We start from the raw sequence: 144,179 nt of genomic DNA, 5'->3' as shown, positions 1-144,179 counted from the left end.
GGAACGCCCACTTTGCATCTCATTAGAGATGCAAAGCTGGGCGTTGTTGTGACTGGCGATATGTCAGCAAAACACGCGATAGCCTGTCTTTGTTGTTAAGGCGATGAAAATATCACCGCTTTTCATCCGAAAACGGACGCAAAAGCAGCGATAATTTCATAGCGCAGCCTTGATGATATGCCCCATAGTGACTACAGATTTTTGTAATGTCTCGCAGGAGAGAAAGTGACTTTGCCCCATACATTTTACTTCCCTCCTCTCAGCTCTGACTTCAATTTATGTTTTGTATACGACCACATTCTTTTTTGCTGGTCTTTAATGGTAATTGCTGAAACCCCTAATACTCCATGATAACCATGCAGGGCACACAAAAATATTATCAAATGAGCCATTCATGTCCTTTTTAGTTCCAATAGTTCTTCTCACTCTCGTTATCTTAATAGAATCCTATTTACGATGCATCTCACCCCTTCCTTGGTCCTGCATCCTCTGAACTGAAAAAGACATGACAAGAAAAGCACGTAACAAGAACATTTGTATGTTAAGAAAACTAATTTCTCAAAACCTGTTGAAGGGTAATAGCTCCAACCCACCACTTAGCTTAGACATGTCAATGTGGTTCCTCTTATTTCATGGGGTGCGATACCAGACCATTAATCGTGGGGCAATGCCATCCTGGGCTCCCTTCAATTCCTCTGTATGTTCGAAAGTCATTTTGTAGTTAATTTCTCCCTTTTACCCCATCTCCTCAGCTGTCTGGTTTTCCTTTGCCGCTTATGGCCCTGCTTGTTTTAGAAGGATGACAGTCCCTTTTGTGTGATCCATCTTTTCGTTCTGGCAAGCCCAACAGTTGCCTCCCATCACCACTGTCACGACTGGTCTTGTTTTACCCACCAGCCTACAGATCTAGGCGAAGTGCTGGGCCCATCTTTAGTGAATTTGCTTAGTTCAGCTGTTATTTCCCTCACATCCCTTCTCCTGGCTGGCGTAGCATGTGACAAGTCCTTGTACATCTCCCTCACACATTCGTCAAGTTCTAGAACTTTTTCCATCAGGATAGTCGCAGGATCGTATCTTTAACTTCAAAGGATGACAATTTTGCAATTAAGTCTCTAGACCAAGTCCTGTCTTGAGGGGGCCCACTTTGTCTGCTCTCCCAATATGTTTTGTTGGGGAGGGGGGGGGGGCTTGTCGTCCCTCTATAAAGTCTGGAGTTGAGGAGTTGAGTTATGCTCTTCCTATATCATGGGGCACCGCAGGGAAGCTATTTTCTCCCATGGGTTCTGCAGTATTCATATCCTTAATCACCCTAGTGATTTATTTGCCAGTGATATTTTCTTCTAGGAATTGCTGCTGCTGTAAAACAGGGTCGATTAATTGAAGCAATTAATTAATGAATCCTACATTTGCAGAGCTTTTCAAAAAATGATGCAAATGTTTTTGTAATTTCGAGCAGATGAGTTTACTGGTATCTATTTTCAACATGTATTGCTTCCAACACTTTGCATCTCTGTTCTTGAATTGAGTGGGCAGTAAGTACCTTCCAAATTCTTAAATGCAGTGCATGTTCTGCCCACTGAAGCACAGACCAACCATCCCATATACTAGTACCAAAGCTACGCACCCTACTGATAGCAATACTGTAAGAAATCCACCTTTTTGCCTGGTCATCTGTATTGTTTTGCCTTCTACTGGACCCTATATTTTTGCTGGCTTAAGAACTAGGTGGACTTTAACCCTGCTAGCCACTGCAAAGTGACTGTGCTCCTGTTTTTTAAATATAGCTGAACTGGCATATTCCTACTTGGTATATTTACTTAACTGTAAGTCTCTGGTATATGGTATAAAATGAACCCAGGGTTTGCAGGTTAAATGTCACTACTGGACTGCAGCACCTATTGTGCTGTCTACTACTGTGACAGGGTAAAACATGGCTTCAGGTCTACCATCGCTACCTGGCTACATCAGGCTAAACATTACAATTCAACCTGTGAAAATAAGCCATTTTGACAGGTCAAAACTTTCCTTTTGAATATTAATGTCAGCTTAAGTAGGCCTTGTATCCCACAAGGCAATGTGCACAGTATTTAAAGGAAAGACATGTAGCAATCTAATTTTAACATGTCCTTACAGTGAGTAGCACCTAAAAGCTATGTAACGCTGTGACAGGCCTAGCTCTCCCATATAAAAAAACATTATACAGATTAAAATCTGTTGGAAAATGGCCCTCCCTGAAGAGTCATCTCAAACTTCTTGCCTTCCACCTTCTCTTTTTGCTGAATCATTTTTGATTGCTTTAGGACTATGAGCACTTTATCAATCACTGCTAACCAGTGCTAAAGTGCATGTGATCTCTCCTCTAAACATGGCATAATTGTTTTACACCTGTTAGGCATATTTAATTTGCTTGTAAGTCCCTTGTAAAGTGTAATAACATATACCATATACCCAAGGCCTGTGAATTAAATGCCACTAATAGGCCACCAGCACTGATTTTGCCACCCACACAAGTAGCCTTTTAAACATGTCACAGGCCTGCCACTGCAGAACCCATGTTTACAGTTTTACTGCCACCTCGACTTGGCATTGAAAAACCCTTGCTAAGCCTTAAACTCCCCTTTTATTACATGTATGTGGCAGGGGGCTATGTAAGTAAAAGGTAGGACATACACTTTCATGTTTTGCATGTCCTGATAGTGACAAGCGGCTAAATTTAGGTTTCTCTACGGTGAGGCCTACTCCTCTCATAGGTTAACATTGGGAATTCCTTAATATACTTTTAAGTTGTAATTCCTGATTAGAAAAGAGAAGCTGCAATATGTTTAATATGTTTGGAATGGTAATGATACATCTGCTTTACTGGTAAAGTAGGATTTAACATTCATGTTTTAGAAATGCCATTTTTAGAAAGTGTTTACAACAAGGGGTGGTGATGGACAGAGTCTCTGAATTAAGCAGAGTACTCTCACCCAGTCAAGAGATCAGGGCTAGATCCAACACCGTTTTTTAGCTCATTGCACCATCCCAGTTTCAGAACCTGGCTGTATGCAAATTAGTCTGTCCCTGGCCCAGTGCATCATGGGAACAGGGCAGACCAGACTACTATATGTCTGGGTGGGGGACAGCTACACTTTGTGCATTCCCTCTAGAGAGCCACAAACACAGAAAGGTTAGGTGTGTCTGAATACTCATCTGCATTCTGATAGTTCTTACTGGGGAGGAAAGGAGGGTAGCTGACACTTACACCTGAATAGTCAGTGCTGTGTTCCAACACAAAGGGCTGTTTACCCCCTACTAATAGTCTAGAGCCCTGCTGGGAAGAAAGGACCTCTGCGCACTTCAAGAATCCTTCTTTGAAGTCACCCCCAATTTAAAAGCACAGCGCTGTATAAATACTCAGTCTCTTACCCCACCAAGACAGTAGACTTTAGAACCTGTGAAGAACTCTGCTAAAAAAACAAAGTGCTGTACCTAGAAGATCTGTCACCCTGTGGGACTGCTGCACTGTAAGAACTGAATTTCTGCTCTGATGTGCTGCCTGTTGCCTTCTACTTGCTTCCCTCTGCCCTGCTGAGTAAAAGGACTCCATCCATCTCATATGAACCCAGAGTCACTCCAATGGATTACTGGCTTGTCCCCTGTTCTGACTTTTGAATGTGGATCATCACTTTTGGAGCTAAAATGTTTTTAGTAATTTTCTTGCTTCTAGGGAGCCAAAAAACAAGATTTGTGGTATGGATAAAAGTGAATTAAAATGACCCAATTGCTCAATTTGAGGCCTTAAAAGATGGTTATTCATTGTGGGAGATGATATGAACTACATTTGGAGTTAATTCATGTTCAAGTGAGAGTCCGATTGTACTTGTAAAACAACCAATGAACCACGACCTGAGGAAATGCCTCTGAGAGGTCCAAAATGGTCTGTTTTCAAACATTGCATATTTCAACTATTTTTGACTTTTGCATGTGGATCATCACTTTTGGAGTAAAAATGAGCATGTTTATAGTTATTTTCTTGCTTCTAGGGATTCAAAACACGTGATTTGGGGTAGGAATAAAAGTGAGTAAAAATGATCTACTTGCTCACTTTGAGGCCTTAAAACATGCTTATTCACTGTGGGAAGTGATATAAACAACATTTTGAGTTAATTCATGTTCAAGCGAGAAAGTCTGATTATGCAAAAAGATCAATGACCTGCGACCTGAGAAAATACCTCAGAGAAGTCCAAAATGGTCAGTTTTCAAATATTGCGTATTTCAACAAATTCTGACTTTTGGATGTGGATCATCAAGTTTGGAGCTAAAATGAGCATGTTTATAGTCATTGTTGTGCTTCTAGGGAGCCAAAACACAAGGTTTGGGGCAGGTGTAAAAGTGAGTAAACATTACCCAAATGCAAAGTTTGAGGCCTTAAAAGGTATTTATTCACTGTGTGAAGTGAAATGAACTACATTTGGAGTTAATTCATGTTATAGCGAGAGAGTCCGGTTTTTCATGTAACTCAATCAATGACCAGTGACCAGAGGAAATCCCTCTGAGAGGCCCAAAATGGTTTGCATCTTTCAAATAATTCTAACTTTTGGATGTGGATCATCAAGTTTGGAGCTAAAATGAGCATGTTTATAGTAATGTTTGTGCTTCTAGGGAGACAAAACACAAGATTTAGGGGATGGGTAAATGTGAATTAAAATGACCTAATTGCTCAATTTGAGCCTTAAAACGTGTTTTATCACTGCAGGCAGTGATAGAAACAACATTTGGAGTTAATTCACGCTCAAGCGAGAAAGTCCTATTTTTCATGTAAAACGATCAATAACCCACAACCTTAGGAAATACTTCCATTTCCTAATATTGCATCTTTCGACTTTTGAATGTGGATCATCACGTTTGGAGCTAAAATGAGGATGTTTATAGTGATTCAGAAGTCTTGGGAACATCACAGACTTCCTACAACCCTGCAACAGCACCTGGACTCTGCCATCTGTGTGTCCTGCCCTGCCAAGTGTTGCCAATCCAGTCCTGGGTCCTTGAAAGTGAGCTTTTGCTGTGCTGATCTAATAAAACCGAAACATCAACAACTTTGCGTCGATGCGAACCGATGCATCTCCTTTGCAGCTGACACAGTTGCTGCTCGAGGACATCGCCTCGACTGACTGTGTGACTTGACAACAATGAACTGCACGGCTTGATGATGAACATCCCCTGCATCTTAAAATGGTACATCAACAAATCCTTCATCGACTGCGCAAATAGGAACCGACGCATCACGTCCATCCACAGGATCGACGACGCCTCCTCTGCCACTCGCATAAAGTCTTCAACGTCGATGCTTCCACCATTCAAAGTACTTTTTCAGCGGGACCTCCAGGAGTCCTGTAGCCAGCCTGCCATCCATCCCTGTTGGCCTGAACTTTGGATTCACCCCGGTTTAGCACAACCAGAAAAATCAAGTTGGTGCTTTAAAACTCGAAGCATTATATTTTAATTGAATCTTTAAAAATCCATAAGTCCTGTTCTATTTATTGTATTTTTCATCTTTTTGGTCTTGTTTTATTCAATAAATTATTGTCTATTTTTCGTACCCTCGTGGAGTATTTTTGTGGTGTCTTCATTGTCTCACTGTGTGTGTTTGATGCAGAAATACTTTACACATTGCCTCTTCCGATACGCCTGACTGCTCTGTGCCAAGCTACCAGGGTGTGCACTGGTTATCCTTTAGTGTGTATCTAGCTCACCCTGACTAGAGTGCTGGTTCTTGCTTAGTCAGGGTGCATATCTCTGCCAAAAATAAATCCCATTTCTAATAAAATCCTAATACTCTATCTTGGGAATGGGACCAGCTAAAAACATAAATGCTCTTGTTCCAAAATGTTTGACCATTCCCCTCCTGTTTTGCCGAATTTGTTTTTGTTAGCCTTAGGACTCTGTGCATTTTACCACTGCTAGCTATTGCTAAAGTGTTTATGCTCGCTCTCTAAAACATGGTCAATTTGGCTTACACCTGATTTCCATATTTAATTTGCCTCTAAGCCCCTAGTAATGTGTTATACCATATACCCAGGGCAGGTAAATTAAATGCTTCTAGTGGGCCTGAAGAACATATTGTACCACCCACTTATGTAGCCCCTTAAAGCATGTCTCAGGCCTGACATTACAGCTTGTGTGAAGTTTTAAACTACCAATTTGGCCTGGAAGAATAAACCCTTTGCCAAGCCCAAAACTCCCCTTTCAATATATATATATATATATATAAAGGTCAGTCATTCTTAGGGTACACCCTAAACAGCCCAATGGGTAGGGTGTATTGTCCTTAAAAAGTTGGACATATACTTATATACTTTTATGTTTTACATCTCCTGTTACTGAAAAACTCACAAATGTGTTTTTCACTAATGTGAGGCCTACCTCTCCCATAGGAACATATTGGGTTACCTTATTACACTTAAATGATAACTTCTGTTTGGGAGCAGGTACAAACATCATGTTTGGTGTCTAAAGTGTTGCAATTTAAAATCCTCTTTCGTGGTAAAGTTTAAGGCCTAATAGTGAAAATGACAATTTTAGAAAGCTAGCATTTTCTTGTCTTAAACATTTGGTGCCTGTAGCCCAAGTTATTAAAATTCTAATTTAACGTAAGGTGGATTTTTAACAAGTATTGATGAAAACTGACATCTAGAAAGTTGCCGTTTCCCTCCCTGATGTTCTTGATGGCTTATTTGCATTTGCCCTCCAACTTCTCCTAGCTAGTATTTAGCTTTTGAATAGGCGTGAATGATGTGTGCAATTCCTCCCAGTGGCTACGCAATAGGTCACTGTGATTGACAAGCTGACCCGAATGGGCACGGATGAGTCCTTTGAGCTAAGCAGAAGGATGAGGGATGAGGGCTGTGAGCATCCTTTTCGATATTTCAGAGTTAAATCCTACTGGGGTGTAAATCCTGCTTGACAGGTCTACTGGATCTACATATAACACTGGGGGTCCATTTGAAAGGAGGGGAACAGGATACCAAGACAATGTTTGTGTATCAACGACTTGGTTACCGGAAAACCATGCTTTTCTTCTGTCTCACTTCTTTCTCTGGATTTCGTGGGGGAACAGAAACTGCCTGTAACTGGATGTTGGTGTTAGATTTGGAAGGACACTAAGATTATCATGGTGCACTCTCCACACACAACCCCTGCCCTCAGAGTCCAAGTTTAGTGTGGTCAAAGAATTTCACCATCTTGAAAATGGTCCAAGTAGGTAAGGTTGGCTGTGGGAACTCTACTCCATTGGTTAGGATGAGCCCAGAAGTCATTCCCACCTATTAGTTTATAACAAGTATGAATGAAGCATGTGCAGGCACCCAGTTCAGAACACTGCTGGAGCTGAGGATGAACAGAAGAGAACTGGACCTGGTATCTGTGACCTTAAAGAAATCCTGATGGACTGGACCTGCTCCATCTTCTACTCAGGAAAAAGAAGCGGACTCCAAGGATTATATGGCTGACCTACTGTTGAAGAAACAGGGATACAACAAGCTACAAGTGGCCTTTCCAGCAACTGCCCAACTGACCAGTGGCAACTAGACCTGGACTGGACACTGCTGTTGGTCTCTATCTGGCACCCTGAAAGTCTGTAGGTGTCTCCCACAATGTCTTGGGGGGTTTAAGAAGTGTGCTTCTTTGGTGAATAGGGACTTAACCACTTGGATGCTGATTTATTGACTTAAAGGACAAAGCAAGAAGGTAACATCTTTGACCAGGACGAACCTGGTTGGTGTACCCTTGGGCACCATTGTGGCCAATCTCAAGCTACACCTGGGCCCTGTTCTACCACGACCATGAACTATCATTGACACTTTGGGTCTTATTACGATGTCGGTCAGAGTTGCCTCCGACCAACACCGTCTCGGACTCGGAACCGACCGACTTGAAGTTTGCTGTTCCGACCGCATGATAACGATGTGACCGAACACTGTTCTGTCGGATTCCCACTGTTCTCTATGGGAGCTTGTGTCAAGGGCGTAAACTGGCCCTAATACAGGCACCTATAGATAAATGTGTGTGTGTGTAAAACCCTGCACCGTGTGGCAGGCACCTCATGGTGCCTGCCACACAGTGCAGGGTTTTACAGAGGGGTACCCTAGGTACCACCTTGACTACCGACGGTAGACAGCAGAAGCAAGGGGCCCTGCTAGGGGCCCCCAAAGTTAGCTTTCCGATAGCCTTTCCGTGTCAGAAAGGCCAGCACAGAAAGGCTGTGGTAAATCAACATCGTAATCCCGATGTCGGAAATGCCATATGTAGGGGATTATGGTGCGGTTTTGACAGGCTGGAAGACCCAGAGAGCCTGTCGGAACCGGCTTGGAATGACCAGCCAGTTTACATTCTGACCGCCAACATCGTAATAGGGCGGTCGGAACGCAAACCAACGCGAGTCAATCGGAAAGCCTACAACCGCAGTCAGAAAGCCTCCGACTAGTGGTCGGAGGCTTTCTGGCCGACAGCGTAATTGCCCCCTTTATTGTTCTTGGCACTATTCCTATTTAAACTTTTTTGTAAATTATACTTCTGTTTCCCCTTATTGGATTTTTGTCATTTTGGTCTCATAGTGTTTATTAAAATTGGGATTTTATTGTTTTACATTTTGACTTTATTACTGTTTTGGTACTGCATAATTACTTTACACATTGGCCTGTGCAATAGCCCCTAAGGGTCCTCTTCAGTTTAATTTAGTCACTTTGAGGGTTCACCCTGGCAAGGGTTGTAATTCTTCCTTGAAGTGGATAGTCACCCTCTTACATTAATAATACAGTTTCTTACAAATATCATTGGAGGAGCCATTTAGACAGTGCCTCTTTAGGTCAAAGCTGTGATCTGAATGAGAGAAACATGTAAATGACTAGTAAAATAAAGTCTCGCTAATCTATAGTATCACATAATTTAGTAGTTAAGAGATGACTGCAGAATAACTCCATCGCAGCTAAGGCAAAGGATGTTGAAGAAAAAGGAGGCTGCATAAGCTCCTAGTTGAAATACTGGACTACAAGACAACATATGGTTCTTGCTTACTTCTCAGGATTACATCAGTCAATCCCAACCTTGTTTGCATCACATGATTATGTGAGATCCAAGGTTTTCGTTTATGGGGTTTTGGCGGGAGGCAGCACAGCAAGTCACCTTGCTGCACTGCCATACGACAAAGTGAAAGAGCATGTATACACTGTATTTATCTAATATGGTGCATTCCTGTCCTTTCCCCCAGTGCTGGTGCTGTTTCGGCAGTCTAGCGCCAACGCAAGCACCCTTGTTACATGGTGCAAAGGTGCCTGTGTTGATGGCTGGATTGTTTTTGTAAGGAAGGGACACCATCCTTCACAAAAACAATCCTGAGATGTGTTTCCTCTTTATATGTGTGCTGAAAAATGCAACACACATGGAAAAAGGAATAAACGAGGAGAAAAAAGCTATTTCTCCTTATTATGCCTCGTCCTGGGAGGCGTAAGATTTAGGCACATCCCTTCGTGTACATGGTCTTGTAGATCTACAGAAGCATCAAAATCCATGAGTGTTGCATGGGAAGACACACTCCAACTCCCCTGGAATGCCTCCTGGGCGCAGAGTAAGACAATGCAGCAAATTGCACTACCTTGCCTTACTCCATATCTAAAACATCATTCAAAGCCATGAAAAGTGGCTTTGTGTGGCCTCATATATATGATTTTAGGGTTTGCCCCACCAGAGCATCACAAAAAGTGACACTATGGCAGCACAAGGGGGTCATAAATATGCTCCCAAATACGCTGTATATTGTAATGGCAAGCATCTTAGTTTAGGTGAAGCCCAAGATCCAACAAAACGTAACTATTTCTACAGAGCCACTTCCACTTACTACAAGATGGGATGAGAAAATCCAAGTCCAGGGCACGGCCAAAATAGATGTAAGAGAATGTAGATGAAATATAAGAAACTTTAAAGAAGCTTTTTTCAAAAACCAATTTATAAGAACCAGATTGACTAATGAGTGAGTACTTCCTGGGTTGTCCTTACGAGGTGATAAGGAAGACTTCTGAGCCTTCTTAACGCCAGACTTCACACCTGCACTGCACAGACCTGAAAGACTTTCTAGAAATGCAGGGCCATATTTATGACTTTAGTGGCGCAAGGCAGTGCAATGTGTTACTGTGCTGCGCTGTCCTGTGTCACAGGGAAAGATCAGGAGTGTGCAGTATTTATCCAATATGGTGCATTCCTATCCTTTGCCCTTGTCATGGTGCTGTTTTGGCATCCTAAAAACAATGCAGGCACTCTTGCACCATGGTGCAAGGATGACTGTGTTGTAGACAGGATTGTTTTTGTGCAGGAAGGGGCACCGTCCTACACAAAAACAATCCTGAGAGGCTTTTTCTTCTTGCTGTGTGTGCTGCAGAATGCAGCACACATAGAAAAAGGAAAAAATAAGGATAAATACAAAATATTTCTTCTGGTTATGCCTCCCCTGGGGAGATGTGTTTTTTGGCGAATTCCCAGGTTTACAACGTCTTGTAAATCTGGGAATGTGTCAAAAACTGTTGGAGTTGCGTGGGAACATCCATGCAACGCCCATGAAATGCCTACCCAGTGAAGAGTAACACAACACAGCAATTTGCGCTGTGTTGCGTTACTCTATATTTTTGGAGCCATCAATGCAACGCAAAGTGGCTTTGCGTGGCTTCAAAAATATGATTTACAGTTTGCCTCACTTTTGCACCACAATGCGTAGTGCAAGAACGACGCATACCATGTCATAAATATGGCCCGTAATGTCCTTTCTCTGTCGTATTGTAATCACAGGGCTGAAAAGTTCCCCAATTAAATCTGCATAAGCATGGAGGCACAACATGGCAAGATCAAATGTATGGTGAGCTAGGATTTCTAACATTGTCTAGCTTTGTGCTTTTTAAGATGGCGCCTCATCTTTTTGTATCTTTAGGTGTATTTAGGTTGTTATGTGACGAAGTTGTCCAGATTGTGTTTGGCCATTTCAAATTCATTCTGCCTGATCACATATTCCTTTGAATTAACCTGGATCAGCATTATTAGAGTTGTGTCTTCTTTTAATTTTTTCTATCCTCATAAGGTAGATTTTCTCTTTTTTTCCCTTTTTCATGTGCTTTGCTGGCTGCTCATACCATTTGGAGTGAGATTAATGAGGGTTGGTTGGTTTTAAGACATAACTTTAGGATCCAATGAAATATTCATGAAAATCGTGAAAATGGAATTCACTCTCCATATCTTATTTATTGGCCATTGTGTCCCGGATCTATTTCATGTGTTTGTGGGTATGACACCCAGATGCCACCATGATATAGGACGCATTCTATGATACCGGAAATCAGACAGATGTAGTCTGAATTAAACCCATTTACATTGACAGGGGTTATTGAGATAATACGGCATTGATCGAACCTTCTTGGACTTACATTGGACACTGCAGCACTAATGCAACTAGCAGTTTGTGTCCCGTTCACTATTCTGCAATTTCGTTGTGTGAGGATGTGTGTGAGCATGGATATTAATTCACATCATATGAGGGATATGGGAAGTGACATCACATAGCGTTTGACCCCTTGTAAAATGAGAGGATTTACCTCTTGCCCAACACCTAGCCTCTTAATAGTTTTCTTTTGCAGCTGGGGCTAGCAGGAAAAAATAAGGACAGGAAATTACGTAAAGTAATAAGGACTTGTACAGCCTTGTTAGCTTTCAGTTCCTCCCGCTAGGATTCTTAACTCCAGAGTAAGCCTGGCTCCAGGGTTGCTGATCTGTGAGGGCCCTGAAGTAGTAAGGATGGGTCAGGGCGCGGAGGAGAGAATGTAGCATTACCACCAGAGTTGTGACTTTGGAACTGAAAAACAAAGGGGCATATTTACAACAGAATGGCGGAGCACAGTATTACGCCACAATTTGCAACGTCGCGCTCCAACATTCTGCAAACGCCGGGATGCGCCGTATTTACAATAATATGGTGCACCCCTGTGTTTCCCCAGGGCTGGCGCTAAATTTAGCTGCCTAACCCCAATGCAGGCACCCTTTCACCATAGTGCACGGGTGCCTGTGTTGCAGGGAATGATTATTCATGTGCAAGAAGGTGCACATGTTTCAATTCTAAGCTGGGTTGCGCTTGCTGCTACACGAGTTTCGGGTTATGCTCACTGCACACTTGCAGCTAGTAGGAGCCGCCTGACCTCTGCAGAACCTTGCTGGAGGAAAAGCGAAGGAGAAGAAGAACGCTGATCCAGCCATGTCTCCCGCCTCCCACCACTGAGTGGAGCCGAGCCGAACCAGCCTGCTCGACCCTCCCTTTTCTTCCAACTGTGGTCATTGCCGTGGCGGACCAGGTTAAATTGAAATCCCTGGTTATTGCTCATCGTGCCCTCTATGGTCGCGGGCCTGCCTCCTTACAGAACGGTTCCCCTTCTATGTCCCGCTGAGACAACTGTGCTCTTCAGCCCTCCTTCTAGCTAGGGTGCCCCACTTCATCCGGCATAAGATGGGCATCTGCTCCCTTGCTGTTCAGGCTGCCCAGTCTAGGAATGCCCTTCCGTTTTTACTGCGCAATACTCGTGATCCGTTAGCCTTTAAGAAACTTTTAAAAACCTATCTGATTCCGTAATTGAGGGTGATGTCGTTCCGGAACTCCTCTTGGATTTGCGCCGGGACACTCCTTGGAGTAGCTGTTTCGCGTTATAAGAGCACTTAACATAACATAACATAACATTGCAGCTGTCGGCGTTGTGACTCTGAGGCAATGGCAGTAGCTGCTGCAACGGGGGTGATTGGCGGCTGAGGCGCGCGAGGCGGTCAAGACAGGGTTGAGTGGTGCCACGCTGTGGACATGAGTGGCAACAGGGGTGCCAGGCATGCAGCGACAGCTGGGAGCTGCCGCCCGATTTCCACACCCATCATATGCACCATAAGGAGCACCCTAAGGAGCATATTTCCATGCTTGGTGTCGTGAGTGCTGTGAGTGCAGGAGACATACTTGGCTCCTACAGAGAGAGTAGCCCCAGGTAACCCACGCAGGTGGCCCTTCTAGACCGAGTGCAGCTTGGGGGCCGCTTGGTGTGCCCCACTCACCATCAGGGAGTCATTAAGGGAAGCAACAAGCGGACAGCAGATCCACCTCAAGGGTGTCATTCCGGCATTCTCAGCTACGTTCCGCCTGCACCATAAAGCGATACAGCAGGTGCCAGGAGGACATCTGGATTATACCTGGATGATAGCAGGGACAGTAAAGATGGGGGCAGCACACACGCCACAAAGTGAGTGATATCTGCTGAGTTTAGCGTTCTATATCGATTGAACCACGCCAATCAGAGTTGCACTGTGTTGTGCTAAGTTGTCCCTATACTGTTGGCAGAACTGCGCTGCGCCTGATTCCACTATGCTAGTGGTGACTAGAACCCCTAAAACTCGGAAGGAAAATGGAGGCACACACCAGAAAAAGACACCGCTGAGTGCAAATTTCAGAGTCTAAAAAGTAGAGCACATCGGTAATTAGTGCAGATTAAAAGGGCAGAAGGAAAGATGAGATCGGGCTGGATCAGGCAAGCACATTCCCTCAAAAACCCGGCCAACATAAAAAGCCCCACACAAAATGTAACACAGTAGGATTGGCAGCAGCTAGTAGTCCATATGGAGCAGCATATCAGGCTAGTCCAATAATATCTCTGCTTGAAGCATACTTTGGCAAAACAGCCAAATCAGAAAAAACAGAAGCATGTTCTTTCCTAAAGGATCCAACACCTGCAGTCTTTTAACAAACCGGAAATATATAGGGTCTGCCAACCTCCCTTGCACCACAAAAATCAGACCATTTAACAAAACATGGGGCCCAGCAATCAAGAGCTTTTATAAAAGAGCCTCTAAGTAGCGAAAATCAAATAACAACTTGCCAGCTGAGAAATAATATAATCACTGTTCAGGTGGAGATGCATACACAAAACAATTGTAAGAAGAAATTGAAAAGGCGGGGGCCCTTGGCCCCCCCGCCCACATGGCGGCGCGGCGACCGCCTCCCCCTTAGTGCCTGTCGGTGGTGGGGCGGGCCCTCAGGGGCGCGACCCGCCACCGATTGGCCGACGGCCTCCCTGACCCGGATACCAGGGTAGGATGTCCGGGTCAGGGGGGGCGTGCTGCTGGAGGGGTTGGGCGGGGGGGTGTCGCCACCCCGCACGGCCCCTTGGGAATAAAGAGGCGGGGAGCGCCCGGGAGACCCCCTTGTCCCTGGACGCTCCCCCACAGCATGTTGTGCCCCGTGGTCGGGGCTTCTTTGTTTTTTAAAATTTTCTCGCTTTTGTTTTTTCAGGTTTCACGATCCAGGGCCGCCGAGTTACACGCGCTTCTTGGCAGCATCGCGAGCGGAGTCCATTCACCGCACTGGAGCTAACGGTCACCGTGAATCGGAGAATCGTGAATCGGAGCGGCTAGGGAGCGGGTCGGAGAGAAATTTTAGTCTATCCGCGAAGAGGTATTTTGCGGGGGTGGGCGCCGCATCGGGGACCTGGGAGCCAGCCGGTATTTCAGTTTAGAAGAGACCGGCGCTTGAAGAGGTATTTTGCGGGTGTGGGCGCCGCATCGGGGACCTGGGAGCCAGCCCGTATTTTAGTTTAGAAGAGACCGGCGCTTTGTTTGGGCGGTACGAGGGATTTCCCGCCTTCACAGTGGCGCGGGAAGGATTACCGTCTGTTGTTAGAAGACACCCCATTTGCGCTTTGTTTTCTCCGCGCTAAGGGTCACGATCGAGTTTGGTGCAGTTTACAGGGGGAGAAAGTGAAGCAGGGTCGACCAGGGCAGGACCTGGATGGGAGACCCTCAATGAAAGTGGGCAATTGTGGGTGAATCAGTGAATCGACATTACAAAGAAGGGGTTATTTATTGTATCATAACTGTTCCTGGTTAAGTGAGTGTTACTTTGCAATTTGATGACCCAACGAATTTGGTGTTTTTGCACATCACAAAAAAAGGTTAACAGGGGGGGTTCAAGCCTCCACTAAATTCAATCTTGGTGTTACTAAATCTACTCCTGTTTATATCCCACGGTATTGATACAATCCTCTATTCCAGGCATTTAACGACATTATTGGTGCAATTCGCTCACAGAAGGGGACGTAAGGCGTTGTGGCTGATCCAACACCGGCGGGGTGCACGCAGGACTTATCGGTAAGAGGAGAGCGGGGGGCTAGCATTTCATTGCTCCTGGTAGCCGCCGGGTGGGTCTACACTAGGTTTACTCACCCCTTACATAACCGGACAAGCCGGTGGTGTTGCGGTTGCCGTTGCATGGTGCTGAAAGCCCCCTGGAGATCCTCCATCTGGTAAAGGTACACAAGTTTGGCCAGTTGTGACACTAGGAGAGTAGGCAGCTGTTTTTGGGTTTTTAACATGCCAGGATTGCGAGGTGGTAAAGGTGGGTCCAAGATGGAGGTTATGATGCAGGCCATGATGCGGGAAATGGGCGAAATTAATAAACGGCTGGGGAAGGTTGATGAATTGGAGGCACGGATTAATGAGAGGTTTGATGATGCCCCTGGCCCATCGGGTAGGCCTATTCGCCAGAGGGCGGCACCATTGCCAAGGGGGGATTTTGTTACCCCGCCTAAGAAGTGCAAGCCCAAGAAACCCAGGTATGCTGCACCTGCCCCTGGGCCGGTAGTCCCGGTACCTATCACACCTTTAGCGGTCGTCCCACCCCCTATTACACCAACGCCGGTAATTCCAGCTCCCGCGGCGCCGGCTCCTGCCATACCGCCGGGTCCCGAGCTGCAGGGCCTGCCCCCTCACCGGTGGCCCCGATCCCGGTTACAGGCTTGCCGCAACCGGCACCCGCCTTGCCTACTACGCCAGTACCACTGGGCATAACCCCAGTGGCACCTGCTGTCCCAGAATGTAACCTAGATTCAATGCCCCCTGAATTGGTGTCTCAGATAACGGCCTTGATGCCGTGGCTACAGAAGGGGGGGGCTTTTCCGACTTCTGCAGATCATGCGGCAGAGGCGGCAAGGTTCGTGGAAAAGATTAAATCGGCAGCAGTGGCCGACAGTGTTGCAGTGCCCTCATTTTCTTCCCTTACAGCAGAGGTCTTCAAACTTTTTGATGCCGAGACCCCCTTGTAAAACCTTTTTAGGCGTAAGGACCCCCTTAAGACAAAAGATTCTAGAAACTGGTACTCCTCATCATCAACAACTATCGACAACCATAAATGCGCCTGTTAGACCTCATCACATCCATCCATCCATCATTCATCCACCCACACTTTCACACATCCATCCTTCATCCATCCACCCTTTCATCCTTCCATCCATATGTCCATCCTTTACCTATCCACCCATCTATTCATCCACCCACCTTTTCACACATCCATCCATCATTCATCCATGCAACCTTTTACCCATCCATCCATACATCCATCCTTCATCCATCCACCCTTTCATCCTTCCATCCATACATCCATCCACCATTTCACCTATCCATCCTTCATCCATCCACCCTTTCATTATTCCATCCATACATCCATCCACCCTTTCATCCATACATCCATCCTTCATCCACCCACCCTTTCATCCATCCATCCACCCATCATTCATCCCCCCACCTTTTCACACATCCATCCATGCATCCATCATTCATCCATGCAACCTTTTATCCACCCATACATCCATCCTTCATCCATCTACCTTTTTGTCCTTCCATCCATACATACATCCTTCATCCATCCACCCTTTCATCCATCCATCCTTCATCCATCCACCTACCCTTTCATCCATCCATCCATCCACCCATCATTCATCCCCCACCTTTTCACACATCCATCCATTCATCCTTCATCCATCCATCCACCCTTTCATCTTTACATCCATCCACTCATCATTCATCCACCCACCTTTTGACACATCCATCCATTCATCCTTCATCCATCCATCCACCCTTTCATCTTTACATCCATCCACTCATCATTCATCCACCCACCTTTTCACACATCCATCTATTCATCCTTACATCCACCCATCCATCCTTCATCCTTCCTTCCATCCATCCATCCATCCATCCATCCATCCATCCATCCACCCACCCTTCATCCTTCCATCCACACATACATTCATCCTTCATCCGCCCACCTTTTCTGTGCCTCTCTCATGGGGGTGGGGTCAGTATCTCTCTGCGTCTTCTTCCTTCTTCTTCCTCTCTCATGGGAGGGCATCTCTGTGCTTCCCTGCTTGGGGGGAGGGCTAGGGGGGGAGCAGACAGGCTGTATAAACACCTCACCGTGAAGAACAGTCTCAGGCACATTTCTCCTGCACAGGCGCCAGGTATGAGGGCTCGTGGGACTTGAACCAATGACTCTAATCTCCTTCTGCTGTTTACTATGTGTGTTTGTAAAGCGCTCTGATACCTACGGGTTAAGCTAGCGCTATATAAAACGTAAAAAATAAAAATAAACCCCACAGCTAAGTCCATTAATTGAACTCAAAGGGCTACAGCCTCCTCCCCCAGACCCCCCCCCCCACTCCCCAGCACGTGTAAGTGAGCCCGGCTGAAACAGCTTCGGGACACACAGAAAGGCACACCCGAGTACTTCACAGGTCTTCAGAAGACCTTTATTTGTTAATGAGGCGTGAATTAGGCCTCCGCCGTTATCAACCGGCCTCAATCAGCCTGACGCCAGGAACTGCTGCACGCTCCAACAAAATCTGCGACCCCCTTCCCAGGACTCCACGACCCCCCTGGGGGTCGCGCCCCACAGATTGAAGACCTCTGCCTTACAGGTTCCAGTCTTGCCCAGCCGAATGGAGCTAGTGGGCAGCCGGCCCAGGTGCCCGCAAATGGTAAGGAGGTGGCTCTGCCTCTCTTGGGGGATGGTTCTATACCTTCCAGGAGTGAGAATTTAGCACAACATGTGTCACAGACTGTGAAGGAGATTATTTGGGCAGATAAATATGTGTATATTTTTTCATTGTTACTGGATAATAGGGAAATGGAGCATGCAAAGACACTGAAAGAGTGGATGCATCCAAGTGAATGGAGGGCACAGTGTTCTAGATTTAGGGTGGCGGAAACGCTGCTCAACTGGATCAGGGCTTTCGCAGTATTCACGGCTATCAAGGCCGAACGACCTCCTAATGTCCAGGCGCCATTGGCATGCTACCAGAGCAGGATTGTGGGATGGAGTGACCAGTACTCTGGGGATGCGTGGAAAGGGTACGATATAAATTTCAGGAAAGCATTAGAATTTAATCCATCATTGGCATGGGATACGGTTGACTCAATGTCATGGCATAAGCAGTTCTCAGATAACTCACCCCCCCCTCAGTCCACCAGTGCGGTCAGGGTGTTCTCCGCGAGACCCCAACAGCCCTTTCGGTCCCCCCAAGCGAGTGAGGTACACAGGAAGTTTAGGGCCGGCGGGTCAGAGAAAAAAGGGGTGTGCTGGGACTTTTAATAGGCGCACCTGCACAAGGGCCCCGGGCACCTGTAAGTTTAGACATGCATGTTAGTCCTGTGGTCACCCCTCACACCCAGAAACATCCTGCAGGTCCAAGCACGGGAACACGGGTCAGAGGGGAAGGGGAAAGCCAGTGTAACACAAACCAGTTGGGTACCCCCACGCCGGTAGATGTGTTAGCAATGATCCCATGGTTAAATAGATACCCGGACCACACAACGGCCACCTTACTCCAGGAAGGTTTCTCCCAAGGCTTTAGGATCCCGGCGGGGGGATACACAGGCAGCGCACACTGCAAGAACCAATTATCGGTGAAACACAACCCAGCGGTGGTGGCAGCAAAAATTGAAAAGGAATTATCTCTAGGCAGGATAGCTGGCCCTTTCACCGAGGTGCCTGTCCCCAATTTTGTGTGTTCACCACTAGGAGTAGTTCCCAAAAAAGAGAATGGTCATTTCAGATTGATCCACAACCTGTCAGCACCTAGAGGCGCATCATTGAATGATGCCATTGAGGAGGGTATTTGTAGCGTTAAGTACGCCTCTTTCGACCAGGCGGTTAACTTGTTGCAAGCCATGGGGCCGGGGGCGATGATGGCGAAGTCAGACATTGAATCAGCTTTCCGTCTCCTCCCAGTTCACCCGGCTGATCATCATCTCTTAGGTTTTACGTTTGGGGACAAGTTTTACATGGATAAATGCATGCCCATGGGCTGTTCTATATCATGTGCATACTTTGAGATGTTTAGCTCTTTCCTGGAATGGGTCATGAGACAAGCGACGGGCCATCAGCAAGTCATGCATTATTTAGATGATTTTCTTTTCTTGGGTACGGCGGGCTCTCAGGAGTGTGCTTGGGCATTGCAGGAATTTTGCGTGCTCATGCGGGCTTTTGGGGTCCCGCTTGCGCCAGGGAAGACTGTTGGCCCGGCCACCTGCTTGGAATTTCTTGGCATTGAGATTGATTCAGTGGAGGGATGTTTCAGATTGCCCAGGGACAAAGTGGACAAATTCAGAACAGCGCTACGTCTATGCTTACGCAAAGACAAGGTTACCTTGCAACAATTACAGGAAGTGGTAGGGCAACTGAACTTCGCGCTACGGGTCATCCCTATGGCACGCCCTTTCTCACGCTCCATTGCCCAAGCAATGAAAGGACTACGGGAGAAACATCACCACACTAGGCTGTCGTCTGAGATTCGCCAGGATATGCTTATATGGATGGCATTCCTGGAGGATTTCAATGGCAGGGTAGTGTGGCCCGGTCCTCCCGCAACATCAGCAGAGTTGGGTCTATGGACAGACGCTGCTGGTAGTGTGGGCTTTGGCGCCATCCTGGAGAACAGGTGGGTCGCCCAGCGTTGGCCGGAAGTATGGAGAACATGGGGTCTGACCGCTAACATTGGCTTCCTGGAACTGTTCCCAATATGGGTGGCATTGAAGGTCTGGCCCGAACACCTATGTAATCAATCAGTGGTGTTTTGGTCAGACAACATGACAGTAGTGGAATGTATAAACCAACAAGGGGCACGATGTCCTTTTATACTGCGCCTGATAAAAGAGATTGTGTTGCAGTGCCTAAAATGGAATGTAGTTTTCAAGGCCAAGCATGTCCCTGGCATTCTCAATCATGCAGCTGACTCCCTCTCTCGCTTTAAAATGCAGGTTTTCAGGGAACATCTTCCTACAGCAGACCCTTCGCCAGCGCACTTCCCAGCGGTACTTTGGCAGATTGGTGCCCCAGATTACAGGACCTTGTGGTTGCTAGCTTAGCCCCCAGGACCAAGACGGCTTACGAAGGGGCGTTTTTGTCTTATTGTGCTTTCTTGGGTCAGCATTGGGAGGTGCTATGGGCGCAGGAGGACGGCTTTGCAGCCTATTTAGAATGGATGCATAGAGAAGGACGTTCAGTAGCAGCTGCGAACAGGCATAGGGCGGCAGTATCCTTCTTTGCTCAAACCAGGGGCATGCGAGATCCTACTAACACCTTCATGGTGTGCAAGGCCTTGAGGGGTTGGCGCCGTTTACAAGGTCACCAAGCAGATAGGAGAAGACCCATCGGGCTAGCACGGCTAACGGCTTTACTGGTCGCACTGGACAGTGTCTGTAGCTCGGAGTGGGAGGTACTTCTTTTCAAAGCTGCATTTTCCTTGGCATTCTATGGGGCACTGAGAATTGGCGAGTTGGTGGCAGGGTCCAAGACTGATCTACAGGGCGGCCTACAAGGGGCTTGTGTAAGGATCAAGGAGGACACCATGTGGGTGACCATTCAGAAATCAAAGACTGACCAGGAGTCACGGGGTCACACCATAGTGCTCCACCGGGCCCTCGCCAATCCTTGCTGCCCAGTGGGGCATGTGGAAGTGTTCCATGGGCGGCGGGGGGGCGCGGTGGGAGGTGCACTGTTGTGTCACGCCAACGGTACGCCCTCTGACTAGGTACCAGTTCAGGAGAGTATTGGGGCTGACTATCAGACAAGCAGGTCTTGATCCCAAAGAATTTGGCACTCACTCCTTTAGAATTGGGGCAGCAACTGAGGCAGTGGCAAGGGGCCTCCCAGTGGAGAAGGTGAAGAAAATTGGGAGATGGTCCTCAGAATGTTACAAACGATATGTGTGGATTGACATGTTGTGACAAAATGGTACTCAAGCCTGGTTTGTTTCCGTTTCTTGCAGTTTCTCAGACCTGTTACGCAGGGGAGGAACTTGCCGTCGGGCAGCAACGACCTACATCATCGCGGAACAACCATCGGGATCAAAACAGGAAAATGGTTTGGATTGTGGGTCACTCCTATGTGAGACGGGCCGAATGTGTTTTTCTTTCAGGAGACCGTAAGAAAAGGGCTGCGCAACAGGGGTTTGACATCTCGTTCTTCGGGAGAGGGGGTTTATGTCTCAACCAGTTTAGGGACTTCTTCCAGGGGCTATTAGCGCGACGGCACGTCCCCCCGTCAGTGGTGATACTTCACCTGGGGGAGAATGATTTGGCCAAACTGGGGAGATGCATTCTGATTGAAGAGATTATCTCAACGGCGGGGTGGGTGGCCAGGACCTGCCCGGGTTGCATGGTAGTATGGTCGCAACTCATACCTCGATGGCAGTGGGGAGGGGGGGATTCGGTCAGGGCGTTGAATCACTCGGTAAAGAGGATCAACACACAGTTGGACAAGCTGTTTCGAGCCCCCCTGTTGCAGACGATTCCACATGGGTGTATCTGGGGCGAACAGTACTACCTGGGGGATGGAGTTCACTTGAATGAGGCGGGGAATGTCTTGTGGTCTAACAATCTCTGGGCCTGGTTGGAGGGATTTGCCAAACAAGCGCGCTCATGAATTGGGTCTAGATGGGGGGGAGGCCAGATTGTCGGTTAACAATGCTGGCCTGTGGCGGTAAGGTCATGACCGGTGAGCACCTATTTCTACGGTCTGAGGGGGCGGGCATCATCCTATGGAGGTTCCCGCCCAGGGGGAGGGGCCATTGGCCACTCCTAGAACTCCAGGGGCAAGGTAATTGATGCTTCAAAGGGGCGCGGGTTGGAGTAGTCACGCTTTCCTTAGGCTGGTAGCCACCCCGCGCGCGCATACTCATGACGTCACCGGATGGCGCAGAGTAAGGGCCCTCCTTTAGTGGTTAAATGGAGTTCACGGCGTAGACCGGGTAATTACCGGGCGCGGCTGCGCATTCGCACATCTCTAGGTGAGGCGCAGCTTGTAGGACCTGACACCGGTTAGCGACCTTGCCATATGGCCAGAAATGTACAGAAATCAAGATGAGGATGTTAGATTCGGTTAGGAAACAACATGTCTTAGAGTTTTGTTAAGGTTAGCCTCTCAAACTTGTTGACGATATTGTATCTAATGTCCTGCTGATTTTTGTATAAAAATTGTTGACCATGCAATTAAAATATTTTTTAATTTCATATCTTAATAAATACGGCCGGGGGACTAGCCCCCGCCTTCCAAAGATAACCAGGCCTCATGTTCATGTCTCTGGGTGTTGGGTGTCGGATGGGGGGGGCGGCAGCCAGTCGCTGACCATGTGAAAAGGGGGGGGCCCTTGGCCCCCCCGCCCGCATGGCGGCACGGCGACCGCCTCCCCCTTAGTGCCTCTCGGTGGTGGGGCGGGCCCTCAGGGGCGCGATCCGCCACCGATTGGCCGACGGCCTCCCTGACCCGGATACCAGGGTAGGATGTCCGGGTCAGCGGGGGCGTGCTGCTGGAGGGGTTGGGCGGGGGGGCGTCGCCACCCCGCCCGGCCCCTTGGGAATAAAGAGGCGGGGAGCGCCCGGGAGACCCCCTTGTCCCTGGACGCTCCCCCACAGCGTGTTGTGCCCCGCCGTCGGGGCTTCTTTGTTTTCCCACCCACCATCCCTGGAACAAAAAAGTTGATGCTTTACTAGTGTGGTTTAGGTGTAATTTTGCTAGGAGATTGTTACCATGTTTTCGATGCGTAATTGAACTTTATATGGATTGTATATTTTGCTGATGATACTTTGTTTAGGAATTTTTTCCCTCTTTTAGTGAAATGTGCTGAAATATGTTTTGATGCCAATTGTGTTTAGGCCTTTTTCTCCCTTGGTAGCTATACGTTGATGCGTGTTATGATTTAGCCAGTGTAGTTGTCCTTTAGTATTTTTTCCCATAGGTCGTCGTATTTATTAGGTATTGAGGTTCCGTAAAGATTATTACGACGTTCTGGGCATTACCGAATATGGACGAGTTTGGTATCTACGAACCATAAATGATGAGTTCGGCAAGTGTGTGTATTTTCGCTACGCTACCTGCCAGGGTTCGTCTAATATTACGTGTTCTTCATCTGAACCCTCGGGTTCCATTTTAGATATGAAATCCATTTTGTTTCTTGCCCTCACGTAGTCAGCGAGCAGGTAACTGTTCGCCCCTTGACCCTCTAGTTCCCAAGCCTTGCGGAAGACGCATATTCCTTTCATGCGTCTTTATGGCCGGAGGAATGATACAGCGAAGGCAGATGGCCCAGCTTGAGGGTAATCTGATTGTACCGGCCTATTGTGACAGCCGTGCAGGCGATGGATCTAGCTCTTTGATCCTACGATCATGCTTCCGATATTACCCCCACCCTCTTTTCTCTACACGTGTCTGACTTCCTTGCAGCTGTTCTTTTTCCCTCTCCCCTGGTCATTTACAACTCTAATGGGTGTGCCTAATGGTGGGAAGATGTACTTTTACAGTTGGGAACCGGCATTGCTACTGTAATTATGTTGCGGGTTTCTGAACACATGAAAGCGACCCTTTTGAAGTTTTACTGTGGGAACTGAATTGTAACCTTTTGTCCACATGTTGTGCAATGGCAACATCTTGTATAAAAGAGAGCGACCTACATATACAATTTGAAGCAGACTCGCAGAACCTACATGTCTATGTACTTCTTATGACTCTTGTTTCCCTGCAGTAATAAACGCTGATCTTTGACGCCGAAGGAAGTGTCCCGTGTCTCTGTAGTTTGTGCGCCGAAACAGGTATCCCATGAAGGTTATAGGTGTTGTTCCCTGGCACCGCTGGTACTGTTAAAAGTCCAGTCCTTCAGTTGGCGCCCAACGTGGGGCGACTTCAGCGGTACCGGTCCAAAGCCTGACGATCGTGAGGAACTTCGTGTGAAATCTCCGAGGGAAGGTGCACCCCGCTTCATCGATCCTGTTGTCGAAATAAGTGGCCCGACGATTTTCCCTGCGAAGATTCCCGCCTCCTGACGGCTGCGACGGACCGATGCCCTGACTGTCGACCTGTCTTCGACGCCCGGTGCAGACCTTACGTACAAGCGAGACGATAGACGGGCCTTCCTGGTGACGCCATTGAAGTTCTGAGTTAAGTATTTGTGGGTCGCTCCCAGTCCTTAGTGGTTGTTCTAGCTTTTTGAAAAGCTTTGTTGTAGCCTTTAAGGCTTTGTTGTAATAGCTCTCCGAGCTTTGTGATAGCCTTGAGGCTTTGTTGTATTGCATGGTTCCATTGCATTTGTGGTTCTTAGTATTGGTACTTAGTATTATTTGACAGTTGCAATTGCCAAAAACCGAGGGTTTTGACTTACACGAGGTTTAATTACTTCGGTAATCCTTGAAGTTTGATACTAGATTAGTGTGCACGATGCCTAACCATAGTGGTTTGTTTCGTATTTTCAAATGTTGCGCAATGGATTCCCGGTTGGAGGACTCGTGTCCGATACCTCCAGTTGGAACTCCGATACATGATCTTTATAGTCGACATGGGGTGGGTCCTATAATATATAATGATTACTGGATCCGCTATACAAAGAAAGACGGTGACCTTAGATGGCCACCACATGGAACTTTTGAACTTTCAATTTTAGACAATCTTGAGGCTAAATTATTTTTAAAGAAAGCTAGGCCAGCTATGTTTGATTCCTTTCGGATATGGTGTAAAGAGGCCAAGCAGAAAGAAATCAAACAACTTAAAAAGGATCAACAGCAAGGGTTCGTTCCGATAATGCAAACTATACGAGAATGTAAACAGGAAAAAGAAGAAAAGGAAATGGAAATCTCTACTAGATTGCATCACATGAAAATAGATAAATGTTACCCGGTTTTACCGAGTAGTCTAGAGAAGAAAGAAGAAGATTTGAAGGAGGATTCCTTGTTATCGTATTTGATGAAATCCCCACCTCCTTATGTACAGGGTGCTACTGCTCCTGTAGCTGCTCCTGTAGCTCCTCCTGTAGTACCACTTGTTGCTCCAGCGGCTGCGGGTCAGCCCGCTGTTAACCCTACGTATGTTCTACCACCTGTCCTTGTTCCTACTGCTCCTGTACCTGTACCTTCGCAGACTGTTGCTTCTGCTACTCCGACTATCTTGTCCGTTCCTACTATGCCTTCCTTCACCTCTGGTGTTGTTGCCCCTGTTTTTCTTTCCCCTTCTGTTCGTAAGCGTGTTCCTAACTCTGTTGCTACCCTTTATTCACCTCTTTCTGGTCCGTTATTCTCGTCTGATTTATCTAAAACTCCTCAGAGACGGAGTCAGATCCCAAGTGGTAGGGAGAAAGAAACGTTAGTAACCATGGCACATAGGTGGATAAGACATCCTGCTAATTACACTCCACGTGTGGTCTTCGACACGTTTTCTCAGTTTAATGAGCCTACGCAGAGATTCGTGTTTGAAGAGATGTGTAACTTTTTGAGGGAAGAATGGTATAATGATGATGTAGATAATGTACCGTCCGACATAATTGAACTTCAGAGTCACTTTTCGAACGGTATGATTATAGGTGAAGATGTACGACGTGCCGTGGAACGCTTATTAGCGTTCAGATCCACAGCACATTCTCGGGTGTTATTAGATGATACCACTGAGAATTGGAAAGCGATTCCTGGTCAGTATCCCATGAGAGAGGTTCCGCCACTTTGGGTGCCTGGTGACCCTGGTGCTGCCCCTCCAATTCTACCGCATTTTCGAAGGGTATGGATACACCTTCCATGGAAACGATCGGAAGTTTTGCAAGTAAAGCAATCCTTGCCCGATCCGCGTAAAAATCCGGCTGGTTATTATAAGGAGTTATCACAACTGGTGGAAGCTTCTATTATGAACCTTGCCGACATCGACATGTTGTTCGGTAATGTTGTACCGCAACCAGTTTGGGCTAAAATTCGTCAAGCCGATCACGCAGTTGAATTAGGAGGTGATTGGGCTGCATTGATAACGGCTGATGGACTACAAGTTGGTGGGGCTAAGCCTGACCAGCTAATCTTGGATTTGCCCCAGAAAATAATTACGCTCATGAAAACTCTCATGCCAGCGATGAAGGTGAACTGGGACAAGTTATCAGCTTGTAAGCAAAAGAAAGACGAGAGTGTCTCGGATTTCTTCACGAGGTTTGAGGACGCGTTTGTCGACCACAGCAGCCAGGACATGGGCGCTGAGGGAGGCCAACGGTTATTTGTTGACAAGTTCGTGTCAAATTTTTTGCCTGAGCTAAGCAACAAATTGAAGAATTCAGAGAGTGCGTGGGCAGTTTCAACCCCTGCACAAATACTAGCAACGGCCCAGTATTATGAGAATAGGGAAAAGGAAGAAAGTGATCGTGTAGAAAAGAAAACGAAGGAGCTCAAAACAAAGGTTTTGTTGCAGCAAGCATATCCTCCACGATCAAACCAAAATGATTCACAACAGCAGTATCGACCACGAGCACAGCCCGATAGGATGCAGCCGCGCTCTGACAACTTTGATTATAGATCTTCACTTGGGTATAATCAGTGCGCATATTGTAGGAAAGAGGGACACCTAAAATATGATTGTCTTGCCTTACGGGACCGTCTGAATGGTGTATCGACACGAGGAAACCGTGGTGGTGGTCCTCAACAGGCATCACGAGGTAGAGGTCGTGGTTCATTCCACAATCAGATTGATCGTCATCAAAATCAATCAGATGCGAATAATTGTTTTGACCAGCGAAACGCGGGGTCAGTTCGATCTGCACAGTATAATGTGGACGATTATTACGTAGAGCATGAGACTGTTGCAAACGACCATTACTAGGACAGCCAACGACAAAGAGAGGGAGTAGTATCAGTTCCGGTCGATCAGAGTGGGCCTTACGTTGCAGTGGCTACATCGGGCGTAGTTGAGCCTTTTCTGTTAGACACTGGTGCGACGAAAAGTTCCATCATGCATTCGAAACTCCCTGGCGCACCTTTGTCTGGCTTAACAAACGTTTCCGTTGGATTCTCTGGCGCCCCTGTTAGTAACCCAGTCTCTAGTCCTTTGCCTCTTATGATTGGACCTCGTGAGCTAACGGCTCCGCTGATTCTATCTACAGGTTGTGGTGAGAATCTTTTAGGCCTGGATTTATTAAAACGATTATATGCAACTTTGTATTGTTCCCCCGAAGGAGTGGAGCTTACATTGGGACAGAGAGTGATCTCTCCCATGTATTTATCGGTCGATAAATTCCCACCGGAATTGAGTTCCCTTCCTGCGTCTCTATGGGCCACAGGTCCCAATGATGTGGGCCTGTTAGACATTCCACCCTATGTGATTCAATTGAAACCTAATGCGCGGTTACCACGTTTACCTCAATATCGTATTTCTCTTGAGGGCGAACGAGCGCTGTTAGCAATCGTTCATGATCTCATTGGAAAAGGTGTTGTTGAAGAAACTCGTGGAAACGTGTGTAATAGCCCTGTATTACCAATTCTGAAACGAACTGATCCAACTAAACCTCCTGTATATCGTTTCGTAATAGATTTAAGAGAAGTAAACAAAATAGTGGTTCCGCAATTTCCTGTGGTTCCCGACATTACGGCCTTGCTAACAATGATTCCGGCATCTGCCTCCTGGTTCACGGTGATCGATCTAAAGAATGCTTTCTTTAGCATTCCGATTGCAGAGGAGAGCAGAGACCTATTCGGATTCTCATTAGGTGGTCGCAGTTTTAGGCTAAAACGCGCTCCACAGGGCTACTGTGAGAGTCCGTCAATCTACAGCCAAGCACTTAAAGGTCAACTTGATGCCTTTGTTTTACCGACGGGTGCGGCTTTGATTCAATACGTTGATGATCTTTTAGTGACAGCTGATACAGAAGCTATTTGCAAAAAGGCTACGATATCATTATTGCACTATCTACATGACTTACACCACAAGGTATCTCCTTCCAAGCTACAGTATTGTTGTCAAGAAGTTACCTATCTAGGTCACTTATTGTCAAGAGAAGGGAGAAGGTTGACCCCAGAGAGAATTACAGCGATTTCCCGAATGACTGTGCCACAAACCCAGAGAGATGTTCGTGCCTTTTTAGGTATTACTTCCTATTGTAGACAATGGATTCCAAATTTTTCATTGTTAGCGAAACCATTGATAGCTCTTACGTGCAAAGATGTTCCATCCCCATTGCCTTGGTCTGAAGAGTGTCAGAAAAGTTTTTCTGAATTACGTGATGCGTTGTGTTCGGCTCCTGTGTTGGGCACTCCTGACTACAGTAAGCCATTTACACTATACGTTCACGAGAGAGATGGTTGTGCGTTGAGTGTTCTGACACAACCTTTTGGCGGCAAGCAACGCCCATGCGCCTATTTTTCTTCGACTTTAGACCCAGTAGCCAGAGCCCTGCCGAGTTGTTTAAGGGCAACAGCGGCAGCTGCGGCGTCCATTCGACAGTCCGCAGGTCTAGTCATGGATAATATGCTTACGGTGATGGTTCCGCATGCAGTTGACACTCTATTGAATCGAACGAAAACTCAACATCTGACGAGCGCAAGGTTGTCTGGATATGAGTTGACGTTGCTGGCCAGTCATATACGGATAAAACGATGTCATGTGTTGAATCCAGCAACATTGCTGCCGATCGACACAGAATCAAGTGGTGAAGCAATACATGACTGCTATCTCAGAACTGAGGAGGAGACCAAGGGTCGTATTGACCTAAAAGATACTCCATTGACAGATCCCGATGGTACTTTATATGTGGATGGTTCCTGTTTTAAGTTGCCGAACGGTGATGTGACGACTGCGTATGCTGTAGTAACATTGAGAACGATTGTGGAAAGAGCAAGATTAAGTCAGAATTCGGCTCAGGCTGCTGAGTTGATCGCATTGACGAGAGCATGTGTGTTGTCTAAAAATAAACGGGTGAATGTGTTTACAGACAGCCAGTATGCATTTGGTGTGGCACATAGTTTTGGACGACTGTGGAGAGAGAGAGGATTCCTTACGTCACATGGCACGAAGATTCAACATGGTCAGCTTGTAAATGATCTTTTAGATGCACTCACATTGCCTAAACAGGTGGCCATAGTCAAATGTAGCGCACATCAGAAAGTAACGGATGATGTGGGTCGTGGTAATGCGTTTGCGGATGAAACGGCTAAAGAGACGGCTAAAGATTTGACGAACAGAATGTATGTTACGAACTCAGTGAGATGGCCAACAGAGACTGGTATGTGTGAAGACGCATTTGAAAGTGTGAAAGGAATACAGAATGAGGCCACTGAGACGGAAAGGACTAGATGGAGAGAGAGCACGGGAAGATTGGATGAGAATGGATGTTGGGTTGATTTATCAGAGAAACAGAGATGGATGTTACCGGATGCGTATGTGCTCGCTGTTGTTACAATGGCTCATGGTATGGCACACATCAACACGAAAGGCATATGCAAGTTGTTGTCTCATGTATGGAAGAATGATGGGATTACTAAGTGTGCAGAGAGAGTGGTTAAGAATTGTATGGTATGTTTGATGCACAATCCTGGTAAGGGCACTCCCACTCCGCCTGACCATTTTGCCCCTCCTACATACCCTTTCGAAGTCATCCAGTTGGACTTCATTCACATGGACCGATGTAATAACTTGAAGTATGTGTTGGTTGTGGTGTGTGCATTCTCTAGGTGGATTGAGGCCTACCCCCTTAAGGATAATACAGCTTTATCCACGGCAAAAATTTTGCTCAAAGAGTATTTTCCTCGTTATGGAATGCCTCGGGTCGTATGGTCGGACAACGGAAGTGAGTTTGTTGGGAGTGTGATGAAGAGTGTGTGTCGTGGTTTAGGGATCGTGCAAAAATTTCATAGTGCAAACCATCCACAATCAGCAGGCTTGGTGGAAGGATATAATGGCACCCTAAAACTGAAATTGGCTAAAATTCAGGCAACGACTAGTTCATCATGGCCCGACGCTTTGCCTCTAGCTCTCCTGTCGACCAGGGCAGCCCATACGAGATTGTGCTCGGTCGCCCTGCTAACGTATGGGGAGTCCCAAGACCTAAAGAATTTGATAGAGTCGAATATCCTATGTTGATCGATTATCTTTATGATCTGACTGCTAAATTGAGTTTGATTCACCAACAGGTCTTTGAGGCTCTGCCATCACAAACAGAAGGTCCTGGTCATCGGCTCCAACCAGGAGATGGGATTCTTGTCCGAAACTTCGGACGAAAGCGAAATCTTGAGCCGAGATTCGTGGGACCGTTCCAGGTACAGCTAGCAACGAGAACGGCAGTTCGGCTGGAAGGCCGGAAAAACTGCGTACACGCTACCCACACCAAAAGAGTCCCGCTTCCTTTGCCGTCGGACACCTGGATGAAAAGAGGTTTTTCTTCTTGTGAAACAGACACTCCACAACACTTTGTTCCGTTCAGCGAAGCTCAGTCCATAGCTGACACCCCTCGAACAATTTCCTTGCCATCGCCATTGGAGAACTCTGAAAAATTGCCTGAACAATTGAACACTCATTTGCCATCCAATCCACTGTTTGAAGATCAGACTCGCCCCGGAAGCAGCCGATACTTTCTTCGTTCACGAACGAGCCACAAATAAAAAGATTTTTTTGTTTCTAGGTTCTACATTTGCTCTGAAAACAGTGGACATAATATATTGTGTATCTTTTTCCTTTTTTCGTACAGCTAAGAACATTATTTAACTAGAACCTACCATCCAGGTTGACCGTAAGGCCGTGCGGGTACTTCTTTCTGTTTAGCAGCTATCGACACAAGGTCGGTTTCTTTTATCGATTTCTGGGAACTCCTGGGAATTGGTAATCGCTACTCAGAACGAAGTGCGTCAAGAACGTTGCGGACGGTCGTTAGGGGATGGAATCATCATTGTCTGAGCTGTCGAAAAGAGAGGAAATGTTGGCACAAAGATCTGCATTGCATAAAATGTTTCATACGAAATGGTTTTTCTCACAGGTAATCATACTGTTCCTCACCATATCTATGTTACTGGTAGGGGGAGTATATTATGGGTCCCAGTTCTTATTGTCTTCTGCTACACCTACTCTTCCATCTCATGATCTATATTTCGTTTCTACTGTCTCTCCGCATTCCTTTTATCTTCTGCCTCAACACGAACAAATCAGACGTGCGGAATTCAGAAACAACTCTTTTATCCAACTCTTGCATCAGCATCAGCTAGTGGTAAACACTACCAATTGTTGGGTGTGCGGGTTAATGCCACATACCATGGATAAGGGTATTCCGTACTTAGTTCTGCCTTATAGTGCACAAGGGTCAGCTCGAGCATTACAAACTATGTTCCGTAGCGCACTAGATTCCTACCCCCATCGAGAACCACGCTCAGCAAACTCCGGTCCTGGCCCGTACCACAAGACTCTGGCGAGAGCTATTGCAGACTTAGATAGGGATATTTTTGACGCATCGCTCATCCCAGAGGAAGAGGTGCGAGCATATAAGGAACTAAGTGAGGCTGAGTACAGCTTATCAGTGGGTGAGAGGCAGCTTAAAAGCTCGTCACCGATATGGATTGTACCTCACCTTGGTAATTTCTGCTTGAAAGGTCTTGGTCGAAATCCGAGAACTCAGTTTGGGGAGAGTGCTTGTACCGAGACGTATGTCTTACCGACGCTCTCCTCCCCTGTCTTCCTGCCTGCCAAGGGTACCTACTTTGTATGTTATGATCGAGCCTATACGTGGTTACCTCATGACTTCTCGGGTACCTGCTATATTGCGAATCTTTTGCCTCCGACTTTCACTGTGGCCTCTGATTACCACAGAACTAGAATTGTGAGAGGTGTGGTTAGCAAAGAAGATACTTCCGTACAAGAAGCGGGAGACTTCTTTAAGGGTTTCCTACCGTTCTGGGGACCGATGGTTAATAGCAGGAACCTGAGGCAGTTAACTCGTGTAGTAGAATCGACTGCCAATATAACTGCAAATGCCCTTGGTAATTTGACAGCCGAACTCCAGGCGGATAGACTAATGACGTTGCAGAACCGTATGGTTCTAGATATCGTTCTAGCAGATAGAGGTGGAGTTTGTAAAGTCATCCATTCGAGCTGCTGCGTATTCATACCTGATAACGCTCCAACGGTTTATCAAGCCATCTCTAAGTTGCACAAAATTTCGGAGTCCATACACGTGGATGAAGGAAATTGGACGCTTCTGGGATGGTTTTGGGGTCTGATGTCGACTTGGGGTTGGAAGATTCTGATGATCATAGGGGTTGTTGTGACATTTCTGTTCTCATGTTGTCTTTGTGTGCAATGTGGTCCTGCCTTATGTGGCCTTTGTGTTACGACGTGTATAAGACAGCCCGTTGTCACCAAAGAGGCATTGAAGGATAGAATAATGCATCAGCAACATCTGAATGATCTGATGAGTATCGAAATCGATTATGATTCCGACTAGTGCTTGCCTACATGAGGGCAAAAGGACCGTCTGAGGTTCCGTAAAGATTATTACGACGTTCTGGGCATTACCGAATATGGACGAGTTTGGTATCTACGAACCGTAAATGACGAGTTCGGCAAGTGTGTGTATTTTCGCTACGCTACCTGCCAGGGTTCGTCTAATATTACGTGTTCTTCATCTGAACCCTCGGGTTCCATTTTAGATATGACATCCATTTTGTTTCTTGCCCTCACGTAGTCAGCGAGCAGGTAACTGTTCGCCCCTTGACCCTCTAGTTCCCAAGCCTTGCGGAAGACGCATATTCCTTTCATGCGTCTTTATGGCCGGAGGAATGATACAGCGAAGGCAGATGGCCCAGCTTGAGGGTAATCTGATTGTACCGGCCTATTGTGACAGCCGTGCAGGCGATGGATCTAGCTCTTTGATCCTACGATCATGCTTCCGATATTACCCCCACCCTCTTTTCTCTACACGTGTCTGACTTCCTTGCAGCTGTTCTTTTTCCCTCTCCCCTGGTCATTTACAACTCTAATGGGTGTGCCTAATGGTGGGAAGATGTACTTTTACAGTTGGGAACCGGCATTGCTACTGTAATTATGTTGCGGGTTTCTGAACACATGAAAGCGACCCTTTTGAAGTTTTACTGTGGGAACTGAATTGTAACCTTTTGTCCACATGTTGTGCAATGGCAACATCTTGTATAAAAGAGAGCGACCTACATATACAATTTGAAGCAGACTCGCAGAACCTACATGTCTATGTACTTCTTATGACTCTTGTTTCCCTGCAGTAATAAACGCTGATCTTTGACGCCGAAGGAAGTGTCCCGTGTCTCTGTAGTTTGTTCGCCGAAACAGGTATCCCATGAAGGTTATAGGTGTTGTTCCCTGGCACCGCTGGTACTGTTAAAAGTCCAGTCCTTCAGTATGGGGCATGCGGTAAGGTCATGAACGGTGAGCACCTATTTTTAAGGTCTGAGGGGGCGGGCATCATCCTATGGAGGTTCCCGCCCAGGGGGAGGGGCCATTGGCCACTCCTAGAACTCCAGGGGCAAGGTAATTGATGCTTCAAAGGGGCGCGGGTTGGAGTAGTCACGCTTTCCTTAGGCTTGTAGCCACCCCGCGCGCGCATACTCATGACGTCACCGGATGGCGCAGAGTAAGGGCCCTCCTTTAGTGGTTAAATGGAGTTCACGGCGTAGACCGGGTAATTACCGGGCGCGGCTGTGCATGCGCACATCTCTAGGTGAGGCGCAGCTTGTAGGACCTGACACCGGTTAGCGACCTTGCCATATGGCCAGAAATGTACAGAAATCAAGATGAGGATGTTAGATTCGGTTAGGAAACAACATGTATTAGAGTTTTGTTAAGGTTAGCCTCTCAAACTTGTTGACGATATTGTATCTAATGTCCTGCTGATTTTTGTATAAAAATTGTTGACCATGCAATTAAAATATTTTTTAATTTCATATCTTAATAAATACGGCCGGGGGACTAGCCCCCGCCTTCCAAAGATAACCAGGCCTCATGTTCATGTCTCTGGGTGTTGGGTGTCGGATGGGGGGGGGGGCGGCAGCCAGTCGCTGACCATGCAGAATTAGCCAAGCCAATATACACAGAACCCGTTGAAACATCACATCACCAGCAAACCCTGCCGCTGGCAAGGCCAAAAATACAAAATCATAAAGACCATCAATGTTGTACTGTACCCCAAACAAAGATCAGAAAGCTGATACGAATATCCAGCCGGAACACGGCGCATCACCTGCTAACAACAGGGGCCCGGAAGTGGATGACTCAGGAGCGTCCTGGCTACGCTCCACACTAATAACGGATAACGTGGACATCGATAAAAGCCTTAGAGATCAAAACAATCAGCCACACAAACCTCAAAACCGTTCATGTTGTACCACAAGCAGAACCGAACCAAGTTTACGCATTAAACTTGAATACAATAAAAAAAACCTGGTGATATCATCAATCATTTTGATGAAATTCCCAGCCATTCTTTAATACAAACTCACATTGACTCAAAAGACAGTTCAATAATTGAAACCACATCCAGTCTATTACAGGAGCACCCCAGTGAAAAAGCTTAGCAGATCGTCGGAACATCAATATAACAATAATGTAGGAATGCACGAAAAGTACAAATCGAAGGAGCCCAACAAAAAAAAACAACATAGAGAATATTTAATCTCTATACTCCTCACTATTAAGTACTTTACAGTCGTCCATCACCGTTTTAAATATGCAATTAGATAAGCTCGACCTTCAGATTGATATTATGAATATCATGGCAACCCATATCGCCACCATTAATACCAAAATAGAAATAGTTACCTGGCAGCTCTCAATACCATAAGCATTCAAAGGTGCAGATCTGCAAGAAAACTGTGAATGTGACCAAATAATTGAAAAACCAAGCACTCTGCCGGATATACCATCCGATATTTTAAATGCCATGAGACATCAGGAGGATCCACAAAACTTAAAATCAAGTTCCATACAGGATATAAGCCAACAGCCACGATAACTAACACCAAATCTAATGGTAACAAGAAAATATCAACAAATTGAAGAGCAACAAAATGTGACAAAGGGAATAAACCAATGAGTTAGCCCTAGCGTTAACCCGACGGTAGCACCTGGGATACAATATATACCACCGAGCTTACAAACCTCACTGCCAGACTTAGATAACTTCAATACTCACCCATTGACAAAACAACAAAAAAACGACGTGTTAGGAAGGCAACAAAAAACATCAACTGTCCAGTGCAAAAGGAGGTACAAGGTAAAAAACGTTACCCAATGTATAACACACCACAAAAAAGTCAACTGCTTCCAGTAACAAGACCAACAGTGGCACAAACTAAACACTCCGCACTAAGGATGGATTAGTGCAGGTACCACCGGACAAGACCCCAGGTATTGGTAGCATGGAAGAGGTGAAGGTAAGCAAGAGAGCAAAAAGCAAGCAGGAAATACGCAAACAAACTCTTTGCACAAAGAATTCAGAACCTAAAACAACAATTACAAGGGACCTTTCGGACAGCCAGCAATTAGCGACATCAATTTAGGACGACCAAGACCTAATAAAAGACAAGCCACTAAGGAACATAAGTACTACTGGTTCAGGTATACTAGTCTTCTGACCGCTGAGCATGGGTATACACCACTTTTTATCTATTCACCTTCTATTTGTGTGGTGCTCTTGAGGGGGAGGTACACCCCACTTCTCCCAATACACAATCCCAAGGAATTGAAATGATAAATTACACAATTCAAGGCACACGCATTACACAATTCCAATTATACATTTTTCTACAAATTCAAATCACACAACGATGCTAAAATTCTATTTCTTCTCCTTATTCTTTGTTTTCTTTATACCCTTGTGCCAACGCGTTTCTCTCGCTGTGGGAATGTATCCCTTACGACTTCCTCAGGGCTTTCGGCTTTTTTGGGGGGTGCCCCAGAATCAGGAACCCTCCTCCTAAATGAGTTTGATCTGAAGTAGGAGCAGCCCACTCAGTCATTCCAAATGTCCAATTAATGTTGTATCTCCTCTGCAATCTCCTTGTGTATTCACCAAATATCTAAATTAATACGCTCCCAATCTGAAATCTCCCAAATCACGTTAATGGATGGGGGGACTAATCTTCTCTCGATTCCCTCACTCCGTTTCTCATGCGCTCTGTGAAAATCTTCAGTTGCCTCAGTGTAACGCGTCCTCGGCCCCACTAAGGAACACATAAAACCAAGGAAATAACCTACACCGTGATAAATTAATGGCATTCACTAGAAAAGGTGCAGAGAGGAATAAAATCGAAAGGATTACACTCACAGATGGCAACACAGTCGCCGCCCCAATAACATCAACAATTTCAATAAACAATAGCCACACAAAAAAATCTGATTGCACAATAACATCTGGGGCATATATGGCCATTGTGATCACATGCCCCTCACTTGGAAATAACTTAGAGGTTACACACTACCATGAGCACGACCCTATCTCAGAACTTGCCGACGGCAACAAATTAAGTCGAGTCATTACGAATTTGAAGGAAAAATGAAAAACATAAGGAAAATGCAGGACCCCATAATCAATACATCCGAGGAATCTTTAGAACTTTGTACACTCACTCCCGCAAAGGTAGCGACTTGTGACAAATTTCCTTGATTTGGGTAATTTAGCATTCCGCGGAGAAAGCAGAATTGCCAAAAATTCCGCGATATGCGTCTTTGCGGAATTTTTTGCTTGTTTGCGCTTTCGAAATGCGTGTTCGCAAGATATTTCTCCGCGTGTATGCAAATAGCGTTCGTGAATAGGAAAAAAGCATCGCAAATTGGCGGAACAAGCAATTCCACGTGTTTGCGGAACTTTTGAGTGCTCACGGAGATTTATTACCATTTCGCAGAGCTTTGCGTAGCGCGACTACGCAAATTCCGCCCACCCCTAATCATAGCTCTACAAGAGACCTGGCTGCCGGCTCCACTCCAATTACCTAGTTACACAGTGCATCATGTAGACGCCAAAACAACACACCCATTTTGAAGACCCCAAGGGGGTGTTTCGGTTTACATAGCAAACACCCTTACGGCGGAATCAGAGCAACTATCAACAACAACCTCAAATATACATATAATTAAATTACATTTTGGCCAAGAAAACAGGACAAGGTCGATAATCCTGTTTAATATATATGCCCATCCATACGCCCAAGACAAATCTGCTATATTCAATCATTTGATACACGAGATAGAGGAAGTGAGAGCATCAAAAAAGTGACGTTCTGGAGGCGGGAAGCCCTTTTAAATATGGTGCAACGTTCGAGCCATGGAATCAGCTCAACATCATGTGATTCTAGGGGTGTCACTGAAAAGCCCCCTCTCTAAACCATGAACGTGACCTTATGTTTCGCAACTGGTGCTCATGTAAAGCGCTCTAATTCGTTCGAGTCGAGTTAGCGCTAAATAATACTGCAAAAATGGAAAATGCAGTGATGGGTAAGAAAACAACAGAGTTTCAGGAAGTCTGCTCTTTTAGATGCTGACATTCCTTTGTTTAATTCCATATATTACCAATATTCCACAATACTACTCCATGCCTAATGCAGAAACAGTTACAGTATTTATATAAGGCTGTAACATATTTTCTTTTTAAAGGGCTCCTTAGCCCGTATACTGCAGTATTTTTTAGATGTGTTACTTTTTGTGTGTTGTTTAGCAATTTACACTTTTTCTTCTATTGCAGTGGTAGCTGGAATTTAACGGTCGTGGGGGGGGCGGGTCAAACGGGGGGAGGGAATGCAAAAAAAAAATTAAACACTTACCTGTGTACCACCTCCGCTGCCTCCACCGCTTGGTACTCCTCGCCCTCTACCAGAACTCCAGGGCAGGAAACACCTGGCTCCGCACAGCCAATCACAACGCTGCAATGCTGTCTTTTGATTGGTCTGAGCACCGTAGTTCTGCGCTCAGCCAGGAAATGTGAGCCTGGGCATGTTTTCCACCTAGGCTGTAATGCAGCCTGGGTGGAGAACATGCAAAGTGCTCATGACAGTTTGGCTGACCCGAGACAGCTGGCCAAAGCGTCCTGTACACTTTAAGTGGGCAGACCACTCCTCCCCTCCCCTGCTCTGTGAGCAGAGCAGCCCCGCCCCGCCACTACTCCGATGACCAAGGACGGACAAATAAAATGATAATAACAATGAGTTATTATCATTTTATTTTTTCCTTATTGACCTGCTCAATGGGGCAATTCTGCTCCGCCTTAACAGAGTACTGGCTTCTGTTCTATTGACACCTTTTTTTGAATCATTAAATTAATCTATCATACGATATTTTATTAGGTGCTTCCAACAGCATATATTGCCATTTTATAGCACTCTAACTATCAAGGGCTCTTTTAATGGGGAGATACCCTGGCTGGCATTTAAACAAGGATGCTGCTGATAGACACAGATCCCTAGACAAGGCACATTGATGTCACATGCACTCGTCTTCATGCACATGAAGGTAACTTGAAGCAAGTAGAATGATCCATAGAAAGATCTTTGTTCTCAATTCTATGTCAAGATACATTTATTCAGCTCATTTTTAAAATTTTCCATATAGTGCCGAAAGGTAGGAATAATATCACAGCACGAAGGAAATAATACAAACCACCATTAAAATGTAATTGTCACTGTATGTGCATTTTAACTTACTTTTCTTGGGAAGGCAAAGGCCTTTGTTTTCAGACTCTTTCAGCTCTATAACACTTTCTTTCTATTTCTCGGGTACCTTGTGAAGGGAGCTGGCAGTCTCTTTTGTTGTAGTGGGAGTGCTGCTGGGTACCCATGCTGTTCATTTGTTAATGAAAACAGCATATCCCAATCCTGCTGACTTAACACTTGTCTCAGGAATGTAAGGTTGTCCACGTGATTGGTGTTATTCAAGAAAGTTATATCATTTGGGACAGCGAGTGTTGCTGCAGGCCCATGGAAGCGCTAAGAAAAAGAGGAAACACTTATTCTAGAGTTATGAATGACCATGGGGCACACTGGCCTGATCTGGCCCACCTGGCGATGGCTCTCTCTGAAGCAAGCCTACAGCGGAGAGCAGTACTGGCTTTTACTTTGCATTCTGTGACTGGTAGCGTTGATTATCCATTTTAAAGCCAGGACTACAAATCCCAGAATGCAATGCAACAATTAGACTGGCACAGCTAGTTGGCAAGGACCTGAGAAACATGGCAGCGATGTATAAAACGCAGTGACCGGCCATCACCCGTCTGAAAAAGGGAACCAACCTTTCTTTGCCATCAGCCCCTTTCAAATTGATACACCTCAGCTCCCACTCCTCCCTAGGTTGCCTGCCCCCAAAAGGGTCGCTCAATTTCTTAGTGTCTTCGGTGTGCCACCTCTTTTCTTTTCTGGTTGCGTGAAGGCTGTTTCCATAGTAACGCGGTACCTGTGCGCGAGCGCGTGCGTGTCTGTTGGTGGAAGAGCATCCTGTCCTTCCCAGGCTACCTCAGCCGCAGCCGGCCCGGCTTTCAAAGCCTTCTGTATCATCGTTCTCACGGATGCTAAAAATAGACCTTCAGCGTCCCAGACGCAGGTGTTATTAGTAAGAATTCGTCGAAGTGCTGAGTGCGTTCATTAAAGCTCATTAGCTGACAAGATGCGTTTTTTCTTTGTTATGCTCCCTGAATTTCCCCTCACGTCGCCCTCAGTCATCTGCTAAAAGCCCCTGTCTTCTCAGTGAATGTTTTCCCGCCAAAATGGGGAAAGGAGAAGTCCGTGCCCTAGGAGAAGGAATATGGGGCGTCGCTGCGTAGAACAGCCAGTAGTACCACAGCATCGAGTGACGTAATCTGACAGTTGTTCTACGGACCAGTGCCATGCTTGCAGTTTGGACACTTGCCCAGGCCCCGAGATTATGTATCACATCTCGTTTTCTCTCTCCCGTAGCTATGTGGCACTGGGGCATAGCTACAACGTCCAGCCGAGAGAGAGAGGGCGAAAGGCCCCCTCCAGGGGCCCTGGGCCATATTGCGAGGCCCAGGAGAGCCTCACCATCAGTCATGGTTTAGCGCCGCGAGGCCGACGGGGAGAGAGGGCCCCCCTCCACTGGGCATTGCAGCTATGATTCACGGCTGTGAGAACCATTAGACGGTAATGGAAAAATAGCCCCCCCTCTCCTCTATCTCATAGTACTAGATCATGACTGAGAGGCCCAGGGGAATAAAGCCCGCCCCCGTGGGCCTCAAGGCACTAGACTATTGCTGTTAGGTCTAGGGGAGGGGATCCCTTGGTCCTAGCAGATATGACCCAGTGGTGTGAGGCCGGGCAGAGTGAGATGGAGAGAGGGCCCGCTACCCTGAGCCTCACACCGCTCGATCATGGCTGCGAGGCCTATGGCACTAGGCCCCTCCCTTGGGTCTCATGGTACGAGACATGGGCTGGGAGGTCAAGCGAAGTGAATCCCTCTCCCCAGAGTCTTACAGCGCTAATCCATGTCTGGGATGGGGTTGCCCATGGGCCTGATAGCACTGGGTCAAAGCTGCGCCACCCACAAGTGCCAGGATTCAGCCTAATGATATAAAGAATTGCTGTAAACACACCCACTATCCCCCTAAAGCCACCCACAGGTGTGTTCACCCCTTGTGGCGCTATACTATAGCTGTGAGGTCCAAGGAGGAGGTCCTTGTAGACACAGTTCTGGATCTCACAGCAATAGACCTTAGTAAGGGGACTTCCCTTCCTGGGCCTTGCAGCACTAAACCATATCTGCGAGTCACAGGGAAAAAAGGCCCACCGTCCCTGGGCCATGCAGGTCTGGATCATGGTAGTGAGGTCCAGGGATTGGTCCTCTGGTACTCCCAAGGCTAGTCCACAGCTGCATCGCTCAGGAAAAAGGACTCCCATTCCCTGGGTCAAACAGCGCTAGACCGCAGAGCAGTTGCTTTGGGAGGCTGGGGACTCACCTCCTTCCCCTGGGTCTCAGGGTGGGGACCCTTCCCCTGAACCTCATAGCACTGTAACATGGCTATGTTCATGGCGTGGTGTGGTACAGAAAAGGACTTAGAAAGTTTCCATCTTTGGCTAAATGGAAGGAATCGTTTCTTACGATTCACTGTGGAACAGAGTAGACATCAGCTAGCCTTTTTAGACTTACTCATTGCACCTACCAACTCTGGCCTACAGTCAGAGTTGTATCGTAAGCCAATGGCTAGAAACTCTTTATTAAGTTATCAAAGTTGCCATCCAAAAGCCCTACGGGACAATTTGCCGTTTGGGCAATTTTTAAGGATACAACGCAACTGTTCAACCAAGTCTCTATTTGAGAAGCATGCCAAGAGTCTAGAGGCAAATCTGGTTGCTAAGAACTACCCCAAAAATTTGATTCGCAGGTCAAAAAAGAGAGCTTCCAATAATAACCGAGAAAGCCTGCTAGAAATATGTCCCCCTAAGGAGAAAGAGGATCAGATAACTTGTGTCAACACATTTTCCACACAATCTAACAGAGTTCAGCAAATTGTGAGAAAGCACTGGGCAATCCTAAACACAGGGACCGACAAGCTCCCTCTACCTCTGTTTGCTTGGAAAAGGGGTCAAAACCTGAAGGACCAATTGGTCCATACAAGATCTAAAATGATTATGCCACGAGCAGTGGGAACCCTATGGGACATGCCGGCAGTTAGGGGTCACCATCCTTGTGGGAATTGTGCTGGCCGTCCCCAAACCTCGAAGACAATGAGCATCGATATAGGCACTGACCGTCCATGGTTTCAGCTAAGGTTTATGAACTGTAATAGTGCCAATCTAGTGTACCTTATTACTTGTCCCTGTAATATGAGGTATATAGGGATGACCACAAGGAAAATAAAGGTCCGTATCTCGGAGCATAAAAGCTCAATTAGGGGCCAGCGACAAGCTACGAAGATGACGAATCACTTTTTAGAAGTAGGTCATGGCCCTACCGATCTCAAATGGACTGTGATTAAGCAGCCAATGATTCCAACCCATGTACCAGATGTGAAGAAGTTTCTGTTCAGGCTTGAACAGAAATGGGTATATAAACTGAACTCGGATAAAGTGGGATTAAATGAGGACATTCCATGGATGTCATTATAAGGAATGTGCTCTTTGGCACTGAGATACTTGTTTCCCTGCCCTGAACTATGCTCTGTCTAGAATTCATCCTGATTATGATAGCATACGAAGGGCATTTAAATATGATGGAATATCAGGAGTATAGATGGGCCGGAGCAAAGTATGTTCACCATTTATGTAGGCTCATTATTGGAGCACTATTGAGATTCTGGGCTGTTGAAGCATTCTGAGACTCACGGACATATAATACATCGAGCTAGACTCCTTCCGCATTAGAGGGGATGATTAACTCTGTATCCAGATTCTGCATTGTGTATTCAATGAATTGTGACACGAAGACCACACTACAATCCCCACTTAGCCATTGTTAGAACATACGTGGGTATGGCTATCGTTTTCATGCGGTACCTTGTGGAAACAATCGGGACTGAGCATCCTCTCAGTATCTTCCGTGTATACTTCTTAATCTCTGGTGCCGGGATAATGAAAGAAAAATATTGAAATAATTAAGAACAGGATGACAGTTCCGGTATTTATATTGGACCTTTTTAGATGCCAATATGGGAGCAGATGCTCAATAGATTGTCTAATTCATGCAATAAGTGATTTTAGAAGGACCGAATTCCAGTAGAAAATCGTCATATAATTGGTTTTAATCTATGTCGGTTTTCTTAATAACTTAAACACACTATCGGATTTGACACCTTCGTTTGAAATGTTGACATTTTATAGTACGTAAGAGAAAATTACGATCTTTTTGAATGCTACAAACTACATTTCCCACAATTCCTGGAGAAGGCGCATGGACGTGACGCGTCTCATGCGACTGACCACGGTGGAGAGAGAGCATTTATGCGCGAAGGCTGTTCCGGTCGGCACCTCCCCGAGACAGCCCAGAAGGACATCTGGAGTACCGAACAGAAGGTTAGTAGATGCGCATGAGGAACGTTGCTTAAAGCTTGGGCATGTCAGTGACTAACTGTGACTCGGTTTCAGCACGATTTGAGTGTAGAGGGGTTGCGCATTGGTACGAGGAAGCTCCTGGGTACTATTAATAAACGCTGTAAGTCGCGAGCGGATAGCGAATCGTAGTCTGAGAGGAGTGATGTGTAGATCACTAAAGAGAAGTTGGTGCCTTTACAACTGTGTGATACCATCATTTCTTAAGAAACATATATGATTGTATTAAGGGATGATTCCTTTACACATCTTCACGAGCAAATACCAGCGCACAATGGTAGAATGTTTCAAAAGAGGAGTGCACTAGGTAAAGCATCTGCACATTAATAAAACATCAGTGCACAGTGGTATGATGCTTTAATTGAGGAATAGCCACAGGGGCCAAGTAGAATTGGAAACTATGTAGAACATGAGACCAAATCACCATTTTGTTTGCTACCTTTGGGTGGTGTTATGAAGTCAGTCTGCCTGACATGTTGGAGTAACCCTTGTTTTTAATGTTTTTTATGCTCACCAGTGCGGAGCTCCATTTACCTGCCCTGTGGCCAGGTAGGGTGGAGTGTTTCTCTCCTCTGAACTAGGTAAGTGAGAGTGGCCACTTTACGATTATGAGAGTGTGGGTGTCATTGAGGGACACAAGATCGGTATTTTGTAAACCAATCACTGATGCACATCACTAACGGATTGTGTAACCAAACTGACTTTTTGTTGTTGTGGTTGTCTGTCTCTTTTTATGTATCTTTCTGGATGTCTTCCCCTCCTTGTGACGACTTGGAAATCACAATAGAGAGGAGAATGAAGATCTACTGAATACCCAGGTGATAGTTTCCCTTTTTTTCACCTTTTTATTGAGCAGTCGCGATCATGGTCCTGAAGAAAGCAGCAGGATACCTTTCAGGCTCCGTTTTAGTCTGCAGAAACATGTTGACCACACATTAGAACTAGTGGCTATTTGTTGAAGCCACTATTATCGCACACATTTTATTGATTTGGGAGTATTAAGGTGTATAATAAAGTTTCTTATCCTTTTTACTATCCAATTTTATCTGTTCATTTCACAGTTCACTTTTCTCACTTTTCACTTGAACTGCTCTACAGTTGTCTGTTCACACCCTAGTATAGGATAACACCTACTGGGTTCCACTGTTGAGACAAATTTGTTGTCTACAGTGGCCATCTAAATTTTACCTTCCCGGTGTGGAAGAACCCAGATAATGAACAGGGCGGCAAGGATCGGCAACTGATGGGTATTTTTTCCACACAGGAAAGATACTTCACACTCAGATAGCGTTTTTACACGTAGTTTGAGGTTAGGTCCACTATACTTGGTTGAATGTAACATTTTTTCAGATATATATTTTGAGTTAGCTAGTTAATGACCCACTGCTACTCTTTGTTGATTTACTGATTGTTTAGGGGCTGTAGCGGTGAGAGGTCTTTAAACATCCCCTTGGGCCCTCATCTCCCTTGTTGTATGTATGTTCATGGGCCCATAACAGGAGCATAGTCATCAATTGTGCAGCAGGTATTGTGGCACCAGGGTGTTCGGTCCTCAATGCATCTATGTGATGACTGAATCTTACTGCAGTGCCAGTGGACGTGCTGGAAGGGCTTTACTTTACACCTGGGCACATGGCACCATTGCTATGCTACATGCCTCTCTGTCATGGGTCTCACAGCATTGCTCTGGTGCTGCAAGGCTAAGGAGAAGACCTCCTTCCCCTGGGTCTAGCACCCATGGTCAAGCTCTGCGAGGCTCAAGAGGAGAGGTGCACCCCACAATGAGCTGTGCAGTGCTGGAGGGGTACCGCAATCAAAAGTGCAGGAGGTCCAGTGGCAATAGGGCTCAGAGATGTTAGAGGCCCAATGCACCTCAATTATGTCTGCGTTTTACTGCCCACCAGTTTAGCAAGGACAATTTGTGTTGCTTGCATCAAGACCCAAGGTGCTATTGCCACAACAGTGGCCCCTCTCCCAGGATATACGCAGACATGATCTAGTGCTGCGAGGTCCAAGAGAATCCCATCCTCCCCTGGACCTCGCAGCACTGGGCCATGGTGGTGAGAGCGAGGCAAAGTGGCACCTCTAAATTGTGCAACAATCACTTGTGCAGTGGTCTGGTTGCCCTCTAGGTATATTTGTCTAATGCACTCTAATTAGTACTGTATTCTATGGTCCAGCCAGTGGATAGTGGAAAGAGGGATACTTAACTTGCTTGTATCAGGGCCATGAAAACATTGTTACGTCTCTTGCCCCATCCCCATAGCCTCTCAGCCAAGGTTCTATGAGGCCTAAGGGAAGGGGATGGCCTCTCCCCTGGACCTCAAAACACACAACCATGGTAGTGGGGCCCAGGGAATTAGGTCTTTTTCACAAGGTAGCTATCAATAGTGCAGCAGTTGTAGTGGCACTGGAGCCAAGTGGCATTAGAAGCCCAAGGCACCCAAACTATGGCTATTTTTTGCCTAGCTTGTTGATGGGTAGAGAGCGATGACCCATTTATCATGCTAGAACCAGACCACATTAGACCATTGCTAGGCCACTGGCTCCTCTACCATGGGCTTCATGGCTATAATGCCCAGGAGAGGCCCTGATCCAGTGCTATGAGGTACAGCAAAGTAAGGTGTCAGGGCACAGGATTGCCCCACATTTTAGATGTTTGTCCTGCATCCTGCAGTGAGCTCCTGTGGGCACAAAATATCCAACTTGTTTTTGCTTGCCAGAGGATGATGCAGACAAGCAGGCTAAACAAGAAACTATGTAAGCAAACAGGCCATCGGGGAAGCATGGAGCAGCTCAGCATATCCCAACACAGTCTCTCAAAACAACCATTGTGCAGAGGTGCAAGGGACCAGCATTTGTTAACATGGTAACTGGGAGGAAGGATTACAGCACAGGAGGTGACCTGTACAGGCCAAGTAATTGAAATGTTTACCTTTAGAGCTGCTAAAAAAAAGCATGAGTGTAAAAACTGAGAATGAAAAATCCCGAAATGAGTAGGTGTCCACCCTAAAATCCATGAGCTAATAGCAGATAAGAAGGTAAAATGCCAAGGAGAGCATGTCTTGCCTAAGGTGAAACAATTAGCTCAAAAACAGCCCATATGAGGAGGCGCTCACAGTAAAATCTTTAAATTCAGATAATGGCCAGTAAGCCCAAAAACTAATGGTAGATAAGGAGAAAGAGGCCCAGGGAGAACATGATTTGCCCAAGATCAAACAATTTGTTCAAATATGAGAACCAGATTTACAACACTGGACTTTTTTCAAGACCAATAATGTTCTTACTATACCACATGTTATACCTGTTGGAGAGGTTAGCAGTCTGCATGAATATAGTGTGTAATGGGATGAAAACCCCCAAATTAGTTCATCAGTTTTGGCGAGTCACATTTAGACGTCATCTTGGTGAAACTACAAGCATGTTAAGTGTCCTGTGAAGTAATAATGGTAATGATTACTGGAGGGTTAGGTTTTATTTGGCTTCAAAAGTACAAATCTGGAGGTTAGAAAGGCACTCCAAAATATTAATATTAAAAATGAGTGCTTGACAGATAGATAAAATCAATTCTGTGATTCTGTAAAGTAAAAAAAGATTTGAATAATCTAACTTAAACCTCATTCAAATATTTTTTTACTTTACAGAATCACAGAATTGATTTGATCTATCTGTCAAGCACTCAATTTTAATAAAAATATTTTGGAGTGCAGTCTTGAATTCCTTATCTGATGTCCCCCGTATAGTGCTGGTCGCTCTAAATAAGGTGAGACACGATGTGTAATTTCTCTCCCTTACACCTTGAGCAACACTATGTAAATATAAATCCTTGAACTTAAATCGGTCTAAATAAAATCTAATTCTCTTTAGAGTGTTAAAATAACTGGGGCATCCACGATTTCAATACGTGATACCTTGTGCTGCCTCAAAGTTGCAACTGACACGCCATAAAGTTCAAATACGCGTGCTCCGGCGTTATTAAGGTAACAAAAAATGCGCTATAAGTTTATATTACATTGACTCTTTTTGAAGATCAAATGAGTTACAAATCCTCCCTCTTTCACTTCACAATAGATTGATAAGTCCATCTCTAGTTCTACACTCGCATGAATCCCGAGATTTCCCTCCAGTAGGAGGAAGTTTTCATCGACATGCAATAAAATCTGAACACACTGCCGCAAGGGCCACTAAGATTCCTGGGAATATAAAATAAGTTGAAAAATATTCCTTTTCCTTTGCTTTTTATGAGATAGATTTGCACATCTCCAGTGCCACGATTTTGAAGAAATTGAGTCAAGTTGGTCTGATTGTCTCTAGGTATGTTTGAAGTTTTAGTATCAAGTTCTTGAATAACATACAAGTACAGATATAGTGACCCAATGAGATAGGCTAATGTATGATAAGTGCGATAAACTCTGATTAAATACCATCAATGTTTAGATTGAAAAGCAAATATGGCATCACTTTATGGAGGTTATCTCGTTAAAAAATCTCTCAAAAAAATCTCTCATTGCTTATAATAATAACAAATGATGAACTATGATGCTAGGAAAGGCGTTCAGCTGGTATGATACACATCCACCAGGACCTGAATGGCTACTGCAATCTTGTATGATTATTGGTATCTGCCTTAGATATGTGCATTTACATTACGAATTAAGGGACATGAAGATATCCCCCGAATTGCAAATGCTTTCTAATGCACATTGTATATTAAAGTATGTTTGTTTTTTCCAATGGAATAATTGTATAATGGTGTTACACTTACATGGGTATTATGATAATATTGTCTTTTATATGTATATATTAGAACAAACAGTAATTCTCTTTTGTTCTACATTATAACAGGGGTCTACAACCTCAATACTATACAGTCCTGAAGATGGTCTCACAAATGCAAAACTAGAGACCAAAACGTCAACTTATACACTTTTTTCTTTGATATTGATTTGTTGTTTATTTTAAGAAAAAGTGTTGCAATTGTTACAGTGAAGGTTTTCAAGTGCCTAATAATTGCCTTCTTGTTTCATTGTATGTATTGTATACAAGTACCCTGAAAAATTCTAATATAAAATGTAATACTTTCATATATACACCCGTTTTTGTCTGTTCTATACACCTCTTTCAGATTTACTCCATATGATTGTTCGCTCTTGAACGGAGTTGTACCGGTTTACAAGAAATTGCCTAAAAGAATTGACGAGTTGAAAGAAATCAATTAGCAAGCATATCTTCCATCTTGCTCCCAAATATTAGCTTAAAATAAACTAATCATTCAATTGAATAAATCCCTGGAAGGCACTTGTGCATCAAGTCATACAATAATATTGAGACAGATGCCCAGATTACTTTCATAAGACCTTAAATGTAAATAGAGGAGGCTGGTGTCAAAGGTCTTCCAAAACCAATAGGATCACTATTTCCTGTATTATGTTGGTGGGATGGAAAAGCCCTCTGCATGCTAAAAGATATGTGCCCCTGTCCTGAGTGTCCAACTGTACTGTTGTCTGAATCCCTAATGCTATTTTTTGTTGTCATAGGCAAACATGGATCGTGCGTGTGCGCCATGACATAGGCCTGACTGACGGATCACGATATCGCTGGACCTCGAGTGGCACCCAAAGCGATACCCTCATAGTGGTGGAAAGCTACTTCCCCAAGTGTTAAGCAGCACAAGTGTGGTGGTTGCAGTGTACTGTGCAGTGATCACAAGGGGTGAACAGGCACTATCTTTGTGTCAATGGAGTGAGGCCTACAGGCTTGCTCACCTTTTTTAAAATGTTCCTCTGCTGTGTGCGTAACATGGCCTACATCAGGCAGATGTAGAGTACTGCGCATCACAGGAGTAGTGACTCTGCACTGGATTTATGTGTACCTATTAAGGGCACAGTGCAGGTATAGAGCAGTTCTGTGCAGTACATGTATGTGTAGTGCATTTACCTAGTGTATGTAGGCCTGTGAGGATGAAATTATTTCCGAGATATAGTGCTGAGCAGTGTGTGCGCATTGAGAACATGTGCTGGGTGTATGTGTGCTTGGGAGAAGTACAATAGTTGAAGGGTGAAGTGTTGTGCAGTGTATATGGTGAGTGTGTGTGTGCTGGCAGTGTGTGTATTTTTCAATAGCACACCATGGAACAATACAGAAAGGTTACAATACTGAGTAGTGTATACAGAGTGACTGTGTGTGCTGGATGTATGTGCACACAATACATGGAGGTAACAGTACTGGATAGTACGTGTATTTTCTATATACACTGAGTGCAAGTGTGCCTTCAATGGTACATTACATAGAGGACCCTGGGTTCCATTTTATGAAGCCCAGACCTGCCTAGTGAAGACATGAGGAGTAAAAGAACTTCCCCAGACAGATTTGTGTATTCTTGCATTTGTGTGAGCTGGGTGGACAATACTGAAGGAAGGGTGAGACTTCCCCTTTACACTTCAAAAGTTTGCTCTTTGATTCAGTGATAGATCACAAAGAAGGGGCCTGGAAACATTTCAGAAAGGATATGGGGCTAATTATGGAATCCTAAAGAATGGGGTTGTAGCCCAAAATTAACCTGTTGATGCACATATCACTTTGGCTGACTTCAATGTGTGAACTCTAGTCACTCCCGTGGCCTGTCTTGTGGGACTATTAGCTTTGGAGTCTCTCCAGCTGATCAGTGCTGGGGTCCAAGGCCTGCTAGTCTCTCTGTTGGGTGCAGGTACATCACCCAGGGAAACCAAGGGCACCTTCCTAGAGCCTAGAGCCAAGACAATTGCGCCCTGTGAAAAAGAGGATAGCGTTGGAGGGAGCAAGGTCGAGTTGTTAGCCCTACCGAGAGGACTCCCTATGTGATTTGTGAGTATATGGCTGTGCACTGATCGAGTTGTTGCCCTATGCAGGTGTGATTCGGTGACCACCATATGCCACGAAAGGGCAGCCGTGGACTGAGCGTGCATCGAGAGTCGTGCAGGGAGCATATGCCAAAGGGGGACACTGTTGAAGTGATTGTGCTGACAAGCATGCCAAAACTCATGTGTGCCTCATTAGGAACCCTGTGTGCCAGTATGGGCCACAGTGTTGTGGTTGATTGTACCGGAGGAGTTTGCCTTTTGTTCACAAGTACTACACCAATGCCGTATGTCAGGAGAGGCTGCCGGTACTGTGTTTACCAAAAGTTTGGCTCATTGCATGGTAAGAATCAAATGTGCAACCGTCAGGCCGAACCTATACATCGAGATCTGCCCCTGACTGACCCGGGAAACTTTCGGAGGACGCTGAGGAGGGTGTTGTACCATCACCGGGCTCTGGTAGGGAGCCGAAAATCAACCCCTCTGTGGGTACAACAGACTTACCGCATCTACGAAGGCTGGGAACACATCCAATCACTGGAGAAAGGTGGCAGTGCTACTTGGGAGAGAGCCTGCACCTGCCATGTACCACAAATAGCTTCTCTAAATAAAACAAGAACTTGCAAGTACTCATAGTCAGGGCACCTGCTGAGACACTGAATGCTTCTGTTCTGCAGGCATAAGACTTGAATTGGGACTGTTAGGCACTGGGGGGACTTGCTGCTGAAGGTTCAGTGGCCTCATAGATGCTTTGGATTAATTCCTAGGAGTCAATGAGGAACTCTTGTGTGAGGCCTACTAGTGAGAATTCCCTGGATTTGGCCGCTATTGAATGGGGGAATAATCCCGAACACATTGCAAGGATGAGGATGGAACAGGGATTTGTTAGAGAAACACTAGAGTCTTGACCTCAAAGCGATTGTGTTGTTGCTTACAAATAACATTAATTCTTTGCATACGTAGAGTTAGAAATAAAATACTTGTTTTTCATACAAAAATAAGTATTTGACTGGACATTTTTGATTTATGACATATCCGAGTGCACTTTGAGATATGAGCAGTGCTTAATTTGTGCAGGAGCTTTCAGGTGCTAAGCACCTGCACTTTTTTAACAGGGCCGGGGCTATTGAATTTTTCTCCCCAGTGAGATGAGCCCATATTTATTAAAAAGAAATGTACCTACCTGTCCTGTGTCGCCCTCCTTCCTGCAGGATGGCCCACCCAGGTCCAGGCATAATGACTGCATCACGGTAGTGATGTCAGTAGTGCACGCCATCCTTTCAAGGAGCATTTTCTTTCACATTGGTTAATTATTACAGTTGAGGGCGGGCTCATGGGTGAGCTGCGGGCAAGGCAGACTGGGTCCTAGAAAGTTCTGGCCTAGGCAATAACCTTAATACGACATCGTCAAAGTAATAAAAAAGTGCGTAGCAGCTTTCTGTTAACAACTAGCAGCACTGAAATGAAAACCCAGCAGAAGCAGGCTATACATTATTCCTTTTGACTTGTCATTTGCATTGCATGCTGATGCTCTTGGCCTGGGCCTGGGGCCCACCAAAACACATTATTTGCCAGCGATCTAATGGAGCCAGTGCCAAGGAGACTGCAGGTCACAGGTAAGTGAGTAGTAGATATTACTACAACAAGTCGCTATTAATTCATCTGGAACAAAATTATTATTGTGTGTCCTCTTCACCAATTTCTTTGCAGCAAATAAATGTATAAGTTAACTGTCAACTCTGCTTTTTCAAGCTCAGCACCTCGTGACTCAACTGCCCCTTTCCTCTGCCACACCTGACCGCCCAATTTATGGGTTACGAGAGTAAATTGCCAGTGCCAGTGCTTTTCCGCATATGTAAACCGGCATGTTCTTCTTTTTGCAGAATATGCAAATGAAAAAGGGCAGGTTACAGCACTTGTCTGCAGCTGCAGTATACGTTTTAGGCAGAACTCAGTGACACACGTATGGACAGAAGTTCCTACAGGTTTTCTATGTTTGTGTTTCTAGCGCATATTGGTCCACTGTAGGACCCCTGGCTCTAGCATCTCCATTCTTGTAGTAACCTTAGATATAAATCACAGTTGAATAATTATCAGACAGGCCTTGTGTGTGAACACTCACAGATATTTTAAATTTGTGCATTCATCTCAAAGGTCCGGACTGTGCCACGTTTCATGTGGCAGTTTCCATATGCACTGCTTCCCCGCCAACACAAGGCAACATCAAATGAATACTACACTCTTCAGGCAAGCTGCTTGGAGAACCTCCAGGCTCCATGGCTCATAGCGACTGATGGAGTTAAAATGAGATTGACTTTTTCCAAAAACTAGGGGTAGTTTCACATTGAAAAATTGTTCTTTTGAGCTTGAAACTAATTAAAACAGCAGAATGTAAACAATGAATGCTATATTATTTGTGTTTTGGCCCAATAACAAAAATACCACTATCACTCTTGCACACACATTTTTTGCACACACTTTGTGCCCCTTTCACGTAATTTACACTAGCGCACCCACAGTTATATTCTGGCTGCCTGGCCACTTCATTGTTTGGCATGGTATGAATTAGCACTGTTTCTGGTTGAAGGAATTTGTAGTTGCTTAACTTGGGAATTTCTCAGGAGGCTGGAAGGGAGAGGGTTGGTTTGCTGTTGCCTTGAACATTCATCACCACTTTTTCTCACAGTTTACCCGATTTGAAGCTTGGAATGGTTATAGGAGACTGGAATGTTTTGTTTATGTCCATATGGAGTAATGCTAAACAAAACCGGACATTGTGTGGCGATAAACAACTTAGAGGACCTTATTAAGCAGGAAATTAAATATGAGCAGCAATTGCAAAAAGAGATCAACTGCAACTTTTGTCTATGAAGTATTGGTGTGTCTCACCTAAAAATCATAGATTGTATGAATATTATATATAATATCACAATGAATCACGTCTCGTTCCCTGTGGTAGGGCCAAGGCTGCTGCTGTATTTGGGGTGCAGCGGGTGCGAGACATTACGCTATGATCGGATATTGCTACTGCAAGCCTGCGTTCCTGCTTTCTTGCAAGTGCATTGCATTGATTGATGCTTCTGTTTTGGAGGGTCAGGTCTGGTTGCACCTAAGGAGAAGGGTGGGGTAGTCAGGTGTGAATAAGTGATATTCCAGAATAAGCATCATCAGAAAGGAACAGCAGGGCTTTAATTTCAGAGTTTACCCGGGTCTGCTCGTTGCAGCACTGGACTCCAGACAGGAGCTCTGTCCTTCGCATGGCTCTCTACCCACTGCCGAGCACCTGCAGGGGTTCTGCAAGTCAGACCCTGACAGCCTTTGTATACAGGAGCTAATGGTGCCTTGATGGGATTTCTGTGGGCTAGGGATGTGGAGGTGAGATGTCATGGGTGTGCGGTGCTCAGTCTTCCACCTCTCTGGGTGGATATGTGGTGTTTTCAGACTTACAACCCTGTGGGTGACAGGCACCTCCTCAAGATCTTGCTGTGCCACAGCTTGGCCCAACTGTGCTTCGATGACATGTGGCTAGTGACTTACCCTCAGCCGCAGGGTATAGACTGTCCTGTAGTGCATCCTTATGGCAATGAACATGGCTCATTTCCTGACCTTTCAACCTGTAGATTTTGTTCTAACCCTTGTTATGGCACGTTCAGCAATACTAGTTCTGGGTGTGAGTGGGTGGAGCCATTGGAGTGAGTGGGTGGGGCCAGGGGTGTGTGGGTGTGGCCTCCTTAAAACATTTGAGCACCTGCACTTAATATTTTACAAATTAAGCACTGGATATGAGCTGTGTTCACTCTATCTGTACCTACACTTTGCCCCCGGGAGCCTTTGACTGCTTGCCCACAGCTACTATTGAGAGTCAAGTGCAGAAGGGGTACTTGACCCCATTGCTTAGGATACTTAGAAGGTTGGTCCTCAGAACATCAGGAGTAAAAGGCCTCAATCACCATGCGTGGCCTTCTGAAAGGGTTTCTGACTTGTCATGGCCAGAATCTGACAGGGAAAACATCCAAAAGATTATAGTCTTTGACAAATTGCTGAAGCTGTTTAAAAGCAGTTTCAAATGGTTTGCCAAAGAATGGTAGGAGGAGCTTGGCTGAAAGTTGTTGATATGTTGTGAGTCAAGAGTGTTTTTTTTTCTTAACTGATTTTTCAGTGACAGTTTTCCACCCAATGGGGAAAATACTCTGTCCTGAAGAACAGGTAAACAAATCCAGCAATTGAGTTTTGAGACAAGGCAAAAGAAGTTTCATGAATTTAGTTGGGCATAAACCGTTGTAACAGTGGCATCAAGATTGGTATAAAAAAGTATAACTTTCTATAAAAAGGTTTAAAGTAATCACAATTTGGATTTGGTGAGTTGTCAGAGAAAGATTATCAGGTGTCAGAAATGTTTTGCATGATGCTGTCAAATATTAATTTAATCTTGTTGAAGAAGAATTGGGAAAGATTATCACATAGTTGTTTTGAGTGTTCTAAGGTAGCTGGTGAAGCCGAAGGAGATTGTATTTCTAATAGAATACAGAATATTTTTTTCAAATGGTGGGGGGCACCGCTGAAGTGACTTCCTGATTTTAAGTGTATAGGTGGCAAGCATGTTGATATATTCTGTTCCTTTATTTATATCCCAACCTCTATAAGTTTGCATTTATGTGCTGCACACTTCCAATTTGAGGGGTTTTAATTTGTCAAGGCGCCAAGCATTTTTTGTTGTATATGGTTTTGTTCACAGATGTTATAGTGAGAGTTTTGTTCTTTTGTTCTGCTCTGAAAAACAAAAAAAGACGGAAAGAATCCTTAAAATAATCTCAGACACTGGTCGTTACTTGGGGGAGATTCCAATCCATGTTTGTTATTCGCTGTGTTAGTAATGTCAGGGACCCACTTATGCAAGTATGTCTTGATCCTTCGCATATAGGGACAGTCCAGCTAGGCCATGTCATGTCCTTTCTAAACGCATACACAAGCAATCCCAGGCTTGTCTGCCGAACTTTGAGAGTTTCACTGAGAAGAAGAAGGTACAGGTGGAATGTTCTAATTAATTTCAACTCTTCGTAATTCTTTTGGTAAGCATTCCAGGCCATGAATATATTGTTCAGTGTACTTCAGACGAGGATCAGCCATATGCAAATCAGCCTTGGTCCTCCAGAGAAAACAACCAGATTCTACCCCTTCGTATAATTTTCTTTTGGTTTAAACATGAAATAGTGGCCATGCCAGTGAAATACTGGTCAGGCTGCAATCCCAGATGGCCATCCTTCCTCCCCAGGGCTTTCCAGTTATAGTCCAGCAATGTGAGGCCCACGGAAATGCACTGTGGACAGCCTACATGTCTGCTAATAATTTGTACTGAACTTTTAAGGGCTGCAGAGGCAGTTGATAGGGCCGTATAGTAATGATTCAGGGCAAATACCAATGAACCCTTCACACCCTCATATCTTTGCATACTAGCAGTTTCACATTTAACAATGCAAGTTTGTATGAAAAATCCCAGAATGCTCATCACTATCGAAGAAAACACTAACATAATAATACTGTATGTGTACAGCACTCAAACATGCTTTTCAAATAAAAAGGTACATGTGAACTGTTAGCGCCGGGACACTCCGGAGGGAGTAGATGTGCGCTCTATAAATGCCGGTCATTCATTGATTCATTCAAAATTGCAGGAGGAAACTTGAGGCAACATGGCTCCTGCGACAGAAGAGGTGGTGTTACTTCCTGCAGTGTACTGAGGTAGTAAAATTAGTGCAAATCTTGTGAAAATACATCTATATTTGATTTTAAACTATAAATCTGTGCATGAAATAAAAAGGAACCTGCATAAATGATAACATTTATGAAGACAATCCGAAAAAGCTGCATAAATGGCAATCAAACAACAATAATAATATTTCACAATTCAATTTTAAAATATCAAAGTCACCCACTGTATGCATGTATTTATTTCCCAGCAGCATCGTTCAGGGAATTAAAAGCTCGATGTTGGCTCGGGATGTGAAATGTAATTCTCAGTTTAAATTCTGGTAGGACCGACTTCGCCTCCCATCCTTCCAAGGTTGGTAAATTGCGCACAATTGAATTGGGTAATAGTAACAGCTGGTATTTACTGCAATTAAAAGGGCAAAATTATGAGATGAAGCATTATACAAAGACAAACATATGGTTGAGAGCACTGTCACTTAAAACACTTTTGGGGTCATTTAGACCCTGGTGGAAAGGGGTTTAGAGGCCATGATCTCTGCCACCGTAATGGAGGACAGTTCTTCCTCTTGTGAGAGCCCTGCCTGACTGGCAAGGAAGGGAGGTGCAGCTGTGGTAGCCTACTTCACAATACTGAAGGTTCACCTAGCAGCAGTGCTTAATTTGTAAAAAAATTAGTCCCTGGTCCCTCGTCAGGAGTCCACCACAGTTTGTACCCTCAATTGCCACTGACATTGCTCAACTACTAACCACCACACTGCTACATATGTGACAATTCAGACTATTCAATGCCACTAAAGCTTTAAGAATGTCTTGGGTGGCAGGTATTAGTCGTTTTTAATGTATATTGAATTGACAAAAAACAGTTTTTCGGATAATCTTTAACTTGCACAAACAGTGCCATCATGTGGCAGCTGTCATAAGTTATAGGTCCTGGCAATTAAGTGCCGGTACCCAGCACCGGAAAACCACAGGCTCAAATAAAGCACTACATCATTTGCACAAAGCTTCTCTGAGTATTATGATGCTCCACCGTGCCTGGTTTTTAGTAAATCTGGGCCCCAATTTCCTACCTTATTTTCCAAATACTGCAAGAAATATTTTTCCTTTTACACAAACACAACAAATGTTGTACTTTCCCACACTCTTCTTTACCTAGGTTTTGCATTTTCTGTCAATAAATGTTACTTGGGATATTTGGAAAATGCCTTCACTGATGTTTACAACCTGGGCTATATGACACACAGGGCACAATACCCAGTCTCACCTTCAGCTGTGTGCATCACTCCCAGACCAGGACAGTGCACCATATTACAGCAAATCCACTGTTCCTAGGGCAGAAGTGAAAGCATGCCTGCACAGGGCCCCTTGCTCATTTTGCCACTGGATTCAAGATAGCCTGGCTGATGAGGGTTATGAACCCGAAACCGGTCACAGGATGCTTGTTTCCGGTCTGGTGAAGACATGGCTTGGCAGTTCGGGCTGGACTGTTCCCATGAGGCAGAGGGTCAGACTGATTTGCATATGGCCATATCTGAACTGGGGTGGTGGAGTGAGCTAAAGAATGATGCATTACACCCAGATCAGTTGACTGGGGGTGAGTGTTTGATTTGCTCAAGCGCTCCGTCCATCATCCCCTTTGGTATCGCTTTGTTCGCCCTAAGTAGGCAGGGTATGCCCAGACGTGGGTCCCTTGCTCACTTTGCCACTGGATTCAAGATAGCCAGGCTGATGAGGGTTATGGACCCGAAACCGGTCCCAAGATGCTTGTTTCCAGTCCAGGGAAGACATGGCTTGGCAGTTCGGGCTGGACTGTTCCCAATGAAGCACAGGGTCAGACTGATTTGCATATAGCTGGGTCGGAACTGGGGTGGCGAAGTGAGCTAAAGAATGATGATGGATTAAACCCAGATCAGTTGACTGGAGGTGAGTGTTTGATTTGCTCAAGGGCTCTGTCCATCATCCCCTTTGGTATTGCTTTGCACAGGGAATAGCACATCAGTGAGAGACGGACCTAACGCTCGAAGCGGCCAGCAGCGGGAGCTCCTCCGCCAAGGTGGAAAAATAAAATTATAATAACACCATGTTACTATTATTTAATTTTTTCAGTACTGGCTCTGAAGGTGCGGGCGGGGCTGTCCACACAGCAGGGAGAGGAGTGGTGAGCACTTTCTAAGTGTGCATGAATTTTTGGGTGGCTGGTTTGGACCGGCCAAACAGATGCTCACTTAGCATTTTCTCCACCTGGCTCTATTGCACAGCCGGGTGGAGACCATGCACAGGCTCCCACTGCCTGTCTGACTGCTGAACCATGGTGCTCAGACCAATCACGATGCTGCTGTCATGCTGGAGACAGCAGTGACGTGATTGACTTATGGGAGTCAGCTTCATGCGTCGACCGAAGAGGGCGAAGGAGAAGCGGCGGCCGACAGGTAAGTGCAATTTTCTTTATCGCCAACCCCTCCCCCTGCCCTACCACTACTGCCCCGTAGCAGCCGCTAATGGCCGCCAGTCTGCCTTCAACTGCAGGGTATGAAATCAACCTTTGCAGGGGGATCCTTGGCACCTCCTTTGCTTTCACCCAAGGGGCACAGCAACTGTATGTGGAGCACAGTCAGTGCACCTGGCGGCAAGTTTTTTGCTTCTGCGTCTGTGACTTTTATACAGCATGGGTGCAGAGGGTCCACTCCTTTGCATGAGTCCATGACCCATACAAATGTGGAAATGTACATTTGTTATCCAATGGCGCACCTCTTATGCTGGGCGATCTACACCACACAAAGGGTCGCATAAGCATTTGCAACAATTTTTTTACTGCTAAAGAGGCCCTGCAGGTAGTCACCCCAGGGCACTTTATCTAATACACACCTTAGTTCCCTGAATAAACAAGATGTTTGTGAACAAATATTTGTTCTCATGTCTTCTTCCACCAGCAGCTAACTCTATTCATCTTCATTAGCCTTCAAAATAAATTGATTTTCTTTCACTTCACATGTAGGTCACTGCTGATGCATTTTGTGTTCCTGCCTCGTAATTTTAGTCGCTCATGATTTTCTTACAGAGGCAGCTATGGTTTTGATTAAAATGTACAAAGGGCCAAAAATGGTGGAGTATGTCTTCTGGGCACCTTGCAATTGTAAATACATCATGTGTGAATTACCACAGTCATCTCGACAGTTGGGCTCTGCGTTTCATCACATGGGGGCAGCCACGACCGGCAGTGGGAGTACCTGCAGGGCGGTGACGTGGGGAGGGGGAGGGGCAGGGTAGTAATGTATGGATTACGGAGCTTCCCAGGTAAGTAAACATTTAAATAAATAACACGAATTTCGTTGCGTGCACTGCATCCCCAAATGCGATGCAGTGCGTGCAACGAAATTCGTTTTATTTATTTAAATGTTTACTTACCTGTAAAACTCCGTAATCCATACATTACTTCCCCCCCACCCTGCCCCTCCCCCTCCTCACGTCACCGCCCTGCAGGTACTCCCACTGCCGGCCGTGGCTGCATGGGGGGAGGAGGGGTTGTAACCTGCAACACAGAGAGTTAGCTTGTTTCCCCTCCCACAATAACATATTTAGGGGCGGATTCATCAAAATGTCATGCAATGCAGCGCAGCATTGCACTCTGCTGCACTGTTTTCTGTGACAGGAAAAGGGCAGGAATTCACCATATTTAACATTATATGTTGCATTACTATCCTCTCCTTGTGCTGAGCCACCATGTGCTGCATAACACAAACGCAGGCGCCTTGCACCGCGGTACAATTCTGATCCATTCCCAGACCTACCAGGGTTGGTAAATCTGGGAATGCATCAGAATACGTGAGTGGATGTGTGGAAACACACATGCTCCACCCATGTAATGCCCCCACCAAGCAGAGTAATTCATGACGGGGCGTGGCTTGGATGCCGCGCAAGATGGCCGGCTAGATACGGAGCTCCGCCGCATTGATTCCTCACGGCGTGATTTCCTGATGTGACCGGGACTGCTCCTGAACCCAGCTGCTGGATTTCTTTGGCGGAGTATTCGAGGAGTCAGCGGAGCGGCTTTCCGACGCTTTTGGTGCCGTTTTCGATCTTTTCTAGGATGTTCTCCCAGCCCCTCACGGAGCCGCCATCTTAAGACTCTCCCGAATCTCGGAGCCTCAGCTGTCAGGTTTACCGCCACACGAAGTGTCACCAGACACCAACGACGCTGTTTCTATCTCAGGGGTGAGCAGTCTCTATTATTTAATAGACCCTTTTGCTGCGTTTTTGGTCTCCTCTTATTCTGTTTTGGAGCACGCGGCAACTACGCACTTTCCACGATGTTTCATCCCTGACGACTGCTTTTTCATGAGCTCACATGGTTACAGCTCTACATTACTTTTTCTCCTACATGTCTTCCCTCATGGCGCTATAATGACACTTTTTCTCTGACAACTTTCTGTTCATTCTCCTGCGCCTCAGCTCTTTCAGGATCCCCCTTCGCATGCTGCCATTTTAGTCGCCCTCTTTTTTATGCTCACTGAATATTTTGCGCTATTTCCCAGAGGCTCTCTCACATAACTCGTTTTGGTGCGTCACCCCTTCTTCGGAGTTATTTCCGGAACGTTCCAGCACACTTTTGATTGCCTCTCTGGGACTTGAGCCTATTTCACGGTACGACAACTCATTTTTATGGTCAATTTACATAAACCGCAATTTGTCTTTATATCAACGGTGAGCACATCAAGGGCTTCTTCTTCCTCTGGTACGCATAAAGCCAATTCTACTACAAAAATGACCTCTCACAAATCATCTTTGGCTCATACCAATACCAGTAAATCTTCCCCACCTGCTCCAGCGGGCAAACGCCTCAAGCAAAATTCTCCCACACCAGAAGACAATCCTACAACTTCTCCTACTGATCAAATTCTGGAGGAGCTGCGAGCACTGCGTCCATTTATAGAAAAAACAAGTACAGACATGCAGCTCTTAAAAGATAAGTGGGAAACCATGGATGCCCGACTTTCTACTGTTGAACAGCAACTCCCTGACATTCAGTCCAACGCCCAACGTATAGACACCTTGGAAAAAACTGTCCTCTCACTTCAAAAACACACGGAAGATTTGGAAAATCGAAATAGGAGGAACAACCTCCGTATTTACAATTTGCCGGAAAATCTTGAGGGGGACAACCCGGTGTCGTTCTTCACCACTTTTCTGCCAAAACTTCTGGACCTCCCACCTTCTACCTCCATTAGTATTCAAAGAGCACATAGACTAGGTGCCAGAACGGACTCTTCCTCAAAACCTCGTGGAGTTATCATCCTCTTTTTGAAATACACGGATCTCCTCTTGATTCTCTCAGCTGCGAGGAATAAGAAACAAGTCAATTGGCAAGGTCAACGAGTGTATTTATCTCAGGATCTTTCTAACGCCACTGCATCCAGACGTAAAGAATTTCTAGCTATGCGTCCTTCTCTGCGCTCCTTGGGAGCAAGATATGGCTTGTTTCACCCTTGTACTTTCAGAGTTACCTATCGGAACAAGACTTGGTCATTTCAAGAACCTGGAGAATTAAGAAACTTTCTTCTTCTTCAGAGTGACGACGGGATGGATGCCTCCTCTTCTACTTCACACAGTGGCTGAAATAGAACTTTTCCTGTTTTTGATGATTGTTCTTCTACTAGTTTGTCTTTGACTTCATGTACTTCTCCATTTTTCTTCTCTCCATTTCCCACATTCTCATTTTGCGTAGCTTTTCTCTGATATCTTTCTCTTGCTTCTTCTATATATCTTTTTTCTTTTTCTCACCTTTGAATCTATCCCTTTATGTTTATGTCACATATTCTATATGTTAACAATTTTTCCTTTTTTCCCTAGACGGATATGTTTCGGATACTCCTGTCACCTTTTTGTCCCATCCCATGTTCCTTTTGTGCGGTTTCGATGTGGTCCTGCTCCTGATCCTGGTCCGTCCGTCTTGTAACGCATCACCACCTCCCCACCTTCCCTTTGTGTACATTTCCCCTTCCAGGTATGTTCAATACAGTCATCCTTTTGGATTTGTACTGTCTCCTATGCTTTCTCTCTTTTCTTCCTTCTTCCTTCCCTGCTATTTATCTTTCCCTGTTCCTTCCCCTCTCCCTCTCCCTTTTTTCTTTCCTCCTTCATTTTCTACCTGTTCTTCCTTCTACCTTTTTGACGAATTTTATCGTTATTATCTCTTTACAGTTCGCATTAATATATATACAGTATGTTTCTGCATATTTCGCTTTTGATCAGTTTACCAAGTTTTCACTTTCAAAGTTGTTTCATGGAATGTGAAAGGATTTAATCATCCTATCAAAAGGCAAAGAGTATTCTCCCACCTCTCCTCATACAACCCTGATATTGTTCTTATTCAAGAAACTCATCTCTCAGATATTGAATCTTTGAAACTGAAGCGATTATGGGTTGGAACTGTTTTATTTTCTCCCGCTTCTCACAAAAAGAATGGGGTAGCCATTTTGATTCATAAACGTCTTCAATGTAAAGTACTTCTAGAGGAAAAGGATGATGAGGGGCGATGGGTTTTGGCTAAACTACGAATTAACAATATCCCAATTACCGTATTCAATGTTTATGGCCCTACATGTTTTGACCCCTCTTTTTGGCCCTCCGTTACAGCAAAATGTATCCAATATAAACATGACTCTTTCCTACTAGGTGGAGACTGTAATCAGATCGTTGACCCATTTTTAGACCGTAGATCCTCAGTCCGTTTTTCCCCTCACAAGCCACATAAGCAATTCCTTGACACTATCACTCAAACTCATCTTGTGGACTCATGGAGACTCACACACCCAGATGTTATGGATTTCTCCTTTTTCTCTCCTCCTCATACCTCTTTCTCTCGTTTGGACTACATTTTTCTCTCTTCATCTCTCTCTCAACACCTTATTTCCTCCTCAATTGAACCTATAGTTATTTCTGATCATGCCCCTATTGTTACTGTTTTTGATCTCCTTCCTCCTATTCCTAAATCTTCTCGCTGGCGTTTTAACCCTTCTCTTCTTACTGATCCTCTTTTTTCTTCCTCTTTTCGTTCTTTTGCCTCTGAATTTTTTCATCTCAACTATACTCCTGATACCCCCCCTCATGTTCTTTGGGACTCTTTCAAGGCCACGGCCCGAGGTTTCATTATTGATTTTGTCTCTAGGAAAAAGAAACGATTCCTTCAAAAACGTAAAATTACCCTTGCACATATTAAATCTCTGGAACATCAATTCTATACTTCTTCTACTAAGATTATGTCTCCTGAATTACTTAAGGCTAAGATTGATTTTAATAAGCTCACTACAGACTCTGCTTCCTCTTTTCTCCTTCGGAGCAGTGCCCGTTACTACGGAGGTCGCAATAAATCAGGCAAATTATTAGCCAACTATTTAAAGTCCCGTAAAGAACGCACTAACATTGATTCAATTTATTCTCCCTCTAATACTCTTCTTCATACCGACGCGGAAATTTTAGACCAATTTCATTCCTTTTATAAGAATTTATATACTCCCGAAAATCCTCCCACTCCTGAACTAATTCAATCTTATTTTGATAATTTACCTCAACCAGATACCTCTCACCTTAATTTTTCAAAGGTCGATTCTGATCTCACTCTTTCGGAGCTTTCTTCTGCCCTATCCTCCCTCACTAAAGGCAAGACTCCAGGACCCGACGGCTTTCCGGTTGAATTTTATTTACACTTTTCAGACCTCCTCTTACCTAAACTTCTATCTCTCTTTCAGTCTTTTTGTTCTACTGGATCAGCCCAAGGTTCGTTCCAGGATGCTACCATATGCCTTATTCCTAAAGATGGTAGAGACCCTAAGTTCTGTAAAAACTACCGCCCTATATCCCTAGTCAATGTGGACTATAAAATTTTTGCAAAACTACTAGCGCTTCGCCTTGACCCGCTCCTTCCACATCTCATAGGGAAAGAACAATGTGGCTTCGTTAAGGGTCGCTTGACATCGGATAACTCTAGACTCTTCCTTAATGTCTTAAGTAAAGCCCCTTCCCTATCAATCCCCCTTGCGGCCATTTCAGTAGACGCTGAGAAGGCCTTTGACCGGGTTGACTGGTCCTTTCTCATGGCTTCCCTAAAATGGCATGGCTTTCATCCTAAATTTATCTCTTTTGTTTCCTTGATTTATTCTATGCCCAAAGCCTCTGTTCTTGTTAATGGTCAACTCACTCCCCCATTCATACTTCAACGTGGTGTCCGTCAGGGCTGTCCTTTATCACCTCTTTTATTTATTTTGGCGCTTGAACCCTTCCTTACTTCCATACGTAACAATCCATCCATCTCGGGTTTCCCATATGGTACACAACATCTTAAACTTTCTGCATATGCAGATGATATTCTTTTATTTATTTCAGACCCAATCACCTCTGTCCCTTCTTTATTAAATGAATTTGAGAATTTTTCTTTGGTTTCGGGTTACAAAATAAATTCTGACAAAACAGAGATCCTTCCCTTAACTAAATTTTGCCTTCCCCATTTCTTCACGACCACTGGCTTTGCTTGGAATTCTACAAAAATTAAATATCTGGGTGTTCTTTTCTCTAACTCTATTTCTTCCTCTGTTCAACTCAATATGAATGCAGTTATATCCAGAATTGACTCCTTACTCAATTCATGGAACCCACTATTTCTCTCTTGGTGGGGCCGTCTTGACTCCATTAGGATGATGATTGCCCCCATTTTAATCTACTTATTATCCATGCTTCCCATTCGCATCCCACTCTCTTATTTCCGTCGCATTGACTCTGTTTTGTCCAAATTCCTTTGGAAACAGAAAAAAGCCCGCATATCTCTTTTACACCTACGTAAATCTAAACTTGCTGGTGGCACCAACTTTCCAGACTTTCGCCTTTACCACACCTCCTTCTCACTTCGACAAGCCTCCCGCTGGTTATCTCAGGAACCCTCCCCTTTTTCTCCCCTCTGGCTTTCTGTGGAGCAGGAGTTATTGCTTCCATATTCTTTACAAGAAGTAATTCACTTTACTTCCAAAGCCCCATGCCTTAACCCTCTTCTATTCAAACATACTTCCTCTCTTCTCCGACCTTTAGTCTCCCCTACCTCGATGACACAGGACTCCTTCCTTCTATCGCCTATATGGTACAACTCACTTATATTGATCAATAACAGACCTATTGCTTGGCCCTCATGGAGAGCAAAGGGTATCATTTGGGTATATCATCTTTTTGATGGTTCATCCCCTCGCACCTTTCCTGAATTTCGCTCTCACTTCCATTGCCCTCCTACCTTTGCAAAGAAATTCCTTACCCTCATGGAAGCTATTCTGGATCGTTATTATTCTCTTCCTTCTGATGGACTTGCAGCTCCATCTTCTCCTTTACTCGCCGTCCTGTCTACTATTCCTAAAGCTTCCCTCATTTACCGGTACTTCTCAGCCCCCAATCCAGATCGCCCCAAATCGAAATTGGAATTGTCCTGGGAAACAGACTTACACTCTTCATGGTCGACTGCTCTCTGGGACAAAGTCTGGGCCAGATCCCTGAAGGTTTCCCGTACTGCCTCTCTTACTCAATCCCTCTTTTTCTTTTACCACAGACTATACCTTTCTCCTCTTTCTATTTCTCGCTTTCAATCTACTGCTGCATCTAATTGTTGGACCTGTAATGCCCCTTCTGCAGATCTTTTACACCTCTTCTTTTTCTGTCCCTCAACTCGTATTTTTTGGTCTCAGATATTCTCTCGCCTTTCTCGTATTTTTAACATTTCTATTCACTTTTCTACCTCCTTTGTATTTCTTGGTAGCCTTTCAGAAGATTTGGACCTCCCACCACATTCCCACGGTCTTTTTGATCTTATGCTCGCTCTTGCATTACAACATATTGTCTCTAATTGGAAATCCTTGAACAAATTGTCCCTCAATTGCTGGTGGAATTTTGTATGTCAATCACATAGACTTGATGTTGCCTTTGCCTCCTCTTGCAAACCCTCCCGCAATGTTGAACTTTACTGGCTACCTCTTACTCTATACTTGGATCACTCTGCCAAAAAGACTTACTCTCCACTCTCTTCAGAGAATTTCAAACCCCCCTGAACGCATTTACTCTTGCCTATGGTTTTTATGATGTTTTTTATGATATTTTCACTTTTACTATTGTGATTTAGCTTTATATTGGTTTCCAATATTACTTGTTCTGCATTCTAGTAAGTACTCTATATGATGTTTTCTACTGTACTTTTTATTGCTATCCATTGTATTTTTATCATTTTTCTTTCTCCATCCTCAAAGATAATAACATGTTTTCTCTTCCTCCCCCCTCCCCCTCTCCCCCCCACATACTTCAAAATGCTTTGTTTTTTATTGTGATATTGGCTGCTTTTATTTAACTTTATCCCATCATATACTCCTTTTCTCCTATTTTGCTGATGTCACCTTTTTGTACTACTTGTTTTTCTTTAATAAAGCTTTCAAACTGAAAAAAAAAAAAAAAAAAAAAAAAAAAGAGTAATTCATGACTGTGACTTGCGCAGCCTTGCGGTACTCCTGGTACCAAGTCATGCAGGGCCATGCACGATGGCCTTGCGTGGCTTGGTAAATCTCATTCTAGGTTTTGCATCACCCCGCATCCTCTTGCGTGGCACAAGGATGACGCAAAACCTTAATACATCTGGACCTAGGTTTTTGTGTCACCCTATATTCCCATCTGTGGCGCAATGGCGCGGCAATGCCTGTGATAAATATGCCACTGAAAATGGCTTAAGTACCTCTTGTTTGTGGTGGATTTCTCATGTCACTTTCATTGTTTCTAAATTTCTCTGATGGTCTCTTTCAAAGTTCAAAAAACTATCATCGCATTCAGTTTTGAAGACTTTTGCTATTCCCATAGATTTCACAAAGCATTGAGGTCAGGAAAGCTGTATGAATGGATCGGTGAATAACTGCTTATATAGCTTTCTACACCCAACTAACAATCTCGGAGCGCAGAATAAATCAAATCATCATGCAGCCTATCACAAAAGATCTAATTAAGGTAGGCAATATTAATGCACATATTCACTCAGGGTCCTACATGTTTTCAGGTGTTTATTTTCAAGAAGGAAATGTGACAAAACCCTCCAGTAGATTTTTACATATTTTTCTACCAATCCTTAAATACACATAAAACACACAGCTTCTCTCGCCTGTAGCTGTGAAAGATGTACCTGTGCATAACATTATGACATGAATGTCTATATTCTGTCAATAGGAGTGAAAACTGCCTCATATATAGAGAAGAGTGATGGTTTCAGTAGAAGAAAGCTAGTGAGATTATATTTTTAGGTGCATAGCTGAATTGTGTTATCACCAATGCCATGGCAGTGTTTGAAAAAAAAGAAATAATGTACTGAAAACATTTACTTTTTTTAAAAAAAAGTCTTAATTTCAACTTCTGCCCACAGCTCCATACATGGGAGAGAATATTCGCAAAAGGAGAGATATATTTGCAGAATACTAATACAGGATTGCCTCAGTAAGAAAAAAAATAAGGACAATTGAAAAGAAAAGAATCAAATGAAAATGAAGAAGAGGAGGGCTGTGGAGGATGAGGTAAAGTGATTGGCAGAGAGTGGGAGGTAATAGACAGTGGGTGTAAAGGGGACTCGGTTGGAGGGGGTGTAGAGGCAAAATAACAAATTCTCTACATTTTCAAGGCTACAAGTTATAGCATTATGTATTTTGACTGCTGATGAGCTCTCATGACGTAAAGTATTGTCTTTAACTATAACTAGTATCGCGTATAGTTCCTGCTTTACACAAATTCTAATAAAACTTTGAGCCTGCAGCCTATTAATATATTAATTAATAATAGGTATAAGAAATCCATTGCTAAATCAGTAGATGTACAACTTTATTTAGCTTGTAAAACTTCTCAAGCTTCATAAAGTGTGAAGCTCGTGGAGGTTAAAAAAGGCAGGCAGATTTGCTTTATTGGGAAATTGTTCAATCTGCTGACATGGGAAGGATTGGAATAAATTACCACCCCTCATCAGAACCATCCACTACCTTCTCAGTTTCAGAAAAGCCTTAAAACGTGGCTTTTCCCTAAGTAAGCACCTCTCAGGACACTCGGTTCTCCTCTTTCCACAGTTCTAGTGCCTTCACACCTTTGGGTAACTGTTTGCACTTTATAAATGTATTTAACGTAACAAAACATGAGCCCCAGTGGATGTACCGCTGCCACACTGTGGTGTGGTTGGCATGAAGTGCGTCCAGTTCCCAGATTCTCTTTAATAAATACCATCCAAGTGACGTCTAATTGAGATGTCCAGCATCACTATGGAGCCAATGTTAGCCACAGAGGGCCTCATTTACAAAAAATGACGGAGCATGGCACCGCAACCCATACTGCTGCGCCGAACTGCGTCATTTTAAAAGCACAGAGATGCATTGTATTAACAACAATACGATGCATCCGTGTGCTTTCCCCCTGTGCTGGTGCACAATTGGTTGCCATGCGCCAGCATAGGCTCCCTTGTGTCATGTTATAAGGGTGCTTGCATTGCAGAGATCATTTTTTTGTGCAGGAATGTACGCCTTCCTGCACAAAAATAATCATTGATGGCATGTTCCTCTTCCTATGTGTGCTGCAGAATGCAGCAAACATAGAAAGAGGAAAAAATATGGAGAAATAAAAGTATTTCACCTCGTTGCCCCACTCCTATGCCTCCATTCGGGAGGCGTAGGATTCTGAAGCATTTCCAGCTTTACAAAACTTTGTTACTCTGGGAATGTCAGGTTCCATGGATGTTACATGGGAACACCCATAGCAACGCTCATGAAACGCTCCTTCCACGTAGAGTAATGAGTGAAAGGGGCCCATATTTACAAGGCCATGGAAAGTCACACAGGGTAACTTTATGTAGCCTTGTAAATTTGGGCATGCGCACTGCGCTGCCGGGGCGTTAAAAAAATTGATGCACTGGCAGTGCAGTTGCCTTGTAAATGAGGCCCCGGAAGTCCCGCCCTTCATAGGTCACACATCCTGTGATAGGAAAGAAACATCACTGACAATGTGTCAGGCAGACTAAACTATGCCTCGAAAAGAGCTGGGAAAGTTCTCCCACCATCGTTTTCCAACTTCACAAATGAAAAATACACTTCATCTGATCCTGATCACTACTTAAACTAGCAAAACAATACACTCCTAAAAGGCAGAATAATTCACAGAGGTACCACACGGGCAGTTTTTGTACCCCAAGCTGCCCCAAAATTGGTAAGGATAGGTGTGCAATTCAGGAGAGAAAGAAAGGGAGACAAAAAAACAGACGAAGACAAGGAAGCATTGTAGTGTGTGCATGTGACCGAGGGACGGATCAAATACATTTTATGTCAGTAGCCTGAGAATTTGTCAGTGGCTAAAAGTGATCAGGGCATGTACAGTAGCTTTAAAAGGAGGATAAAATACATGTAAGCAGCCAATCACAGTAACAAAACCAGTCTCTATTTTCCTTATTACAGTCGAGTTGTGATCTCACTAGTCACCTGTAAAAAAAACAGAAAGCAGCCAAGGTGACAGGGAGTCCTTGGAGTAACATTACATCTTTAGTTTAAACAAGGAAATGGCTTTTTCTTCTCATTATCTTTTTTTCTAAAATGAACAGTGATCAGGGGAAAAGATTTATGGCAACATGTTCTTAGTATGGACATAGATCGTGATAGGAAAGAAAAAATGTTTGTGCCTCTTACTACTGATTCTGAGATACAGTTCATTTTGAATCTTAGTTACAGTAAACGGATTTTGATATGTTGTTGCAACAAATTACTAACTGCTTTTTGGCACGTTTATTTTCACACTAAAGATTTCACTTTTATTGTTTATGTCTGCAACCATACTATCTTTTTCATATGAAGGGGAAAGACACCAAGGTTTTAAGCAGTTTGGGGGCGAATGATGTGTGGCCAACCGTGTTTAAACAGAACCAAATGTCACCTGCCGTATGTTATAAGAATAGCGCATACCACCCATGACATGAGGTATATTATCTTCAGCGTCATTCCTTTATATTGTCTCTGAACTCCTAAGTGACGTGTTGCAGTATCATTATAATGCATGGCAGGGGGTAATTTATCTCATATATAATTGCGTCAAATGTTATTAATGAAATATCATAGGTAAGAATGAATAACAAGTTATATGGCGCACTATGAAACCAAAAGCAATCGCTGCTCAATTTCCCACTGAAAAAAGACAGGCACCCTGGTCTGTATTTGGTTCTATGGAGGGCAGCTTTAATGTTCATTATACCTCTCACGCGGGCACAAGGGATGGGGGAGAAGCAAAGCAGATGGAATGAAAAAGAAAAGGAGGCAGGGGGCGAGGGCAGGAAGCGTCAACGGAAGTGAGATGACATGGAGAGAGCGCATTAGAGAGCGGAGTAAAGTGGCAGCTGAAGCTGTAGGACACCCCCACGCTGGCAGGGCTCATGTTGAGACGAGGCGCGCGGTAATTGATAGAATCCGGGGCACAGACAGTGAGTCACAGAGCGGCTCCATCTTTCAGCAAATCAGCAGCTACTCTCGGTGACACTTCCTCCCTCGGGACCAGCTATTTTGGAGACGATGTAATATTGCTTGTGTTTGTGACAGCACAACCTCTTCCTCTTCCTGTGAACCTTACGCTGGCCCAGTGAAGGGGTGAAAGGTCAGAGAGGCAGGATTGCAAATCACCAAGCCACGTGACGGCGCAGTGTGGCTGAGAAGCTGCCTATGAATAGAAGGCCTTCAAGGCCAGACCTGTAGAGAGCACAAAACCACAAAAAGAGGTATGCGAATTTCTCCCTCTTAGGATGAAGGATCTAACCGTGTTAAAATGAAGTGTTTCAGTGCAGCACAACAGAGTTTCATAATTTCTGTTCATCTTTTTAACACTGTGAATTAAATGCAGCCAAACCAAATTAATCTTACTGAAGAGTGCATACTTGAATTTAGAAGAGTGCTGGCCAACAACTTAACAGGGAGGGTCCAGCCAGAGCCCAGTGAAGGGTCGGCTCTGGATCTAAGAGCCAATGCTAAAGCCGGGCCATGATAATTTTTATTTATTTATTTATTTAAATTTATTTTTGTGATTTTATATACATACAACAAAAACAAAAAGTAGTCAAGTGGGCTCCCCGCCCCTGCGGTTACAAGGTATATAGTTAATAGTATACATTTTCAGCAGGTTCCCCTTGTACTGGTTATAAGTTGATGGTAGGATAAAGGATAGAGAGAGGAGGAGAAGAAAAGTAGGAATAAGTGTTAGGGAAGGATAGGACAGGAGTAAATCAAACAATACAGTTCAGGTTGTTTGGGCGGGAGCACTGGTTTACTTTCCCACATTGCTAAAGTCTGACACGTTGCACGAGCCTTCAAATTATTATTTTTTATGGCTTTATGTAGGTCGTGTTGACAAGGTTCATGGATGTTATTTGACTACTAGTAAACAAAACAAGAGTATTCTATGGCAATGATAGAGACCATCAGTAAGGAGCAGAGAAACGACTTCACTTAAGGCGTTTTTAAAGAAAGCCCTCACTCACCACCTAGTGATGACATGCTTCATCATCGGCCCCACAGAGGGGACCTAGCATCCCCTCTGTGTGCTGCAACGCCAGATCTACTGCGGAGCGGGTTGGTGGGTAAGGACAGTGCTGTGCAAAGAGTATTAAGTGAGTGATGTGAGGTTTTTTAAAAAAAGTCTGTAGTGTATCAAAATTAATTTTATTAGGATCACTAAGGACTTATAGATAAAATGATGTGTAGGAAATACGTCCACAATTAATTAAGTGGTAGTTTCCTAAGTCAGTCGACATGTTTCAGCCACGAAACGGTGTAAATTTACCTGGCATTCTTCAGGACTTGGTGTAAATAAACCCTGGCGGTATGGACTCGCTAAGGTCCACCCTTACCTAGGGACGTGAGAGTGAAAAGTAATCGTGAAAAAGTGCAAAAAATTAGAAAGAAAAGCTGTCTTTCTAATAACTCCTGGTTTAGGAGGCTTCCAATTTTCCGGTTTCCGGTGGTATACCTATAGCGACCCTCTGCTGGACCCCGAGGGTCCAGCAGAGGGTCGCTATAGGTATACCACGGGTGCCGAGCGTCGAGGGCGGTGTGCCAATTACGCCTCCACCCCCCTCCTGTGACCCATGGTGTGAAACTTTCACACTATTAAAGTGCAGAAACCGGAAAATTGGAAGCCTCCTAAACCAGGAGTTATTAGAAAGACAGCTTTTCTTTCGAATTTTTTGCACTTTTTCACGATTACTTTTCACTCTCACGTCCCTAGGTAAGGGTGGACCTTAGCGAGTCCATACCGCCAGGGTTTATTTACACCAAGTCCTGAAGAATGCCAGGTAAATTTACACCGTTTCGTGGCTGAAACATGTCGACTGACTTAGGAAACTACCACTTAATTAATTGTGGACATATTTCCTACACATCATTTTATCTATAAGTCCTTAGTGATCCTAATAAAATTAATTTTGATACACTACAGACTTTTTTTAAAAAACCTCACATCACTCACTTAATACTCTTTGCACAGCACTGTCCTTACCCACCAACCCGCTCCGCAGTAGATCTGGCGTTGCAGCACTCAGAGGGGATGCTAGGTCCCCTCTGTGGGGCCCGATGATGAAGCATGTCATCACTAGGTGGTGAGTGAGGGCTTTCTTTAAAAACGCCTTAAGTGAAGTCGTTTCTCTGCTCCTTACTGATGGTCTCTATCATTGCCATAGAATACTCTTGTTTTGTTTACTAGATTGATACTGGGGTGTAAGAGTATCCTACTACCCTGCCTCTCCTTTTGTTTTGATATGATGTTATTTGACTACACCAGAATTCTTTGTTCTGGTTGCTACCTTTCTGATAGAGACTTCTAGCTACAGATTCCTTACATTTTGAATATTCCCTAAGCTTCAGACTGTACCTGAAAACTTCTCAGTTATACCTCTGTGTGCCAGTAGGTGGTACCGTGCTGCTACGCCCTGATGCTGTTCAGCTCTAGAAATGCTCTACCGGGCCTATAGAGGCACCACTCAAATGCGCTGATGTCAGTTCCTTTCTTTCTATCTCATTAGATGCAGATCCAGAGCTACCTCCCATCTCTTTGAGACTCTTACCTCAATCAAAAAATTATTTTACAGAGTGCCATGGACATGTCACCTCCTAAAACAACAGGTTTTAAATCCTGTAAGGACTGTCGCAAACAAATGTCTGTGACATACTCACTAAATTTGCCCACAGTGTCTAGGTCAATCCACAACTCTAAGGCCTACAGTGACTGTGCGTCGATGAACTTGGAGGCCATACAGGCCCATGAGGTGAAACTCTGCATCAGCAAGCACCGGAAGACTCAGCAACAAGACTGGTCCATTTTGAAAGTTCGGTCCTGGTCCTGTTTGAGAGCCAGAAGTTGCTGGAGTGGTCCAGGGGTTGGACTTCCAACCCCTGGGAAGAGGTGTGGCACAGCGGCCAGGGCGGATGACTCTTAAATACAGGTGCTTCACGGTTCGATCCCCGGCGGCAGGTCAGTCCAGCACCATGTGACTCTGGGCAATAGCTCACTTAATCTTCCTGACGGTCCCAAGCCCCTTAATGCCTTCATGTAATTGTTCGCGCTTTACTAATACTGGATTCCTCTTAATCCAAACCTTTAGGGAAGTTGAAGAAAAAACATTAGAAATCTAAGCTGGATTCAGCCCATTCCCATCATTCATGCTCTCTCGAGAGGGAACGGGGGTGGCCCATACATCTCCCTACCAAAGTCATCTGATTTCGGAGTTGATTCCACAACTTGTTCCTCCACAACCCGAGTTCTCAGGGACATCCGAAACTCCTAAGCAGATCGAGGACTTCCACTTGGCCATGATCCTTTCCAACTCCCTCTGGCATGCCTATGGGGCCCATGAAGCCAAGAGGTTTTCTCCACCTGGGTTTTTCGACCCACCATTCGGCACCGCGGTCCATATCAGTTCCCAATGCCGATTCAGTTGACTGTGAAAGAGAAGACCCCAATTTTCCTCTGTGCCGTTGAGTCTGTGGTGGTTTAACTTCGACAAAAGTCACTCCCAGATGCTTTTAAGACACATTTTCCTCGACTTGATGTGCCTCCACAACAAAGGCACACATTTCATCCTCTGTTCGGCAAGGATTTAGATAAAGATTAAGATTCAGGTGAAGAGGCTGCCCATCCTTATCACAAGAAGACCTGCAGGTAGCTAAGGACCGTGATTCCTCTATTGAGACTGTACTCCTCTCAGCTCCAGGCCCTGCTACTGAGGGTAGTGCTTCCTACTCCATGGTTATGCGAAGAGCAGCCTAAGCTCTTGACCTTCAGCTTCCCACCAGGGATGTCAAGACCAATGTCAGTGGTGTTATTAAAAAAATGTGATGCAGCATGTCATGAATAGCCCCTGAGTAGCCTGTATCTTACAAATATTCCTTGGCCTTGGGCCGAATGGAGCCCACTTGAAGAGTTGGCGGCCCTTGAGAAGGTGAGGGCCCCCTCCACTGACGGGGCTGCATAGGCCTTTCTTGCGCCACACCCAATTTTCTTACATAGGTTCTTCAGCCGTGGCAGACATCTACTGAGCCAGGGCAGATATCTACTGAGCCCCTCTTACCATTTAACAAAGGCTATTATGGACACCTTGGTGGGAGCATGGATCAAACCTTACTCTGGCCCCCGGTCAACTACCAGATGGCACAATGCCACTGCCCTGCTTCAGGCGCCACTGCATTTTTGTTTGCACTCCTCACCGGAAATCTTGGTGGTGCACGAGTCTGCAAGCAGGACCAATCTCAACACCTTTCCAACTACTCCTCTCAAGAGTCACAACAGGTAGAGTCATTCAGGAAGGGAGTTTTTTCACCTACCTGCTTGGTGCTCTGGTCAATGAATGCCACTTGCCCACTTTAGGTGTATTCTCATGCACTTTGGGACTCGGTGGCTCATGACCTCTTAGGTGTCCATGATGATCTCCAACCAGTCCTTGCTCAGGCCATTCAGGAAGATGGTGACATGACCAAGTTCACAATTGATTGCGGCTTGGACACCACTGTTTCCACTGGGTGGGATATTGGCATCAATGTCACCATCCGCTACCACACTTGGCTGTGGTCCATCAGTTTTTCAGGTGATGTCGAGTGGTCCCTCATGGATATGCTGTTAGACGGGACTCTGCCCCACCTCACCAACAGCATTGCTCCACAGTTCTTTTTGCGGCTTTGATAGAGGTACCCCTTGGTGTTACCCATTCCATTCCTAATATGATGCTCAGCAGTTTCGCGGTTCTAGCTGTGGTGTCAACCGCCACCGGGTCAACAGGCCACCTAGCCCACTGTGTCCCCCTGAAGCCTGTCATGACCCTGCCCTCCTTGTGCTCTTACTCCTCCTGTCCCTTGTGTGTGTGGGGGCTTGCGGGATTGAGCACACATCTCAATGCCTCCCTGGCTGTTCATGGGACTCATTGGCTCTTGGCTTGACAAAGTTCTTGGCATGGTAACTATCCGCCAGAGTCCTAGGACACAGAGTCATGAAACACCAAAGTACAAACAGTAACATTCCCCAGGGCCTTCAGGCCGACTCATCATGACTATGGTGATATTTGGGCTGACTCATCATGACTATGATGATATTTTGGCCGACTCATAGGCACACGATTATGGGAATATTTGGGCTGACTCATAGGCACATGACTATGGGGATATTTGGACTGACTCAAAGGCAGATGACTATGGGGCTATTTGGGCTGTCTCATAGGCACATGACTATGGGGATATTTGGGCTGACTCATCAGGATTTGGGAATGGTATTTTTACTGCACTCAAACCACGAGGCAGTACTTGGCTTAGCCACTGGTTGAAGAGGACAGATCCTCCTCAGCGATACCACTCACTTGAATGTCTCCACAACCCGGCGGGGCTTCTTCTGCATTAAGGCTCTCCTTTGAATCTCCAACGGCTCTCCTTTGAATCTCCAACGCTGCAGATATCTTCCCTGCAAATCCAGTACTGCATCCCTGCAATGCTGTACGGCTCTCCTGCGAATCTTAGATGCTGAAGACATCTTCTCCCCTACAAATCCAGCGACGCAGTGAACACCATCCCTGCAACGCCGCACCTAAAAGGAGAAAACATGGTTAAATACCATCCATAAGGTTAGGGCACTAACTAAAAGCGTACCAACCAAAGACTTTTTTTATGATGGTAAAAATCAGAAAACAGGGCAACTCAAACATTAAGACATTGTGGGTATTATTTCACGAGCATACCAAGGCTTCGGTATTAGCGCCCAGCTACATTCTTATGTGCCATTCTTTATTGTGCTGTAGTCTGTGAATCCAAGAACACACTCTTGCACACCTTGTGCCTTGCGTTGAACAAACAAGGTATACCTAGCGTGTGATGTGAAAAAACAATATAGCTTCTGCCAGAAGTGCCACAACTCCAAGGGTAACAGTTGATTATTGGAAGTCTGTGCAGCAATATATTCAATGTTGTGTAAGTGACTTAGTACACATGTCAAAGGTGTAAAGGAATATTTCACAACTAGTCATTTGTTGAATAACCTCTCTACTTTATTTGCAGTACAGCTCACTGCGCACTACATTGCACATATATCACGACGACGCTCTCCAGAACTGAGTAGAGACGTACATACGACCCCAAGAAGATGGTGGCTGAGCGCAACAGCATGCAAGTCTCTCTTTGTTATTTTGCCCCAACCCCCTTACCTTGTGGGGTGGCAGTTGAGTCATGGTTACAATTCCCTGATCAGACACCACCCTAGGAGAGACAGGAGGTATGGCATCGTCTCCGCAGACAAGAGCCAGGAAAGGGGCATGACAGAGCCCCCCCTGCCAAATCACTTTAGCGTGACTTTAGACGACCAGATTCACCCGGTAAGAGACAGGATCCAACAAATCTTGCTGAGTTGGCAGGCTATAACATCTGATAGGTGAGTCCTGCAAATTGTTTAGAAGAGTTATGCCATATCCTTTCTTTCCCCACCACCGCACCATCAACCATCCCCTCACCGAGTGACAGAGGACAATTTTTCTGTTTCTCTAGCAGGAAGTGAAAGCTCTTTTGGCAAAAGTGGTGATCGAAAGGGTGCATGCACCAAAAGTAGAATTTGGTTGCTATTCTGCTATTTTCTGGTGCTCAAGAAGGACGGAGGCCTCCGGCCTATTTTAGACCTGCAGCCACTCAACACCTTCTTCCAAAAGGAAAATTTTAAAATGCTGACAATAGCCCAGGTCTTGTCTGCCCTCCACCCTGAAGACTGGATGGTGGTGTTGGACCTACAGGGCACCTGTTTCCATATACCTATCTTGCAGGCCGATTAGCTCTACCTGTGGTTCGTGGAGGGACAGGAGCATTTTCAGTTTGCTGTGCTCCCATTTGGCCTCATCAGAGCCCCTCGGGTGTTCACTAAAGCCTTGTTGGTGGTGACAGCACACCTTCGGAGCTCAGGGGTGCCAGTCATTCCGTACCCGGATGACTGGGAGCTGATGGTGGGCCTAACCCAGGCAGTCATGAACAACCTCTAGACTACAGTGAACATCCTGTCGTCTTTGGGGTTCACTATCAATGTGTCAAAGCCACACCAGACTCCTTCTCAGACACTTTCTTTCATCTGAGCCATTCTGAATAAAGTTCAGTTTCAGGCTTTTCCTCTGGGGAATAGAGTCCAGCACATTTAGGCTATAATACCAATCTTTCAGCTTCTGTTCTGGATTTCAGTGAGGTTGACTCTAAGGCTGCTGGGACTGATGGCCTCCTGGTGGCATATGTGGGCTCTGCAGTGGGACCTGAAGTCTCAGTGAGGCTGTCATCAAGAGAACCTCTTCGGCCACGTTCAGATTTCAGAGGAGACTGCAAAAGATCTGCAGTGGGGGTTGCTGGTCTGCGGTTGGGTCGGGTGTAGTTATTTTTCCCTTCCCTACCCAGAGACCGAGCTCCATATCAACCTTCTGAAACTGATAACAATTTGCTTGGTGTTGAAAGTTTTCCTCTCATTCATCAAGGGGAGGCTGGTAAAGGTACTACTCACTAACAACATCACTGCCATGTGGTTCTGCAACAAACTGAGAGGGGAGAGTTCACAGACCGTTTGCCAGGAGGCCTTGCACCTCTGGAGATAACTGTACCTCCAAGGGACCTTCCTGGTACTGAACCGACTCGCAGGTTCACTGAATGGCAGTGCGGACGAGTTCATTTCTCATCACCTAGCGGATCATGAAAGGCAGTTTCACCCAGAGATGGCCCAAGGTCTCTTCCAAGAATGGGGAGGACCTTGGCTCAATCTGTTCACCACAGGAGAGAGCTTGCAACATAAGCTTTTCTGTGCATTGGAATTTCTTGCGCTCAGAGATGCATTCCACCATACTTGGAACTCTGGAGTCCTGTATGTCTTTCTGCCGATACCTCTCCATCTCTGAGTTCTCAAGAAGGTCAGGACCAACTGGGCCCAAGTCAACCTAGTGACCCTAGATTGGATGCTGAGAGCATTATATTAGGAACTCCTGGGGATTAGCATCTGTCCTACTTTCAGGCTGCCCCTCCGGGAAATGGTATCACAGCAACAGAACAGGGTTCTGCACCCGGGCAATCACAACCTCTACCTTCATGCTTGGAGATTAACTGGTGGTAGCCGAACACCTTGAACCTCCCTCTGAAGGTGGGTGATGTCATTATACAGTATGGTGTCCCTCAAAGAAAACTATATATGCCTGTCGTTGGGACAGATATGTGGCTTGAGCAGTGCTCAGCAGATAGACACACTTCAGTTATTTGACATTTTGTTGTGTGTTTTGCCCTTAACCCAGCAAGGCCTTGCTCTGAGCACAGTAGAAAGATACCTTTTGGCTCTTTTGGCTTTTTTGTAGTCCAGGTCAGCCCTCTTTGTTTAAGTCTCGAGTTAATATGTGTTAATGAAAGGTTTACAAAATTGGGTTCCTCCCTCTTCCTTTCTCATGCCATAGTGAGACCCTAACTTGGTCCTCACATTTTTAAAGTAAACTCCATTTATGGTGCTTCATAGCTGTTCTTTACAGCTCCTCAATCTCAAGACAGTATTCCTTGCCACCATCACATGTGAGTGGGCTTCAAACTCTTTGTGTCCACTCGCCTTATGCCATCTCTCTTCCAGACAAACTGGTTCTGTGGATCCGGGCATCCTTCTTGCCTGAAGTTGTGACTCTGTTCCATGTTGGCCAAAACATCACCCTGCCATCATATTATGCTCAAACGTACCCCTTTACGGAGGAGGAGAGACTTCATTGATTGGTCCCTAGAAGAGCAGAGAACTTCCACATAGATCGAGCTAAAGAACATCGAGTGAATGATCAGCTTTTTGTGGGATTTTATGAAGAGTAGAAAGGCATTATTGTGCAGAAGAGAACCATCTCCCACTGGATCGTACTCTGCAGTAAGATCTGCTACACAATGGCTAAAAATCAGCCTCCAGACGGACTGCAGGCTCAATCTACCAGGGCCAAAGCTGCTACCACTGCATTGGCGTGCGGAGTCCCAGTCCTGGACATTTACCAGGCTGCAACGTGGATGTCCCTCCATACGTTCAAAAAGCACTATTGCCTAGACAATCAGGATCACCGAGAAGGGCATTTTCTTAACTTAGTCCTTCAGGACTTTATGTTCTATCCTCAGACCCAGGTACAAATAGGTCCTGCTTTGGCATCTATTCAAAAGGTGAGGAATCTGTGGCTAGGAGTCTCTATCAGAAGCACAAGTTACTAACCTTTGGTAATGGTCTTTCTATTTAGAGACCCTATCTAGCCTCAGATTCCTCATTGGGCTGCCCATCACCCAATTCTACGGATGTCCTTTTTGTATTAATAAGATCCCAAGTCTAGGAATCTGACCCCAGTCTAGAATCTAGAGACTGGTCACACAAATTTGCTTTTGGGGGTCTGCGTCTGGGGGCGTGGAAAGTCTTGATAGCAACAGTTGTCAGGGTACAGGGATGGTTCCTTTATAGGTCCTGCTTGTCATTTCTGGAGCCAACTGCATCAGTGCATAGCACACAATGCCATCTGCCGGAGCTCAGGGGAGACATTGTTTACATTGCATGCAATACATCGCATGCCATTACAACGCCATTGTTACAATGACCACGTTGTTACATTGCTAACCATTACAACACAAGTCGTTACAATGACTTGCTGTTAGAGGCATAAGGTGTTGGATTTAAAATCCAATACCTTACCTACTGTTGCACAGACTAGAGTTGGAATAATAAATGATACTATTCCAACATCCAGCGCCCCGTACAGCAAGTTGTTGTAACGACTTGCAATGACCACATTGTAATGGCATGCGATTTATCGCATGCGTTGTAACGTGGCATATTCGGTGCTCAGAGGTACTGCTGAAAAGATTCTGGGCCTCATTTACAATGAATTGGTGTAGGGCAGCGCCTCAAATCTTTTTGCTGTACTGCCCTACTCCAATTCAAAAGGGTAGGAATGCATTGTTTTTACAAGATACTGTGCATTACTGTTCTTTCTGCCTCCGGCAGCACACAATTTAGTGCCTAATGCCAACACAAGCACCCTTGCACCATGGTGTAAGGGTGTCTGCATTGATGACAGGGTTGTTTTTGCGCAGGCTGGTACACCATCCTGAACAAAAACAATCCATGGAGGTTTTTTCCTCTTTCTATGTGTGCTGCAGAATGTAGCATTCATAGAAAGAGAAACAAACAAGGAGAAATAAAGGTATTTCATCTAGTTACGCCTCCCCTAGGGAGACATACATTTTTTATGCATTCACAGGTTTGCAGATCCTTGTAAACCGGAGAATGTGGCAAAACACATGGGTGTTAGATGGGAAAATCAACTGCAATGCCCATGGAACGCTCCCCCCCGGACGTAGTGTAAAGCAACGCAGCGACTTGTCCTGTGTTTGGCTTACACCATATCTACGAGGCTATGAAAAGACACACAAAGTGGCTTTGTGTGGCCTAGTAGATATGTGTCTGCACTCTGCTCTGCCAGAGTGTCGATAAAAGTAAAGCACCGGCGGCGCAAGGGACTTGTAAATAAGCCCCTCCATATCCAGTCTGACGCATGAGGAATATTAAAAATAAGAAGAATCTGTGACTAGATAGAGTCTCTTCCACAAAGAGTGTTACTGAAGGTAAGCAACTTGTTTGTCTGCTCTGTCCTGAAGAAGACCACATTTAAATCACTCAAAGGGGTAAAAACGTCGACTTTTTGGTATTAACCATCTCAATATTTGACAATATAAAATATTGAATGCCCATTTTGTCTGGTTTCAAATGAAATTAAGTCCCAATGGTTGTGATTACTATGTATGTTTTACATATTGTCTGTGCACTGTGTCATTGACTTTTTGGTTCACTACTTTTTCACTTGCACTGTGCCGTCACCAGCAGCACCCTCTGCTATTTTGAACTGTCTTGATTATCATCCATCTATGATATGCTGTATGCTGACATCATAAACATTACTTTGATGTATTTGTTTGCATCACAATCATTGTGTTCAGAGTTCAGGGTTGGCAAACAATGCAGTTCTTTGCTAATGCTTCAAATAAGGTCTGTTGGAACATGACATAATCTAGCCCACCAGCTGCACAGGGTGGAAACAGGGGTTTTCAGGGCAACAAAGAAAGACAGGTCACAAGGACACATGCTTTTATGGTTCCCACTTCAAACTACAAGGAGTTTGTATTAACCCTTTTTATATATTGCAGGGCAATATAAGATCATATTTTTACTTCACATTTTATTTTTTCTAAAAAAATAACTTGTGCTTGTTATTAAATAAATATATAGAACCAGTATCTTCCGGCAAAGCTATTAAAGATAGCCTCAGCATATGCAACTATTTCGTGTAAATAAAACTGTACTACATTTTCATGTTTCCATTGATTTGGGATTGAAGCTTGGAATAATAACCAAAAGTTTCATATTTAAATACCTTTTCCACTTTGGAAAATGGTACACATGGATCAGTGTCTGTTATGATGTGCACTTAATGAAAATACAGAGTACATCGGTCTTCTTTGTTTGCTATTTGATCTTGGAGATTTATCATCTCAGCAGGAGAGTGTGTCTATGCATAAATATTTATAAGTTGGGTTAGAATAAACAAATCCACTATAAGTGGAATTACTGAAATTGCCTGTGTAAATGTGAAGATGCTAATTTATAGGAAAGGGCACAGGCTTCCTTTTACACTCATTTCACAATCATTCTTTTTAGGTCTGGGCTGGAGACAGCCTTATCTGTCTGTCCAGACTTGATAAAAAAAATAATAATGCATATAAGACATACCAAAGGGCCACTGGGTACGCCCTCCTCGGTCATTAGTCAATTGAAATGCCATCACATATTGGATCAGCCCCCTGGTCAGCATACATAGAGTGTGGCAGTGGGTTGGCGCTCTTTATTTATTGGCTCTGTTACCAGTGTCATTCACATTATCGAACAGCCTTCTGGACAGCCATTCGGTCACTCCATTATCAACCATGGTGAGTGACAGCATTTAGCTTCATTGCATATGCCTCCATATCAGGAAAATGGTAAAAAAAATATAGTAAAAGGGGCAGGTTTACCACTTTTTCATGCAGCGCAGTACAGCAGCCGCAAATGCTGCGTGAAAAGTATAGAGGAGGAGGGCACCAAATTTAATGAAATATGGGACTCTCCTCCCTTTCCTTAGCGCCTGCTAAAATCAGCCACAGAGACACCTTCGCACCTTGAGTCTTGCATAGGATTTGTACTGAAAGGGTACCCTTCCAGCACAAAATTCTATGCTTAGATTGACTTAAACCATTTCCCTCTTTCTATGTGTGCTGTACAGTGCAGCACATGTACAAAGTCAGAAAAGGAAGGAGAAATAAAAGCATTTCTGTTTCCTGTGCCTACTTCAAAAGGGCGCAGTTTTCTGACACTAAATCCTGTATACTTTATTTTGTAAATTAGGCTTAGCATCAGAAACCTTGGGTGGCTGCATGGGAACGCTCATGCTCCACCCATGGTACGCCCCCTTGGGGCTAAGTAATGCAAAGCAGTGCTATCCGCTGCTTTGTGTTACTTTCACAATATTCCCAGCGCTATACATTTTAGCACTGGAAAGTAAATCTGAAAAAAAAAGATTTTGCGCCGATTTGCGTCAATTTTGTGATGCAAACACGGCATAAAATCTTAGTAAATCTCCCCCAAAGAGTTTCTCTATAGCACACCAAATAAACAGGGACTTCAAGCTTTTGTGTGCCATGCAATATGTGAGGTGAAGGAGAGCAGATCGGCTCCTGCACACGGTTACTGCACCCTCCTTTGTGATCAGAGTTGGAGCAGTTTATGAGGTGCGTTAGGTAGACGAGAGCCATCCCAGCTGGACTAAAATTATAGCAAACCTCTTAAGAGTGGGGCAAAGGGATGCATCTAAGGTCCGCACATTAATCTCCCACAGCCCTGGCCGTGGAGGATGCTTAGTTAACTGTTTCAGAAAAGAACTGCAAGAATAGGACAAGTGCCACACTTTATTTTCACGTGCTGGAGCCTGCTTGATTCATTTAATGTCCACAGCTTAACTTTCACGCAGCCTCCTTGGCTGAGTTGTTTCCATAAATGTACTGGGTGGGTGGTGTCGAATTTTGCCTAACTGTGTCTTATTGTCCACCCACAACTTGTTGTTGTTACCAGTTCGATTCGCAGGCCAGCCTCTTCTTCTGGAAAAGTTTAAAAGTTGTCTTACTTTTCCTGCCTTTCTGTAAAAGCATGTCACACCCACCACTTTAGGTGCAGTAACGACCCATTTCCATGCCAATGCAAGACACTCCTTTCTGTGCCTGTATCACAGACAGTACTTGATTTGTAAAAAGAATATGTGCCTGGGTTGACATCAAGAGGTCACTTCAATCTGCACTGCCCATTGCCACTCTCAGCGCTGCCAGGTACAGTAACAACACATCTACTAACCATCACACTCCTACAGTTGTGACAATTCTGACTACTTTAGGGGCATATTACCAACAACTAGCGATATTTATCGCTATGTTGGCTTAGCGGCAATATTTTTATCGCCGAGCTGCGGCGATTTGTATCGCTTAGGAACCTTGCTATTATCAAGGTTTATCTCCTAAGCGATAAAAATCGGCCGAAATGCATGAATATCGCTGAAAAGTCAGCGATATTCATGCATTACCGAGCAAATGCTCTTAGCCATGTTATCCACCTACCATTAGGTAACATGGCTAAGAACTGCTCAGGGCAGGTGTTAGCTTTTGGAGATATTCGCGCTTAGCGCGAATATCTCCAAAAGTTGGTAATAGGAGATAGCGATGTTAGCGACTGTTTCCAGTCGCTAACATCTTGGCACACCCACTTTGCATGTCATTAGTGATAAATGTCTCTGATATGCAAAGCAGGGCCCAAGATGGTCGCTATCTCCTACTAGCTGTCGCTAACTGGTGTTAGCGACAGCTAGGTAATAGGGAAATAATTTTATCTCCGCTTTCTTGGCTTTTAACGCCAAAAAAGTGGAGATAAATCCCTTGATAATATGCCCCCTAGACCCTCAAAGCTGTAAGAATAGCTTTAGTTGCAGGTGTTAATCATTTCTAACACATAATAAGGTCATAAACAAAAGCTGTTGTGCTCATCTCTAAATTAAACTAACAGTGCCACCATGTGGCAGAATCTCATAAGTGCCAGTGTGGACAGTTAAGTGCCGGTGCAGAGCATCAGAAACTACTGGCTCAAATTAAGCACTGTTCCAGAGCCCTAGATCACACATCCAGTTCTCTCAATATCCAGTGCATGGGGCTTAGGAAGCCCTCGTCTACTGACAAGTTCTCGCACAGGCCTCGGAGACTTTGTGCTGTTTCTAACACTGGGACCAATAGAACAACCTCCAGTGTCCACATCGAGGGACTTTTGGAAGACCCAGATCATGCACCCTTCGGCTCTGGAGGCTTCTTCTTAACCCCTTCCATGCATCGGACGGCCAGGAGCTACAGTGCTCGTGTGCGTCGAACTGCTCCCGGCACATTGCACCTTTACTCCAAAATACCCCGGGAGCTGTGGAATAGCTTCTCCAGCTACAGATGATGTTCTGGGATTTCAGCGAAATGACTATCAGTGTGCACTTCACGCAGACGTAATTTAACTGAAAACAAAAGTGAAAAGAGCTGATTTCACTTTCACAGCCTCGGTGCTCAGGGGGTTATCTCAGCCCCCTGAGCACCGAGGCAGATGGGAGAGGTATCATTGGAATGAGGAGAAACCTTGAGCAAGGGCCTTTGCTCCCCCCAATGTTTCTGGGTACATTGAGTCTTTCTGCCCCCCCACCCCAGGGCAATAGTACACTATGCACCAGGGATTTATTTCAATACAAATTTAGAGGTGGGGGCTGCCCTAAATGGGCATGTCAATGCCCCCCCAAACAACCTCCACAGTCTTTCTGACTCCACTGGTGAGCAGATCGGGGTTTTGTACCCCCAACCTGCCCCCCCCCCCCTCAGGGGGGGGCAGAAAACCCACTGGACACCAGGGACTTTTTTCTTATATAAAAGAGGGGTGGGGCTGCCCACAATGGGCAAGACCATGCCCCCACCCAGATGCAATTGGAAACAGTCTTTTGCCCCACCTGGTGGGCATATGGGGCAATAGCCCCCGATCTGCCCCCTAGGGGGAGGCAGAAAGCACACTAGACACCAGGCGTTTTATTATGTACATTTAGGGGTGGGGGCGGCCCAACATGGGCATACCAATGCCGCCCCAAAACAGAATTGGGACAGTCTTTCTGCCCTCTAGGGAGGCAGAAAGTCCACTAGACACTGGGGATTCTTTTGTTTTTCATATCAAATGGGATGGGGGCTGCCGAAAATGGGCATGGCCATGCCTCAACCCCACATAAATGGTGATCGAAGTCTTTCTGCCTCCCCTAGGGGATACATGAGGTAATAGGCCCAATGTGCCCTCCCGGGGGGGGGGGGGGGAGAAAGCCTAATAGACACTGCAGACTATTTGTTTTCTTAGTGTAGGGGTGGGGGCTGCCCAGAATGCCCATTACAATGCCCCACCATAAAGATAGGCACATTCTTTCTGCCCCCCCCGGGGTCATATGGGAGCAATATTCCTGATCTTGCCCCCAGGCTGGCAGAAAGTAACCAGGCACCTGGGATTATTTTCATTTCTTAGTGTAGGGGTGGGGGCACCTGGGACTATTTTCATTTCTTAGTGTAGGGGTGGGGCTGCCCATAATGAGCCTGCCAATGACCCCACCCACGCATAAAAAATGGCCACAGTCTTTATGCCCCACCTTGGGGGCATATCTGCACCTCCCCGGGGGCAGAAATTCCACTAGGCAGTGACATTTATTTTGCAATGTGCCTAGCTGTGGATTTTGGGCCCTAGCTCAGAAGGCACCCAGGGAAACCTAGAAAACCTGTAAATTTTTTAAACCTAGACACCCTGGGGAATTCAGTATGGGGTGACTTATGTGGCTCTCACCAGATTTTGTTACCTAGAATTCCTTGCAAACCTCAAGCTTTGTATGAAAAAAAAATCCTCACATCTATGGAAAATTATGTAATCTGCGGGGAGCAAAAAACTTCCATGCGCCCAGCATTCCCCCAAGTCAGCTAATAAAAATGGTACCTCACTTGTGTGGGTAGGCCTAGTGCCCGACAGGAAATGGCCCAGAACATACTGTGTAGACTTCAAAATTATCGATCACAAAAAGACTTAGTTTTGCGGGAGAGTCACTTGCTTTTTTGGTCCTGAGCTCGGCAGGCTTCTAGGGAAACCTACCAAACCCAGATAGTTCAGAAAGCTAGACACCCAGGGGAGTCTAGGGAGGTGTGGCTTGTGTGGATCCCCCAAATAATTTCCTGCCCAAAATCCCCTGCAAACCTCAAATTAAGCTAAAAGAAATAATATTTTCCTTAAATCTCTGTCTGGGATCATCTCGCCGTCACAAATGTCCTACCACCTAGAGTTCCCTTTGGTCTCTCAATAAAAATGATACCTCACTTGTGCGGGTGTCCAATGCAGAGTCAGCCTAAAAACGCATATTAAAAAAACATAGCACTTAGAGCTCACTGTGCTATCCCTTAAATCCCTTTGTCTTTTGGCGCTTCCCAGTCACAGGCCCTTGGCCGACCCACACAAGTGAGGTATCATTTTACTCTGGAGACCGAGGGGAATGCTGGATGGTAGGAAACTTGTGACGGCGCGGTGACCACCAACAGAAATGAGAGGAAAAGGTGTTTTTTCGCAAAATTTGAGGTTTGTAGGTGATTTTGGGTAGGAAATCTTTGGGGGATCCCCTTGTGTCTAGCTTTCATAACAGTCTGAGTTTGGTAGGTTTCCCTAGCTGGCCACAAAGACCAGGACCAAAAACGTAGGTGACACCAGTGGAAAACCAGGTTGTTTTCTGATAGATCATTTTGATGTCTGCACAATACGTTTTGGGCCCTTCACTGTTCTGGGTACTTGGCCTACCTACACAAATCAGGTACTATATTTATCGGGAGACCTGGAGGAACGCTGAGTGGTTGGATAGCTCTGTCCGTCCATTGCTCCCACAACTTTCCCTCACAGAAATGTGAAGAACATTTTATTTTTTACCTACATTTGAGTTTGCAGGGGATTCTGGGTAGGAAAACTTTGGAGGCTCCATGCAAGCCACACCTCCTTGGATTCCAACAGGTGTCTAGTTTTCAGAACTGTCTGGGTTTCGTAGGTTTCCCTAGATGCCCGCGGAGCCTGGGACCGAAAAAGCAGGTGACACCCTTGCATCGCCATCAGGCTCTTCTGCTCTTCAGCCGTCCAAGTCGCACTCTTCTGCTCCTCCTCACTGCAGGAAGGCACAGGCTCCCAGATTGCCCAGCAGCCAATCCTGAAGCTGCTCTCATGCACGAGAGCAGCTTCAAGATTGCCCTGAGCGCCCTCGATTTGTGTATCAGGACAGACTGTAAGAGTGTGCCTGCACTCTCCAACCCAGCTGTGTTGCTGGGTTGGAGAGAGCTTTCACTGCGCATCACTGTTTGACCGGCCTGAGGCGGGAGACCAAACCGTCATGCACCGAGATGGGAGTGCACTACCACTCCCCCGGTGCCTGTTACTCCCAGGTCCTGCCCCCAAGACTCTGCAGGAAAGGAAAAATTAAATGAGTGTCAATTATTGTTTTTTTCTCCATTCCTGGTGTTTTGTTTGGGAGGGTGGCAACGCTCCTCCGCCACAGCTGAGGAGCCACCCTTCTGTTGAGTCGTTATAATAATGCAGGATGTTTGACTCTGGCTGTGTAATTGCAGAGTTCAATGCACATATTGCGTGTATCAAAACAAGACTGGTACCTGCGTAGATTTGATTTAAAGTTACATTCTTTATTATATATTTTTACTCATTTATCGTTTGGAAGTTACATAGTAAATAACGTCCTAGAAAGGACTGAGTTCTGTTTTTGGGTGTAATACAGTAATCGACCCATCACAAGTTTTCACCTCATTACACTTCAAAAAAGCAAACTATTTCCCTTGTATATACTCAAAGAGATTTCTTCAAGTTGGTCTGCTCATGGAAGTAGTTCATTTGAAACAATACAGGTATTAGAATATTTAAGGCAGTTAAACACCGGTTGCAATTGTCTGCATCTTTATGAATAATGGGTATAAGAGATCAAGGGAGTTTGTGTGTGTAATAGTGTCAAATTTGTGAGAGAAAGAATGCCGGTGCCTGAAGCTCTGCTCAGAAGATGGCGGTCGGTGCAATTAAACGTTGGTGCACCGAATTCGAAGGCTGATAGTCTTTAATCCGCTACCAGATACTCTCTGTCCCTTTTCTCGCTCTTGCAGATTCCTGCTTTCTCCCTTTGTGATGGTTTTGCCATCTGTCGTTACCTCTGTCTTTTTGATCTGTGTGTTTTCCCTCTCAATAAATATCTGATGCAAGAAATAAGTCCACCAAATAGGTGACAGTGCCCCCTACCTTTAACCACCGACTCAAATTAAGCACCCCATGACTCTATGGATGTGTGTGAGCAATATATTTCTTGTTGTTGGTTTGGGTATGTTAGTATGTAAAATAAGCAATGTTGGGTACTTCTAAGTGAAACTGTACACAAGAATGTGTACTCACTATAACCTAGTTCATTGTTATGACCCTTTAGAAATTGTATATGACAGCTTAAAAGACACGTGTTATGGTCCTTGCAGAGTCACGAGAGAGACCCTATCCGTTGACTGTTTGCAACTTACATCGGGAGATTCATTACCCCGGATGACATTTTTACAGCTGAATGCTAAGGAACCACTGAGTGCACCACTAGGATTATTCATTGATTGTTTTTCCTATCACAAGTGCTCTCTAACATATCCTTGTCCTGATGAAGACCCCACAGTGAGGAACAACTCGCCCTCTTTCTACAGGGGTCGAAACACAGACGATCTACCACATACCTCCAAACCCATAGGAATAAAAGAAGCCAATAAATATGTGCCTCTGTGTTAAGGATACATGGGAACTCTAGACCTATATCAGGCTGGAAAGGTCTTATTGTATATCACAGTGATTGTGTCTATGTCACTATACCTTTACCCTGTCCCTCACTCACCAATTCACCCCAATTACCCAAATACCCCCTTTTCTTCTATCACATTGTGAGCACTGTAAATATTACATGCACCAGGAATGTATTTAAACCGATACATGCAGTAACATTAATGCTTTGATTCATAATTGCATTTAATGAATGTATCATTCATGGAAATTAAATGTCCCCTTTTTCTTTTTAATTGAATCAGAATCATGTGTGGTGAATTGTTTGTCCTTATATGTTTAACTTAAATGAACTACCACGACCATTTCCTGAATGTAACGTGCTTGAAAGACAAGGAAGTTTTTGAATCATGTGGGGTTGCACTGGTGGGACCCTACGGGGCATTGATGTATTGCTCTTCAGGCGCGCAACACCCATTGGGCTCATGGGGCTTCAGCCCCCCCCCCATGCCTGTCAGCCCGGGCTGACACAGCTTCGCGGGCTGGCGAGCATGTAATTGCAGCCGCACCCGAGTACTTAACAGGTCTTTAAAAGAACATTTAGTTGTAAATGAGGCTTTTGTTGTGTGGTCACCCCTTCTCACAGCCACTTTGTCCGTGGTTGGAAGAATTAGCCCCTCCCCGAAATATTTTCAGCCCCCGCCGAAATTTGGCTCTAGTTGCCCGCCTGTTGCTGTTACACACATGCCTTTCCTGCTTAGAAAGGAACTAAGGGGCATATTTACAAAACAATGTCGGAGTGCGGATCTGCACCAAAATCAGCAGCACCATGCTATGACAGTTTTAAAATGCAGGGATGCGCTGTATTCACAAGAATACGGCGCACCACTGTGTTTCCGCTGGCACAAACAAAAAACTGCAAAGGAACCAGTGCAGGCACCCTGCTGCCATGTTGAAAGGGTGCCTGTGCTGCAGATGCGATTGTTTATGTGAAGGAAGGGACACATTTTGGTACATAAAGATTCATTTCCAGTGATTTGCTCTTTCCATGTGTGTTGCAGAATGCAGGACACATGGAAAGAGCAAACAATTAATGATTTCTCCTCATATTGCCATTCTATCGGTAATCCGTGGCATTAGAATGGCTCTGTCTTTGGCGCTGCTTCAGCCCTGTAAATCTGGGACAGTGTCAAAAAGCAATGGGTGCTTTGGTAGAATGCCCACAGCAACACCCATTGCATGCCCTGTTGCTGCAGAGGACTACAGCGGAAAGGGGCATATTTACAAGGTGGCTTAGTGCCGGTGGCGATTGGGGCTTGTAAATATGACTCTAAGATCGTGATGCTGGTCTTGCTCTTGGACATCTCCTACTGTGGCCTGCTCTGCACCCGTGGCATTACTGATCACTGCATGCACAACTCCCATTCCTCTTTTACGGATGCATCGTCATCTTGAAATGGGGTAGTGGAAACATCCCTACATTTCGAGCCCCTGCATGTAGAGGCCGCATCAGAAATCAGTTAGTGTTGCGGAACCCGTGGTCACAGCATCCCCAGTTCTTGCTCCTTAAGCTCCAGAATATGGTTTTTACATCTCCCACCTTTTTCTTCTACCACTGCTGCTTTCTGCTCTTCCATTTTTTTTGTAGTTTTGCCTAGAGCAAACCCGACTTGAAGTTATTGAAGCGCTTTTCATGAGCACCAGTTACATTCAACAAGGACACATTCATTTGTTTTTGAGGCACAGAGGGATTAAGCGATTGTTCTGCCTGGTTTCTCAGATTAGATAGGACCAGCTCATCAGAGCATCACTAACTCAGCCAGAACGTTACCATCTCCCCCTCCCTAGGACCTATTTACAACAGGTAACAACATACATCTAACACCTAAGGATAGGGAATTCCTAAGATGCATCCATTGAACCTCCTATAATATCAGCAATCGGCGGCCTCGCGGTCCCATACAAACCCAGACCTCTCTACCCAGACGGCAGTATCAGAATCGGCGGCCTCGCAGTCCCATACGAACCCAGACCTCTCTACCCAGACGGCAGTATCAGAATCGGCGGCCTCGCGGTCCCATACGAACCCAGACCTCTCTACCCAGACGGCAGTATCAGAATCGGCGGCCTCGCGGTCCCATACGAGCCCAGACCTTTCTACCCAGACGGCAGTATCAGAATCGGCGGCCTCGCGGTCCCATACGAACCCAGACCCCTCTACCCAGACGGCAGTATCAGAATCGGCGGCCTCGCGGTCCCATACGAACCCAGACCCCTCTACCCAGACGGCAGTATCAGAATCGGCGGCCTCGCGGTCCCATACAAACCCAGACCTCTCTACCCAGACGGCAGTATCAGAATCGGCGGCCTCGCGGTCCCATACGAACCCAGACCTCTCTACCCAGACGGCAGTATCAGAATCGGCGGCCTCGCGGTCCCATACGAACCCAGACCTCTCTACCCAGACGGCAGTATCAGAATCGGCGGCCTCGCGGCCCCATACGAACCCAGACCTCTCTACCCAGACGGCAGTATCAGAATCGGCGGCCTCGCGGTCCCATACGAACCCAGACCTCTCTACCCAGACGGCAGTATCAGAAGCGGCGGCCTCGCGGTCCCATACGAACCCAGACCTCTCTACCCAGACGGCAGTATCAGAATCGGCGGCCTCGCGGTCCCATACGAATCCAGACCTCTCTACCCAGACGGCAGTATCAGAATCGGCGGCCTCGCGGTCCCATACGAACCCAGACCTCTCTACCCAGACGGCAGTTTATCCTATGATTACCATTACATAAAGGAATCAGTCTCACTATTCATCAGGGGTATAGAATTACAGTATTACCGATCACACAACGGTTGCCAATTTGGATAACGTACAACTTATTCTCTAATTCAAGGGGCTCCTCTCTCCCTTATTCAGTTACCACTTACCTGATCAGGGTTAGCATCTGTTCACATAGCAGCATCTGACTAGAAGAACAGGTTACCCTCTCATACAAGAATACGCAGCACATGTCGGTTCACTAAGAACTGGGGTACTTTATTTCTCATTACAATAAACAATCATATAACACCACACTACAACACATAGCCTGCAAAGAGAAGTGAAAGATTAGGTTGTACACTCTAATAAGAAAGGGTCGACATCACCTTATTAATATGAAGTCTGCACTCAGCAGTCATCTAGGTTCCCTTCTCGTCTGTGCCTTGTCTCGTCTTGAAGTCACACCTCCGCAATCACGGGTACACGGCTGCACCGCTATGCGCTGTTCCCTTCACCCTTCTCCAAGTCACTGGAACCTTCCTCTCATCGGCTACTCTCTTTTCCCTGGCTGTTCTGCTAAGAGAGTATCTGTTTCTCGATTCTTCTCTGCCTTTGGAATGGCGCCTGTCTTCCCTGGAATAAGTAATAGCTTTGCTGCTAACGGCTAGATGCCGCCTACGGACTAACTCCACAACTGTCTCGGGCTTTCACTAATATAGAAGCGTGTTTCTTCATGGAAAATTCCGGCCAGTAACCTGCCGCCCACCAAATTCTTGTACCTCCCCGTACCAAGGACACGTTCCCAGCCGGCCGGCCTGATGTTGTGTCTTCGGCATGAAGAAAAATACAATCCTTCGACAAGGGCCGGCCTGAACCGGTTCTCTCCAAGCGAACAACACCTCATAACTAAAACATTACACTTGACCTAGAAGCATCCCAAGCTGCCGGAGCAGAAAGAAAGATGGAGTCTCTCCCGTTTGAGGCCTACCAGGCCCGAATTCAGCATAACTCCATGGAAAGTATAATAATACCCTAACTGAAGGACGGATTATCCCTAATACTAACGAATCTATCCCCTAGCCTATGTGTATGAGCCCTAATCTAAGGAGGAGAATACAGAATTATATCAAGGTGCCTTGTAAATAGGCTCTATTCACTACTCTAACCCTTGCACTGCAATGATAAGAGACTGAAGTCACCTTCAATCACCTTTCCTCAAAAGAGGGCCGGGAAAATCGAGCAGAACATTTCACCCTTGACTTCAGTCTATTATACATTCATCAAACAGAACTAACATCTGTTGTCGAGTAATATGAAACAAAACTAACTGATCTATGTCTAGTACCAGGTTTGCAATATTGAAGTAGAGAAGGAATACACTGAATGAAGCAACAGATAGCAATCAGAATGCTAATAGTAATCAAAATACCCCCAAATATTTGACGCAACATATGTAAATCAGGTAACCAATTAAAGAGCCAGTCAAACCAGCCCTGGTCAATGTGTTTTCTAACCTCTTCCGTCAAGTCATGAAGTTTGTCAATATGAGCCTGAATGGATTTCGTATGGTCAGACAGGTTAAAACAACAAAGACCCTCAAAGTCAGAACAATCATGTCCATGTTTAAGCAAAAGATAATCAATAGCCGCCCGGTTCTGCAAGATAGCTCTACGTTCACCCTGGGCGTCTAATAGTATGTCAGACAGGATTGTAGAAGTATGATTAATGGATTTTACCATCCAGCAGGCCATTTTCCCAATAGACTTGGCATTATAGACCGCCAAGGCAGGAACACCAACAATTGAGATAGCTAAACTAAGGTATTCAGATTTGGAATATAAATGCATAGACGAATCACAGTCCTCCTGTAGCATTACAGTATCTCAGATCACACGGGAATTGGCATTAGGATGCGATGAGAACATCAACAAACTCAGTCTGGTAATGGCACAAGGGCCTCCGGAAATGTTTGCGGGAATATATGGCCAGGATGTATTACCACAAGAGAAAAGCCAACCAGAGGGTAGCAGCATTGTACGATAATGACTGGGGGTAACCACTAAACTCTTACAAGTCATATTATTTTGAACAGAAGTACATAATTTCGGTGATCTTCGGAAGCACAAAGTCCTTTCATGAGCTGTGAATGAAGTAGTACCTTTCAATTTTAAACGCACACACTCAGAAATAGCATTGGGATCGCAAGTAAGGAAAAAACATAAATCACCCTGCGTGACATTATAAGTGATTATCTGGGACTGGATCAGGGGTGTCGGATCGGACAACTCAGTACATAAAGGGCAGTATTCATGTGTAGCAAAATCTCCCAAAAGGACATTAGGACGGGCATTCGATATATTAAAAATATGGGCCAAAGTCTCTAATGAAGCAGGGACAGCAACTAAACAAGTCGCTAGAATGTCAGTCACCGAACGCATCGGTGTTAAACAAAAATGAGGGGCATTAGTCACTCGCTTGGCTAAAGTAGTCCAAAAGTTCGATGACGAATCCCACGCAGCAAAGGAACGCGGCACTCGGGTTCTCAGATCAGCCCGGGTCGATGGGTTCCCTCCTCTCCCGTCGTAGCAGTCCAAAAGGAGTCCAACGCCGACACATCCTGCAGCAACAGTCCAGAGAATGATCTGAAAGAAAATCAGATACAGGCATTATTCATTCTCGTAGGTAACATTTGTCAGCCGGGACAGCTTCCCAGCTATCTTTCCCTGGTCTCATGACTAGAACAGTATTATCATGACCGGTTGCAATAATCTCAGCTTGTTCAGGGGGATTCTTAGGCGATTGCACCCAAACTCTAGCTCCAGGATTATCCGTGGAACCAAATCCTTTTTGTCCTCGTACAGTTAGCAACGTTGGGGCAGTGCCTTTTGTGATCTCACCACTGAAAACAGGCATTATCAACAATTGAGCAATTCGGTCAGTTTTATGTATCGGTAAATCAACCTCACTGCTATTCAGCAGGAGCACCTTAATCTCTCCCTGATAGTCACTGTCAATGACTCCTCCGAGTATTTGAACACCTTTTACAGCCAGCCCCGATCTAGGGGCGATTAATCCAAAATTTCCAGTGGGTATACAGACACCAACACCGGTTTCAATGATGACTCGATCTTTACTTTTTATAATAGTATCATTCATGGCATGCAGGTCTAGACCTGCCGACCCTGGGGTCGCTCTGCATGGAGCCAGTGCTCCGGGGGTAATTTCCCAGTACATCACAGTGTCACCAATAGAATTGGGCTTTGCATCAACATTCGGAGGAAACAAACGCATCAATGGAGATTCAGCATTTAGAAAGGGACGATTATTCAAAATTAATAGTGCCTGGAACAAATAATCCCTCCAATTCTTATATCTGTCATCGGTCAATTTACGCAGTTGATTTTTCAGCAAACCGTTCAATCTTTCAATCAGGCCCGAGGCCTGCGGATAATATGGTATATGAAACACCCATTCAATATTATTTTCCACACAAAATTCCTGCACCAATCTTCCACGAAAATGGGATGCATTATCAGATTGCATTTGGAATGGGACACCATAATAAAGCATAATCAATTCCAATGTTTTAATGGTATTCATTTGGGTAGCTTGTTTACAGGGGAAGGCCACTAACAGGCCACTGTATGTATCAACAATGGTGCAAATGTATTGACAATTTTTACTCATAGGAAGTGGACCAATATAATCAATTTGCCAGATCTGAGCGGGCAATTTTCCGCGATGTAAATGACCTTTAACAATTTGAGGCACTTTCCGCTGTCTAGCATGCTGACAAATGGGGCAATGCAAAATAATGTCTTTGATTAAATCTAAAGGAATATAAATTCCTCGATCAGCGGCCCACCTGCTAGTGGCTTTCTCTCCATAATATCCCGCTTTCTGGTGGGCCCATTTCGCCAATCCTTCCATATCAGAATCCTGCATGTCCACCAGTGCCTCAGCAATTTTAGATCTTTCATCTGCAATATTATGAAAGAATTTGTCAAGGGAGTCTATTGGGGTATGAGCATCCACATGAAAGATTGTAACAGTACTTTGCGGGAGCATTTCCCAAATCTCTTGCCATAATTCTTTTCCCCACAGTTCTTTTGAATGCAATTCCCAATTATGGGAATGCCAAGTCGGTAACCAAACTGCCAATCCATTGGCAGTAGACCAGGAATCAGTAAAAATATGACATGTGCCAGGTAACTCTTGTTTCAGAACTTGATAGACAGCATAAAGCTCAGCGAATTGGCTGCTCTTTCCCTCACCAGTTGTACTCAGCAATTTTTGTGTGATCGGATTATAGGACACTACCTTCCAATGTTGTTTTGTACCTATGAACCTTGCCGAACCATCCGTAAACCAAACATGGTTTCAGTCCTCTGCGGACAGATCATCAAATGGTTTACCCCACTTAACAGGGGATTCCTGTACTAAAGGTACGGAACATTCACTCTCCGTCTCAACCGATGGCGCCCGCGCCACCTGCTCATGCAAGGATGCAACTCCTTTTGGTCCCACACGTGCCCTGTCTTGTATGTACCATTTCCACTTAATCACACTCGCCTCCTGAGCGTGTCCAATTCGGTGAGTTTTCGGCGAACTCAGAACCCACTGCATGATAGGAATTTCAGGTCGCAGGACCACATCATGTCCCAAAGTTAATTGCTCAGTATCCACCAGAGCCCAGTAACATGCAAGCAACTGTTTCTCAAAAGGTGTATAACACTCACCAGCATCAGGTAACTTTTTGGTCCAAAAACCTAACGGTACTTTACTTTTTCCTTGTTTCTGCCACAAACTCCAATTTGCATAAAGGCCTTGTACAGACACATTCAAATCCACATCACCATCGCACACAGGCCATAAATCCAAGGCATACTGAATCGCTTCTTTTGCCAAACTAAACGCATCTTGCTGTGGTTTACCCCATTCAAACGCATTCTTTTTACGAGTGACACGATACAAAGGGGCCAATATTTGACTCAAATGTGGAATATGCTGGCGCCAAAAACCAAACAAGCCAATGAAGCTTTGGGCTTCTTTCCTACTCCTCGGAACTGCAAACTCAAGAATCTTCTGTTTTACCTGTGGGATCACTTCTCGGTGACCTTCATGCCAATTAATGCCCAAAAATTTTACAGTCTGGGATGGACCTTGTAACTTATCCGGGTTGATTTCCCAACCTTTCTCACGCGTACACTCAAGGATTTGATCTAATTGGGTCTGAACTTCATCTTGTGTTTCACCTTGAATCAGAACATCATCAATGTAATGACATATCTGAATTCTCGAATGTACAGGTACCTCAGCCAAATGCTCTGCCACCAGCCGGTGACATATCGTAGGACTATGCACATAGCCCTGGGGAAGACTTCTAAACGTCATTTGACGTCCGTTCCATGTAAAACTGGATTGTTCCTGGCATTCAGGGGCAATCGGAATCGAAAAGAAAGCATTAGCAATATCAATGGACGCATACCATGTACCTGGGTGCTTTGGATTCTTTCAATTAAAGTAATGATATCCGGTACTGCAACAGTCAAAGGGGGTGTATACCTATTCAGTTCTCGATAATCAACAGTCATGCGCCAAGAATTATCACTCTTACCCACGGGCCAAACGGGATTATTCCAAGCAGAAGTAACCGGAGTTATAACTCCTGCATCCACCAAATCCTGAATAGTGGTACTAATTTCTTCATGACCACCTGGGATACGATACTGCTTCTGACAAACCACTTTTGTCGCCTGGGGAATCTTTATGGGGGCCATTCTTAAACGACCAACCCGTACAGGTCTGGATGATATATAATGTTTAGTTCCAAATTGATAACATCCATCATCCAAATGCAAAGTCATTCCTTTCAGAATGTCAAATCCAATTATGTACTCTAAGAGTGGCACGACTAATACAGAATATTCTTTTCTAGGAATTCTTCCTATTCTCATTTCAAGTGTAGTTTGTACTGTGGGAGTTTCCTTTCCACCTAAACCAGGAATTGTAAAAAATTGGCCTTTAAATTTCTTTGATTTTCCATGAATAAGAGTGGCCTCCGCTCCTGTATCTACCAATGCTCGGGCCCTTTGGATATTACGATGTCTCCAAAAAATTTCAATATCTACATAGGGTCTATTATCTCGGTGAGCCCATCTGTGTACGGGAGCTTGACCTACTTCCTAGTCATTTTTACTACGTTCTGTCAGCCAGGACAAATCAGGATAAATGTTCTCACGTTTCTCAGGTATCAATATATCATGTTCATATCCATCTCCATTACGAAATGGATTCCTGTCCTCTGTATTGTACTGCGTATTTCGATCGGAAAATCTGTGTCGATCCTCCCTCCTCCTCAACTCAGGGGACTGATCCCTTTCATCTCTACGTCTGCTGTTAACATAATCATCTCTCACCCTTTCTCTTTCCCCCTCTCACTCTCTCTCTCTTCCACGTCGAGGGGACGCATCACGTACATATCGTCGATCATCACGACGATCAGAACGCACACGACGGTTGTCATCACCGCTGTCATCAGAATAATCACGATCGCACTTATTTGTCCGCACACGCCGGGCACCCTCCTTTCGGTCTAAACCGCGTTTGCGAAACAAGTCCCACAAACGAGAAGTAGTTTCACCATCAATATCCTCCTTCCTCACACCATCAGCCAAAAGTGCAAGAAACATGTCACGTCTAGTAAGCTTATTGTCTCCAGGAGTACGAGTGTCCGACCGGCACTGTCGTTCAGGTTTAAACCAATCACCCAACTCACCGAGCTGACGTACAGATTCCAGTACCATAGACAACGCATTACCCGTCTGATTGATCAATAAAGTCATCATGACTAGCTTATAAGCAACCGGGGAAGAAAGAATAATACGATTCCGCACAGAAGACGTCAACAAACCATCAAGCAATCTGTCAGCAGTACTCAGAAAAATCGCAGTTTTCATCACCTCCTCTTTGAGACGTTGTGCAGCATCGCGCAATGTATACCACGGCTTGTCATTCACAGGCCAGTCAGATTCAGTAGGGTACTTTTGATTACAACCCTCAGTCGCCAACTGAAGCAAACTGATTTGACCAGCACCATTATAATTACGAAAATGATCTTGAACAGTAGAATACGAACTCAAAGAACAAAATTTCAAAGAATCGCCAGCATCCAACATAATGCCAGCAGCGCCCAGTTCATAAAGGCGCACCATCCACGTAAGCAAGGTCTCACCTGCTCGCTGTCGAAATCGCTGCAAAATATCACTAATTTCCTGTTGAGTAAAATTCTCCAAAGAGTCCAAAGGAATACCGTTCGGATTACCGGGAGCCTGCTGCAACTTCCTACGAAAAACAGGATGTACAGAGACCGCAGGAAGAGCATCACAAGGAGCCCGATCAGTAAACTTAGGGGAACAATCTGTATGAGAAGTATCAACACAATGCAAAGAGCGATCGTAGTCGCGGGACTCAACATCTGTAGCACAAGAAGCAGATTTAAAAGCCTGTCCGGAGCGAGAAGACTCGCGATTATTAGACTCCTCATCCGAGGAACGAGAATCACTCGAATTCCAGATATTACCATCCCATTCATCAGGATTCCAATCCAGTCCGGCTTTCGCCACGACCAGTCGCACTTTCCGTTTAGAAACGCGACCACGACGATTCTTGTATTTATATCGTGCAATCCGAACAGCCGCCCTTTCAGCGATAGTCTGATACGTTTCAAGTTTGTCGGCAAGCAATTTATTTTGACACCGCAACAAAGTATGAGCATTTTGAATTTCAACAAACTTCCGTTCCATTTCCACATGCTCCTTCTGCAATTTCAACAACCTCTCATGTACAAGCCTGTACGCAGACAAAACAATCCAACCTCTGCGCCCTAAAATAGGAAGCTCCTCACCCTTCGCTACTGGCGCCTTCTGCAAACAGGAAATCACATCAGCCGGCTCCGCCAGCTCCAGACAAGAATTCCAATTTTCACTCATACCAGTAGAATCAGCCCACTCGCGGGCCAAGGCCTCATAAGGCGTTGAATCCCAGCCGGGAATATCAACAGGCAACTTAAAAACAGATTTCGACTTTCTCAAAAACATCGTGACAAAACAAAAACTATACACACAATTATATACAAATAATATACAAATGAAACCACGTACGTGCCGAGTACAAACTTAAAAACAACCACAACGCACACAGGTTTCGTAAACGGTTTGTGACGCCAAATGTTCTGCCTGGTTTCTCAGATTAGATAGGACCAGCTCATCAGAGCATCACTAACTCAGCCAGAACGTTACCATCTCCCCCTCCCTAGGACCTATTTACAAAAGGTAACAACATACATCTACCACCTAAGGATAGGGAATTCCTAAGATGCATACCATGTACCTCCTATAATATCAGCAATCGGCGGCCTCGCGGTCCCATACGAACCCAGACCTCTCTACCCAGACGGCAGTATCAGAATCGGCGGCCTCGCGGTCCCATACGAACCCAGACCTCTCTACCAAGACGGCAGTATCAGAATCGGCGGCCTCGCGGTCCCATACGAACCCAGACCTCTCTACCCAGACGGCAGTATCAGAATCGGCGGCCTCGCGGTCCCATACGAACCCAGACCTCTCTACCCAGACGGCAGTATCAGAATCGGCGGCCTCGCGGTCCCATACGAACCCAGACCTCTCTACCCAGACGGCAGTATCAGAATCGGCGGCCTCGCGGTCCCATACGAACCCAGACCTCTCTACCCAGACGGCAGTATCAGAATCGGTGGCCTCGCGGTCCCATACGAACCCAGACCTCTCTACCCAGACGGCAGTATCAGAATCGGCGGCCTCGCGGTCCCATACGAACCCAGACCTCTCTACCCAGACGGCAGTATCAGAATCGGCGGCCTCGCGGTCCCATACGAACCCAGACCTCTCTACCCAGACGGCAGTATCAGAATCGGCGGCCTCGCGGTCCCATACGAACCCAGACCTCTCTACCCAGACGGCAGTATCAGAATCGGCGGCCTCGCGGTCCCATACGAACCCAGACCTCTCTACCCAGACGGCAGTATCAGAATCGGCGGCCTCGCGGTCCCATACGAACCCAGACCTCTCTACCCAGACGGCAGTATCAGAATCGGCGGCCTCGGGGTCCCATACAAACCAAGACCTCTCTACCCAGACGGCAGTATCAGAAGCGGCGGCCTCGCGGTCCCATACGAACCCAGACCTCTCTACCCAGACGGCAGTATCAGAATCGGCGGCCTCGCGGTCCCATACGAACCCAGACCTCTCTACCCAGACGGCAGTATCAGAATCGGCGGCCTCGCGGTCCCATACGAACCCAGACCTCTCTACCCAGACGGCAGTTTATCCTATGATTACCATTACATAAAGGAATCAGTCTCACTATTCATCAGGGGTATAGAATTACAGTATTACCGATCACACAACGGTTGCCAATTTGGATAACGTACAACTTATTCTCTAATTCAAGGGGCTCCTCTCTCCCTTATTCAGTTACCACTTACCTGATCAGGGTTAGCATCTGTTCACATAGCAGCATCTGACTAGAAGAACAGGTTACCCTCTCATACAAGAATACGCAGCACATGTCGGTTCACTAAGAACTGGGGTACTTTATTTCTCATTACAATAAACAATCATATAACACCACACTACAACACATAGCCTGCAAAGAGAAGTGAAAGATTAGGTTGTACACTCTAATAAGAAAGGGTCGACATCACCTTATTAATATGAAGTCTGCACTCAGCAGTCATCTAGGTTCCCTTCTCGTCTGTGCCTTGGCTCGTCTTGAAGTCACACCTCCGCAATCACGGGTACACGGCTGCACCGCTATGCGCTGTTCCCTTCACCCTTCTCCAAGTCACTGGAACCTTCCTCTCATCGGCTACTCTCTTTTCCCTGGCTGTTCTGCTAAGAGAGTATCTGTTTCTCGATTCTTCTCCGCCTTTGGAATGGCGCCTGTCTTCCCTGGAATAAGTAATAGCTTTGCTGCTAACGGCTAGATGCCGCCTACGGACTAACTCCACAACTGTCTCGGGCTTTCACTAATATAGAAGCGTGTTTCTTCATGGAAAATTCCGGCCAGTAACCTGCCGCCCACCAAATTCTTGTACCTCCCCGTACCAAGGACACGTTCCCAGCCGGCCGGCCTGATGTTGTGTCTTCGGCATGAAGAAAAATACAATCCTTCGACAAGGGCCGGCCTGAACCGGTTCTCTCCAAGCGAACAACACCTCATAACTAAAACATTACACTTGACCTAGAAGCATCCCAAGCTGCCGGAGCAGAAAGAAAGATGGAGTCTCTCCCGTTTGAGGCCTACCAGGTCCGAATTCAGCATAACTCCATGGAAAGTATAATAATACCCTAACTGAAGGACGGATTATCCCTAATACTAACAAATCTATCCCCTAGCCTATGTGTATGAGCCCTAATCTAAGGAGGAGAATACAGAATTATATCAAGGTGCCTTGTAAATAGGCTCTATTCACTACTCTAACCCTTGCACTGGAATGATAAGAGACTGAAGTCACCTTCAATCACCTTTCCTCAAAAGAGGGCCGGGAAAATCGAGCAGAACAGCGATTTACCTTTAATCACACAAAATGTTGCATTGAATCAAAAAGGATGTTGAGCAGATGTCGAGACTCGCCGGTTCCCTAGGTCCAAAGTCAGCAGCTCTTGCTGTTATGCCACATCCTCTCCCACAATGACTTTCATGTGCTGCAGTTTCTATCTCTATAAAATGTGGCTATGTATAACGTACTTTCCTTGAACTTCTGTGCTTACTCCTGAGTCAAAATCACCCCTTCAGTCTGTCACTTTCATATATTCCTTGTCAAACCTGATGTCTGTAACCCATTGTAAAGAAGTATCGCCACAGAGTTCTTCTTTAAGATTAATTCATTATAAGATGTTGGTAACAGACGCCTTATCCACTCTTCAGCTCCAGAGGACTGGCTCACCCGACAGGCCTAGAATATACAGTGCATTGCACCCTTCTAATTCCAACCCTAACATATCAATCATTCCATTTCCACTCTCATCAAGATACCACACCTTAGGGCCCATCACTTGCTCTCTTAATCTGTTCATCTGGCTCTTGTAGCATGACTTCTTGGATACCACAGAGCTTGCCTCTGGCTCCTTCTATTATCACATGCTGTCTCCTAGTGTTCTCTTCCTGCCCCATGTACTACTAGTCAATGTCACTGGATCTATTAGCTACTGTGTTTCTGTCTTCCCAACAACCTATTAATTGTATCTTGTTGACTGCTGATTGTATCTGTCTTCTCCCTCCATCACCCAATCCTTACCTCTGGCTGTGGTCACTCAAAACAGTCCAGAATATTGTATTTGCCAATGCTTGCTTTTAATAAGTGAACTTCTGCGCGCACACATTTGCACACAAAAAACGGATGCACATACACACACATTTGCACACAGTGTACGTACAATGCTTTGCAAGTTGCACAGGACCATCATTGTTGAGACTGCCACAATTACATGTGGTACCTTTACGTCGCCAAATATGGAAGACCTCAAGGTCACTGTTATGTTTTGGTAGGTTTGTTCAACCCAGCTACATCCTGAGGGGTGGGTCACTGTAGGCACCCGGGATATGCAGCATGGTGGTAGGGACCATGTAAAGGAGGGGCCTAAAACCCGGGGAGAAATAAAATGGATACTGGAACCCGAGCCGGGGTTTTTGGGTATCACACAAAAGTACTGCTTGTGTGTGCTTTTTTCTTTATACTGCATCTGGGGCTAGGAGCGACAACAAGATTGCAAGCATCGGCGTCTCGTTGTCCGAGAATGCAACAACTGGTGACAAGGGTGGTCGAGCCCTAGCATTGCTCCCCTGTGCCCTACCTGCAAGCCAGGACGGTGGTCTCCACCCCGTGCTTCGCCTCCCACCCGACACTGGTTGTTGCTAAAGTGGGGATGCAGTGCCCGATGAGGTTGTTCTTGCCGCGTCTACTCAGGTGAGGCCGTCTGTGCCTACCGGCCGAATTCCTGCCCTGAATTCCCAGCGATCCATCCTTCCTGAGGCCCAGCTTGCATAGAGGCGCCCTACATCTGGGTAGCCGGGCGTGTAAGCCCCGACCCCTCTTCTACGCGCTGCCAAGCAAGCCCATGTCTTTTGGAGCCACACAAGTGTGGCATCTGGTTGGAACTACCGCCGCCGGGGTACTACATTGGTGAGGTGCACAGGCAGCCACCACTGTTTTCCCCACATATTTCTCCAGGAGGGAGGGGGAACGCAGCAGTTGCTCACTGCTACCCAGGAAGTGGGCAGGCCCAGAACAAGGACTTCCGTACATAACCAATCACTAGGACACACGCTCTGGTGGATGAAGAGTGGGATACCCCAGCCATTGTTACCCGGGGCAACACAGAAAAAAAAAAGAGAAAAACCATTTGTGTGTTTTGATCACATCCAGGACCACAGCCACATAACTTTACACCTGCCAAAGTTACCTTGGGACTGTCAGCATCAGTAGGGTAGGTATGGCTACTGTGCCTTCTGTTCAGCCTTTCCTGCTAGAAGGTCCACCATCCATGCAGGTGGCCAAGTGGAAGGACTGGCTGGAGCGTCTCGAGACATACTTTGCCGCAGTGGGACTGAAAGCCAAACGACAACGACCCATACTGTTACACCTGGGTTTTGCTGCACTACACAAACTGCCCAAACAGCACATTTTGAGCCTCTCGCCAACCATAACTATGAGCGTTTTCTACTGTGGCATGCGAGACAACTACCTGAAGAGTCCGTGGACAGTTTTTACGCCCGGCTCAAAGAACTGGTGAGCACGTACATGTTGCCAGATGCCAATGACGAGAAATGGGTGCAATTCATTCAGGATGTGCTTCCGCAAAGCTGAGGGAACACATACTTCAGGTCCCGTGTATGCCAATGGCTAACATGTTAACGATGGGGAGGTCTAAGGAACTATAGAAAGTGCGAGCAACGCACATGAAGGCAGCGTTGCAACGTCAGGTAAAAACTGAGCTAGTATACGCCGATACACCTGGAAATTCCGCAAAGAAGCCAGAGCGCAGCAATACATAATCTACTGCTAGAACCTGCTATGGATGCAGAGCACCGTTCCCTCATCAAGGCCCATGCCCTGCCCACGGAAAGAAGTGTTCCACATGCAATAAGCTCCATAATTTCGCGAAGGTATGTCGTTCTGCCTCACGGAGAAGACCACGGAACAAACAGGTAAACATTGTGGACATCTCCCAAACCATGGAAGACGAATGGGACATGGATGACGATGAGGTCGAGGGAGCCGTACATGTGATCCTCGCCCTGCAACCAGACAGATGTCCAAAGTGCCGGATCCCAAAGTGCATCGTACTAGTCGCCGGACACCCAATTCAAGCACTAATTGACACTGGGGCATCCATTAACATCATGGCAAGCTCCATGTTACAGACCCTCCCCACATCACTGGCTCTAAGAATCACATCCACCCAAGTGTTTGCTTATGGATCAACTGCCCCTCTTCCATTGACTGGAGTTTTCACCACCGAAATCACACATAATTCCTGCTTGACTCGAGCCAAAGTCTATGTTGCCCAAGAAGGGACCGGAATGCTACTAAGCTGCCGAATTGCCGAATATCTACCACTAGTGGCGTTTGCAATCGCAATTCACCAAGAGAGTGTGGAGTCCCTGGTGGCAGAATTCAAGCTCTGTGGTACTGAAAATTATGGACCCGTGTTATGAACATCATCGTAGCAAGACGATTTTGATATCGGAAGACCGAGAATGGCTAGTAGTCTATGTACAAGCATTTTCGCTATGTTCGAGTGACGATTTCACCCTGAAATCGTAGTTTTCGTCCTGAACCCTCGGCTTCCATTTTGTGTACGGCAGCCATTTTGTGAGTTGCCCTCACATAGGCCAATGACTAAGGACAAACCCGCTCCCGAAGGACACGTACACCTTTGCTGATTTCCCTGTGACCTGTACGGGCTGAGTCCACTGCCCGAGGCCAAACCTGCTCGGTCAGTTCCTCTCCCAGTGGCCGAACGAGATAGCATCAAGGCGCAACATGCCATAAACCTTTCATCGCACATGAACCATGGCTAATCTTACACACACCTGTCCCTGTTTCCTACTTTATGGCTTGCTTTACGAGGAGGAGGTGCCCGTTTTTATTGGGGGTCCACCGATATCTGATGGAAGTTCTGGGCCTTGCCGGGTAATTAATTGTGGGCTGGACAAACTGAAATGTGGGCTTGTCATCATGACTCTGCTTTTTCTTTGTAGTGAAAATATGTGAATGGTCAATTGTAAACCAAAGAATGTTTGCCAAAAGCGTAATATTTTGTATAAAAGGAGAAGGCTGGCTTTGTAAGATTGAGCAGTCTCCTGAGAATATACACCGTGTTGTACTTCTAGGACGCCTGTTACTTGGTTGCAGCCAATACATACGATCTTTGACTTCACCTAGAAGACTCTGAGTTTCTGTAGTCTGAAACAGGAAGGACCTGAAGTCTTAGGGTGTTATCCCTGGCACCGCTGGGTTACCGGTTTAGTACTGGTTCCGAAAAACCCAGTACTTCAGCTCCTGTTCGAAGGGATTGTATGTCTCAAGGATCAGATGGTCCATCTGCACGTGGATCGCACCATTCAACCAAGGGCCCAAAGGCATCGACGAGTGGCGTTTCATTTATGGCCCAAGGTGGAGGAAGAACTGAAGAAACTAGAGCAGGCTGACACCATTGAATGTGTTGAGGGACCGGCTCCCTGAGTATCACCCATTGTCGTTGCACAGAAGCTTAAGCAGCTAGGCGAGGTGAGGATCTCTGTTGATATGAGACTACCCAATCATGCTATAAAGAGTGAGTGTCATCTGACTCCAACAGTCGATTACATTGTGGCTGAAGTGAGTGGCTCTCAGTGGTTCTCCAAAATGGATCTACGAGCCGGATACCTCCAACTTCTACTGGACCCAGAGTCAAGAACCATAACAACGTTTTAGTCACATGTGGGGCTCCGAAGTTATAAGCGTCTCAGTTTCGGAGTTTCCAGTGCTGCTTAGGTCTTACAAAGCACTATTCAAGGGGTTCTAGATGGCCTAATAGGGGTTCTCAATGCCAGCGATGGCATCCTCGTGCATGCACCCACTCCAGAAGAACACCTGGACCGCCCACAGAATGTATACCAGCGCTTGCGAGACAGTGGTCTCACTCTCCACCGAGAGTAATATGTGTTCCTCCAGAAGAAGATTGCTTTATCGGATGTTGTTTCTCTCAACATGGAGTATCACCTGACCCAGCCAAATTCCAGATGGCACCGGCTTCCACCTCAGCGTCCTGAGTGAGGAGTTTCCTAGGTATGGTCACATACTGTGGGCGCTTCATTCGAAACCTGACCGACCTCACGGCTCCCCTGAGAGAACTAACGAAAACAAACACCAATTGGGAGTGGGGCCCCAGTCAAGAGAAAGCATTTCAAGACACCAAGCATGCCCTATTGGCTGACACCACCCTGGTGTACTTTGACCCAGCAAAGGAATGTGAACTGTTGGCGGACGCCAGTCCCATTGGCTTGGTGGTGGTGCTGTCACAGAAGCAGGAAGATGGAGAATGGGCACCTGTAGCCTATACGAGCCGTGCCCTGACAGATACCGAGCAATGATACTTGCATATAGAGAAGGAAGCAATTGCACTTCACTGGGGATGCCAGCATTTCCATTTGTAGCTCTATGGCCAGCCCTTCACAGTCCACACAGACCACAAGCCCCTGATCCCGCTATTCATGGGAGCTTCCTCAAAACCTCCACCAAGGATTGTAAAGTGGATCCTCCAGTTACAGGAATATCACTTCCAAGTGGTTTATCGCCCTGGTGCGTAGAACCCCACTGACTTTCTGTCGAGACTTGCTAGACCAGCCACAGAAGAGGAGGCGGCGGCGGCGGACGAAGTGGAGAAGTATGAAAAACTGATAGTGGAGCGGTCCCGTCCCCGGCCTATCTCATTGGAGGAAATTGTAAAAGCCACGTCAGAGGTTGAGTGGCTACAGATGGCTATCTCTGCCGTGACACCAGGAAAATGGCATCTGTTACTCGACAAGCTGCCCTGCAGGACCAAAGAGGCACGCAATACGTTGAATGCACTCCACCATGTTCGTTTTGACCTAGCATTATCCACTGAAGGTTGACTCATGAGGGAGTCCTGTCTGGTGATTCCTAGGACCCTGCTGGAGGTGGTGTTGGAACCAGCCTTAATCAGGCAAAGTCTCACCCCGTCGACATTCCCCCAAATTGTTCTGACTGGTATATGAGGCGGGGGCAAGAATAACTTGTCCTCCTGAAAGTATCCACCTACTCCCCTTTTCAAGTGGAGCGAGATGATACCCAGAAGCGGACCAGACTCTGTCTCTGCGTGCGTGTAAGTACATGCACGCGTGCGTGTGTGAATGTGTGCATGGATGCATGTGTGTGTGCCTGTGTGAGAGAGAAAGAGTAGGATGAGTAGGTATGCATCAGTGCTGGACTGGCCGTAGCGGGATCCGGGCATTTCCCCGGTGGGTCGGAATGGTGGGGACCAGTTTTTGTACCCCTGGGGACCGGTTTTCTTACTGGTAGCCTGTTTTGCAGCACTGCTGCAATATCGACCCCCTGTAACAAAAGTGGCAGCTGGAGTGGTGCTTCCCACTCGCAACTCCCCCCCCCCCCACCCGCCCCTTGGGGACCGCTCGAGCTGATTTCCAGGGCTAGTTTCAGTTCTCAGTCTGGCCGTGGTATGCATTCATGTGTGTGCATGCGTGTATAGAGGCTGGCTGAGTGGGATTGGATCATGGGTTTTTCTGTTGCATAATGGGGTTCATACACAGCATCTTGGGGGCCATTGTTGGAATATGCTACTGTTGCTGAAAGTTAACCAATCAGTGGTATACACTGAGGCATTCATGGTAGCATTCCGCCTTTCCCAGCACGATAGTGGCCTATCCCTGATATATTGTGGCTATTTGTGATAACATTATCACTATTGAGTGCTGAAATACCTCGCAATATGATGTACATCTGTGATATTTGATGATGATCATGATAAATGGATATGGAAGGAAGGAAGTAGTAATATGTTTATATGAGACCATAGTATGTTTGATTGCTTGGTGGAAATGACAAACTGATTCCTACTAAAAACGTGGAATTAGGTATTTGGTACAAAAAAAGCTGTTTTCCTCTCATAACAATGAGATGCTTCTATTTAGGGGCATTCAGCCTAATTTTAAAAGTCACACATCTTGTATTTTTCGGAGAAGTGTTTCTGTTTTCAGAAATTGGCAAGCTAAATATATTTATGTTGAGTTTTGGAGGCTTCTTTCTGATGTTTGTCTTCTGGTACCACGGGACACTCTTTTCTGTGGTTATTTCATGACCAGTGAGAAGACATGTCATCATCTTTATCTGAGCCTGCCCGTCTTCAATGTCTTGTCAGTAGAAATTCGCTGATCTGGTCCCTGAGAGCCTTGCAACAGCTGTCAGCATTTCTCCTGTCCTCTACTTGTATGTCCAATGAGTCAAGAAGGCCCATCAGATCTTTAAGTGGGGTGGGCACTAGGCCTTTTCCCTGCCAGCCGACTAGCCCCACAAAGGTAGATGTTCATCACTAGAATAAAGTGATGATTGATCGGCAGCTAATGAGTTTGAATTGCTGCAGACCGACTGAGTTGATCATAAATTGGTAAATAGAGACACGACTTCTGCTATTTACAGTGCATGGAGTGCTGTGTAAAATATGGTATTTTTCTGCAGATTGTTCTGAGCCTCAGTTCTGTATTCGAGCTTTCACCAGAGTCAGTTGCAGCAAGGTGGGTGAAGAACACAGTTGACACCAGCCAAAGACAGGGGAGTTGAAAGGTATGTCTAGGGGGCCATGAAGTAACAATCATGATGAAGCAGCTGTGAGAAGAAAAGGATCAACATTTTCTACAGCAAACTGACATGCCCCCAACATTATAAGGGTTTATTCACCAGGGCAAAGAATGCAACGAACATTGCAACAATGGACAGATGTGAAAGTGTTGCCACACATTTCCTGCAGAACAAGACGCACAAGCCTCTGCAGTACAATAGCCTACTTATACTCGATTTTTAAATCCTCACAAAATATCTGCCTAGAAAATCTTTGTTCACATGCCATTAGTGGAAGTTCACCACACACATTCATGACGTAGGCAGAGTGAACGTGATTGGCAGACTACAGTGAGTGATTCTCCTCCTTCTAACTACTCTGTCTGCAGTGTGCACCTAACGTCTGACAATAGTTTTTTATTGTGTTTGCTAACTGGAACTTTAGAGCCTCCTTTAGAGGATCATGAGTTCTGAAGTTTTTGAAAAACGTATGGGCTTATTTATGAGCCCTTGCGTCACTTTTGTGCGCCTGTGCATCACTTTTTGTGACGCACCAGCGGTGTAAAAAATGGACCATATTGCGCCATATTTACAAAGTGACGCATCAAGTTAGATGCGTCATTTTGTAAAACCATGCGCCACATTATATCTGCGCCAGGTATAATGTATGCAAGGGGGGGGGGGCGTTCCAACGCAAGAAAGGGTAGTAGAAGTGACGCAGTGAAATCTATGAGATTTCATTGTGCCACTTCTAGGATGCAAATGTGTCAATATCTTACGCCTGCCTCATGGCAGGCGTTAGACTGACGCAGGCACATTCAACATGGGACTTGCTCATGTGTAATAACCCATTGCTGGTGTTGTGTCACTTTTGTAACACACTCCAGTAATGCTTCATTACTGCACCTACACAAATGTCAGAAATACTGACGTATCTGGATGCATTATTGGTGTCGCAAGGAGGGCGCAATTAAAAGTGACACATCACTGTTTTCTCGCAGCGATGCGTCACTATTCATAAATGAGGGCCACATTATCTGCACTTTTGCACCCCCGGAAGGCCACTTTTTCACGTTCTGGTGGCGCAATGTGCCACCACATATTTATAAGGCCACGTAAAGCCACTTTATGTGGCTTTTCATGACCTTATAAATATGTGCCCCTTCCAAGCAGAAAACTGCGTGAAAGGGGCGTTCCGAGGGTGTTGCTGTGGGTGTTCCCACGCAACACCCATGGAACCTGACACATTACCAGATTTACGAGGCATCGTAAACCTGAAAATGCATCAGAACCTAACGCCACCCCAGAGGGAGGCGCAACGAAGAGAAATGAAACATTTCTCCTCGTGCTTTCATTTTTCTATATGTGCTGCATTCTGCAGCATACATACAAAAAGGAAAGCGCCTGAATGGATTGACTTTGTGCAGGAAGGGTCCTTTCCTGCACAAAAACAATCATCCCCGGAACGCAGACACCCTGGCACCATGGTGCAAAGGTGCCCGGGTTGGTGCACGGCAGCCCATTGTGCCTGCGCTGGCACATGGGAAAAGGATAGGAATGCACCGTATCCTATAGATACAGATCTTTCCTGCCCTTTTGACTTGCAGTAGGGCAGCGCAGCAGGGATGCCTGCACCGCTGCCCTAAGGCTAAAGCCCATAAATAAGGCCCTTAATGAAGACAGTATTCTCAAAGTTTCCCACATTCGACACTGCTAGTCCAGGTGCAGCCTTATTTCAAGCTACTCTACTCTTCTGGCAAACTGCAGAGGCCATCCATAAAGCATCATGGTACAATATACGTTGATTACTCTCTTCACAAGCATTTCGCTGTTAAGCTGTGGCACAGCCAAAGATCAACTACTGCCAGATTATACTGCCATTGAAAAAAGTGTTCATGCTGAAACATTTATGGGACTTCAACACCGATCAACAATGTAAAGAAGGAACTGGAAGATGTCATAACTTCCGGACTTAACATGGAAACACAAATAGGGATCCCCAGTTCTGAGATGGGACACAGATGGGACAAGTATGAGTTGCCAACAATTATTTATGCACAATCACTACCAGAGGCCCATATATTAACGGAAAACCCATTTGGGTATTGGGACCACTGGATAGTTTTTCAATTTCACTTTCACTTCACTATCACTGCACACTCAGTAAAATACCCGATCCGCTATAATACAGGCGTTGTAGCACACCTGGGACACATTCGATGCCACTGGGTGCGCACGATGATGAAGCATGCCACCAACTAGGTTGGTGGGTGAGGGCTTTATAAGGAAACCAAATGTTTTTCCTGTGTTACCCTCCCATACAGTCCTGAGTCCTGTATCACGCATACAATTGAAAAGTCTTCTTTGATGACATATAATAACCCTGGGGATACGGACTAGCTTTCTAGTCCTCTCTCTCTTCTTGATATTTGAATGAAATATCACTTCCATAAAGCTCTGGCTATTTGACCATGCACCCTCCCTTTTGTGCAAAAATACTTGTTGGCAACTCATACTTCCCATCTCAGAACTGGGGATACCTATTTGTGTTTCCATGTTTCCTCTTTGATGACATAGTGATATTTCATTACCATAGTCAAGACTGGACACAAACAGTTCTGATCATAAAAAACATTGTAATTGCGTGGTATAAAACTTACAAGAATAAACTTTATATCTTCATGAATGTTTTGGAATTTGAGGGCCATAACTGACAGGTAACTTGAGTGGGTGTAAAACATTACTGTACAGCCGAGTACGTAGATGGTAATTGCAGAGCCCCAAGCCCACGTGGAGCCATGCTTCTCAATCTGTACAGGAGGGCCAATAGTTGTAACATCATTCAATGTGCTAAGGAACCTGTCAATCAGGGTGACATTGTTTGTGATGATATGGATGAGATATAAAATGGAGCTATCCATTATGCTGCTTTTCTGTCTGTTTCCAGCAACCTGAGACATAGTCCTGGCCAGGCCATGCCTGATTGCAGTAGATCTATCAGAGGAAAGGTAGGCTCACATTAATCTGTGACTAAATTCCCCAGAATGTCAGTTGGTGTTGCTGCTCACATGCTGGTAAACATCCTCTTCCAGGCCCACTTCATGGCATGGGTGTTGTGCTACCAGATTGCTGCCTTTCTTCAATGACCGGAATGTATATGGACCTCCTCAGCTCTCTGAGCAACCCACCAAGAGAAGAAATATCTGTAACTAACTGCTGGCAAAGACTGGCTCTATTCCAAGTAATATACTAGCCCCTCATTCGCCCCCCCGATCAGATCCCTCCACACCACCCATCAGGAGGCTCCTGTGAGATCCCATTATTGCCTCCACTCCCCAAAAAACACATTTTAGGTGACTTTAGAGTCCTTAACTGTGCCTGTCAGCTACACATCTCCAATGTTAGTGCCACTCTCTGACACAGCGATGCTGTTTCAGAATGCTGGTGTTGTAGCAGTTTCCTGACGGTTCATCTCGAATAGCCACTGATGGTCCTAGCAAGGGGTGTCCTCATATCTGTCAACTCCCATGTTACCACCATGTTTCATATGATATCAGCTCACTTCCCTCTGTCTCCCGGTGAAGAGTCACAGAGTGTGACCACAGTGAGCTGGAAACCCCTGCAGAGCAGGTTTACAGCTCATTGTGTGAAGGTTTGCACATCCGACGTCCATAAGGGGTTTTACAATCTCCACTGGGCCCCAGGCACCATCAGAAACCTCTGTTAATTATTTTTGTATTAGTTTTAGAGGGGTTGTCTCCTCATACAGTGCCAGACTTTAGGCTCCTCCCCTGCCCTTCGCCCCTATTCATTGTTGCAAGGTTGTGATGGGCTCAAAGATGCGTTCACCAATACCAGACCCCAGCTCTTCATGGCCCTAGCCCTTCCTCAGATGGTAAAAACTGTTTTAAAATTGGCATGTCTGTGTCCGTCATTTATTTTTATTTATTTTTATTTATTTGTGTCTTTTGTAAAGCGCGCAGCTGCCCCAACGGAGCGTCCCGGTGCTAATAGATATTGAGAGATATCTACTTAAAGGCCAAAAAGGTGGGTCTTGAGAGATTTACGGAATGCAGGTTCTGCCAGACATGCCCGTAAGGATAATGGGAGTTTATTCCAGCGCTGAGAAGCACCAACTTCAAACGATTTCCCCCCTGATCGGGTTTTTTTTTAATCTAGGTGTAACCAGAAGAAGTTGGGAATTCGAGCGCAGCGTTCTGGAGTCATGGTAGGGACGAAGGCAAGTCATCAGGTGAGCTGGTCCTTTACCCTTCATGGCTCTGTAGCCAAGAGTCATGGCTGTAAACTCGCATCTCTTGGCGATGGGGAGCCAATGTAGTCTGCAAAGATGTGGGGTAATATGTTGTCTGGGGGGAATTCCCTCAACTAGACGGGCTGCAGCATTTTGAACAGTCTGAAGTTTGTTACATAGACCAGCCGTAAGGCCTAGGTAGAGCGCATTTGCGTAATCGAGATGGGAGATTATCAGTGCGTGAACCACAGTCTTACGGCAGTCGGTAGGCAGATAGTTGAGGAGCCTTTTTATTGTTTTCATCTTGGCAAAACAGGAAGCTGCTACTGTTTGCACCTGGACACTAAAAGAGAGGTGACTTTCCCAGCGAACCCCTAGGTTCCTAACTGAGTCCTTAGGTATGGGGGCTTGACTTAAATCTTCCGGCCACCATAGACTGGATTCCAGGGGGGATGGTGAATTAAAAAACAGTATCTCAGTTTTTCGGGCGTTAAGTCTCAGAGAATTAGAATCCATCCATTTCGAAATCTCCCTGAGACATGATTTCAGGGGATCGAAAGCCGAATCAGTGGGTTCATCAAAGTTGAAAAGAAGCTGAATGTCATTAGCATAGGAAGTGGATTTCACACCGGTCTGTGCAATCATTTCAGCAAGGGGGCTAAAATAGACATTAAAGAGTAGCGGGCTCAGAGAAGAACCCTGGGGAACCCCCCATTTAAGCGGTCTGGTGGATGATGTATAAGGGGGGATAAATACCTGCTGAGTGCGCTCAGATAAAAAAGAAGAGATCCAATTCAGTACGGTACCGCCTATGCCCAGTCCCCTTAACCTCTTCAACAGAATCTTATGAGAGATGGTGTCAAATGCTGCTGAAAGATCCAGCAGCACTAACACCGCCCTCGACCGGCGGTCCAGCGTCCATCTCACCGAGTCAGCCATTTCGATCAGGGCTGACTCCGTGCTATGGCCGGAACGGGAGCCATGCTGAGAGTCATGCAACAGCCCATCAGACTCTATGTAATTGGCAAGCTGACAATGGGCCAATTTTTCCTAAAACAAAGAGCCATCTGATGATGTCCATGCTGCGGAATTGAGGTGCCTAGTGGCGACTGGGAAGCCATTGATTTAATAGATGCCGCTCCATGCTTACTGTGTCTACCCTGATATGATTGGGAAGGTTCCATTGTGTGCCACATACTATTTGAGGTCATCAGTTATCTGCTATATGTATGCAGTTACAAGGATGTAATTGGCAGATTGGGCCCTCTCTATGCTTCCATATAGACTTAGTTTCATACTATCATAGGACAATACCAACGTTGCTTTGTGGTCATGGAAAGGTGTGTTCTTGTGAGTCTGTCATTAATGACTAGTAGAAGGTGATTAATGTAGTCATTGAGCCTAAATATCTATGTTTAATGCTAGAATATATTTATTTATTTTTGAGATTTGTAAAGTGCGAACGATTACCCGTGGGCGTCTCGGCGCTGAAAACTTGACTCGTAGCTCTTCTGGTTTAATTCCTGGGGGTTACTGGTTAAACAGCCAGGTCTTCAAATTCTTACGGAAAGAGAGAAGGAGGTGACTTAATCTAATTGACAATGGAAGTAGATTCCAGAGTCTGGCTGCGGTGACTAGAAAGCGTCTGTCACCCCAGGAAACTGTTTTAGTGCGGGGAACAGTCAATTGATGCAAGGTCACTGATCTCAGTTGCCTTGATGGCTGGTATGGTATAAACTGGTACCTGAGAAACTGCGTACCTAAATTATGCAGAGCTTTGAATACAAGGCAAAGTGTTTTGTATTTTATTCGATTTTTAATCGGTAACCAGTGAAAATTCCGAATAGTTTGGGCGATAGGTTTAAATTTGGGGGTTCTGGAAAGCAATCTTGCCACGGCGTTTTGAACTGATTGCATTTTGTTGACCACCCGAATTTGAGCATTAGCAAACAGGCCGTTGCAGTAATCGAGTGATGATAGTACGAGTGTACGGACCAAAGTTTTGCCTGCGCTGTCGGGTAGAAACGGCATGATTTTTTTAATGAGTTTTAGCTTATGAAAAGCTGTTGCCGCTATTTGATTCGCATGCGTGGAAAAGTTAAGATGTTCATCAAAAACCACTCCCAAATTCCTGACCTTCGGGACAGGGTTGGGCAGGGTTCCAAAAGATGAAGGCCACCAGACGGATGACCAGCGTGGGGAAAGTCTCCCAAAGATGACGACCTCGGTCTTCTCGGAGTTAAGCTTAAAGCAGCTGGAGGACATCCAGTCTCCAATTGCCAACATACCTTCCTGGAAGCGCTCCGCCACCTCGTCTCCGTCATTGTTAATGGCGAGGACTAACTGGGTGTCATCCGTATAGGAGGTAAGGCCCATCCCATATTGTTTGATGACTCTTGCTAGGTCCGACACATAGATATTAAAAAGTGTCGGACTGAGGGATGAGCCTTGTGGAACCCCACATGGCAGGGACAGCTCGGCTGATTGAAATGGCCCTAGTGTAACTGCCTGGGTCCTGCCAGACAGAAAGGAGGCCAGGAGATTCTTAGCTCCCAGTTGGATGCCCATCATTCCGACACGGTCGATCAAGATGGAGTGATCGACAGTGTCGAAAGCCGCTGAGAGGTCCAGCAGTACAAGTACTGCAGTACCCCCCTGATCCCTGATGACTCTAATGTCATCGGCGGCTTTAATGAGGGCAGTTTCAGTGCCGTGAAATTTACGAAACCCAAACTGGGTATCGTCCAGCAAATGATATTCCTCTATGTATTCAGATAGCTGCTGGTTCATAGCTTTCTCTACCACCTTTGCCAAAAAAGGGAGACTAGCTATGGGTCTATAGTTGTTTGGTTCGTCTTTGGTCAAATGCGTTTTTTTAGAAGTGGCTTTAAGAGGGTGTTTTTCAAAACATTGGGGTAAATCCCTGATTCAAATATGACATTGCATAATTGCGTGATTACAGATGTTAATAGGTCTAGAACGGGTGAAAAAACTTTTGGTGGGCATGGGTCTAGAGCCGATCCTGTTTTTATAATTTTGATAATGTCCATTGTTTGTTGCTCTGTTATTTCTTTTAATTGAGATAAAGTACAGACTGAGGGCGTGGTGCAGGTAGGGTGTATGATGGTATTATCTTTGGAAGAAAAGGCTAAGTAGATATCATTAACCTTTGTATAAAAGAAATTTGCCAAGACGTCGCAAAATGATTGAGAAGGGGGAGGGGCTAGGTCAGGAGTGTTCCCCACTAGTTGCTTCACTACCTCGTAGAGTTGTTTATTTGAGTTCTTTGCGTTGTCTATTTAGTCACTAAAATACTTTCTTTTAGCCTCAGCAATTCATTTTTTTGTAGATGGCCAGTGTTTCCTTATAGCAAGATTTGCTCTCTACATCGTAAGATCTACGCCAAATCCTCTCACGATTCCTGCAAATTTGTGTTTGTGTTCTAAGCTCTTCCGAGAACCATGGTGCGGAGGGAGCTATCCTATTTCTAGATATGGTTTTGTGTGGTACCAGTGTTTTTATGGCGTTACCCAACCACTCTGAATATTGAATCATGGCTATATTTGGGTCCTCTGAGATGGTAGGAAAGGTACTATCCAATAATTCTCTGAAGTCTGCATTATTTAGATCATTCCAGGCTTTGAAGGGAGTGCGACATGGAGTGATCGATCAACCTAATGGGACATTCTTAATTGAAATAGAAATATCACAAAGGACGGCATGATGGTCGGACCAGGGGAGCGGAAGGATATCTTGTACATAAATCCCCTTAAAGTTAGAAAAAATGCCATCCAGAGTGTGACCGGCCTGAAGGATTGTCCTAGGACCTGATGTTTTTCCTTGTGAGGCTTCCATCGTCCATCTTCCACCGATAAGACTTATGTATGCTATGCAAAGATGCACTGGCATGACAGCAATTGTCTCCTTACCTGTTCATGGCATGCAACTGTGTTTATGCATTGAAGGAGGACTTTGAAGCTAAAGACTGGGGGGCCTACCCAAAAACTGCAATTTGTTGTATACTTAGCTGTACTACAATAGTACAACTAACATACTGCAAAGTGCAATTCATAAACCTTTAAGCAGATGTTCCGTCTCCGCATCCCCTATTGTTTTCTGTGAGAAAATCTGCACCCGACTGAAGTCTCAGCACAAGTGAGTATACGTTGTAGAAGCAAATGTGGGAGGGACTAAGGGGAGTGACTGGAAAATGGGGAATACTTACTACTAAAGGGAAGTGGTTAAGGGAGGAATAAAAGGGGTTAAGGGAGGGTTAATTAGGGGTTCAGGAAGGGCATTGTTAGACATTGGGTTACTACTTGACTGTGGCGTGAGCCCTGGTCAAGCTGCAACCCAAACCCTAGTCAGAGTAAGGCACAAGCAAACCCCAAATTAAACTGTGCTCAAACCCCTGGTAGCTTGACACAATGCAGTCAGGTTTATCTTAGAGGCATTGTTAAAACAGTGAGAACACCACAAAAGGATCCCACATCATGTTAGAGAAATAGAGCTTAATTTACTAAATATAACTAAATCAGAACAACATACATCCAATCAGTAGAACAGGAGTTATGAATTTTTAAATATTAAACGGGAATATAGTGCCTGAAAGCATCAACCGCAGCTATATGGTCACTCTGGACTGTGTCACATTCAAAGGTTCAGGCCAACCATGATGCATCATAGGTCGGATATAGCCCAGATTAGTCCTGCTTTCGTTTTTCCTTCTCAAGTTTTATGCCAAAAGTCCTGTATGCGTTGGAGAGGGCCACAGGGTGCAATAAGAGCATCACTGTCAGTGGTCGGTGTGGCACGAGGACCTGGTTAGCTATCACGAATGGGTGGGATAGAGCCTCACGTTTATAGCCCACTGCAGCGATCGATGCTTGCTGTGTGAAGAGGCAGGCTAGTGGTAGCTCGTGTTAAATTTGGTGCGTGTGGCCTGGTCTTTGTGCAAACTACCCATCACGAACAGACCAAAAGCTTGAATGAAGACCCTGTGAGCCACACCAAGGGCTCAGGACTTGAGAGGTACCACTTGGGGACCATAAACTCACTGAAAATGAGTCCAGGAGCTGTTAGGGAGCCTTATATGGCCCTGATGCTCAGATCAGGATGCCAGCAGACTAGCCCTTTGAGTCACTCTGGGGCCTGGGTTTAAGATGGGTTGCAAGTTCAGTTCTTCCTCCGCTGGCAAGAGGGCAGAAGGTCAGCCCAATGGGGCAGTAGCTCCTTTAGATTAGCAGTCCAGCAGAGTAGCAGTCCTTGTAGCAGCACAGCAGTCCTTCTTCCTGGAAGAGTAGCCACAGGTCCAAAGGGTACTGAAGTGGTGGTGTCTGAGATACCTCATTTATACACAGCTGTGCCTATGAAGCGGGAGAAACTTCTAGAGGCATGACTTTGAAGAGCACAGATGCCCTGCTTTCCCAGCCATGGCTCCAGACAAACAGCAGGGTGTATGCAGCCTTTTGTGTGGAGGCAGGATACAAGCTATTCAAGTGTAAGTGGTGCTATACCCAGCTCCTTTCTCCCACCCTGCCAATGAATGCCCATCCAACTACACCTAAGCTACCATTATGTGTGACTGTCTAGGAGGAATACAAAAAGCCCAACTGCCAACTACACCCAGTAATACGACCAGAGACAGGCTGCGGGCATCAAATTGCTATGGCAAGAAATTGTCAATTTTCGAAAAATGCCATTTTCACAATTGTAATTTAAAATTCGACTGCACCATCATTTAGGATTTTAAATTAGGATTCCTGAGACATCAAACATGAACAAGTTATCTCTTCCCATTTGTAAATTACAATTAAAACATTTAATAAGCCAACTCCAATGTTATCCTACGGGAGAGATAGGCCTTGCTGTAGCAAAAGATGAATTTGAGTTTTTCAATATCTGGGCATGTTCAACTTAAAAAGTGCATGTCCTACATTTTAAATGCACTGCACCCTGCCCCCTGGGCTGTCCAGGGTATACCCTAGAGGTGAATTATATGTATAAAAAGGGAAGGATTGGGCCTTGCAAAAGATTTAACATGCCAGGTCGACATGGCAGTTTAAACTGCACATACAGGCTCTGCAATGGCAGGCCTGAAACATGTTTAACGGGCTACATAAGCGGGTGGCACAATCAGTGCTACTGGTCCAGTAGAATGCTTTCATTTACATGCCCTGGGTACATGTAATGCCACATTCAGTGGTCGGTGTGGCACGAGGACCTGGTTAGCTATCACGAATGGGTGGGATAGAGCCTCACGTTTATAGCCCACTGCAGCGATCGATGCTTGCTGTGTGAAGAGGCAGGCTAGTGGTAGCTCGTGTTAAATTTGGTGCGAGTGGCCTGGTCTTTGTGCAAACTACCCATCACGAACAGACCAAAAGCTAGAATGAAGACCCTGTGAGCCACACCAAGGGCTCAGGACTTGAGAGGTACCACTTGGGGACCATAAACTCACTGAAAATGAGTCCAGGAGCTGTTAGGGAGCCTTATATGGCCCTGATGCTCAGGTCAGGATGCCAGCAGACTAGCCCTTTGAGTCACTCTGGGGCCTGGGTTTAAGATGGGTTGCAAGTTCAGTTCTTCCTCCGCTGGCAAGAGGGCAGAAGGTCAGCCCAATGGGGCAGTAGCTCCTTTAGATTAGCAGTCCAGCAGAGTAGCAGTCCTTGTAGCAGCACAGCAGTCCTTCTTCCTGGAAGAGTAGCCACAGATCCAAAGGGTACTGAAGTGGTGGTGTCTGAGATACTTCATTTATACACAGCTGTGCCTATGAAGCGGGAGAAACTTCTAGAGGCATGACTTTGAAGAGCACAGATGCCCTGCTTTCCCAGCCATGGCTCCAGACAAACAGCAGGGTGTATGCAGCCTTTTGTGTGGAGGCAGGACACAAGCTATTCTAGTGTAAGTGGTGCTATACCCAGCTCCTTTCTCCCACCCTGCCAATGAATGCCCATCCAACTACACCTAAGCTACCATTATGTGTGACTGTCTAGGAGGAATACAAAAAGCCCAACTGCCAACTACACCCAGTAATACGACCAGAGACAGGCTGCGGGCATCAAATTGCTATGGCAAGAAATTGTCAATTTTCGAAAAATGCCATTTTCACAATTGTAATTTAAAATTCGACTGCACCATCATTTAGGATTTTAAATTAGGATTCCTGAGACATCAAACATGAACAAGTTATCTCTTCCTATTTGTAAATTACAATTAAAACATTTAATAAGCCAACTCCAATGTTATCCTACGGGAGAGATAGGCCTTGCTGTAGCAAAAGATGAATTTGAGTTTTTCAATATCTGGGCATGTTCAACTTAAAAAGTGCATGTCCTACATTTTAAATGCACTGCACCCTGCCCCCTGGGCTGTCCAGGGTATACCCTAGAGGTGAATTATATGTATAAAAAGGGAAGGATTGGGCCTTGCAAAAGATTTAACATGCCAGGTCGACATGGCAGTTTAAACTGCACATACAGGCTCTGCAATGGCAGGCCTGAAACATGTTTAACGGGCTACATAAGCGGGTGGCACAATCAGTGCTACTGGTCCAGTAGAATGCTTTCATTTACATGCCCTGGGTACATGTAATGCCACATTCAGTGGTCGGTGTGGCACGAGGACCTGGTTAGCTATCACGAATGGGTGGGATAGAGCCTCACGTTTATAGCCCACTGCAGCGATCGATGCTTGCTGTGTGAAGAGGCAGGCTAGTGGTAGCTCGTGTTAAATTTGGTGCGAGTGGCCTGGTCTTTGTGCAAACTACCCATCACGAACAGACCAAAAGCTAGAATGAAGACCCTGTGAGCCACACCAAGGGCTCAGGACTTGAGAGGTACCACTTGGGGACCATAAACTCACTGAAAATGAGTCCAGGAGCTGTTAGGGAGCCTTATATGGCCCTGATGCTCAGGTCAGGATGCCAGCAGACTAGCCCTTTGAGTCACTCTGGGGCCTGGGTTTAAGATGGGTTGCAAGTTCAGTTCTTCCTCCGCTGGCAAGAGGGCAGAAGGTCAGCCCAATGGGGCAGTAGCTCCTTTAGATTAGCAGTCCAGCAGAGTAGCAGTCCTTGTAGCAGCACAGCAGTCCTTCTTCCTGGAAGAGTAGCCACAGGTCCAAAGGGTACTGAAGTGGTGGTGTCTGAGATACTTCATTTATACACAGCTGTGCCTATGAAGCGGGAGAAACTTCTAGAGGCATGACTTTGAAGAGCACAGATGCCCTGCTTTCCCAGCCATGGCTCCAGACAAACAGCAGGGTGTATGCAGCCTTTTGTGTGGAGGCAGGACACAAGCTATTCAAGTGTAAGTGGTGCTATACCCAGCTCCTTTCTCCCACCCTGCCAATGAATGCCCATCCAACTACACCTAAGCTACCATTATGTGTGACTGTCTAGGAGGAATACAAAAAGCCCAACTGCCAACTACACCCAGTAATACGACCAGAGACAGGCTGCGGGCATCAAATTGCTATGGCAAGAAATTGTCAATTTTCGAAAAATGCCATTTTCACAATTGTAATTTAAAATTCGACTGCACCATCATTTAGGATTTTAAATTAGGATTCCTGAGACATCAAACATGAACAAGTTATCTCTTCCCATTTGTAAATTACAATTAAAACATTTAATAAGCCAACTCCAATGTTATCCTACGGGAGAGATAGGCCTTGCTGTAGCAAAAGATGAATTTGAGTTTTTCAATATCTGGGCATGTTCAACTTAAAAAGTGCATGTCCTACATTTTAAATGCACTGCACCCTGCCCCCTGGGCTGTCCAGGGCATACCCTAGAGGTGAATTATATGTATAAAAAGGGAAGGATTGGGCCTTGCAAAAGATTTAACATGCCAGGTCGACATGGCAGTTTAAACTGCACATACAGGCTCTGCAATGGCAGGCCTGAAACATGTTTAACGGGCTACATAAGCGGGTGGCACAATCAGTGCTACAGGTCCAGTAGAATGCTTTCATTTACATGCCCTGGGTACATGTAATGCCACATTCCCAGGGACTTACAAGTAAATTATATATGCCAATTGGATATATTCCAATGTTACCATGTTTAGAGGATAGAGCACATGCACTTTAGCACTGGATAGCATTGGTAACTTGCTGAGAGTCCTACAGCCAGCAAAAAGAAGGTCAGAAATAGGAGGAGAATGACAGGGGAATGACCCTGCAGAAAGGGCCAGTTCCACCAGGCATTCACCCACCTAGAAAAGGGTAAGCCCATTTATATTCACAAATGGCATGTCTATAGGTACTGCAGCCACAATTGACCCAAAACAGCCATAAATGTACTCCAGTTTAGAGCTGGAGTAAGTCTAAAACCACCCATGACTACCCACAGGTCCTGCAACACCCACCCATAGAAAATAGTGGAGGAAGGGACTTAAAATAAATAATTTAAACTGTTTATAGATATATTTACATTTATATTTAATGCTTTAAAAAAATCAAACACAATTATAAATTTATTTTGAAATACTGTATTATCTTTTTAATTTAATAAAAGAACGGAACATTACTATTAACTACTGTAGGCAAGAATTGTGTTTAATTAAACTTCAGAAAAGTAATTTTGTTTTACTTAATGTATTCACAATAATGACATTTTTAATAGAGAATTAAGTTAGTGATGATGTAAACTGTTATTATTTTATTCTACATTCAAAAGACACATATTGTGATCAAGACAGGACCATTGTCGAAACGCGTAGTGTGTAAACTGGAGAATAAACCTTTTTGCTGCAGTACTTCCTGAGTGCGTCTTATGCTTTGAAGCAAACTGTTTATAATATATATATATATATATATAGATAGATAGATAGATGTATTTATTTATTTCTTTTATTTTAAAAGCTTAATAAACTTTTGAACGTTTCCTTATAATTTACCATGTGGCTCTCCAGCCTAAAAGTGGATGTCTCTGCTAGGTGCGGAACCTCAAATATGGTTGTGAAGCCACTACTAATAGAAACTTTATAATTGTTTGATATTTTTACTACCCCCACTTTGTTGCAGGTACTTGAAACATGGACAATGAACAACTCGGAAATCTTTACTTCCCTATATAACTCCACATATGTGTGCCCTGACAATGTATATATATATATATTCAATGTATGTTGATGCGGAGTTAATATTTATTTCTCTATATGAACTTAACTTCTGATGTCTTGGTTCTCTTTTTTTTGTGCTAAATATTCCTTACTCAATATTCCATATTATAACCTTAGTGATGTAGCAGATTTATCCTGTAACTGGAAGGGATGGGCACTGATTTTGACTCTTACTTGCAATGTTCATTTGTTACATGTTTTTTCTTTCTACATTAGCTGTGCTTGAATTAAAAGCTAGATCTAGAGCCATGTATCTGCTTATTAAGTTGTACAGCATTATATTATTATCACAGTACAGGCGTGGTTTGCAGGGTACATCCAAGGGAAACATATATAGTAAGTGCGAAGGGCAAGAATGATTTTACCTGGGAGTGGTTATTACAACTACATAGATGCATTCACGAGGATAGGGCATACATAGGGTCCACGCAGTAGTTGGCTATTAAATAGGGGGTATTGCAGGTCTTTTGTTAAAGCAACTATGGAAAGTGAATTCCAAGTCCCTCAGAACATCTCCTGAAAGACTGTGTCATTGAGCACTGTGCCATAAAGACTGGTGTCTCCAGAAGAAATGTTTCCATAGTGAGAACCATTCACCTGAGATGTTTAGTTTCTGTGCAATGTATTAAGAAGGTGTGCAGTTATTTGCCCCATGAAGTCCCTTTTTACATGCCTCTTACTTCTATGTGTAGCCACTGCTGTGTGCGAATGAGGGTGTGAGTTGATGAAGACGCGTGCACATGAAACAAGACTTGCCACAGTGTGTAGTGCAACCTTGAAAGGGGAAAGGTACACTTTGGAAATACCAGTGAGGCGAGAGTTACTGTAGTATAATCTTGACAGCACCAACAGTTGTTTCTGTGCATTGTTCTTTTGATAGTTTATATCACATTGTGATGCCTAACTATAGGAGAGTGAGTGTGTAATCATTTTTTAATAACAATCCCTTGATTAGTCAGTCAGGTTTTTACTACGTTTTATTTTTTTTTAACTCTCCCTCTGAACTGCTGTGTGGGATGTGTGTGGACATGTAAATACCATATTAACCATGAACTACAGTTTCCACTCTTTTTGGTAAAGATGGAGTCACTACCTGCTGACCTGTTTGCTTGATAGTATCGGTCACTTTCTGTCGCCAAATATGGAGTGTGTCATATTTTAATCCGGCAGGGTTCTCCAAATTCTCTATGTTTGGACTCGCAGCATTTGCTCACCCGCAACTTTTAATTCCGTGCCGCAATTTAGTTTTGTACCAAAATCTGATATGCTTAGAAAGAGGCTAACCTACGAGCAGGTTGCATGTGAAACAGTTTATTCAATTTTAACTTTCACGACGAAAATCAGCATGTGTGGGTTAGGCCAACTACCAGGGCGCCAGTCCCCACAGGGGCACTGTTCTCTCTTCAGCAGCCACCCTATTTTATTTATTTATTTATTTTATTTATAAAGTTTTATATAGCGCGAACCAGATCCCGAAGGATATCAGAGCGCTTTACATGAGGATCAATTAAATCAGAAGTTACATATTACATCCAAGCATAGTAAAACACAGGCACAGAGACAATGCAACGGTAAATCATCTGAGGCCCTTCCCCTTACCCTTCTTCGCTCCATTTACCCCGTTCTCTATGCTCTGTAAATGTTTGGGTTTTTTGCAATTGATGTAACCCATAACTGACGTAATCTTGTAACGCTGTGGAACCTCTGATACCTCCGGGTCTAGCCAGCGCTACATAACCGCGTTGACTATGCAACTGTAATGATTGTATCCATGCTATTCTTGTTCTTCCTGACTGCTGAGACTTGAGCAACATGGCTAATGCTCGGTAGAGCTGCTAGACAGCTAAAGAGGAGATCGGCCCTGGTCTCTCCCCTCGGCCGTCACCTACCCAGCTGGACATTGGGCACAGTTCCCCCTGTCTCTCCGCTGTGTCATCATCCTCCCCAATGACTTAGCTCCTAAGAAAAGTGTGTTTTAACACTTTTTCTGTAGGTGTTGCCACCCTCTTTTGCTTTTTGTTTTCATGATAATCTTGCCCCAAAATGTTCAATGCACAGACAATTAAAGAGGACGAATAGGATTGGCCAGAGATGTTTTAAGGCATGGGCAAAGTGGGCTCTGGCCCGGGGCCTCCGCCTTGCAGGGGGCACCCTGATAGAGTCCGCTCTGTTCTGCAGAGTTTTCCCATGATAACCTTGAAACATTCTTACACAGATTGTTGCAAATAGCATTTTCCTTTCATTTAATTTTAATCTGGGTAATGTGTGAGAGTCTATTGCAGACATTTTGCAGACAAATTGTCTGTTTTTGTTTCATGCAACATCCATAAAACATTTTTCTTTGAGATCCAAACAGGGTCTCAATATGAAAAATGAGACGGTGTCACAATAATTATTTGCAGTAGTATTTGTGAGCTTCTACTGTGTTACAATATTGAAAACATACATCACTATCCCTGAATATTAACTGTAAACACATTTAGAATATGAACCAACGTGTCTGTGCACTGTTTGTGATCTGGCCAAAGTGGACACGAGAGAGCTGAAACTGGATCATATATTCAAAGTTGATCTGGACAAGGGCCCTCAAAATGCATTTGCCCAAGGGCCCCCAAATCCTTAAACTCTCCCTGGGAGGAGCCGCCAAATATGATTTCGCCCACTGCGCTCTTCGAACAAAAGCCAGCTCTGATGAAAGCCCTTCAGTGGACTGTGATTCGGCCGAGGGATCTCCATTCTGCTACGAAAAAACGTCCAGACTACGTTTTTGAAAATAAAAAAATATGGCTAATGTTGCAAGTTGTGTCTTGCTGTTAGCTTTAGGCTAAAGACAGAACACATGGAGGCATCCATCTGCTGTTCCTTCCCTGTTTTAATCAAGGCTGCTTCCCAGTCAGACCTTCCTTCTTTGGGATGCCAGGTTTAGACTGAATGCAGGTGTCAGACACTTTCAGCAGGTGGGCGGCCGTCTCGCCGGATTACGGTTGTGGCAGACTCCTTTGCAATTAGGCTTTAATGTTTCATTTTCAAGAGAACCAAGAATCAGCAAAAAAGGTGTGTGATCGTTCAAAAAACGTTATCACATTACTGTGTTAAATGTTATTTGCTTTGGGTACACCTTAAAAGAATGCAATCGAAACTGCCCTATTATCCTCTAAACAGGTGGGTCATGTATACGTTTAGCAGACTTTTGGAGGACAAGGAGAGAGGTTATAGATACCTCACCATCATCTTGGCAGGATCACTGGGGCATATTTACAAGCCCTCACTGCCACCGAGTCGCAACTTTTTTTGATGCTCCGGTATCTCAGTGACATTTTCCATATTTACAAGGTGGTGCTAAGCCACTCACTGCTGGCGAGTATAAGCTGCACTTGCACTTCGTTGATCACTAACGATTTTATCTGAAAGCCGCTTTTGCTCTTTTGCACAATGATGATATGCTGCAATTTTTAAAACCGATTTGGGGTTTTTTATACTAAGGGGAATACCTTTTTATCACTGTTGTTTGTGTGCCTGCATATTTTTCTTGTCTGAGGCTTCCCCGGTCCGCCACGGCTTGGCCGATTGCTGCGGAGGGAAGATCTCAGGGCGCCTCACTTCCGGGAGCCTTCTTCCGGTGAGGTTAGCGTTACAGTCGCCAGCGCGACTATTTAGAGGCGTGCTGGGCTGGGCGCTCTGCGGTCACTCACTGCTGGCGAGTATAAGCTGCACTTGCACTTCGTTGATCACTAACGATTTTATCTGAAAGCCGCTTTTGCTCTTTTGCACAATGATGATATGCTGCAATTTTTAAAACCGATTTGGGGTTTTTTATACTAAGGGGAATACCTTTTTATCACTGTTGTTTGTGTGCCTGCATATTTACCTTGTCTGAGGCTTCCCCGGTCCGCCACGGCTTGGCCGATTGCTGCGGAGGGAAGACCTCAGGGCGCCTCACTTCCGGGAGCCTTCTTCCGGAGAGGTTAGCGTTACAGTCGCCAGCGCGACTATTTAGAGGCGTGCTGGGCTGGGCGCTTTGCGGTCACTCACTGCTGGCGAGTATAAGCTGCACTTGCACTTCGTTGATCACTAACGATTTTATCTGAAAGCCGCTTTTGCTCTTTTGCACAATGATGATATGCTGCAATTTTTAAAACCGATTTGGGGTTTTTTATACTAAGGGGAATACCTTTTTATCACTGTTGTTTGTGTGCCTGCATATTTACCTTGTCTGAGGCTTCCCCGGTCCGCCACGGCTTGGCCGATTGCTGCGGAGGGAAGACCTCAGGGCGCCTCACTTCCTGGAGCCTTCTTCCGGTGAGGTTAGCGTTACAGTCGCCAGCGCGACTATTTAGAGCCACGCTGGCCAGGACGCGCAGCGGACGTGCGCAGTGGGCGCTCCGAGAGCGCGCCGAAGGCGCGCTCAAGGCAAGCCCGTCTGCGCCCGTCAGCGACAGACCCGGGCCAGTTACTCTGCCCAGCACGAAAAAGGTGATGCCAGTAGGCGCCCTTATAGTCGAGCAGATTTATTGTCTTGGAATCCGGGCCCTCATACCGGTCAGAAATACTGTAACCCGACTATGGATAGGGTGTTGGAAAGCCCTGACTGTAATTTCCATCTACCCCCTCTCCGGACGAAGGCCCACAGGACGGTCCGGCAAGTACCGACTGTGCAGGCAGCCCTGATAAATGCCTGTTCCATGGTGAAACACGCAGTGAACATCTATGAGCTTATAACTGATAACAAACTAGATATTCTGTTTATCACAGAAACGTGGCTTAGGGAGTCCTGTGCGCCGGTGGTCGAGCTGGCCGTACCCCGAGGCTATCGCCTTGCTCGCGCTGATCGCAGTGTGGGGAGAGGAGGAGGAACAGCTGTGGTGTTTAGGGAATATTGGACATTTGCATGCGAAAAATCTTTGAAGGTAGTGGAGGGGGAAGCATTTGACTTCTCCTTCATCCTAACGCCCCATTTTACATTAGGGGGAACTCTGATCTACCGCCCTCCCGGGCAGATTGGGTCATTTACAAAATCTTTAGGTGATTCCCTGGCTTATCTAAATTTCTACTTCTTGGTGACTTTAATATCCAGTTGGATTCCTCAGAGAGCCCTGACACTCGGGTCCGTCTGGATCTTCTGGGTCTGATCCAACTGACCCAGTGGGTCGCTAAACCTACTCACACACAGGGTCATTTATTAGATCTGGTATGTTCCAACTTTCCACTAGAGGTTGATGACCCCCAGCCGGTGACTTGGACAGACCATGCTCTGATTACCTTTTCATGGGCCATGAGCAAGCCGTCCCGCCAATTCCTTTCCCCTTTAGGGCCGCTTGCCCGCAAGATTAGCATTCCTGGGCTGGCGGAGGCCTTGTCTCACTCGCAGGCAGCCCTAGCAGATGATCTGGAAGGGCAAATAGACCAATTCAATGCTTGGGTTAGCCGTGGGGTCGAAGCCACATGCAAACCCATGCCTAGAAACCAGCAGCGTGAGACGCCATCGCAACCCTGGTACTCACCAACGCTAAAAGATCTGAAGCTCAATTGTAAGAAGCTGGAACGACTTTGGAGGGTGGCATACTGCCCGCTAGCCAAATCCAAGCTTCGCTCTTCGCAGAGAACATATTACACGGCGGTTAGGAAGGCCAAAAGCGAGTATTACGCGGCCAGAATACTGAAGGCAGATAATAATAGCAAGGAGATTTTTGCCATTGTACAAAGTTTTATGGCACCTCAAGCAGAATTAAAACCTATTCCTATCTCCGCAGGTTGGTGTGAGGAGCTGTCGTCCTTTTTCATCAATAAGATCAAACTGATTGAAGAAAGCTTAGCTGTGTCTGTCACACCCTCACACCCTCTACCCGATCTGCCACTGTGCTTGCCCCCTAACAAATCTTTTTCCCAGTTTGACTTGGTAGAATTGCCAGATATCCTCTCCGTCCTCAAATCGCTAAAATCAGGATCTCCTTCAGACCCCTGCCTGGCCAGAGTTCTGGCGGGAGTTGCTGATATTATTGGCACGGAAGTCACAGCGATTGTCAATAGGTCGCTACAGTCCGCTAGGGTGCCGATACAATGGAAGCAGGCTAAGCTCCTTCCACTATTAAAAAAAACATTGGCTGATCCCCTTGTCACGGCAAATTATAGGGCGATCTCCCTGTTACCAGCGCTGGCCAAAGTCTGTGAAAAGGTGGCCTTTCGACAACTAAATGTCTTTGTTGAAAACTCAGGGGCCCTCCATCCAGCACAGTCTGGCTTTAGATCATCATATAGTACAGAGACTGCTTTGGTGGAGGTGACGGAGGCAATCAGAGAATGTCTGGATAAGGGCGGCAGAGCGGCGCTGATTTTATTGGACCTCTCTGCCGCCTTTGACACGGTACCTCACCAGCTTCTCCTGACGCGCCTATCCGCCATCGGCCTCTCTGGGCAAGTGTGGTCATGGGTGAAATCCTTTTTGACCTCCCGCTCCCAGCAAATCTGGATGCCCCCCATTCCTCATCGACCAGAGAAGTTCAGACGGGTGTCCCGCAGGGCTCAACGCTGAGCCCGCTCCTTTTTAACATCTATATGACCCCTCTTCTCTTTCTGGCTGAAAGACTGGGCGCCAAGATTATGGCATACGCCGACGACACCCAGCTGTTGTTCACCTGGGACGACCCGATCGTCAGCACAGAAGCAGCGCAAAGATGCTTAGCCGCCGTGTTCACCTGGCTTGCCCAGGCGAAATTAAAATGCAACGGTGGGAAATCGGAAATGATACTCTATGGTCAATTTCCCCCTCAGTTCACAGAAGCTCTGTGGCCGCCAGATTTTCCCCGGCATCTATCGGAGGGTGGCCTGGCTAAGAATCTGGGTATTTGGTTTAGAGCAGAGCTTAGATTTACAGAGCATATAAAAAGACTTACAGGCATCTGCTTCGGGACCCTCAAATCCTTAGGCAGATTCCTCCCTCTGCTACCACAGCCTGCTAAGGAGATGGTTGTACGGGCACTTATTCTGGCCCGCTTGGACTATGCCAATGCTCTCTTCCTAGGCATTCCGATATACTTGACCAACAAGCTTCAACTTATTCAGAATGCGGCGGCGAGACTCCTTCTAGGCGTCTCTAAATGGACCAGTATTAGAGCACAAATGTGCACACTCCACTGGCTGCCGGTGACTCAGAGGATACAATTTAAGGCTCTGGTCCTTACACACAGAGCTTTACACGACTCCGGCCCCTCCTACATCAAGAAGAGAGTTGCTTTTTACATTCCCCGACGCCCGCTTAGGTCGGCTGCCCAACGACTGATGGTAATTCTTCATTTCCGCCGAGCTAGGATGGGCGGGCAGTCTCTATCGGTTAAAGCAGCCATCCTTTGGAATGCCCTCCCGTTAGAGCTGCGCCACACTCAGGACCTAAGATGTTTTAAAAAAATCACTTAAAACCCACCTTTTAAAACAGGCCTACTAACTCATCTACTCTCGCCAGTTGTGCTAGACTGCTTCGCGCCAGGATACTCAGGAGTAGTTGCGCGCGCTACAAATCACAATATAACATGACATAACATATTTACAAGGTGGTGCTAAGCCACTTTGCGTGGCTTAACGCCACCTTGTTAATATGCCCCTTTCCGCTGCAGTCCTCTGCGGCAGAGGGGCGTGCAATAGGTGTTGCTGTGGGGTTTCCACCGAAACACCCATTGCTTTTTGACGCTGCCCCAGGTTTACAAGGCTGGGGCAGCACCAAAAACTAACGCTCATGGAGTACCAAGCGTTAGAATGGCGATACAAGGAGGAATTTTTCCTCGTTTTTTTCTCTTTCCATGTGTACTGCATTGTGCAGCATACATAGAGGGTGCAAATCACCATTATTGACGGTGTACCTTCCTGCACATAAACAATGGTCCCTGCAGTGCAGGCCCCCTTGCAATGTGGCGGCTGAGTGCCTGTGTTAGCGCGAGGCAGCTTTTTTGCGCCAGCGCTAGGGCAAACAGAGGGTTGTGTCATATTCTTGTGAACATGGCCCATCCCTGCGTTTTGAAAATGTTGGAGCACAGCGCTGCCAAATTTGTTGCAGCTCCACGCATCGACAATTTACTATAAATACTGTCTTTAAATCTGGGGGCCAGATGGCAGAGATAGGTGTCTGATAGGAAACAACGGGGTCCAGAGATGTTAATTTGGGATAGCCATATAGGTAGCAGCTGATGTCCCCAGCTTCTCTTCCCTTCGACCCCCGTCCATGGTATTTGCACCCGCTATTCTCAGAGGTCATGTCGAAAGTAGCTGGAATATAAAGTAACTAGAGATCTAAGATTACACTCCTTGCACTACCCCTAGTTTGTCAACAATACTTTAGAAACAACTAGGGGGTTGTTGTGTTGCCACGGATGCGACCAGTGCAGTGCAGTGCAGTGCTTAATTTGTGAAAGAAAGAGTGCCGGTGCCCGAACCTCTGCTCAGAAGCCTGCGGCAGGAGCAATTAAATATCAATGCTGAATACTAAGGCCGGTAGTCTGAAACTCATCCTATATCTCTTTAACCCACTTCCAGATATCCCTGACCCTTTATCTCACTCTTGCAGGTTCCTACTTTCTCTCTTTGTAACGTTTTTCCGTCCTTCTCCTTTTTCCCTTTTCTGTGTTTTTCCCTCTCTTCTCCTAGGAATCATCTGATGTCAAAAAATAAGCGAAGGCGCCCAAAAATCAGTGCAGTGGCTCCCACCGGCACCACTGGCTCAAGTTAAGCAGTGCATCTATGATGCTATTGTGAAGGGTGCATGATGATGTCAATTCTTTTACACTTGGCATTTTTGATAGGTCGGTGTTTATGGTAAATTACTCTTTCTTCTAAATCAGGACCCTATTGACAATATTGGTTCAGAGGTATCTCAGACTTTAAAATATTTCTACTGTGTGAGATGAAGAAGAGGACCTTTGAAGTGAGCAGAGTCTGGAGAAGGAGCAGGGGTTTGGGGACATCACTGCTCTTCTAGTTAAGGAGGGCTCCTTGAGGGTGGGTGGGCCTTAGAGCCGGCTTGGTGTAAAGACCCTCGCAAAAAAGGCAAACAAAATAATTTGGTGATGCTACAACAAAATAACTTGTGCTCACTGAGCTCAGAGCCTTGAACCACAAGCACGAAACCTACTATCAGTAGGATACTTTTGCTCACCTTGTCCACAGTGCCTGATAATGACTGTTCATCAGGTGACAATGTTAAGAGAGTTGATATGTTGCAATACACCACGGAAGGTATGGGATCTTTGTCACTTTCACTCAGTCTCTGACAAGGGTGCAAATGTGACAGTGGAGGTAAAATAAATGAATACCCTTGAAGCTATGCAGTATGTGTGGAACCCAGTCACTAACCCACATTTGTTGCTCCTTCGCCAGAGCGTGCTTGCATTGCAAATATACCTCTTTCTTGCCAATTTGGAAAACATTTTCATTTTGTGAAGGTGGAGTTGAGGCCTTCAAGGGGACAGGACCTAGAGATGGGGGTGGGACAACCAGGCTATCACTGCCTGGTTGTACAATGGAAGAACGTTGGACAGGGCGTGGCCCAGGGATGGGGCAGGTTTTAAAGCTACCCCTTGAGCTGCTTAGGAGAAACATTAGAGTACAGAGCCTCAGAGCAGTGGACTCTACCTGGGCAGGGCAGGGCCTAGAGAGGGTGGTGGCATCTTCTATCTGGGTCAAAAACACAAAAGGTATCTGAATTAAAGCCATTTGGGTGCGTGTCCCGGGAGGTTGTAAAATCTGTAATGGATTTCAGTGTTTGAAAGCCTCCCCCTGCATCCTGGGAATCCACTATGTGAAAGGGTTTCCATCTCACCAAGTATTTACTGTGTGTTATCGGCTCTTCCCCATGTTACCATTTGAAGTAAGCCATTATCATGTGGCACATGGTGGCAGCATGTGAGTTGACACAGTTGCCGATTTATGTGCACTTTGAATACATTTCCACCTGTACACCCATGTGATTGTTCTCCAGATTGTCAGTGCAAAATTAGGAGTTATGTTACATTGGACAAAGTGCTCATAGAGTAGAGTCACCAGATCTTCAGATGGATCCCAACCAACACCAGAAAGACAGTCATTCAGGCCCTCGTCACCAGCTGTCTAGACTGCGGCAACACCCTCTATGCCGGCATCTCTACCCAGCTCCTCAGAAGACCATAGACCATAATGAAAGCTTCAAGCCAGACTCACCCTGGACCTAACCAAATTAATATGCCAGTCAAGATCTTTATGCACACCTACAAAGCCCTCCATAACCTAGAACTTGCCTACATCAACCATCGACTGACCTTCCACCAGCCCTCCAGACACCTTCGCTCCTCTTCACTCACATACACACTCCCCACATCCGTAGCGGTGGCCGCTCATTCTCCCACATTGCAGTAAAGACATGGAACAACCTTTCCCTCAAATTCGGTGCAGCCTCCTCGCTGGCAGACTTCAGAAAGAGACTCAAGATTTGATTTGATTTATGTATTTATAAAGCGCAACTATTACTCCAGAAGGAGCATCCTGGCGCCGTGCGGAGATAAGCAGAAAGATCAGACAGGCATCGCTTGTATTAAGAATTATACCAGGAAGGATCAGAGTGCATCCGAAGATGCAAAAATCCAGGTCTTTAGAGCTTTCCTGAATTGAGTTTCTAATTCTAACAGTTTTAGCTGTGTGGGTAAGAGGTTCCACTCTCTGGTGCCCAGAGCTGCCAAGGATTTCCCTACTTTAGTTTTGTATCTAAATGTAGGGGGTTTGAGGAAATTCGCTGAGAAGGATCTAAGTGTCCTGGCAGTGACATAAGGTGGGAACCTGGCAGTTATACGTACTGGCCTGGATTTTCTATAAGGTCTAAAGGTATTTAAAAGAAATTTTTGGATAGGTAGCCAGTGAAGGGTTTTAAGGGCTGCTGAGGCTGAAGAGCAGCGAGACAGTTTCCAACGGGCAGCTGCATATTGTACTATTTGTAACTTTTTTTTAGCACTTGTTTATTTACCCCTGCATACAGGTTATTACAATAATCGAGTCTGGATAAAATGAGTGCTACTGCTGCTGTTTTCTTTGCTGCATAAGGGATAAGATCGAAGAACTTTTTGAGGTATTTGATTAAATTGAAACACATCCCTGGCACTACAAAGGCCTGTGGCCGAAACAAAAGGAACACTTTGAATGTTACCACAAGATTCTTGACTACTTCTACTGTATTAGAAGGGGTAGGAGTGTCTTCTGGTCCCCGTTTGACAGGATTGAAGTGATTATCTTTGCATATTAACATTATCTCAGTTTTATTTGTATTATATTTTAGATGGTTGGATATCATCTATCGGATGACATCTGATAAACATTGCTTAAAATTGAGCTCAGCGTCATTTGAGTCTTTATCTAAGACTAAAATCAATTGCGTATCATCGTCATAGGAAGTTGTTTCAATATTAAATGAAGAAATTACTGGGATAAGTGGGACTATATAAATTTTAAACAAGAGAGGGCTAAGAGAAGAGCCCTCTGGTACGCCAGAGGAGATAGGGCGTTCTGTTGAGAGAAACAATCTTAAGTCTACTGTTTGTCTGAGGCTGGAGAGAAAGGACTGTATCCAGGCTAAGACAGCTTGAGATATGCCGCAGCTTTTCATTCGAGATAGGAGAATGTCATGAGGAATGGTGTTGAACGCAGCAGACAGATCTAATGAGATCAGCAATGCATTATTTCCTTTATCTAAAGTTAGCTTCCGTGTATCCGCCATTTCCAATAATGCAGATTCGGTCGAATACTTGGGACTGAATCCTGATTGGCAGGGATGCAAAATCCTAACCTTTTCTAAGAAAGTAGTAAGCTGCTTATTCACCAGTCTTTATACAATCTTGCCAAGGGAGGGAAATAACGAAATGGGACAGAGGTTAGATGGATCTATGACCTGTTTTTCTGGAGTGCTTTAACCACTGACAGTTTCCATTCTGCTGGGACTGTTGCTGTGGCTAATAATGAGTTTATTATGTTATTAATTACTGGGTTAGTGATACCTACAATCCTATAAAGTACAGTGGGGGGACATTCATCAAAGGGGGACCCAAAATGGCTCGAGAGAATAGATTGGTGCAACTGTTCCAAACTAGTTCTGTCAAAGACCTGGAGAGACGGGCCTGGCTCTTCGATGGAGAAACACCACCCAGATACCCCCAGTGATAAGAGTGCTGTGCTTTACAAATGACCGATTGATTGATTGATTTTGAGAAAGAAAAAATGGGATACTCCACAGACGTAGAAGTAGAGTAACACTTTTACATTGACCACAGAGCACAGAATGTCTTCACTGACAGCGCTCACAACATAGAAAATGGACCTGCCAGCTCCGTTCCCCCAGCCTCGCCCTCGCCACCGTCCCACGAATTCGCAGAGCCCCCGCCGGAGGGAGATCCTTCTCCTACCTGGCGGCCAAAACATGGAACTCCCTCCCCACCCACCGACGGCTGACCAAGGACCATCTCTCCTTCAGAAAACAACTCAAGACCTGGCTATTCGAGCAGTAGCAGACCCCTCCCCTCCCAGCGCCTTGAGACCCTAGCGGGTGAGTAGCGTGCTATACAAATTTGCTTGATTGATTGATTGATTGATTGACGAGGTAATGATGCTCATTAAGACATTTTCATCTATGCTAACTAAGGGGCAGATTTACAAGCCCCTAGCCCCACATTTGCGCTGCCATTGCGCCACTTCTGTGATGCTGCGGCGGCGTAAACCATGCTCCATGCTGCGACTTATTTACAACGTGACGCATCTAGGCAGATGCGTCACGTTGTAAAGCACTGCACCACATGAACCCTGCGTCAGGTTTCATGTGGGCGTTCCGTCGCAGGGGGGACGTTCTGTCACAGGAAAGCCTAGTAAAAGTGACGCAGTGAAATCGCCATTGCGTCAAACCCTTACACCTACTTGAAGCAGGCGTGAGGAGTGACGCACCACGGTAAGTAAGGGCGGCCCCTGAACATTGCTGGAGTTGTGTCACGCTTGCGACACGACTCCAGCAATGCACCACCCTTACGCCACAAGATGCGACACGCATCTGCCTATCCTTGCCCCACGGGGCACTGCATTGTAAATGCAACGCTTCCGTGGTGGCGCAAGGGGAGAATTGTGTGTCGCATCTATTCTGGCACATCCGTGCTGATTTGCAGAGATGCACCAGGCCTTGTAAATATGCCCCTAAATTGCTTTTCCTAACACCGGAGGGCCTGCCCACAAAAGGCGGGACTTCCTGCAAAGGGAACTTGTGTATGGCTCACGCTGGCAGACATCACCATGCATATGGTGGTCGGGGGAGAGGTAGCAATGGGAGTGCGAGGAAGGGGACAGGGAAGGCTGCTGCTTGGCAGCATTGCTGTGCCCACAGGGCCCCTACTAGCCACAGGAACATATTCCTCCTGCCATGAAGTACTGCTACAGGTGCCCCTTGTTTGGTTACGTTTTGCCAGCCTTGCCCTCCCTAAATCTCATCTCAACAGTGAGTGCTCCGAAAGAACCAGGCCTAGTGGCTTCTATTGTTTCTTCATATTGTAATTTCATAGCAGAGGAATGCAGCATGAAAGACCATCCCCTCCCCTTTATTGCCCCTCCGCCCTGGCGGTTTAATTGTCTCAGTTGAAAGGAGACCTTTTACGTAGCAGGCAAGGATTAAAGACACTAATAAGTAGATAAATGTGTCTTTTTTGTCTTTCCAGATTACTGCAGAGACACTAATGAGAGATGTCGGCGGCTTAAAAAGCTTAATGACCCATTTATGTCTTGTGGTGCAAATGTGTTTAGACAGGAACTGGTAAAATTAAAGCTGATCTGTGATAAAGGGATTCCAAATAATTCAGGAAATGAAGCAGTCATTTTTTGGTTTTAAATTATTGAAGAAGGAATTAGACGGGCCTCGGAGAAATAAACAAAGAAGAGGGAATTGTGTTCTTAAAGAGAAAGAGGTGCATGGAGATTTGTGTTGTGCAAGAAACATAAAGAGAGACGAAAACTGCACGTTGGTAAGATACTGCATGCTGTCACCAGTAGAGGCCGTTCAAATCTGCAGAAAAACATGGAGAAATATTTTTAAATATTTTCATATTTCTGCTGTAGATGGAGGTAAAATCCTAAGGAATCATTATGAAAAAATAACGTTTTTTACATCAATGCTAGAAAATGATGAGAAAGGGTTATTAAACCATAATCACTTGTATTTTCAAACTTGCTGGATGTTTAGAAATCAAGCTAACTGAATTGTCGAAGGTCAGACATCTTTTCCTCGGCCATCCTTTTGCAAGTTTGTGCTTCTTAAAGGCGCACCCTTTTCAAGTCCATTAATCTGAAAAGCTCACGTGCCTTCAGTATTCATTTACAGTGGATAGAACTCACGAGGCAGCTGAGCGACATTGTGTGGGTGCCTGACCCATAAAGCCTAATGAATCACGCAGGCACATGTCCCCAAAAAACACAAATTGGTGGATTTACAAAGTTAGGCAATAAGCAACTGACATGGCGTGTGACGTCGCAGCGAGTGACATCATGGTACGTGATATCGCATGTTACATCACAGACAGTGGCATCACAACCCATGACCTTACAGGAAGTGACTTCACGCGAACTGATCTTAAGACGTAAAGATGTTTTTAACAGGTCTATCATGAGTACACTTGAGCACATTTCAATACTTAACAAAAGAGATTTTGAGATTTTGCGTCAGGGTTTTGCCAAAAAAGTGACGCTCTGGGCCTCAACTTATACTATCATTTTTAAAGACTTCCACAAAGAAATTAGCAACAAGAAGAAACGTGGCAGTAAATCTGTTCTTTTTAATTGGTTGTGAAATCTGCATTTCAAGATATCCTATGGGGTTCAGGCACCTGCTCCAGAGATCTTTATGTGCCTAGCAAACATCAGGGAATAATAATAATAATGGTAAGATAACTCTGGAAGTGAATGTATTTGCTGGAGTTATTTGCTGGAGAGATTTACGTTTGTCTAGTCCCAGTTTTCAATCAAAGCAGCATAGAGGGTTAATATGGCTCCTGCAAAGCACATCACATGACATGCAGATTAAATGTTTTTATAGATGGGTAAATGGGTTACTGCTTTTACCACAGATATCATTTTGTTACTTGCTGTTCAAAAATTGCATTCCTTCTAATATAGCACAGTGAGCTATGACGAACATATGAATCCTACATCTTGTAACCCTCACTGTCTTCTGTAAAACATACTGTACTTGATTTACACACATATGATTTAATGCCAATGTATAATGTGTGTGTGTGATGTAAAATGTTCTGACATCGTGCATAGAGATACGTTTCACTATAAAAGAATTAAAACAAGGGTTGTGGCAAGATGGCCGCGGACGAGTTGTGCTGAGAGGTCGCACATCTCCCTCTCTCCAGCATAAGCCGATTTACAGGACTTTATGCTGTAAATGATTATATGGCTAGATGGATGGGTTTAGTTGGTGTAAAACAACTTTAAAAGAATATACCCACTGGGTAAAACGATTATTTGGCAACAACTGTCCCTGGACTCAGACCCGACATCAGCCAGAAGTGAGGCGGACGCAGTGGATAACTGGGCTGGAGATCAGACGGCTGGTATCGCTCTTTGGGATGCCCCTCCGAAATGCCAAACCTGACAAAAAAAGGGAAACGCCGGTTCAGACGAACATAGCGACGAAGGCCAAAACGGCCTTTCCAAGCACCCCAAGTATAGATCCTGGCATGGGCATGGGCAAAACCGGGAAAACGACTGGGACAGCAAGGAAGATCCCCGTGCCCCCTCCTCCCGCTACCAGAAGAAAGACGGCGCCTCGGGAGAAAGCGGGAGTGTCAGCGGGAGGCATGGCTGCAAGGCCGGCTGAAATTCGTGTACAGAAGGGGGCAGGAACTGACACCGCCATGAAGGGAGCAGAGACCCAGAAAGTTAAGGATACAGTCATGCGGCAGCCTACCTTAAATGAGGTCTTCACTGTGAGAGCCCCTGAGGGGAACGAAGACGCGAGGGATCAGCAGATACGGCAGGAAGGCAGCGAGAGCGTCCTCGAGGACGCAGCGGTGGAAACCGACAGCTTGGTTGCTAGGCAACGCTCGAGTCTCGAGCAAGGCAAGCAGCGCGAGCAAGACGAGCAAAGCGAGGAGAACAGTCAGACGCCAAACCAACTGTTCAACGTAGGTAACGCTCAAGATACAATCTCCGGGGGGGTACCAGAAATACGGGCTGAAGCTGTAAAGGAGGATAAGGAGGACATGGGGGGCCCCTGCGCTGAAGTGAGTGAATTGAGAGAGGGAGGAAGCAGTCTGGCGCTAGAAGGCAAAGAACAGGGAAATAATGACATGTTGGAGGCGATACTCTCAGTGGAAGAGGAGATGAATCTGGGAAATGTACATTACAGTCAAGTAATACAGAGTTGGGTAGAGATAGCCTCAGCATCAAAGAAGGGGGTGAATGTGCTTCACTGGAGGGCAAGTGCTTTTTTTCCGTCAATGAAGGCACAGAGACAGAATCAGAGCTAGAGTCACTAGTATCTGAGAGCCCTGAGGAGGAGGAGGAGGAGGAAGAAGGCTCTGGCTCAGGGTCAGACACTTCAGGAAAGAACTCCACTCAAAGGAAAAAAATCCCTAGACAGAGAAGACGTGGCACAGGGTCCCCCACTCAAACTGAGAGACGTTTGGAATGGGATTATTCAGCTACCATGCAGGAGTATCAGGAGGATCAGGATGATGGCGGATCAGGAGCAACAGGCGGGCCTGCCCAGAATGACTCCTTTGGAATCTTATTTTCCACACTAAAGCAAATGCAAGCGGAGGCGAGAGCCGATAGTCGCAGAGCAAGACAGGACACTAAGAAAATTCAAGGGTCCCTTAGGAAAATTAATAAACAATATAAAGCAGTAGTAGACAGAGTAACGGAAGTAGAAGAACGCACTGGGAAGCTAGAGGATGATGTTGGAACATGGCATTCTTTTAAAGCTGAGCACGAGAAAATGACAGAAGATCTACGATGGAAAATGGAAGACTTTGAAAATAGGCAGAGACGGAATAATGTCAGAATTTTGGGTGTGGCTGAAGGGATGGAAGGGCAGGATACTAGACAATTTGTAGTGGATTTGTTAAAGGGGGCTTTTCCAGAATCCCAGTGGCAGTGGGAGAGGGAGAGGGAGGTCCAGAGGGCACATCGGTTCCCATTCACTATAAGGAAAGGGCAGGCCAGTGAAGGAAGAGAGGTCCTACCCAGGGCAATACTTGTCAATGTTGGTAATTATTTGTTAAGACAGGAACTCATAGATAAAGCAAGGCCTAACAAAAAACGTACATTCAAAGATGTTACTTTCTTTACAAGACCTGATTTTTGCCACATGACGGTAGAGCACAGATGGAAACTGAGGCAGATGATAGCTCCATTCCAGGGTCTAGGGGCAGAAGCATACCTCCTTTACCCTTCTAGACTTAAGGTGGTGTTAAAAAGGAAAGTCTGGATGTTTGACTCGGAGATTAAAGCCCAACACTTTTTGGAACAACTGAAGGATAAGAAAGTTGAGTAGAGAGGGGAATTATCTGCAAGATAGATCCATTTCAACTTACAAGGGAATTCTATTTGTTTTGGGCGGTTTTTCAAGAGGGAGAACATTTTAGGTTGCACTTAAGTTAAAACAGCAGCATGAGGATCGTAGAGACTAGCTGGAGGGGGAGGCGACGAGCAGAACTCAACACGGCCACATATAGGTCAGCAGACCTATTTGCCTGTAAAGGGGTGGGAGGGCGGGGTGGGAGAGTTAAAGGGGGGGGAGGGAGGGAAGGATTGGGGAGGGTAAAGGGGGGGGGAAAGAGGTTCGAAGGATGGAAGCTTCAAGTTTGGTACAGCACACTGGGATAGGAGGTGATATGAATAAATACTTGTATGACATTCAAGCTGGACAAAATATACATAGTAAACAGACATACCCAACAATCATAGACATAGCATCCCCATGTTCAAGCAAATACATAGAGGTATCCACTGGGAACGGCATTGAAACTAAATTTCAATGTCATGTAGGATAGGCTCCATAAATGTGTGTGGGCTGAATGATATAAATAAAAGACTCAGAGTAGCTGCATTGTTAAAAATTAGATTTGGTTTGTTTACAAGAAACACATATAGAAGGCAAAAATGCTTCTCTTATGGAACAGCTGGGCTTTGCGGTACTGGCAAAAACTAATCAAGGTACAAAGACTAGGGGGGTGGCAGTGATGGGCAGAAAGAAGGACACGGAGGTAAAGAGGAAAAAGGAAGATCAATGGGGGAGATGGGTAATTTTGGAGCTTGCAGTTAAAGGAGAGATAATAACGTTGGTTTCAGTGTACGGGTCTACTGATGACGATCCGGATATTTTCCAATATTTGGACGTAGAACTAGCACAATGGCAGGAACCAATCATATGCTGCGGCGACTTTAACCTACACGATCCAGGTAGTTCGTTTACACAACTAGGGTTTCATTACCAAGGTAGAAAGAAAAAAACTTTCAAAGCCCTGTCAGACATGGCGATAAATAATGCACTGATGGATCCATGGTTAAAATGGCACCCGAATCTAGATGGAAGTACCTTCTATTCAGCCCTACATAAGATCGTAGTCAGGTTGGACTACTTCCTTATCTCAAACAGCTTGGTAATAGGGTCGGAAATAGAAAAACACCCACGTATTGTATCAGATCATAGTCCACTAGTACTAACAATTACATTAGGGCAGTCCCAAAGGAAAGAGTCACATTGGACTTTTGAAAGAGCTCTGCTGCAGGATTTTGAATATAGAACGGCCATGTCAAACTGGATTACGAGCTTCTGGGGGATAAACCGAAACACCGCATCCCCAGGCATAGTTTGGGACACATTCAAGGCGGGAGTAAGGGGGGAGACAATGAGCTATGTCTTCTCAAGACAAAAAAGGGAAAAACTGAAAATTGAAGAAATAAATAGAAATATCTTGAGAGTAGAGGGTGAATTAGAGCTGGCTATTAAATACAAAACCCCATTAGACCAGATATTACTAAAGGGAATAGCTCTAAAGGCAGAGGCTACTGAAGGGATTGCTAAAAGGACTGTAGAGAAATAACTGGCAAGAAAAGAGAGCGTCTATGAACTTAGTGAACGGGTAGGGCACATTTTGGCTGTTCGAACAAGGCAGAGAGGGGCCACATTAGATATCAGGGAGATCAAAGATGTACAAGGGAATACGGTTCATGAGCCAGGACAGATAAGAGAGGTATTCAGGCATTTCTATTCAGACCTGTACGATACGGGCGCTGCAGCAGGACCGGAGGAGGTAGAAAGATATCTGAGTGACATATCACCTCCAGTATTATCAATGGAGGATAAGGCCTTCTTAGAGGAGGTTATCCAACTTGAGGAATTTGGGGTAGCATTAGGGGAACTTCCGGCGGGGAAAGCAGCTGGCCCAGATCAGATACCGCTGGAGTTCTACAAAACTTTTAAAGACACTCTGGAGGGGGACATGTTTAATATAATGCTGCAGGCTCAGAAAGGAGAGTCGGTGCCAGAATCATGGGGAGGGGCGGCCATTATTGTAATTGCAAAAAAAGGAAAACCTACGATTAACACAGGCTCATATCGGCCAATCACCTTGATGAACTCAGACGTAAAGATTTATTCCAAAATATTGGCCAAAAGGTTATCAAGGGTGATAGAAAGTATGGTCTGCCCTTCCCAGCATGGCTTTATTGCAGGGAAAGGCTCAACACAACACATAAGGCAGGTGATAACGATGCTGGATGCAGCAAATACCCTAGGAGACCCTATGGCCGCGTTATTTCTAGATGCTGAAAGGCATTTGATAGGGTCTCCTGGGAGTTTTTATGGTCAGTCATGAGGTGGAGTGGAATAGGTGACAGATTTATTAAGGCTATGCAAACTCTTTACATGAACCCGTCAGCCAAGATAAACATT

The sequence above is a fragment of the Lissotriton helveticus genome, chromosome 9 (assembly GCF_964261635.1).
Source record: "Lissotriton helveticus chromosome 9, aLisHel1.1, whole genome shotgun sequence".
NCBI lineage: Eukaryota > Metazoa > Chordata > Amphibia > Caudata > Salamandridae > Lissotriton > Lissotriton helveticus.
This window is presented reverse-complemented; position numbering follows the sequence as displayed.